At 43.2% G+C, this 144,179-nt stretch overlaps 5 protein-coding genes across 9 annotated transcripts; 2 read left to right on the forward strand and 3 right to left on the reverse strand.

The window, feature by feature from the left end:
* Positions 1–12,123: 12,123 nt before the first annotated feature.
* On the forward strand, positions 12,124–14,633 carry fzd8a (frizzled class receptor 8a). The gene has a single exon (XM_036520912.1). It carries the CDS (start codon positions 12,536–12,538, stop codon positions 14,291–14,293), a length of 1,758 nt encoding a protein of 585 aa, XP_036376805.1. The 5' UTR covers positions 12,124–12,535; the 3' UTR covers positions 14,294–14,633.
* Positions 14,634–22,080: 7,447 nt separating this feature from the next.
* LOC118768722 (gap junction delta-4 protein) lies at positions 22,081–24,586 on the reverse strand. The gene is made up of 2 exons (XM_036515605.1): positions 24,523–24,586; positions 22,081–23,252 (listed from the first exon to the last, which is right to left on the reverse strand). The coding sequence occupies exons 1-2, from the start codon at positions 24,584–24,586 to the stop codon at positions 22,081–22,083; spliced, it is 1,236 nt and encodes a 411-aa protein (XP_036371498.1).
* An 8,115-nt stretch (positions 24,587–32,701) lies between these two features.
* Positions 32,702–89,985, reverse strand: ccny (cyclin Y). 2 transcript variants are annotated; one of them, XM_036517418.1, is made up of 11 exons: positions 89,259–89,985; positions 51,109–51,183; positions 50,298–50,318; positions 47,626–47,660; positions 45,835–45,935; positions 45,483–45,518; positions 44,423–44,480; positions 44,057–44,176; positions 37,172–37,338; positions 34,982–35,144; positions 32,702–33,243 (listed from the first exon to the last, which is right to left on the reverse strand). In XM_036517418.1, the coding sequence occupies exons 1-11, from the start codon at positions 89,410–89,412 to the stop codon at positions 33,127–33,129; spliced, it is 1,047 nt and encodes a 348-aa protein (XP_036373311.1). In that variant the 5' UTR covers positions 89,413–89,985; the 3' UTR covers positions 32,702–33,126. The 2 variants fall into 2 exon arrangements, with proteins under 2 accessions (XP_036373311.1, XP_036373320.1); XM_036517427.1 differs by lacking the exon at positions 50,298–50,318.
* A 7,052-nt stretch (positions 89,986–97,037) lies between these two features.
* On the reverse strand, positions 97,038–109,400 carry LOC118769374 (cAMP-responsive element modulator-like). 2 transcript variants are annotated; one of them, XM_036516419.1, is made up of 8 exons: positions 109,293–109,400; positions 106,776–106,863; positions 105,672–105,797; positions 104,917–105,008; positions 104,353–104,486; positions 103,847–104,035; positions 99,471–99,627; positions 97,038–98,793 (listed from the first exon to the last, which is right to left on the reverse strand). In XM_036516419.1, exons 2-8 carry the CDS (start codon positions 106,851–106,853, stop codon positions 98,649–98,651), a joined length of 921 nt encoding a protein of 306 aa, XP_036372312.1. In that variant the 5' UTR covers positions 106,854–106,863; positions 109,293–109,400; the 3' UTR covers positions 97,038–98,648. The 2 variants fall into 2 exon arrangements, with proteins under 2 accessions (XP_036372312.1, XP_036372304.1); XM_036516411.1 differs by lacking the exons at positions 103,847–104,035; positions 104,353–104,486; positions 104,917–105,008; ... (1 more) ...; positions 106,776–106,863; positions 109,293–109,400 and adding an exon at positions 102,110–102,316.
* A 9,881-nt stretch (positions 109,401–119,281) lies between these two features.
* Positions 119,282–139,868, forward strand: LOC118773553 (cullin-2). Of its 3 annotated transcripts, XM_036522539.1 has the most exons (21): positions 119,282–119,363; positions 120,833–120,971; positions 122,644–122,746; positions 123,203–123,297; positions 124,987–125,089; positions 125,696–125,778; positions 127,244–127,340; positions 127,746–127,856; positions 129,184–129,346; positions 130,227–130,351; positions 130,800–130,907; positions 131,781–131,840; positions 132,167–132,295; positions 133,134–133,220; positions 133,746–133,898; positions 134,784–134,861; positions 135,174–135,240; positions 136,350–136,552; positions 137,864–137,965; positions 138,138–138,254; positions 139,562–139,868. In XM_036522539.1, exons 2-21 carry the CDS (start codon positions 120,853–120,855, stop codon positions 139,691–139,693), a joined length of 2,235 nt encoding a protein of 744 aa, XP_036378432.1. In that variant the 5' UTR covers positions 119,282–119,363; positions 120,833–120,852; the 3' UTR covers positions 139,694–139,868. The 3 variants fall into 3 exon arrangements, with proteins under 3 accessions (XP_036378432.1, XP_036378434.1, XP_036378433.1); XM_036522541.1 differs by lacking the exons at positions 119,282–119,363; positions 120,833–120,971; positions 122,644–122,746; positions 123,203–123,297 and adding an exon at positions 124,566–124,769; XM_036522540.1 differs by lacking the exons at positions 119,282–119,363; positions 120,833–120,971; positions 122,644–122,746; positions 123,203–123,297 and adding an exon at positions 124,807–124,900.
* Positions 139,869–144,179: the final 4,311 nt, after the last annotated feature.

A 144,179-nucleotide genomic window follows, 5' to 3' on the forward strand; every position in this document is an offset into this window, starting at 1 on the left:
CTGAACATTCTTCTCTGGGTGAACCCAGATCCAGACCACATGCTGCTCCTGTACCTGACCACCGACCGGTAAAGTAGCGTGCTCGAGACAGACGTTGTTTTCACTCCACCTGTTTTTCATTTTACCTTTCAGCTTTGCATATCAGTACATAGGGAAGTATGGGAATGCAAATGTTGCCTCCGTCATGCCTGTGCACTGCACAGTGAATCTCCTCACGCTCTGTGTTGGCTGTACCTCACAACTGTATCCCAACTCCCTATGATCCAGTATATATAGATTATAGAGTATATTCACAATGTATACACAAACTTCTTGTGTATACTTTTTTCTTGGCATGGATTGCTCTGTCGTACAGCCAGTGTTGAGGTCTAGGCCAATCTGTTGATATTGGCAACAAAAATACAGTAAACATGTGAGATTTAGCCACAGCTATATAAATGAAACACTTCAGCTACACCACAAAGCACAGCACTTGCTGGTTTAATTATATTAGCAGTGGGTACTCACTGTATGATCTTACCCCTGTGTTAAAAAAATGGCACAGCTATTGTGTCTCAATTAATAATAGAGTAATCGTGGACTGAAACTTAGCTCAGGGTAAAAACAACTTTTTGTGTAGTGATGTATTCAGCCTTCATTTGAAACATTTATATTCAGGGTCTACCCTGACTATACTTGTTCCACAATAAATTGGATTACAGACTTTGGAATGATTCACTGGGTTACAAATGAAGCAGGTATATGTCTGCAAGTGAAGGGCTCTTAAGGACAGGTCTCAGTTCAGGTGCTGTCACTTGCACAACTAGGTAGTCTCAACTGGTCTTGCTGTCAGAAAATTAGATTTCTTCCATGAACATATAAGTGCACATATATGCATTGGGTTTGGATTCTCTTTCGAAGAACTTGAGGTGGGGGTGGGAGGGGTGGGGGTGGGGGTGGGGGAGGGCAATGTTTCTGTTTCTGTGGTGCCAATTATGTTTCGTTAGCAGGTGAGCTGGACACATTGCCCAGGTAATCTGTATGCATTTTAATGTTTCATAGTCTAAATGTGGTGCCTGCTGGATTTAGCAATATCCATTCATTCAGAGATAAAGACTTCCACTTATATCCACAGACAGCCAAAATATATGGCTTTGACTGCAGTCTTCATCATTCATTATGTAGCTTAAGGTTAATGTCAACTCGAGGTTAAATTGGTTACTATGAAAATCAAAACGTAAGCACTTAAAAAGCTCTACAGCACAAAAAAACTCCATTCCAGTGCCATGTGATTAAAACCCAAGCTCTCATGCCATTATTTGAATTCTATTTCCCCAATTACGATTCGCTAAATGACAATTTGAGAGTATGGTGGTACAAAAGGTTTATCTGACATTATCAATGCATTACCTGATCAAGGCTCAGAAGAACATGGCTCTCTCATTAAATGGGCAACAACACATTGTAGAAAGTACATTTTAAAACCGTCGGCATTTCTCTGTTCCGTTTGCCGGCGTTCAATGGTAATGGAAGAGTTCAGCGCCCTTAATTATGCCTTTTAATAGGCTCTGTGCACACTAAGAAGAGCTGGAATCTCACCATTTAAAAAGGGCTGGAAATATTCAAAAATGTGCTGTTTTATAAGATGTAAATCATCAGCATTTTGTTTCTGTGACTTCTGTTTTTTTTTTTTTTTCAGACATTTCCAACTGCGTGTTGCTTCCAATTATCACCGTTCAGAACAACACAGCCCTGCTTCAAAATGAAGGCAGGATGTCTGTGCATCAGAGGCTATGGCAGTGCTACCTGGGGTCTGGGATGAATTCTGTAAGCATTAGCAAACTCCTTTTCAGGGTGAAGTTTGTTAATTATTCTCTCTAACCTCTAGCAGACTGTATGACACTCTGACATCCGTCAGAACATTCAATGTGAGGATGGAGGTGTGGTGCATGGTCCGCGGCGTCTCGAAATCACGCAACAGAGCGCGCACCTTATGTGCCAGCGTGCATGTGCGTAAATAAACCTGTGGCTAATGTTTTAAAATGCCAGGTCAGCTGTCATTCCCCATTACTTACCAAACCAAAGACAAGGATGCACATATAATGACCAAAAATAGAGGTTGACTCATTAAATCCTGGTGCTCTGATTGGAGCCACCCTGTCACAAAGACAGTGGAAAAAACTTGGAACATGATAAATTGGAAAGTGGCTTGGATTTTATTAAAGAAAAAGAAAACAAACAGTGACCATGTGCAATAAATCAGAAAAGGCACAAAAAGAAGAGTAATAAGAAGAAGCAAATAATGCAGAAATAGAAATAGGGAATATCCGTATAAAATAATGCAACAGTCAACATGAAAAAAACATACCTGCCAGAATGACATATTACAACATCAGCAGAACTGTTTTCATTTTAGCTTTTGCTCCATATGGAGCAGAAGAGCAGCATTTTTTTTTTTTTTTTTTTTGACTAACAGGTCACACAGTTGGCCTAGCAGGCTCTCGGGGGTTTATGGAAGGTGATGAAAGAAGATATGGTAGTGTCACCTTGCTGATCCGGTCAAGGTCCGGTTCTTGATAAATATTCATAATCTCCCCCAATCAGGGGTGACAGTGTCGGGCAGAACTGGCCGACTCCTAAGTTTCCAAATGTGATTTCGGATGTGCTTGTTGTACACTTGGGCAAAAAAATGGTCTTGAAAAAAGACTTGAATGGTCCAGATTCCAGAAGATATCAAATGCGTGCATATGGACGTAATTTAAGATATAATGTTATGTGGTGTAGCACTATAAATCATTTGCAAATGAGTGTCTGCAAAGCAAAGGAAATCTTTTTTTAATACTTTCCCCTTTTTTCATATAAATTGTTAAATCAGTTTTCATCTTGATTTGCAAAATTGTTATCTGGGTTTTACAGGTGTGTGCAGGAAAGAATAGGAGCAGTGGAGTCATTTGTAGCAGCACAGGAGACTCTTAAAGCTCCCTTCACAGACTGCATCAGATGAATTCATTTTGTCTGTCATTGTCATGTTAAATCAGACTGAATGAAATGTATTTTGATTCAGTGAAATGCTCTGTGAGCGCATTGCAAAAGAAAAAGTGTGTGTGTATGTGTGTGTGTGTGTGTGTGTGTGTGTGAGAGAGAGAGAGAGAGAGAGAGAGAGAGTGTGTTCAGGTGTGTTTTCCTGAAGCATGAACAAATACATTAAATTAGACATCATTTTACAAGAACAGCCATCTGTGTATCTTTAAGTGGCTGTGTCATGTGCTTGACAGTTATGAATATTTCCATATTCGTCTGATATCTACGGGGGTGTAAAATATCCGTTTTGGACAATTCAGCTATTTCAATTTAAGAATGTTTTGTACGCACATATTTTTCACAGATCTGACTTTAAAAAATGATACAAGAACTTTGAGCATGAGCACTTTGTATATCAAGCAGCACCTCTCAGCATCAATAAAAGATTTTCATGGCAAGTGCAGAAAAGGTTCCTGGCAGGTTTGTCATTTGGCTTGAGGTGAATGTCTCTCGCAAGACAAAATCACAGAAGGATATTCCAACCGAGTAGCACTCCGGATACGTTTCTTCCTCTGAGCTGACAACAAATCATATCATTCATAAGTGTAAACACTCCTGCATTATTTTTTTTTAATACAACTTTTACTGTATTCAGGAAAAAGACAAAGAGGGGGCTGAAAGTTTTGCAATGACAATACAGATAACTCCTCCAGGAATAATTCAACAGAAACTCCCGCATGATAGGAGAATGTTACAGAGCTAAAAATGTGTGTGTGTGTGTGTGTGTGTGTGTGTGTGTGTGTGTGTGTGTGTGTGTATTGAAATATTGATTATAAACCATTTAACGAATGATGTTCATGTACAGGAGAGAGTGAACCAAACCAGTTAAGGCTTGTCATACATTTATTTGTCTTGTCGGGTGTCATTATAACCAAGATTGAACATGGCTATAATTAAAGAATACGGAACCCCCCCCCCCCCCCCCCAAAATATCCCCTGAAAATCTCCCCGTGAATCTTCCCGGAGGACGATACAATAGCAATATTTTGTGGAACAGATAGTTGGCAATAATATCCTCCCATCTTTTCCAGTTATGGTAGATTACACCCATCAGTATACAGTACGTTGCTACAAAATTGTGACATTGTGTGCTTATCTTTTAGGAAAGCTGAACTGCCAGACTGATACACTGATGAATTTATATGAATATATACTGTGCATGCATATTGCTGTGCAGTGTCCATCAGAGACTGTACCAACATTTAAAATGTATTGTAGCATCATGGTCAACCAGAGTCATCCAGCAATGTGTCTCGTTTTGTGCATAAATCCATCCCCTAATATTGTTGTATACCCATTCAAGCCACTCATCATAATCCTCACAGTTTATACTACATTACTCATAACATATGAACACAAGCAACTCATAGTCATTTTCCAAGTCCTCATCTAGTGTATCTTGCATTGACTTCAGGGCAGTAGTGTCAGAGACAGCCCTTCATGAATGTTAAAAACAACTTTGAACATTTTTAAAAACATACCGGAAGGGGTCTGACCTACAGATAAATGACAGGCAGAGAGATGAGATCAGTGGTCATGTGTGTCCCTCAGTTCAATCGGGAGCGAAGCAAGTTTCTTTCACTTTTTTTTTTCTCTGATACGAATGTGCGAATGTTCAGAACTTTCCATCTGCACCAGTTTCCCTCCTGTTCACTCCATCAGCCGCTCAGGATGCGAATGCTAAAAAAAGGGGGGAAAAAAAGCTAACAAATAAGCTCGCGCTTACACACATCTTTATAAATAAACAAGCGCTAATCCTCCTGCTAATAAGCATTAGAGTTGCCTCAGGTAATTTGCTGGAGGTGTTCGCCTCTGATACGTGAAGGGTTTGACAGAACAGCCGCCCGGCGGAGCACCGCATTCCCTGCAAGGTCGTTTCATTATACATCTGTTCCTGCTTTCCCTCGCTCTTTTTTTTCACCCCCCACCCCCCATTCTCTTTTTTTTTGACATTTCTATCCTTCGGCCCCCTCTCTCCAGTCTCCTGGTCATCCCTTTTGCCGCCCGCACCATCTGTTCTGCAGGCAGCGCATGGAGAGTGGGAGGCGGAGAAGGGCTCGGTGCACCGTATGCACGGGCCGTTAGCAAACAGCTGCACGAAGCGAGGCGTCCCCCCGGCCTTGATTTATTTCTGTATTTTCATGCGATATCAAGCAATATTGAAAACCTCGACGCCTGATTGTTCTTGCATTAGTCTCTCATGCACGTCCACAGAACTCTTAGGGGGCGCTCTGGGTGACTTCCAAACGTGTGGTCCCCTCTCAGCTGCGCCCGGGGGGGGGGGGTTTGGCCCGGGTCTTCCTCTCCCTACCCGGCCAGCCCGGTGCTGTCTGAGGCAGGTTGCTGTCAGAATGTGTAATGCATCGACTTTGTGTGTGATATGTGACTGTGCTGTTTAAATTGTGAGGTGGGTCATGTTGGGGACATTAGTAGTATGAGGACATTAGAGGTTTCACACAGGTGTAGCAAGAGACTTGTATGGATATGCAATCTTACTGATTGGTTACACCATGTGGTGTACAAACTTAGAGGTTGTGTTGATGACAAAGAAGCAGGAGAGGTATCAGGGGTGGGGGTGGAGGCGGGGGCTATGATATATGTGCTTCTCTCATTGCGGTCTGGAAAAAAATACAGGATATATCTTATTTCATATTTGGAAAGGTTTTCCTCATTTTCCACAGGAAAAAGCACTCGTAAAAGTCCACTACTTCTGCTTTTCAGGGACCCAACAGCTGTGAGTCTCTCTTCACCTGAATAAGTAAAAAATCCCATGCCACGCTCTCTATGAGACAGGGAGGGTCTCTCTCATTCAGAAAAGGCAAGAGAAAGTTTTTTTTGTTTTTATTTTTAATCTTTTTTTTTTTACCACGACCAGAGCCACCTCCCCCCATTATTCCTGCAGGAAATCGATGGAGTGATGTTCATTCCTGAAATAACAAGAGCACTTGAGAGAGAAAACAAAATTACAGGCCAGGTATCTCGGAGACTTCATTTTCCCATAAGCTAGCACCAGATGTCTGTTATACCTGTCAAACGTCAAAAGGCTTTCCCCGTGTTAGGCAACTTGGAGTGTCAGTCATGCCTCATATTAAATTACCACTGAAGTTAAGACTAGCGCAGTGCATTTCCTGAGGAAGGAAAATATCTCTCTAGGCTCATTTGATTTTAGGACGGAATGAACAAGTCAAACACTGTTTTACAAAATACACAATAAAAGCACCTGCCACTTATACATGCTTTCACAATGACTTAATTTCTTTAGAAAACAAAACTGTACCCTTCAATGAAACAGTTTTAACATTTTTTTTTACTGGAAAATGTGCTACATTATCAAGACTAACACCAAAACACAGATTGGACTGTTATATTAAATGCAAATGTCATAATACAATTGTTTGCATTTCAAAATACTGACACAAGAAGCCGATATTACTGACTTCACCATTTTTTCCGTCAAATATAATTTAATTTGTATGGGCAGGTTCTGTGGAGCATTACTAAATACTACAATTTTCTGCCAGGACCAACAGGGGTTTAAATTTACTCTTAAGGTGAAAATATATTATGCCAATAAAATGTAAGAGGATTTAGGATTGCTCCAAAGTGAAGTGTCTCTATCTGACTGAAAATGAATAAAAATAGGCTCAGAGGTGCTCTCCTTGTTTGGATATAAATTGGGTATGACCCTTACCACAACTTCTTATGAGTTTCTGAATCAAAGTGCCGTGTACAGGGTAACTGTTCTTATCTTTCACCATCAGACTGGGAAAGAGTGTGTCTATCCCTCTTGATGAGTTGTGTAGTATTATGCCTCTGTTACATCAACCTGTCACATAGCAAAAAAAATGCGCTTGTTACTTTCAAAGTTTGGTGCTTGGCAGGAGATTGATGAACATGGAATTTACTGAGATTGCATTTGTCTTTGTATGTCTTATTCAAAACTGAAAGAGAAAACCTTGAGCTTCATTTTAAAAATGAGGAGCTGTCGTTTTGTTTTTTTAGCGCAGACTCAATGGAAGGACCTGATGGGCCGGTGTGGGTAAAAGTACCACGTCCATCCTGCATGATATGAAAATGCTTATTTTTGTCCCTATGAATTGGCACTCTGCCGGGCTTCCTCAATCCAGCCTGATGTAACAGGCCTTCAAGGCAGGTCTGACACACAGCAGGTAAGTGACTCTCGCACAGTGCATGAAGAGCAGCCAATTTCACAGACGTTTTCTATCATTATTACCTTAAGAGCATATTTTTAGCTGCTGTTTTATTTTTAGCTTCTGCGGGCAATCAACAACTCCTAGAATACTAACTTATCCTAGAAGATCCTAGAATTGATGTGGATGCCTCATTTTCAGCATGTTTGTGTTTGTCAGACTAAACTGAGAAATGACTCTTTCCTCGGGTTGTTCTCTGTCTAAGACGGGGGTTTTGCGATAAAGCTTGATCAAGCGCATAACACGGCATGCGAGTCACCAGCCTGCAGCAGTTTTGAGCTTTCTAATGATGCAACTGCAGCAATTGCAGCAGTCTGAATGAACAAGTTCATCTGGGTGAAGTGGCATGACACACAAATAATAAAAACACATTCAACATACCTTGTGAATTTTGTGTTTCTTGTTTTTTTTTTCTTCTTACACAGAAATCGTTGTAGCACTAAAAGGTTTATTCATATTTTGAGAAAAAGCAGCCCGATAAATGATATCAAATATATATAATTAATCTTCTGTAGTTATGTTCCTATCAAAAAGGTAATAGGTAAGATCATGGCAAATATTCTGTAACTAACTAAATAAATACAGTAAATACTAAATTCATATATTGAGAAAAAGTTTCCCGGTAATTGATATTAGAGATATATATTACTTTTCTGTAGCTGTGTTCCTATAACTAAAGTCATAGCTAAGACCATGGCAAATACTATGTAAATAAATAAATCCTGGATTACTATTATCATCAAAGCAAAAGCACATTTGAACTTGTCCTTTTATCCACTAACACTGATGGTATTTTATCATGAATCCATCTTTCTCATAATGCATCTTTATCATAACAGTGCAGTTTGTATTGGCTAATGGACTTGTTAGCTAACCAGCTGTTAGTTAGTTAGGTCTCTTCCTCTGCTAACTGTGTGAGAACACAAGCAGACATCTGAATTCGAGGTGTGTGTGTGTGTGTACTTGTGTGTGTGTGTGTGTGTGTGTGTGTGTGTGTGGTTGGGAGAGGGGGAGGGGGGGTAGTCGATGGCTTCCTGAATTGTTTCTGCTCAGCAGTGGACTGATTGGAGGGGCCGGCCTTGTTTGTCAAGGTAATGAGGTGGAGGTGAGGTAATTCGCAAGGTACACGCTTTGTCACCTCAGGGTAGCAAGCTACAGTCCCAGTCACACCTGACATTGATTAGGAGCAAAGCTCCGAGCAAATAAAGCCTGCTGGGGGTAATGTAGGTCTTCCCACTCCGAGGACTGGGGGGAGGAAAGAAAAAAAAACAGCTAAAACACTCCGGTACAGTCAACCATTTTAAAAAGTCATTATTTTCCGTAAGTCTTTGGTCTTGACTTGAAAACGATTCAAAGCCATTAAAAGCTATGGGCTTTTGTTACACTATTTTAGCAAATAAAGTCCCTCTGTTTCCCCCCACCTCAGTCAGCTACAATAGCAACCCCCTACCTTTCTCATCCTTCTGCATTTTGGAATATTTTTTTAATCTTCCCCAGTTTAAATACTTGTCAGAAAAATGAAAAAGTGGCATTAACTAAAATCCTAGTTTACGTAACCTCAGATAAACTGTGTTTTCAGATGGCAAACATTAAACAACTATTTTCAGTGTCCCCAAATCACTTAGGAACTTCTCCTCAGCCATAAATTTGTAGAGAGAGTTCATTCTGAGTGAATCATTGCCTTCCTTTTAAACTTAATGCTTGCCTTACAAACACACATCTGTCTTTTTTCTCTGTGTGTTCCTTACAAATGTACATTTCTCTATCCTTCACTCTTTCTCTGTCGTGTGTGTGGATCGCTATCTGAACATCAGTGTGTAAATATCCACAATGTTCCCTCTGAGATTGTGGACTGGGAGTGTTGTGACAGTGCCCCAAATCAAAGGTAAACACTTTTAACATGAGGACCCAAATCAAAGACAAACATCATGAGTATTTATTGCAGACAACCATGTTCTGCCCCTCTCTGAAAGATGAATGTTTCCAGATAGAATTATAAATAGATTGTTAAAGATGGTACTGTTTCATTATACAACACAGTTCACAAAGCTCAGTTCTGGCTTTTGTTCTATGCTGATTTTGTTAATGCCACCTGTAACACTTGAATTCACTCTTGTCACCATTATGCTACAAATGATATTCCTGCCCTAGTAATTTCCTGTCATTACAAAGCTAAATACAGAGGAGGGTATTGGCTAATCACATCCATCTACAATTGCATCATTAAGCACTGAGAATGCATGCACAAAATAATAGCACCATGGGTTTTTCTCATGCTGTACCTCACTGAATGAAATTTTCATAAAATTGTGTGGTCAGGTCCAGATAACCTTTTGCCCTGAGAAACTGTCACTAATGAGGCAGTGTGGCAAAACATGTACAGACAAGCTGAATGCTTCCTTAAATTAGTCTGATCTATGCACCACTTTTTAAAAAAACTTTAACAGGCTTAACTACTTTCACAAACTGAGAGTTTTCGGAGAAAACTTTATACCGCACTTTATATTTTAAAAAATATATCTGAATGAACTTGGAAACCTTGACATCTTTCTTGAAAAACTGTTTAAACAAGGAGGTGTGAGTCTGTTAGCCTTTCTCTTCATTGTCTCAATGTTTCCACAGCTACCGGCACCAGAAGACAAACTGGTATGCGGACACAGCAGTAAACAAGTACTATGAATCATGTGAGCTTGCTAACTATCTAAAGCCTTTGCCATCGTTTTTATGTAATCATTATGTCTTATTTCAAAAGTGATTAAGATTATGTAGTTCACTCTTCAAATTTGTTCAATATATTTTTAAATAAATGCACTGATGCTTTTATTTGTATAAATTTTGCTGCTAGTTCACATCTAATTTGAGAATAGACATTTGGCCCACACTTTCCTACTGCAAGCAGTCAGTGAGCTAGATAATTTTAAATTAATGCCAGGTATAAAATATTTGTGAAAATAAATACTTTTGACATATATTTAAAGAAACTTCATACATTAAATTATACAGAATGTATGCAGAACCAGCTTATAGACTTTACATAGATATATTTATAGAGGCCACTCGTGCTGACTCTGGCATTATGGAATGACCCTCCCTGATCTCGAAAGAGGTCTGAACTGTGAACTGAAAATTAACTTCAAAACAGATGCAGTAATTCCATTTCCAGACTCTCAAATTTGGAATGCGGAGGCCGCGTGTAACCCAACTCCGCCTGTCCCGGTTACGAGGGCTGACTCCCAGCAGTTGGTGGCTGAGGCAGGGAGCATATCTCCCTGTTAATCAATACGGCTGCAGCACTGATAGGCGCAATCAGTGTAAGCGATGCTCATTCTCGTCTGCTGCAATTATATCTGTAAATGGCCCTGAGACCAGACACCTGTTCACCTACGGTCCGTGACCTGCGCGGGGAAAGAACCAACAAATAATACGTCTGATGGGTATCAAATATATGTCCCAACTTCGAGGACACTGAAGACGAACGAAAAACCACCACCCGTTATTTTGCGCTCACATAACACGGCTGTGTATGAGAAACTATTTATGTGAGTGCATTAGCAAAATGGGTCCCAACTACTGATTGCATTGTTTTCCAATAGTTTGCTTAATTGGAAGGACTTTAGCCAGCCGTTTTTTAATACAGTAACACTGTACTTCATTAATCGCAACAGGCGACATATTTTCTGGTTCATGGTCACTGGGTCAGAATAATCAGTGTACAGTTAACATGGCCCAACATGTTGAGTCTACGCATTCAACAGATAACTTTAAACAAATTGTAAACTGGCCATGAAAGGGATTTGCTCGACATGAAACCGACCTATGTAACCCAGGGAACATTACAGAACCCACATACTATTAGTGGCCACACTGTTACTCACGGACGCGCCAGTAACACATCACGCACGAACAAAAGTTTATTACTATGTTTGCACACCACGGACAGCCAAATCTTCCTCCAAATCAACTAGAATAAGAAACAGCAAATACTTTTAAAAGACGGAGGGGGGGCTGCACGTTTCCGCCCTTGAACAAACTGTTCCGCTTGTTCTCGGGATTCCAGTAATTACGGCCTCTGCACGAGCCCCGTGCAAGCGTTAAACGAGACATCAGCACCTCAATTAAAAAATAAACACTCCATTCTTGGTTGAAGACAACCCCCTGGGACGTCCTAACGAGCGCAAATTAACCTGCCGAGGGGTTTTCCCCTCCCCCCGAATTGTGTGTGCTCGAGTGTTGTTTCTTATTTAGTTATTATGGTAAACACTGTGTCAGTGTTTGTATGTATTTGTGTAATTATTATAATCGCACAGAAAGTCGACTTTTTTCCCCATTTCATTTACAATAGCCCGGACGTGTTTAACAATCTATTACAACTTACTAACTTTGTCATGGGTTATTCTTTTCGTATAAGGTGGGCTACGATATGTCGATAAAATAGCATGTCTTCATTGTGAAGCTAATTGGTGCCGAAAGGAACTACACGAAACACTGCTTCGGTTTTTAATATGCAGTGACTGTGTGTAAGGGGGCTAGACAGATGGATTTAAACTAGAATCACTGTGATATATAGATATATAGTTTTACGCTTGCAGTTATGAGTTTCGCATTTTCTGAACATCTAGCGCTTAGGCACGGTGCAGAAAATGAAATCTTTTTAAGAGAATAAATTTAAAAGATTACTAAATTACAGCAAAACAAACCGAACCAATGTAACAAAACACCTTAAGAAAACGACTTCTCCTCTTACTCCGCCCCTGCCGTTCAGCGATTAGACAATCGGGTGCGGGGGAGTGACTCTACCGCCTTCTGTATAAATATTCAAAGAACCGTTCCACACCAGACCGTTTCGTGGGGAAGTCGTACGACAGAAGCACACAGTCAATCTGATGTAATTAAGCGGCATCGGCTACCAACTTGAAACTCCATTCTTATTCTGAAACGGACTACTTGAACCCACTGAAAAGCGACAGACTGTGCGGATTCCAAAATATTGCTCCATTTACAAGGGAGGTAACCGGTGCTCCGAGTCGCCTGCGTTTCCTCAGCCATTTTGACTGCTCGGCTGGAGGCTGTTTTCCCCCCTCGCTTCTCCTCCGTGAGTATACACGGTTTGCAAATTTGTTGCAACTCCGTGCCAGACAAGTACAGCGAGATGGGTGCGCTGTTCAGAATCTAATCGGACTGGAGTTCCTGCGAGAAACACAAACTAAAGGTACTGCTAAACGTTGTTTCTCTGACAGCGGAGAGAGGTCTGTCTCTCTTAAAGGATGGAGTGCTACCTGTTGGGGATATACCTGCTTCTTGCACTTGTTATTCTACCGCGATCGAGCTGCACCACGGCTAAGGAGATAACATGCCAGGAGATATCCGTACCTCTGTGCAAAGGAATCGGCTACAACTATACCTACATGCCGAACCAGTTCAATCACGACACGCAGGACGAGGCTGGCCTGGAGGTGCATCAGTTCTGGCCTCTCGTGGAAATCCAGTGCTCTCCGGACCTGAAGTTCTTTCTCTGCAGCATGTACACTCCAATTTGTTTGGAGGACTACAAGAAGCCCCTGCCGCCCTGTCGAAGCGTGTGCGAGAGAGCCAGGGCTGGCTGCGCGCCCCTGATGAGGCAGTACGGTTTCCCTTGGCCCGACAGGATGAAATGCGACTTGCTGCCAGTGCAAGGCAACCCAGACACACTTTGCATGGACTACAATAGAACGGATTCGACAACAGTTTCCCCGGTCCTGTCGAAGCCGACAAATTATCCGGGTAAGCCGTTTAACCCTCACAAAAACAAAAATGGACACGGTCGACCCGGTGTGCCCGGCAATAAACACAAACCGGCGGTTTCTTCCTGCGAGCCGGGCTGCCTGTGCCGAGCACCCATGGTACAGGTAAACAGTGACCGCCACCCACTGTACAACCGAGTGAAGACCGGACAGATTCCGAACTGCGCAATGCCTTGCCACAATCCCTATTTCACCCAGGACGAGAGAACCTTCACCGCTTTCTGGATAGGACTGTGGTCGGTGTTGTGTTTTGTGTCCACGTTCGCCACTGTGGCCACTTTCTTGATCGACATGGAGCGATTCAAGTACCCAGAGAGGCCCATTATTTTCCTTTCTGCGTGTTACATGTTTGTTTCGATTGGCTACATCGTGCGATTAATTGCCGGACACGAGAAGGTGGCCTGCAACCGGGAGTATGACGTTGAGCACATACACTACGAGACCACCGGCCCCGCTCTCTGCACCGTCGTTTTTCTGCTGATTTACTTTTTCGGCATGGCCAGCTCTATCTGGTGGGTGATACTGTCCCTGACTTGGTTCCTGGCCGCCGGCATGAAGTGGGGAAACGAGGCCATCGCGAGTTACTCGCAGTATTTTCACCTGGCTGCCTGGCTGATCCCGAGCATGAAGTCCATTGCGGTTTTGGCACTGAGCTCCGTGGATGGGGACCCAGTCGCTGGGATCTGCTATGTTGGCAATCAGAACTTGGACAATCTGAGAGGCTTCGTGCTGGCGCCACTGGTCATCTATTTGTTCATTGGCACGATGTTTCTCTTAGCGGGGTTTGTGTCGCTGTTTAGGATACGGAGCGTTATCAAGCAAGGAGGGACTAAAACGGACAAGCTGGAGAAGCTGATGATAAGGATCGGGATTTTTACGGTGCTCTACACTGTACCTGCAACAATAATAGTTGCATGCTACTTTTACGAACAGCACAACAGGCAGACTTGGGAGATTATACACAACTGCTCGTGCCTGTTGGAGCAGGAACTCAATAAACCGGACTATGCTGTCTTCATGTTGAAGTACTTTATGTGCCTTCTCGTGGGCATCACGTCAGGAGTGTGGATTTGGTCGGGGAAAACGCTGGAGTCCTGGCGCACCTTTTGCACGAGGTGTTGCTGGGGCAGCAAAGGCACGAGCGGGTCAATGTATAGTGACGTTAGCACAGGACTGACATGGAGATCGGGTACCGCCAGCTCAGTCTCTTGCCCAAAACAGATGCCATTGTCACAGGTTTGAAAAAAAAGAGCTTGCGGACAGCTAATTGCGCTAAGATTGTCAGTCCCGCTAATTATCATATTAATAAACAACTTGATGACGTCTATTAAACAGGAGTATAGGAACCGTTTTAAACAATGTACCCGGCATTAGCACTGCTAAACCCAGTCCATTTATATGCACATGACTTGCAGTGCGGGGCAGGTTGGAAAGAATGGGCATTGCATTCTTCTGGCCTCGAGCAAAGAATCTTTCAGTCTTAAACCGATGTTCTTAGCAGGAAACTTGGTTTCATTTGTTAAGCTAAACCGTGTCAACAATCACATTATCAAAGATGGTTAAAATAAGCCTTAATGTCTTAGTACCCAAATATTATACGGGTTTTTATTGCAAAGTGTATTTATATAATTATTGTGTACAAAGCTGTAAATTGTGTATAAATGAAAAATTTATAGGATATTGTAAATATGTAAAAAGTGTAGATGTCACTTTGTGAGAGAAAATATGACTTTTATTTTGACAATAAAACCATTTTGATAAATGCATACCTCTGTGGAACTTCTTAAACATTCGAACAATTCGCAAATCATGGCCACTGTGGGTGTTTTGTTTATTACGCAGTTGCGGATATAAGTATAGATGTGTGCAAGTAATGATAAACTTTCAAAATTACTTCAATGGCATTGTCTTTACGTGCCTGGTTGTTCAGTACTAAATAGGAGGGTCAGCAGGGTCATCAATTCAGGGAAGGGGGATGTTATTTTGTCTTAGAAACCTATTTTATTCGGTAGGAAAACAAGGCGACTGGCAGCAGAATGATTTTCCGAACAGTGTATATACCAACGTTTGCCACCGTTGGACTTTCATACTATTACTTGGGTGGTATGAGGGCTCGGTGCGTTTGTAGAGGGAAGACTGGTGACCGTTGGGTTTGACCTGAGAAAAAGAGCAGATTTTTTGTGGATGTCAGGGTACGGGGAGAATATTGCAATAGGCATGAGTACCCCACAGGTGGTCTCCTCCTGTAATCCTTCACCCCTTCTGCAGGACGCAGGACTGGAACACCGTACTCAAACGTTTGATTTTAAAACATATCGCACTATACAGCTGGGGCGTTTTTTTTGGCCGCCTCGGACATTTTCATTGTTCTAACCCCTCTGTTGTGCACGTTTTAGGGTAATTTGGAGGGAGGTCTGGGTACTGTCAAATGCTGCCGGAGGCGTGATTATTAAGACGTCAGTCAAAAGTGGTGGACAGCTCGCTCCCAGTCTGATTGTTAAGGGCAACAACCCTAGGTCTGGTTTGGGTAGACTTAGTAATGTTGTCTGTAAATCGCATGTTAACCTCTGTACTCAATTAGTTCTAATCTGACACGAGCAGAAAAAAAGACAAAATCAGTAGCTTCCAATTACGCCATGACCCACTTCTACTACATGTTGTTATAAATAAGTATAATTATTGAACAGAACATCTAATTTGTGTTTGAGCTCGTCTGATGAAGTATAGAGAAGTTCTTGGTTTTTCTGCGTAAATCAGCTGTACTAAGGAATGAAGTTCATTCTCTGTTCTGTGTTGTCTGATTAGCCACAGACAAATTTATTTCTTTGGTGACACTGTTGGCAAGGAACAAAGGCTTATGAATGCAATGAACGGTACGTACAACATACATCACTTAAAACAGTCTAGCGCCTTTTCAGCGCACAATCGTACGGCCCTGTTTTCAACATCAAATCAAAGTATAGGGATCCGTACACTTCACTGTGTTTGTAAGCGTGTGAAACTGACTTGAAAGTTTTCAAAGTTAGATCTCAGGAGTGATTCTTCCTCCGATTCCCTTGATCTTTGGTCATTATCCAAAATTATTCTGGGAAAGGAAATTATAGTCTCAAATTAAAAAGAAAATGCACGATAACCTCATTCAAAGGCAAATAAATGTTTGGTTGTTTTGATCAACAATACCTCTGTCAACTATGTTGTAAAGGCATTTTAACGAAGTAATTAAGATGTTCTCATTCACTCAAAACAATTGTAATAGTTGAATTTTACTTTGCAGCCAAACTCTTTAAATTCTGGGCTATTTTAGGTTGCTACACTGGGCTCTAGAATTCGCACCCGAATTTGCGTTTTAATGGCTTTAATTTTGCAGTGCGAGAACATCTTAAAATACAGTTGCGATAACACTTTGCATCAGACAGTAATATATTCGTGGTTAGGTTGGACCAGAAATATAAAATTACCCATTCACATACAATGCTCAATGCTCTGGAGTTTTCACGGGGGAAATTGGGATTTAATTTGAATGCCAGGTTAATTATGCTTCCTGCGCTGAAATCCAAACACATCTGTGAGGGTTGCCTTAAGGTAGCCTAGAGGAATACTTGTGGAAAAGATACGCATTAATACTGCCACCTAGTGGTCATATTATTATAGCACAGTTGTTTGTCTGATTGGAAATCTCCATCTCTTCATATGATGAACAGACTAGTAAATTAGTCATATTGACAAAATACATTTGCTTGGGCGTAAAGGTTGATAAAGAATTTTTATAGTCGTAGTCGTGTAAAGCCCATACTGGTATCTGCCGTTTGACCACACATACCAGAATCTGTTCTGGTTCTATAGTAATTATTAGCTTGATAACTTGTAAGAAAATGATAATTTTGCGAAGCATTGGTAAAAGAAATTGAGGTGGCGACCTCGACGGAATTTGGCCTCGGTGCACAAGTTTGTCACTGGTGCCCGACACGAGTGGCCGAGTGCACGTTATCCTGGAGGGAGGTGGAGTGTCATCTTGCCCAAAGATAAGATATACAAAGGAAACGCGGAAGGAAGCACAGCGGAGTCCAGCCTGTCTTTTGAGATAAACATGCGCTAATTGTTTGGCAATGCTCGAGACCGCCACGGCACGAGTGAAACCCACACTGCTGTGTAGTCTCCCATGGTTGTTAGAAGTGTATGAATTGCTCACAAATAATCCACAAGATTGTTCATTAGCATGGGTTGCCGATGGTTCACTGTCTGTTTCTGTAGCCGATTGTCCTTTCCTGAGATATGTTGGGGCTCGGGAGTAGCCTACTATTAATATTTTTATAATGTAAGGCAGACTTGTCCCCCTAGCATCCGTAGCTCGAACTGCCGGGTAATTTAACAGCACAGCAAGCATCTACATCGCGTCCCGGCACTGAATCGAGGTACGTAATAACGCCGTGCAGCGCCAAGCCAGTAAGTGCCCTGAAAACTTTCGACGGTTTACCTTGCCGTTTTCTCCCCCATTGCCCTGACTGACTTGTAGTTTTCAAGTGGTTAGTTCGGCAGAGTAGGCCTATACCATTTATTCCACTCATTCAGAGATTCGTTCTTACGTGAAACTCCCTTCAAATATTAATGGATGTAATCGATTGAAATAAGGGAAAACAGCTGAGGTTACATATAGGCTACATCTTTTAATGATATGGTGAGAACTGTAGCATGTGTTTTTCATTATAAAGTGGAGCCCCAGAGACCAGCAGCTACAACCTAACCTAACCTTCTACAGCATCATCTGCGCCTTCTCACACCCAAGGTAAGCCCACCTGGGCCTGTTATGCTCAGGACAGGATATGTTCTACACAACTGACAAGCAAGGGCCAAGCCTGATCTCTTCTCCCTGTCAGAGTAATCGGAGGCAAAAACTGCTATGCAGGTGAAATATTTATATCACCGGTGTTCAAAGCAAACTATCCTGCATAAAACCTTGCATGAGATTGTTGGCTGGTTGTCTCGTAGAACCTTTAGCCTCCTTTGTTGGGTGGGTGGTTGGTTGGCGCAGGGGGTGGGTGGTAGTTTGTGGTGTTGTTGGTTAAATCAAAACTAATTACGATCCCTGTAAACTGCATTGTCAAACAAATCGGTTATTAAGAACCAGCAGGGGTAGCACAGACCCGGTTACCCTGCCACAACAATGGCAATTTGACTGATTTCCAGGCCAATAGAATTTCCTTTGAATAAACGTCAATACAAATGACGGGCTTCCAACCGCTCCATAACAATGAACCTGCCACGGAAAAGGGCTGAATAGTGAGCTGCCTCTTTTTCTGGGTTCCCATGCCACCCACCCCCACCACCCCCCCACCCAACCCCCCCTTTCGCTAGAGGAACACTGCGTTCCACTTGTCTGCGGGTGACTGACTGATACAGACAAAAGAATCATGTTTCCTTTTGAGGAAACCTTCACTTTTTAATCTTGTGACTGAGACGTTTCCCAGACGCTGCCTCCAGAAAGCTTTCTACCACCAGGGGGCGATGTGCCCCCTGTGGACAGGAGAGCTATGAGATGGCCCTATCTCAGGTCAGAGCTCTCCTGTGTGACGGTAGGTGGGTAAGTGTTCACCTCGTAATACCTGATCTGAGATCAGTAGGAAACAAAGTACCAGGACTAAACAAGGGAACAAGGGAGGCCAACAGAACCTCCTTCATCTGCTTTTAGATAACATTTCACAATGCTAACAACAGGTGCAGTTGTAACAGGCTCTGGGGAATATAAATAGTATAAGTAGCATACAATAATCACTGTGAAACATTGTGCTTTTGTGATATATCTTTTGTATGACAATGGTCATGCCTGAGAAAACACAACGGGGCAAAGTAGTATTTTTAAATTGAATTTCTCCATTTTAATTATTCTCGGGCTAACCTGGGTGGCTTTGTGGGCATGCTTTGTTTTAGATTATTATGATAGTCATTTTGGAGCACAATTTTAGTCAAACAATTTTACCTTATAATTGTAATCAAAGTATATTAGTTTGTTTCTGTTTTTATCCCATTCCACAAAATAAAGATACATTTACAGCAAAAATGCACACGCACAAACACCTCATTAGGAATTCAGGGTGTTTCACAACTGTAGGAACTCCATTACGGATGATGTCAGACAGTGATTTTCCAGAGAACTACAGGAGAGAGCTCTCAGTGCAACAGGCAGACTCACTCACCAGCTAATAGTTTTCCTTCAAACAGTTTTATGAAGGATTATTAAGATCTAGTATAATAGAATATTTGTTCAAGTAGAAAAAAAATTAGCTGATCCAGAATCAGGCAAAGCAAAGGTAAATACTCATGTTCAGCGTAACCTCAGAGGTGCCAAGTAAAAAGACTTTATTCCTGAACCTAGGATGGGCATCTCTGATTCACAGGAAAATTAGCAGTGATCATTTCACCCACAATACTGCCTTTCACATTTACACCATAGGAGGGCAGTGTGCCTTTTTACAGGTTTTTAACAAACATTAAAACACACATTTTGCAATCTAATTTCATAAATATCAAAATCACAGTTTTCTCTAATAGTTTTCAAATGGTAAATATATTTTAGCACAACACTTAAATGTATTACATTTATTAGAAATATTGCATAATACAGTATTAGACGATAAAAACAATAAAAACATTGGGATTAGGACCTGCAAAAAAGAACTCTGTGTTCTCTGACCATGGTAAATGTAAGATGCATTATGTGACAGGGGTCAGAGCTAGGCTGTGAGAGAAACACGGATCATGACACTGGGGCTACGGGTGTGAGAAAAGCAAAGAATAGAGCTCCAATATTTTGCTAGAGAATCTCCTAAAATGTTAGAGAATATGTATTTTGTCATGAGAAAAGGATTGTGCATATTACTGACTCCTACATTATGAGGAATTCACATGAAAAAATCTATATTTCCATTTCATTTTTAATTGATTAACAACATAAGAGTATACCTACCGGTTTTGTGTGTCTTAAAAGTAGAGCTTTCTGAGTCACAGGTTTGTTCTGATTTTTACAAAGTGGTGTTTTGACATAACACATTTCACTGCTTGAGGAAAACTGGGAAAGTCCTCATAATATTTCTTCATAGAAATGCTACTGTCACATAAGACACATTATTAATAACCATTAGTAGAATTTCAAGTTGTAAACTCTTCAACAAAGAGTTGTATGTTTAAATGCATTTATCTAACATCAAAAGATGCATGAAAAGAACATTTTATACAGAAAAAACTCCAAGCAAATGACTTCCAATAATGAGGTCACCTTAATAAAGATACTCTGAAGGAATATAGTAAATCAATTAAATGTTAAACATGTTAATGTTCCTGAAATCAACTGCCTGCCTTCTGAAAAAATATGCACCCTCCATTCTTTAATACAATCTGCATACCACAGATACAACATCAAAAGACATGCCATTAAAAAAGTATCATACTTGACTCATTACAGCACAAACTATTAAAACACCCAAACCCAGTGTAGCTTCCAAGATTACGACAGGCATGCTATAGTGTTAATCAAAGCATTCAGAATAAACAGGTCTTTAAAACAGACATCCTTTTAAAAGAAGTCAATGTACAAAAACATTCTTTTTTAAAAAAAAAATCTGATATCAAAGCTCAAAATGTGCAGGCATTGCATCAATTTGACTTGAATATAGTTAAGAGAGGACAAACAGTTCTCTGCCAAGTCGGAGGTGGTGTGGGATGTTGACAAAGACATTGCTCTCCTGCTTTCAGAGATGTGTCACTGCCATTCAACATCGGAGGACAATAGGTCCCTCCCTGTCCACGGATCAACAGATGATGTGAAGGACACATCTCTGCGTTTGAAAAGCAGTGGCGAGATACACACAATGACAATTCACCTTTACCCTAATTGCAAAGACGTCTTTCCCTCTGTGCAAAGAATGCAGTTGCTTAAAGTAAAACTTTCACTCATATAAGCATTGAAAGTTCAAAATGATTCACTTTAAAAAAAAAGCAGTCTTACAGAACAGAAGATTCTCACTAACCTTCTCAATATCCAAGATAGTTGCTTTTGATCAAATTTTGACAAAATACCGTCGGGTGTTAGTAAAAGATAATTTGGCGCAGAGGTGAAGTAAGTACCATAACGATTGGCATGCAAAAGTTTGAAGGGCAGACATTGTAGCGGTTTCCGCTTACATGTGGAGCTGTTGCGCTCTATTTTGGGTGTCATATATGTCTAAAGCACACACTTTTAATCCCCTTGGGTCCTTAAAATAGTGTGACAAGCCAGCTCCATAAATGCCGAGCATGCTGGGGCCGTAATTGCTTTGGGAGCTGTCGCCCACTGGGAGCTGCTGTGTCCTTGACACTGCCGGTTCTCTGTGGGGCTCAGGGTGCTTGCGAGAGGGTAATCTCCGGTCTGCAGCACCTGCTTGCGTACGGTTCACACATGGAACCGCTCAGAGGGTTTCCATCTGCTGGCCCTGACCCTTGAACCTGAGACCACCTTTAAGGCCAGGTTCTGGTGCCTGGCTCTGACCCCGTTTACTGATCAGGTGACCGAACTCGCCCAGGCTCGTGACATAAGAAACAGCTGAGTTTTGCAGTAGTTGTTTTAGCGAGGTCAGATGGCTGTCTGACTGTTCCTTCAGGTTGGTGTTTACTGGGACTTACAGAGCACTGCTGTACAGAGAATATGTGTGCTATGGGATAGGTCTTTTCACCCTCAATAACATACACATCGTGTGGGCATGCAGAATCTGAAGTAAAACATCACAAGTTATAGAAAGTGTATTCATCTTTTGGCTTACAAGAATAAAAAGAGAAATGTTGCAGGTTGAAATTTTATCCCATTGGGACAGTCCGACTGACCTGAGCGTTGATGTGAATAGGAGGAATTGCAGGATATGAGTACCTGCTGCCCTGTATGTTCACTGGAGAGGTTTTCCCACAATCCTCCTTCAGAGGCAGATTCTAGTTTTAAGCGTACGTCCCCACAGCCTCTCAATAAACATGATAAAATGCACACCGTCATGCCGAAGTCCCGCCCCTCACACCCACTCCGATCTCTTCTCTTGCGCGTCGCTGCTGCTTGACTGCAGGTCAGAGGTCACCTCTACCAGCGTGTACTGGCCCACCCTCCTCCCGCAGAGCTCAGAGGCGGGGACGGGGTCCGGCCCCCCCGCAGGGCCCAGGTCTCTCCGCGGCGGAGGGGGCGGCTTCACCCGGCCGTGTTTCCACACGCGGATGGGCCGCGGCGTCCCCTTGGTGCTGTCGGCAGCGGTGACGGCGGAGGCGCACAGCGGCACCTCGCTGCCGTCCCGCTCCTGCCCGTCCTCCGGGTCCTGGGTGTACATGTTGTTGCCGTTGGTGTTGGACGGCGGCGGCGGGGGGCGGCTGTCACGGGGAGGGGCCGGGCGGTCCCCCCCCCCCAGGTGCACGGAGGCGGCCTCGTCCGTGCTGGACTTGCTGGCCCCCCTCTTGCGGAAGGCGGAGGAGACCACGAGCTCGCGGGCGAGCGGGTTTGCGTCCGCGCTCCGGCTGCTGGGCGTGAGGTAGTACTGCTCCTCCTCATACACCTTCTCCACCAGCACCTTGCTCTTGCCCCTCTGCCGGACCGAGCGCCTGGCGGCACAGATCAGGTCGGCAAAGTTGAGCAGGACGAAGAGGGCGCTGGCGCCCAGCATGAAGTTGAGCATGACGGTCTTCTCCGTGGGCCGGGAGACGTAGCAGTCCACCGTGGTGGTGCAGGGGGCGTGGTGGCACAGGAACCGCTTGGGGACGCGGAAGCCGAACAGGTAGTAGTGCACCGCGCCGAAGCCGGCCTCGAAGAAGATCCGCAGGAGCACGTGGAGCACGTAGGCCGCCGTGAAGCTGCGGATCCTGCCCTGCTCCGCCCGCACGGCGGCTTTGCCCAGCGAGGCCTTAAACAGGGGTCCCGCCTTCGTTCGACTCATTGCGCACCCCTCCGCCGCGAGCCCGGACAGCACTTTGTGGGCCACGTGGACCACGAAAATGGCGGAGGGCAGGCAGACGGAGATGGTCTGGGCCAGCCAGAACCTGAAGAGGGAGACGGGGGCGAAGATGTCGTAGCATACGTTGGCGCAGCCCGGCTGGATGGTGTTGCAGACAAAGCGCTCCTGTTCGTCCTGGTAAAGAGGGTATCCCGCCAACAGAAGAACTAGGACCCGCAGAAGGATCATCAGGACCAGCCAGATTTTCCCTACGATCCAATCAAAAAACACCTAAGACATCCATGTCTACATTTTAACACGCACACATTCTCAAGGATGCAAACAAACAGGCTCTGTGGCATCTAATTTAAAAGCCCTAGGATTAGAATTTCTCCGTCACATGTGTTGAGGGTATCAAAATTGAAATGTTCCCCTAAATTACTTTTACTACAAGTAACAGGCTGTAACATTTTGTTAGACTGCTTGTTCAAACTGCTATCCAGACAAAGTCTGAGACAATTTGCTAATTGTACATCTACAATTCACAATAGTACAAAGGAAACAATAAGAGCTCAACCCAGGTTTCAAAGGAGGCAAGTTGTCCATTGGGAGTCTGCTGGGAGTTGAGGCCACACTGTCTATTGTTCTTTATTAACCTTAAAGTTTCCCCTCATTTATCAAATGTTTTATCAAGGCTTCCACAATATGTGACAAATACAGAGAAATGCTTCTTTCTTTTTTACTTTTACTTTTACTAAGGGTGTGAGTCCCTTCTTGTGAGCTGTGTGTTTTTGGGGCCTTGTTGCGCAAGACCGATTATATGTGTGAATTGAAACTTCTTTTAAACTGTTAAAGCTCTGTTGTAAAATACTTAAACATTTACATTACAAATAAATTACAAGTTCCTCCCAAACACATCAAGCTTGACATATAGTTTTTAAATGATTAATATTACCCAAAAAGATTTATTTGTTATTGTGTAGCATTTCTCTTATAATGTGTAGCATTAATTTAAAAATACACATTAATCTTAGTTGGATTATATTCATTTATTGATGGTAGTTTAGCAAGAAGCTTTTCAGCAAAATCATACTTCTGTGCTTAGCTTTCTGAAATCGGTCAACCATACGACACCTTGACTCACCTTGACTTTAAACTGTTACTTTAAAACAATGCTAGAGACAAAATCCTTTCTTATTTGACACCGTTGCCCCCGGCTGGCAATTCAGAGCTATTCAAAGTTTTAACTGGGACTTGCTCCATGAGCTGACTCGTTACAAGCAGTAAAATGCATAGAAATTGCTTCAGTCTTGTATGGACTGAAGAATGCAATATTGTGCATAGGGATGCAGTGTGAATGCTCAAATACATAGTCGTACACAAACAGAAGTAACGTAACATATGAATTTGCCTGGTTGTGTGTCTTCAGTCAGTGACAGGATTTTGATTTTTGTTAGTGTTAGTGTTAGTACTGCTGTTGCAATATCTGTCCCTCACTAATGGCGCCGACGTGCCCCTCGGCGCAGTCAGACTACCCACCTACGATCGTGATGTTGTGGCTCAGGGTGATGAAGAGAACTTCGGAGGCGCTCTGTCTCCCCATGTTCGCGAGCACAGACCTCCCGGACCGGGACCTGCCCTCCGCAGCTAAGCCGTTAGATCACCGGGACAATGCCCATCTGGGTCCGGTGGGCTTACGGGAACAGGTGGCGGTCAGGTGACGGAAGAACCACGAGCAACGACGGCCTCAGGTGCGACTCCACCACATCAAGGCCTTTTTGTCCGATACGGCGCACTCAGGGTGGCAATTCCAGGTAAGGAGAGCAGCAAAAAATTCAGCGTCTCTGTTCCCGGCTCACTGCCTTTGTCTCCCGCCCTCCTCTTCCAGTAACAACTGCTCTCAGACAACAGAAGACAGGAGACGTGAGCTCCATTGTGGCTATTCTTACTCGCCAAAGGCATGTCGGCGCACTGGCATTGCTGAGATATTTTGGGGGCCCGGTTGTCCTTGCAGGAGAGTAACAAGCCTCCGGATTACTCATCAAATTGCGGTATTGAGTCCTCAAACACGACGGAAAGTATTCGAAGCCGGGCAGCTTTGCGACTGTCCGACACAAACGAGTGACATCTTTAGGGAATTACCGTCTCAGGTTTGAAAGGAGAGCGCGCTTCTGAGGGTCAGTGTTTTATGATGTTCAACTGACAAAAGCATTACAACAAATAAGCCCAGATGGACTCATCCCTGCTTTCAATTTTCTCCAGTAAATGGTCATTTTAATGTAAAATAGATAAATGGTTCAAACTGATATATGTTGTGATACTGAGCCCTTGGTGAGGGACCTGCCCTGTCAATTCCCATCCTTGAATGAGAGGAAAAGGCAAGAGAAATGGCATGAATACAATTAAAGTGTCATCTCTTAAGGACTGCCACATCAAATGGGCCAGTATTCCCATCTTCGTCATCCAGAAATGCCCGCTGTTGCTGCATTTTAATGGCAGAACGTGCAGAGGGCTATTTTCGATCTTGAATTCCATGATTGTAGCCTTTTGGAGGAACAAGCCGGACAACCGGCTGGTTCCATAATGTGCAGAGATTTATGGTGGTTGAAATTAGTGAATGCCGGACAATAATCAGTTGTAAAGAGCTTACGCAACATGATGTAACCCCGCGGCCGCGTGTCTCACTGCCAGCCAACGGATTGGGTGGATTAAGCTGAGGCTGTACCCAGAGGCCAGGCCTCATGCTGCACATACAGCGGGAGACTAACAAGAAGCCCACTGCATGTCAAACAGGCTCCGGTGATGACTGTGTTACTACAAAGGAGACTTTTGTGCTTACATTCCTGGAAAGCCCTCATGAAAGAGTTCTCGCTGTGTGAGGCAGTCTGTAGAAACATCCATTGATAATCAGGGTTAAATGGTGCCGTCTAACTCGCGTGTGTTTTTTGAAGTGTTTCGGTTTAATGCATAGGCGGCGTACGTTGGACTAAGAGCGAAACGAAGACAGCTGAAGGTGAATATGGTAGCTATTTACACAAATAGCACAGCTATCTTGCAGGCTACATTTCAATATGTGAGACACGTAGTTCAAGAGGAGCAGAAGTGCACTGAGCAGCAACGGTGTAGAACTCAGGAACTCTTGCACAAATAGTCAAAAGAGGGGCTGCATAGACGAGGCAAGACCCTAGAACTGGAAAATGAAGAAAATGTTTTGTGTCACATGCTGTGTAGCCGTTTCAGGGTGCTAGAGCAAGTCTAAAGACAATGCTGACAGAGAGGACTCCGGCAATCACAGAAGGACTTCAGTCATTACACTTTCATCTCACACACCCACACACACACACACACACACACACACACAAACATATGCATGTACACATACACACACATACACATACATTCCTCCTGTGCATGACGGCCAATGAATTTCAAACAGTGCAACATGGATTTCTGACTTCCTGACCTTCTCATCAATGCCCACAAGCAGCAGCAGTGTGGTGTAGTAGGAAGGAGGAGGGCTTGTAATTGACAGGTTGCTGGTTCAATTCCGCCACTGGAGCAGTGCTGTTGTACCCTTGGGCAAGGTAATTAACCCACAATCGCCTCAGTGAATATCCAGCTATATAAATAGAGAACATGTAAAAATTGTAACCTATGTAAGTCACTCTGGAGAAGAGCATCTGCTTAAAGGCAATGATTTAATGTGATGCATGTCTCATACACGTACCTCTAGAAAGGACAGAGAGCTAGTTTTTGTAAAACCTAAGGGAGGACGTATGGAAGATGTGTATTACTATTAGTATAAAGCTAGCCACAGTCCCCCAGTGTATATGGCTGCTTCAGTAATATTTTTTACTCTGTATTGTGGACGAAGGGGTTGAGTTATGGTACATGGTGACATATTGCATTTGGCTCGTATCTGGCGCATATCCATCTCTAAATATCTGAAGAAGAGGTGACAGTGAATCTGTCATCTGAGCTTGTATGTTTGTGACCTCATGCAGTCATTGGAATGTTTTTTGGCAAACTAAATCCACAAAAAAAGGGGGAACCAGAGCACATACTTCTACAGGATGCCACCCCTTTGTCTCCTCTGAGAGCCGCCTCGACTGGGTTAGCGAAACAGAAAACGTCAGAGTGGAAAATCAATTGACAAGCAAAGCAATTACCACTTGAAATTTGAAATGCAAATCTGGGTTAATGTAGTGGATTAAACATGGTCGTCAGTGACAACGTCGCTAAGCGGAAATAGTGGTTTCGTTTCATTTAGGCCGCTGGAAATCCTAATGATGTAGAAAATCAGAGATAAGCTTGTTCCCAACAAGCCAAAAAAAACCTACCCATGAAACTGTCATTAAAAACCTATTAAAACAGCAGTTTGGGGGAGCAGGAGGGACCATGCACCTTTGGCCTAAGTGAGTTCTTGTCCCTTTTGTACTCACACTGCACATCTTCCAACAGAATATGACCAGGATCTTACCACCACAGGCCAGAGAAGGGGAACAAAGAAGAAATCAAATATATTTTGCCATAGGTGCATATGCTGCTGCTGCCTGTGAAGCTTCTTGTGAAAAAGGGCACACATCTCAAATTCCAAGGCACACACGATTGGGAAAGGACATAAAAGCCTTTATTTCACAGGCACGAACAAACAAAAACATCCCATTGTGCTTTGTCTTGGGACTGAGCCGGCCGAATGAGTGACAGACACCGTAAAAGGAGGTTTTTTTTTGTCGGTACATTTAATCTTTGTTTCACTTCTTGTCCGTCCCTCTGTGACTGTGTCCCCCTTCGCCTCGTGTCACTGGTGACTGAGCTCCATCCGGCCGGGTGACTCAGGGGACACTGTGTTTCCGTAGCCTGTTACTGCATGTAAATATAGAGCTGCCCCGCTGCACTAATCTAGGCCCTCCTCTCCAGCAAAGCGTCAGAGCGGGCCCACTCAGAGGATGCAGGGAGCTAGCAGCAGAGGGCTCTGTTAGGCATCTAATGCTCTTGATTTATGTAAAAGCACCAGGTGGATCAGGTTTTTTTTAACAAGGCCTCTACACTTCATTACATTATTTTCATTTAGAAGACACTCTTATCCGGAGTGACTAGGTTACAGTGTTAACGTCATCCATTTATACAGCTGGATATTTACTGATATTTGCTGAGTGTACAGCTGCAGTGTCCCAGCAGGGAATCAAACCAGCAACCTTTCGGTTATAAGCCCAGCTCCTTACCACTGTGCTACACTGCCACCCCTAGCCTTATAAGCCATTGGCTGCATTTCAATTATTAACGCCTGAAATATAATTCATGTTTACAAAGGTATGTTATTTTAGGTCTTTTATCCCATTGCTTGATGTGGTCACACTGAAAAAGAGACTGGTTTCTCATGCACATAAAAACAATCAACATTTATCTTCACAAGACGGCACTAATAATAAAAACAGTACCATCACTGCTTATGAGAAAGGAGAATGTTCTTGTGTCTTGAGAAGTATTGTTTTTGCCCAACAAAAGTATTCCGTTTCACTGCGTCTGAATAGAGCGAGTCTTATTTTTCAAGCCCAAACCCACCATACTACCTACCTCTAGCTCAGACAGTCCTTTATGTGCAGTAAAGAGAAAAACAATAAAAAGATACAGATATTTCTCTGAAACAAAACCAAGAGGAGGAAAAAAAAACATTTTTTATTGCAAGTTTAAAATGTTTATTTTCTCTTGTAGGTTTCTAAACATCGTTTATGAAAGGGGGACTCTGAGTAAAATCATAGTTTAAATCGGAGACAGCATGCTGCAGTTCTGTCTCCGGTCCCAAGGAAACATAGGACCAGAATCACTATCCAAAACAAACGAACAAAAAAGGAGATAGAATCAAACAGAAATGATACCCAAGAACCTGCACTCTGCATTTTGGCAAACTGAGAACAGGAGAAAAAGGTTCTGAGGCATGGATGAAATTCTACGTAACAGCAACGGAAAATGTCAGCAGAGTAAAACAAGGGTAACGGCCGAACGCTAAACGGAATACGCAGTTTACAGCAGTTTCTCTCTTCTTTTGTTAGCACAGGAATCCACCAATAGTAAAAAGACAATAAAACTCGAAAATTTGTAAATCCTAGACTTAAAAAAAAGAAGAAGAAAAAGAAACAACTCTATTCAGAGGTAGAGTTCAGTGCACAAGGCTAAAACACCGATCACCAGCCATCGTAGGCTTAGCCTAGCCAGACTGAGTTTTACTTTAGTTCTGAGATTTAACACCAGGCTGTATGTACACACATATGATAAATATGATATACAATCTTCAAATACTTCTAAACGTTTCACAAGAACACCTGCCTCCACATTTTTTTTTTTTCAAGGACAATTCTTACATGTCTTTCACAGCTCCATGCAATAGTTCTGTTTCCGGCTCACAGCCAGTCCACTGGTGTGCAGAAAGGATCGTGGTGCATAAACTTTCTCATTCTTTCTTTATTCAGGGGGGTTCTGTGTCAACTGTTACTTTGGTGTAGCTCCATCCCTTTGTACATATATTTATAGGGTGCATGTATGGAAAAACTGTCTGTGTCTGGTACTGTGCATCCAGACTTTTTCCAAATGAATTCACATAGAGGCAGGGAATTGAATTAAACTTCAGTTTACTATTAGTGATGTCTTTCTTTTGTTTATGTGTGTGTGTGTGTGTGTGTGTGTGTGTGTGTGTGTGTGTGTGTATGTGTGTGTGTGTTTGTGTGTGTGTGTGTGTGTGTGTGTGTGTGTGTGTATCGGGGTGTGTGTGTGTGTGTGTGTGTGTATCGGGGTGTGTGTGTGTGTGTGTGTATCTGGATCTGGAAACAGTGGGGCATGAATCCACATGACAGTCACCAACGAAATGCATGACCTGAGCGAATCTGCAACTTTGCATGCACATTCCGTGACTCAGCAAGCTAGCATGACCTTTCTCAGAAAAGAAACAGAACTACAGATGTATAAACATGAGCCAAAATGTGAAATGAACAAATACGTTCAAGTTTACTTCTGTAACATCACCTCTGAGTCTTTATAGTGATGAAATGCGGGTAATAAAGGTACTCTAACATCAATCAGACTGTGAGTTTCCACAAAGCAATTATAGATTGTCATGTTGATTTCACAAAACTATATGGTTGCCCACGTGGTCCAGAGTCCAGACTGTGTGTTGCTGTGAAAGGGTTAGGTTTTGGATGTCAGTTTGAGCTGCAATACTATTTCTTAGCAAGTTAATGTCAAAGTGTCATTGTAGCTTACATTTTAATCTGCCTGGCATTCATTTTTTAGAGCAAGTACTTATTCAGCTTATCAAACACTTATTTTGCGTGAATATTGTTTGTATTAAGTGGTGTTAATTCAATTGAAAATTTAATCATCTGTGTTATATACATTTCTTTGGTCATCAGTAGATATATTTTTTAATATTTCTATGGCTGCTTTATTAATGCTTGTATCACTGAGGTGCAAAAAGAGAACCTGTGCAACTAACAAAGGGGCTTTAATGTAGTATTGTTCATACGACTGGTGCAAGAATATGAGTAACATCACATTATTTTGATGTTCCACTGTTTTCGTTCCTTTTGTAATACCAAGACCCTCACATGGGTAAACACACTCAAATGTCACTGTACCGGGGAGGATGGGCTATGGAATTTTTTTAAAGAAATATGTTTAAAAAGAGCCCCTAAACTAAATTAATTTTATCTAGAGAACTCAGCCTTCAACTTCTTCAAGAATATTTTGACTTACACAGACAAAGAAGAGATGCAGACACAGTAGGCACTACTGTAGATAGTGTACTGTAGATAGTAGACACAGGTAATATATATATTCCAATATTGCTCAATTTCTTTACTGTCAGCAAATAAATAACTGATATAAAACAGACTTCTTTCCATTATTTTGTATTCAATTTATAAACATTTGATCCTGATTGTAAGACTTGAGGGGGCAAAAAATGAAACCACCATCACTTTCCATCACGTAAATACTGATCAGTTCTACGTTATAAATATCTCAATATTTCAGCACATTTTTTAAGTTATAGTCTCAACACCAATATTCTATGTACACTGTACAAAATTAATTTGCAAAATACCTACTTTTTTAAGTTTAGTTCTGAGAGCACTGTCCATTTCTTTACATTTAATCTTAAGGGGAAAGGGGGGGTTACTCTTAACATTGTCCCACTGTACTGCAAGAAGTAATCAGAAAATAAATATTTAGGGAGAGCACAAAATAATGTCAACTCCGCTTCAGCTGGAAGAACTGCAACACAATGAACTGGTCCAGTGTAAAGGTGACACTGAATTCAGATGCTAAATATGGCATAATGTTACAATTGTGATTTATATGTGCATTGCTTGGGTCTGCTGGTTCTGCCTTGACAGAGAACAAGTCTGCAGAGGTCCAGATGCAGAACCTTGAAGTATTGAAAGAGACTATTAATTTTGGCCCCAAAATAAAATAAAAATAAAAATGACAGTAATAAAAAAGCAGTGAGTGAAAAGATGTCTCTTGGGCACATTGGATGGAATGTTTTTTTTTTTTTCTCCTTCATATTAGATGACAATCTTTTCAAATTTGGCCTGTCAATCCCTTTGTCATTTGCTGTCTGCTCAATTTGTTTCCCTCAATCAATGTCTCTCTCCTTCTCATTCTCATTCTCTCTCTCTTTCTCATTCTCTCTCTCTCTCTCTCTCTCTTTCTCATTCTCTCTCTCTCTTTCTCATTCTCTCTCTCTCTCTCTCTCATCCTCTCCCTCATCCTCTCCCTCTCTCTCAGGGAGGTCTCAGCTACACTCCATGCTGTGTTCTGATTGGTCGCTGTATGGTTCTGATCCAGTGATTGGTGTATGGTCCAGGAGAGAACCCCGATGATCCTGCAAGACAGGGACAGACTTGATGGCCAGATTGTGAGAGGGGGACTTACCCTGGATCGAGCTTAAGGTTCAAACTGGCACATCAACCTCCCCTGCCATCTGGGAGAGGTGATTCCTGACACTTACAGTATAAGCAGCAATAGCCAGGGAGATCTCAAATCCTCCATACAGCAACCTTCTCCTTGTGCAAATTCCTTCACAGCACAGCTCAACAAATAATAAAACTTTCTTCTTTAAAACACGCATTTGTAAACAGCGCCAGTGGGAGTAGCAATCAAAATAACAGTCTGTCTCTTTAGATACAGAACACAAAAAACATATTTCCTTTTTCACAGCCTAGACTGTCAGTGGTCTACCACAGATAAGGTCCATTGCTTATGATAATCCATAATCAAGTAATAAAAATAACAACCATAACCGTAAGGAAAGAATCTACACAGGAACGGTTTAGTCTATTTCCCCCTGCTGCCAGGTGCTTGGTTCTGAGACACACACATCAAGTTTCTTCAGATGCAGCTCCTCGTCACCTACGGAGACATTTTTCGCCGCTTAAAATACAAACTTGGCATGTTAACGGCACTGCAGCCACAGCAATCATAGTATGTAGGTCAGAACGGCTTTTCAAGGTAAGTAAATAAGGTGGAAATTATTAGGAATGTCAGAAGATTCATGGGGAGGTGAGGGGGAGTCTTATCTGTCCTACCTTGTGCTTGGGAGAATAATTTCCTCAAACGCATAAGTACTAAAACCATAGGAATGTACAAAAATGGATCTGGCAACCATAAGAAACCATTTTAAATGGCTGAAAATTACTATATATATTTAGTTTTTTCTTTCTTTTTTTTTTTTACATACCAGCCATAAAAGTCAGAGAACAAGTCCCAAAAGTCACAACAAAGTTCTCTGTATTAAGGGACTTCATTTTTGTCTGTTTTCTTTTTTTTTTTTACAGTACTCTTCATTAAGATGGTTCCACAGATGCGCTGCTTCCTGTTTAACTACCAGTCGCTCTTTGTCTGTACGCCCACGGACTCTAAGCCCCGTCAATGGGAGAGCAGACATCTGTACGGCGACCAAAACGGCAACAACGACACTTGGTCAAAAAAAAAAAGAAAAAATTCTGTGTTCCTTGGTGCTTCGGCAGGCCGAGGCACTGTGAAGGCATCTGGTGGAGTGAGGAAGGTTCCACCGGGAACGGCGCGGGGCGGGGCGCTCTTGCGGTGATCGGATCGGGCCCCGGCTCCCGGGCTCCCCATGGGCCGTTAGGAGATGATGGCTGGGGCCCACCGCACCACCGTCAGATTGTCCGCGCTCACCGACCGCTTCTTGGCGGCTTTCCTCAAGTCCTTGTACTTGTCGTCGCACAACCTGGAGATTGCCTGAAAGACGGGTAAAAAGCGTCTTTAGAAACACACAATGTTTTAGTAACTGTGTCACAGAAATCCATAAATTATTTGCATCCGTGATTTATAAAATTGCTTATCTGTTCTCTTAAAAATTGCCATTTTTAAAAGAAAATTGTGTGGACAGTCAACACAGCTGCAAATGATCCAAGACTACCTGGTCGCTGGGTCACTTCTATGTTTCAACTTAGGTGACCTTGCAGTCTTTGATGAGGCTCCAACTCTTGGCTGCTCATCCCAAACACCCAGAGATCACAGGCTCTCTTGGACCAGAAGCACAATTACTGCTTCTTTGACCAAGGGCAGACTCAGGGACCAAACCAACATCATTAAAACCGGAGTCCAGTTCTGTCTGTGATTATCAAAGACACAGGCAGCCATGTGCCGGAAGGTCTGTTGCTGCTGCATACATAGGACACTGCTGCATACCTGGCACACGTGACACTGTGGAGCGCTGGCTATGGAACTGGACTACTAACCTGAGGATTGCAGGTTCAAACTCTATGTGGGGCTGTGCTGTTGCGCACCTGAGCAGTGTGCTTAACCTTAGCCCCTTCAGTAAGTAACTAGCTGTATAAAAGGATGGCTGAAGACAACAGAATGAATTATACTCAAAGCTGCCTGTCCACGCTCTTTATAACACAGAGGTGTGTGCGTGTGTACGCTGTTCAAAACGCATTCACCGACATTCTGATCATAGCCCTAATATATACAATACATTCCTCTTCGGACTTAATTATGTAAATCCCGTAAATCCTAAGGCATATTCAGAAGTGCACTGTCTGAGCATTTTCGGTAGCAGAGACACCAGTTAATGTCAGAGTAACTGTTAACTTGCTGTTTGTCATGAGCAAATCTCTGTGGAGGAGGTTCAGGTAACTACAGGTTAACATTGTAACATTACCTCATTATACCTATAATTACCCCTTGATCCTGACCTCTAAAGTTAAGTTCAACTGCATTTAATCAATGGTATAATGATGGGTCATTTTCACCCTGAGTGATATGCCCTCCACACCTGATGGTGTGATTTTTGCTGTTAAAAGTCATATTCTATTGCAGTCAATGGTGTCTTCTGCACCATCCCAGCTGCCACCAGATGATTTTCTTACTTTTCTGTATGATAACATTCATTTTACATAACATTACACTACATCAGTTCAATAGAATGTAATGTTATATTACATTACATTCATTTAACAGACTGTAATGTAACGATTACCCAGACTGGTGTGATTTCTGTACTGTCAGGCTAGACATCCACCAGTGGCCTGGCTGACTAGCCCACACACTCTCACTCAGCCATTCTGACATAGCTATAGTTGCCGCCGTGTGTTTCTATCAAAAACAAATTGCAAGAGCCGCTCTTCGGAATGGGAGACAGGAAAGGGCACAGAATGGTATGATGTCCCATTAAGGCCACAGTGTAAAGAAAAAAAAAATTAGGGTTCAATAATTCAAGTTCACAAGATGCACAACTTGTGACACCAAATGGTTATTAAGAGGTCATGACCTGCTAAACTTTGGGTGTCATAATCCCTCATTAACCATTCCTTGAATATAAAACTTAGAGTTATAAGTTACTTATAAAACAGAGTTAAGCATCTCTTGATCTTGACACGAGGAACACCTACAAATATTATTTTACAATGGCCGTAATGAGCCCCCATGAGCAGCCGATCCCGCAGCGCAGCGGGGGTGTCAGGTGCCGTACCTCTAGTTTCTGTGCCTTATCCCGACTCAGGGGCTCCAGAGGAAAGCTCAGGTTGTTGGCCTCCGACAGGGAGCGCAGGTCAAAGTAGTACTTTGCATAAACGCTCGACGGCACGTTGATGTTGAACTGCAAGAGCTCCAGAAACTGTCGCTCCAGTTCGTTCCTGTAAGGGAAGAGGGGGGAAAAAAAAATCACGCCCGAGGCGTCAGATTTGACTTCATATAGCACTTTTAACAAAGCAGCTGAACCCCCAGGGCACTTTCCAAAGTGCATTACTGATAGATGATGCAAGTTATAACATTTAAAAAGTCAACTGAGAACACATCTTCAAAATTGTCATGATGCAACACCTTAATCAACACTCAATCATAAACCCAGGTCCAAAAGAACAGCAGGGATGAGAGAGGCTGATTTTTAACTAAATGTGCCATTATTCTTTTAGATGGGAACACTGACTCTAAATGAGGCACAGTAGCCAGCAAAACCCATAACATCATAGGCAGAAGAAAGCCTTGACACTCAGTGCAGTTAGTGAATGCTTAACCTCATTTAGTAAGGATAAGGCCTTTTTCACAGAAAGCTGCAGTACATGGTCTCCAATGTAAAAAGCCTTTCAGGATTTGCCAGGTTAAACATCGGCAGGCTTGCCATCTACCTACACAGAAATTTTAATTCATGCAGCAACAGATGAGCTAAATTTAGCCAGGAGGGGAGGCACTGACAAAAAAAAGAGAGAGAGAAAAAAAGCGTCGTCCTACGGGAGAATCTCACACGTTCGCTTTACTGTTGCGGTGTGACATCCGAATTCTCCGAAGCCGGGCAAATCAAGCCGTCTTAAAGATCACTGTACGCTCAAATCGGGCGTCTGTCCCCTAACAGACCGGTCTTAAATCCCAACCAGATTATTACCATCTTCTTTTGCTTTCGATGACTTTTGAAAGAGGAGCCACTGGCCGGTTTCCCCTGCGATCTGTGCGATCACAGGGCACCGACGGAGACCTCTGAAATCCAGCCCCGCGCCGAGCTGGGACGTGACTGTCCCCTTACATCAGTGAGGCTCGCTTCCGATCTGACGGTTCCGTGCCTCTGACGGTTGCCACGGCGACGCAGGCTGCGTGCGTCCGTTCCGCAGGGGCTCGCTCTCGCTCTCCCCGTCTCTCCCTCATGGCTGATTCACGTGGACCTCAGCCAAGGCGTCCCAGCCGACTGACCCATCGCCAACTTGTCGCTGAAGGCCATGAGACCTTCCTCGGAAGAGACTGATAAGGAACCTTCCTCACTCCACTCCTCTGAGCTTGTAAGATGTGCTTAACGCACAAAGGAGCCAAGCGCCCCACTAAGTACGCTTATCTCAGAAAGCAGAAAGAGCACTGCTCTTGCCAAAATCAAGAACTTTATCAATATGGCAATAAGGCTGGTAAATGCCAAGTACTCGTCTATTGCCTGTATTAAAAACAAAGATGGCAAACAAGTCTATTAATAATCTGAGATTGGAAATGTGTTAACGGAATTTTACAAGTCCTCACACCCATCACAACCCACTGGTACTATTTGTAACGCTGAACTTTTTTTAAACCAGCAAAATATGACAGAAATATCTGAGCCATGTGCGTCATATGTACAAGTGTGGTGTATAGTGGGCAGGAGTGTACTACAGCTGTAAGGGACAGAGCTTTTAACTGCTGGGTTGTCAGTTCAATTCCCACTTTTGGGAATAAACATCCAGCTGTATAAATGTATCATATTTAAGCTATCTAAGTTGCTCTGGATAAGGCTGTCTGCTAGCGCTAATAATGCTAATGCTAATTATAATAATAATAAGCAGCAAGCAATGAGAAGGCTAAGGCTCCACAAACCAAATCCCATAATTGGGGGGGATTCCATGTCTGTCTAACACAGACATTTTAGATCCATGCACCCTCAGTCCCTGATTATTTCTGTTAGTGGCAGTGTAGCATAGGGTTAAGGAGCAGGGCTTATAACCAAAAGGTAGCTGGCTCAATTCCCCACTGGGGCACTGCTGCTGTACCCTTGAAAGGTACTTAACTCAGAATTGCCTCAGTAAATATCTAGCTATATAAATGGATAACATTGTTAAAAACTGTGACCAATGTAAATCACTCTGGATAAGGGCAACTGCTAAACGACAATAATGTAACGTTAGTTATTTAGGCTGTGGCACAAACTGACATGTCCTCCACGGTGATGTCTTTGAGGATCTGGCAGTAGTCCACGTTCCACACGGCCTGGTCGTCCCACACCTTGGAGGCCAGCAGGATGGCGCCCAGGACGATGCGCTTCCAGTTGGCGGGACAGATGTCGATCTCCGCGTACGTCAAAAGCCTTTCAAGGTACACCTACGAATCAAAGCGGAAAAAAAAAAACACACACACACAGCATCCGTAAGTCAACCACGGTGAGCACAGCGATGCTCACAACTCTGATGCCAATGTCAGCGCTGGTGAATAGAAGGGTCAAAAGTTCACAAGGTTTCACATGACACTGTAACAAGCACCCAGGAATGTTGTTAGATCGAAACTGAGGCACAGTAATTATGCGGCACAGTACCAACAGTGACATTCAGGGCATTCTGTGTAAAGGTCAGAGAAGTACGAACAGAACTGCCCCACGTCATATAAATATCCTTCTGATGCAAGGGGACGTCAGACTGTCACATCAAAGCTGAATGAATGTTACAACCGACCTCCACCCTTGCACGGTGTTTGAACCTCCAGTCTTTGTGAACAGCACACACATAAATGCACATCAAGTCATATCCATTCACTATTAAGATTGTCTATCATGCATGAGGATACTATATTACAGTAAATAGTGTCACAATAAATACTGGTCTTAAAGGACGTATTTTGAAAAAAGCAACACTAGGAGGACTGAACAAGTAAGCATTTTTTTAATGGTGAGGTGCCAAGACAAAATCATAAAAGGCTATTCAAGTACATCAATGGCATATATCTTTGCTGACAGCCAAAACAGTAAACGGAAGACAACTGTAACTGCAATTGTGTGATGAGCAGAGAGCAGCTTATTGTTCCATATTCCATTTTTAGCAGCTAGGATGGTCCATATTCTATGGCGCTGAGCAGATGTTTAATTTAAAATGACACCAAGCAGCATCAATTCATTTTTAATTAAAATAACCTTCTTCATAGAAATCATGCAGCCAGTGCAAAAATGCCTCTGCAAGTTAATTACCCAGAATCCTTACCAGATCAAAAGCTGTAATGCAGTAACCATAACAAAGCGAGATAAAGCTAAGAAAATAGCCAATTCTTTTCTAATGGGTCACTGCTAAATGATTTCAATGGGCATAATCTGGTACTGTTTAAAAAAATAAAGCAACATAAAACATTTGGTATCAATGGAAAATTAAGTGAACAAGGGAAAGTGACTCATTCAGGATTCCCCCCCATTGTGGGCTGCAGGTTGTGAAATAAGTTCATTATCTCTCAGAGCCCATGCTTATGGAGTCCTGAAATTGAAATTAAAAAATGTTCAAAGGGTACAAGAACACGGAGCCTGAGAGAGACGAAATATCACACGGCTAACATAATGAGCCGTCCTTTGTGTCCCTAACACCATAAAGAGCAGTAGCATATTCTAAACTGAAGTAACCTTCCACCAGGCCGGGCTGAGACAGAAAAGCTGCCGGCTGAAAGCTTGGAAAACAGCTGCTGACCTTTCATATAAAACACCCATGTTCTCAAATCCTTCTTCTCAGTTCCCCGTGTATGTAATTTGTACGCCGACATCAGGAGCTGAGATACATATTAAAAACAAAATCCTTGATGTGTTAGTGGGCGCCCTCATCCCCAAGCTTTCTCAAACCTTTTTGCCTTGATCTGTGAAATTTCTCTGAATCCACCCTCTCTCTCTGTTTGCCACAAACTCACACATATTTCCTCTACCTCTTTTCAGTTACTATGCACTTACAGTAAGTGTAATTGACAGTGGGCACATACATGTGACACCGTATCTACGTGCTGCTATGTGACTGCAGCTTCTCACGTCAGCAGGGGCTGAACATGCCTGCCTGATTTTTAATTCAAACAAAAAAAATCATTTAAATTCTTCGTTCATGCAACAAAGCAAGTATGCAAAGGCAATGTTCTGGAACATCCATGAGCTGTTTAACGGGAGAAATAAAGCACATTTGCCCTCCTCGTGCGGGCACACATTTATTTGCACTGGTGCACGTCAGCCGTCTGTGAAGATGGAGATAATCTGTCTGTCGTAGATGTCTGAAAAGATATCTGTAGCAAACACCTTCATGTTTCCTTCTGAACATGATCACAAACAGCACCACGACCATTCAAAGTTTTTTTTGTTTCTCCTAATAGCCATGGTGACTCAGAGAACCGGAAAGGCCTGCAAAAACCCCTACACTCCTGAGATAGCAATCACACACCTCAAAAGCTGAGAGAAGTCTGATCAGCCAAATTCTGTCCTAAAATTACTGCTGTTCTCTTCCAGCCAGAAGCAGGGAAGGATAGTTATACGGCTGCTGGCACTGGCTGCTGGCAGCTGCTGATGCTTGATAGTAGGAGCTCATTGTCATGACACCACAAGGGCTGCTGGGTGCATCCTGACAGCATCCAGACTGGCCCATGTCAAAGACTGGCATTAAGACTGAGGGTGAAAGTGAGTGTCCACTGATCCACTGCCACACAATGCAATGCTTGTTACCGTACCTCCAGGCAGGCTTCTCGCATCACACAGGGGAGACTAAATGAGGGTGGGCCTGGTCAGTACCTGAATGGGAAACCTCTTGGGAAGGAGCAGTTTGCTGCTCGAAGGGATGCTGCTGGCCCTGTATGGGGCAGACATCCCTCTGGACTAATTGATACCAATGCTCCAGTGCAATGATGGGGATACTGTGCTACAGGAAGTGCCCTGATGTCTCCTTAAGACATCAAACCATGTCCATGACTCAGATATTAAAGATCTGGATGGACATTAAAGATCCCATGGCTATTTTTGAAGGAGCAGGGGTCTTAACTCAAATCCTGGCCTTATTTCAGATGTGGCTCTCTAATTACCCTGGCAACCAATTAGCTATGCTGTTGTCCTCCTTCCATTTCAGCGATGTTCTGAGTGGAACCTACTACCTAAATAAACATTTCAATGGAAAAAAAAATGAAAGAACACACATCGAGTTTCTGCACATTTGCGCCGTGCAGTACAAGTCAAACACATAGTGGTCATGCTGCGGCAGGCCGCACAACAGCCTAAAAGGAAAGCGACACCGAGCCAGACGTGGTGTAGCGAGCAAACACAGAAGAATGCCAGCAGCTCCCCTACTGCGTGGGACCGAGGCGCCGTCAAACAAGCCCCTCTCTGTGCGGTCCGGCGACGGAAGGTGCCCGCTCGCGTGCCGTTCGGCTCCTTAATTGGGCTGCCCACGCTCACACTGACAGGGTGCCTTCCCATGAGCCCCCGCAAAACAAGCGCCATGCAAGGCCCTACTGAGGCGACTTTTTCAGAAGGCGAGCCAGCGGAAAGCCGCCGGGGGTCCCCCGCAACATGCACCGGCATATCCGCCCTGGGACAAAGCCCACTGTCAACAAATACCGCTTCCCAAATATCAAACAATCCGGCAGACCGCAAGGAGGGGACTATATGAGACTGTGGCGCGCTATTTTTGCTTGAGTAATTGGAGAAAGAAAAAGTGCCAGGGCTCACTCGTGGGTAATGAGCCAGACATGCAACAGTTGCATGGATCCAGATCAGCTATTCTGTTAGAATCGCAGGTTTACTGGGGGAAAAAAAAAACAAAACTTGTTTTGAGGTGTGCTGGGTTTTTCGTCAGACAACCTGCCCTTCCGGTGATAGTAGGCTTCCCAGAGAAGCTGGCCAGCTTGTGTGATTGAATTATCAGCAAATTTGGACCACAGGTGTTTTCAGTACTACAGAACAGAGTGAGCCAACAAGAAAATTACACTTTCAAAGTAAGGATCAGGATAAAAGAGATGGAGCAGTGCTACTTTAGTTTTGCATGGTACTTTATACCGGTAGGCAATCACGCTTTCAACCGTTTAGACGGTCTTTTCAGGGATCTCTCTCGTCTCTCATTAAAACCTTTCTTTAACTGAATGTTCATTAAGTGTGTTTTGATTTTCAGCTGACAGCCCTATTCGAAAGGGACCTTTATTTATAGCTGTTGGGAGAGGTGTAATAAATTGCTGTGTGCCGATGAGCATGTCTGAACAAATCCAGGGCCGGGCCGGCCTTGGCCTTGATGACACTGTTGACATTTTGACAGGTCGGAAACTCCTACGGGGGAGTTCGGTGTCACTGCATCGTGACAGATGAAACACTGAGCTTTGAAATCCATCTTTGCATCATCCAGCTGCTGATTTTGAAGCTTAGGGTCGAATCTCTGTGAGGTAACTGATCTTAACCAAATTACCAGGCCCGGCTCAGAGTTAGTATGTTTTGCTGTTATTACACTTCGATGTGAAAGCGTGTTTATTGCAAAGCATTTGTAAAAAACGCAAACAGTTTAATCGTGACGGATTTAACTGTGAAAACATACACACACGCAGGCACACGCACACATGCACGTACACGCCCACACATACACACACCTATCTTTTCCAAGTCAAACATTGTTATTTTCTCAGATCTGTATAAACCCCCTGGTGAGAGCTTACACAGAAGCTTTAGAATCAGTCTAGGTGTCAGATGAAGGGTCAGGCTTCACGCGTCACCCTGAGACGATGGCAACGATGTGCAGACTCCTGGGAGATGGCCTAGAGGATGCAAGAATCTGCGTCACACCCGAGCGTCTCCGATAACCAGGGCCACGACCTGACTGACAGACAGACGGACACACTCCGTCATCATCCGAGTAGCCTCCCTCTCAGCAGGGAGAACAGTTCTGCCCAGGAAACACACTCCTCTGCTCAGTCAACACAACACCACTGACAAAAAAAAAAAGAAAATCCGACACACCCATCCAGGGCCCTGTCAACTCCATCAAAAACTCATCACGGAGACCATAAATCTCTCTGCAGGCGGTGTGTAACAACACTACACACAGCTCTAAACAAAAAAGGGTCAGACAGTGTACACTGCAGCGCGCGAGGGAAAAAAAATACAACTTCTGACAAATCCACAGAGCTGTGCGCAAGAAACCAAAACCTCAGCCATCTGGAATAATCCAGGTCTGTCTGCACTCTGGGTACAGAGAGAGTTGTCTTAGGGCTGTGCTCAGACAGAACATTAAAGAAAGGTGCCAATCAAGAGACGCACGTCAACGCCCAATTAAGGACAGGGTAAGAACCGAAATAAGCTCTCTTGTGGCGAAACAGCATGCCGCTCATGTGTCAGTCTCCTGCTGCAATAGCATGGAAATTAAAGTCTGAAAGGCTGGAGGGTTTACAGGTAAAACTTTCTGCCGTCGCCAACATGCAGGGCTTACAGACAGAGGAAAATGACGACGATGGAGGTCCTCAAACTCATCACTATAATTAGTCTCCCTGCACACTCCCCTAACAATCATTCCCAGACTGTATTCAATTACTCGCAGCATGCACCCGTTCCCTCATGGGGTCCTGGGGCATTCGGACAATATGTAGGACTGCTCCACTCCCTGCCAGACACCTGTGCATCTGTCAGGGTCATTCAGCCCCAATGACCGCAACACTAGGCCATTTCGGACAGGGCCAGCCGCGCTAATGGTCTACCCAGTGGGGGCTTTCCAAATTACATTACATTACTGGCTCGTAGCAGATGCTCTTATCCAGAGCGACCTACATCGGTTACAGATTTTTTGCAACGTTATCCATTTATACAGCTGGATATTTACTGAGGCAATTGTGGGTTAACTACCTTGCCCGAGGGTACGGCAGTTTCGAAGCGGGGAATTGAACCTTCAACCTTTCGGTTACGAGTTCTACTCCTTACCACTATGCTACACTGCCGTCCACGATTAATCTCCCGACAACGGCGGTGCAGACACCGCGCAGTCAGTGATGAGACATGTTTCTGGGCAGAGGAATGCGCAGCTGATTCCCTGCCCCCAACGCCCTGCGGGACTGACTATCTCTTCAGAGGAGCAAGGCGAAGCAGGAGATGGGACCGCAAGCTCACAGCTCTCCGTGAGACCGGAGCAGGCGAAAACGAAGAAGCTGCCAAAGTGAACAAGTACAAAAGAGAACAGAAGCCCTAACTACATCAAGTCCCCCCAGCCCCAACCGCCAGCAGCAGAAGGTGCCGCCGCTGTTCTCATTACAGCGAGGCGAGGCATCGGCAGACGCCGCGCCGGCGGAGTAATCACCGCGTCTCCGCTGCAGCGGGATCAGCGACTCAAAGCCCTCCGCCTGGCCTTTGCGCGCGCGCTAACGAGGACCCGCCGTTTCTTCTGACAGCGGTAGGAGAGGGGCCCAAAGTGTGACAAATCTCAGCTCCCGGGAGTCCTCTCTGCCGCGGTGTAGGAGCTGGTGACGACCGGGACGGCTATCGATTTGCGATTACAAACACTGAAAAAGGCACAACATCTGACAGCAATTAAACTGACAGCTAAAGTGTAGCGACTCTGACTCACCCTTTACCTTAACAACACCCCTCCTAGAGTTGTGTGTTAAACAAGATGGACTTTTGTCAGACCCTAGGAATATCTCTTCAAAACAATACATACCCATTTCTTTCCAACAGAGAGTAGGAAGGGCTTTCCACTTCAAATGTAACTACATATAGAATGAAAGCAACCCCACAAAGGGCTTTCTGCTTAAAATGTAGCTACATACAGACTGAATGCAGCTCTGCTTCAATGCTGATGCTTTAACAGTGCTGTGCATGCCCCTGTTGGTCTGGGAGTGTTGTTAGCCTGGTCTTTCACTGTCGCTCATGTAAGTTGGACGGATAAAGTTCTGTTCTCTTGTGCTGGAAGTCGCTCTGGATAAGAGTGCCTGCTAAATGCATGCGATATAATATAATGCAATGGCGTAACCGTAATGGGCCAGCAGTTTCACAACACTGTGTTTACAATGTGAGAAGCAGGCTGTCTGTGCCGCATGATGTATTGTGATGCCGATGATAAACCCCCCCGCTCACCAGTGTCACAATGGCACATTCCGCAGTCAGCTGGGCCGCGCTGAAGAGGGTTCGGACGAAGCGGTAGATCTGCTTCTGCTCGGGGTCGTGCTTGTCGTAGTCTGAGGGAACTTCCGACTTCTGTGAAACAGGAGGAGGTCTTACTTCACAGGGTGACACTGGTTGTAACAAGGCACACATGCTAACGTGCACATATGTTTACAGCCACAATATATCAATACACACAATATATCTGGATATATGCATATATGAATGGATATATTGTTAACAAAGGAATTTAGCAATATGCTGCAGGTAATCCTATATGAAAGCATTTGCTCAATTAAATACAGAAAGAAAATGAATAATTAAGAAAAAATTAAGTACCGAAAGTGGATGAAGCTTCTCATCAAATATGTCTAACAACATTCTTCCGTCTATGTCTCTGGAATGGCGAGAGAGAGAGAGAAAGAGAAAGAGAAAGAGAGAGAGAGAGAGAGATGAGATTTGCAGTTGAGGGTTTGTGGACAGTGATCGCATCATCATACACTATTGTTAAGGCTGATCCCATAATGCAGTCTTAATGCAATTAACAGTGAGCCGATGCACACCGAAGTCGTTTCAGACAGAATGGAAAAAGTCCACCCACTGCTGAATGAGCTGCAGGCAGTAGAGACTGAAAATACTGGGTACACAGGCTATACCTCACAGGACCCACAGTGAGAACAGAACAGATTTCATATCAATGCCTCGCCCTGGTGTTGGGGCTGGGCTTAGCCCAAAGGAGACCCCTCACAGGACAGCTGGGGGGACCTCAGTCACCCAGACAGTCACCAGGTAACAGCGGGTGACCGTTCCTGTGCCTGCTGATTGCACGAGCGCTGCGTCATCTCTCTGACCCTGACCGCTCGCGCTAAATGGCACGTTATTGATTATTCATGGTTCTGCTGCCCTCCGGGTCCAGGTTCAAAGGAGTGTGGCATTTTGCCCTGGGGCCGTGCAGTAGGTGAGCAGCCGTGGAAACCCACCCCCAACCCCCCACCCCCCACCCCTACCCCCCCAGCCCCAGGCTGGTGCCATTTCTCCAGAAACTGTGTGGTCGTGTGGAGGCTTGTGAATTTCACCTATGCTGTACGGCAAAAACTGAAAGGTCACCAAGAAGGGGTCTTTGAAAAACAAAGACAGGTAAATTGCTTAGTTGGACATACTGTCTCTGCAACATCCTTGCTCAACCATTTGCCTAGCTACAGAAATGTCGATGCTGAATCTCCTCTGACAGGGAGATTTAAATGAATTCTAAACTCCATACACACACACACATTCATACAAACATATCATGAACTATTCAGAGAATAACCTTAAGATCCGTTTCATGCGTATACCTAAGACTGGCTATCACTACATCATAAAAGCCTTTTACTTAATGAACATAAAAGACCACTCTTACCTGTTCTTTATGTGGTAATATATTGCAAGAGCTACGCTGTAAAGAGAAGAGTTTGTCCATGATCAATTACTGACAACTGCAGTTTTTCTGCATTATCTAATAACTGTTCTCTAAAAAAGAGTGGTTTAAAGGCATATCCAGTCAAAGCTTTTCAAATACAAAATATTCAAGTTTTAAATCTGTATTATGTCATGTTAATGTATGACAAAAAATGAGTTACAACACTATATTCTTAGAAACTACACAGAGGCTTCTCATCTCAAACATCTCTCCTGCCAAAAATGTATAGTACTGTGTATAACGTTTTACTTTGAGTAATAAAACACTGTATGGTTGTAAAAGTGATACTCACCATTTAATGGTGTACTTAAGGTTGGGCTGACTGACTGTGCTGTCATCCAAGAATATGGTGGAGCAGGAGCTGTACTTCCGTCTCGACTGCCCGGGTGGATGCTGGCGAAAGAGGAGCATGAGCCTCTGTTACATTTACCGCACCTCACGGTACAGAGATACCTGGAGTAACCTGCTTTCATTCAGAGAAAAATCAGCCCTGGAAACTAGGCCTCCCGTCGGCCAAATTCACAGCCGCCATTTCTAACAGTGCCCCGCTACAGCTCTGGACTTCATCTACTCTCCAGACTGTGATTTTCACGGCGAAGTAAGATGAAAGAAAGTACTACTTTAGCAGTCTGCACCTGTTCACCCACTGCAGTAACCCACGCCACCAAGGTGCACGCTTCAAGCTCCATACCAAAATAATCTCCCTCCCGACATTCCCGTTATGCATACAGATATCAGGGAGCAGCACTGCCTCCACATACTGATAATGTGAGGGACCCTCACCTCACCTCTCTCTCTGCAGAGGGAGTGGCATATAACCAGCTACCACAGGAGCTACACCATTAAAGCTAAGCATGGGACTCCCATAGTTAAAGAAGAGAGAGAAGAGTTCCCATACTGAATGGAGAGAGAGAGGAGTTTCCACAGAGAAAGGAGAGAGAGATACAACAAGAGAGAGGAGCTTCCACAGTGAAGAGGGGAAAGACAGATACAGCAAGAAGGAGGTGTTCTCCTAGTGAAAGGAGAGAGAGAGAGGAGTTCCCATTGCGAAAGGAGAGAGAGAGGAGGAGTTCCCGCAGAGAAAGAAGACAGATACAGCAAGAAGGAGGTGTTCCCCTAGCTGAAGGGGAGATAGAGAGGAGTTCCCATAGAGAAAGGAGAGCGTGAGATATGGAGAGAGAGGAGTTCCCACAGAGAAAGGTGGGAGAGGGAGAGAGAGATACAGCGAGAGAGAGCAGTTCCGACAGGGGGCAGGTATTACTCATCATGGATTTGTATTGGCTAAAATAAGGTCAGCAGAAGAGGGCCAGATCGAGAGAGATTAGCTCTGACAGCTCTCTGCTGCTCTGCCGCGCACCGCGGGCACATTTAGGCCCGCTCGGGAGCGCAACTCCTGGCTTCAGTTTGTCAAAATTCACTCAGGATGGCAGCTGGGACGACGAAAGCTAAGGAAGCACCAACGGCCATACGCTGCACTTTCTTGGTTCATGAAATGTGCATGAGCTTAAAAATAAAAAAAAAGTAATAAAGGATGTTTAAAAGCTTTAAATGTCAATGTGGGATTCTCACTGAATGTCTCAGCATATGTTCCACATGCACCACCAGAACAGATAATGGCATATGATCTACCACACTGAAACATCTCATTAGGTTACAAAGGGCTGCAGTGTAGCATGTGGTAAGGAGCAGGGGTAAATGAAGAGTTGCTGGTTCGATTCCCTGCTGGGGCACTGCTGCTGTACACTTGGGCAAGGTACTTAACCCAAAATTGCCTCTGTAAATATCCAGCTGTATAAATGGATAACATGTAAATATTAAGTTGCCTAAAAATTAAGTAACCTATGTAAGTCACTCTGGATAAGAGCGTGTGGTAAATGATAATAATGCAATGTGAAGGTATGAGAAAATATATCCTGAGACACCGCAGAAATTTCACATTAGAAGAAACATGTCCAAAGAAAAGAAAATCTCGACAATAGCTTGCACATGCATCCTCTACTCAAGCTACCTCAGAGCTACATGCAGCAAGGCAAATTAGGGCTGTGGTTGGTAAAGAGCAGACACTGGACCTGCATGGACTTACGTGGTTGATGTAGAGGCTCTTCCGTTTTTCCCGCACTGGAAAAGAGAGAGCCGGGGGTCAGCGACGCAGAGACGAAACAACCAAACCCGAACACGTACAGTAAGCCAAAAAAAGAAAAGAAAAAGAAAAAAGCAGCCGCTGGGCCCCCCCCCCCCTCATGCAGAACAGCGGCAGAAAGCACAGGTACGGGACTCGGAGCTTAAAGCGAATGGACCGGGGGGAGACACCTGCCCCCTTCAAAGGGAAACACAAACCTAAAATATAAAACATAAGAAAACAGAGAGGGCTTTGCTCCTCCAGAAGCCAGGTAGAGTGGGGCGACGGTGTAGCATGGCGGGTAAGGAGCAGGACTTATAACCGGAAGGTTGCCCATTCGATTCCCCACTGGGGCACTGCTGCTGTACCCTCGAGCAAGGTATTTAAGCCACAGTTGCCTCAGTAAATATCCAGCCATATAAATGGATAACATTGTAAAAAAACTGTAACCTACGTTAAGTCACTCTGGATAAGAGCATCTGCTAAATGCCAATAATGTGATGCAATGTAATGTAGGGTAGCAGAGGCTGTGCGCATTTGAAAGACAGCTCTGTCCTGTACAATTTCCACTATAACCTTTATACTGAGCGGTAGTAGTAAGGAGCAGGGCTTGTAACCGAAAGGTTTCTGGATTGAATTTCAAATGGGACATTGCTGTTGTACCTTTGGCCAAAATACTGAACCCACAATTGCCTCAGTAAATATCCAGCTGTAGAAATGGATAAGAGAATCTGTTTAATGACAATAATGGAGTTACATAATGTAATACACATTACAATGCTTCCATAAAAGACAGGACATATACTTTGAGTATAGTGTCAGCAGTAATGTAGGATAGTAGCATCCACAACAGTACTAGTCCAGTAAAATGAACCTATTTCAAAGTGCCAAACTGATGCTGGTTATAGAGACCGATATGAAGGTGTGCGTGTGTGAATGTGTTAGGTTGCAGTGACATCTCTCATTTCTGACGGAGTGGGAACAGTGGGACATTTGTCATAAATATGGTTCCAGCTTGGCCAGGTCATGTGACCTGCAGCTGGAACACCTTGCAAAGTCTTACATAAACTGATATGTTTCTTCTGATTCTCAGCACACAGCTAAAGATATTAAAGAAACAAAGACATTTCAACTTGTTGCAGAACAGATTTAACACATAAAAACTGCACCAGTTTTCTTTATTAATATAAAGAGAATCAAAGTGTATTTAAATAATTGAATTCAAAATGTACTCTAACATGCTGAGGAAAGATTAGTGTAGCCAGAATTAGTCATTGCTATGACTTGATGACATTTCTGTAATTTCCGTACAAATATTCAAAGGGATCATCTTTTGTTCCAAAAGCAGGCACTTTATGCAGGGGATTTACATTTGTGACTGAATCAGATTTTTTCTGCCTTAAATTGGTCCCGGGTAATTAAAGTAAAATCTATGCATTATTCATATGAATCTCGTCTTGGGTAAAAAAGATCTCAGATATTTTCACATAGAAAAGTAGGACAGTTCCTGGTACTGTATAAAACTAATATGATCTGAAATATCTAAAACTTTTCACTGCCAAACAACTGCTGAGACTACTGCTTCACTTCCTCCATTCAGATTCCCTGATGGGGTGTTACAATGTGGGGTTCTGTTCAGCTGCAAAATAACCCTGTGATGACCCCACTCACTGACTAATCAACTGACTGAGCAGCTCCCCCTTGGCAAGGACAGTACTTTCATATCGCCACTAGATGGAGCCAGAGGGCTCAAATAAGATCCACCAAGTGCCAGCTTGGTTCTTGTTTTTTGTAGAGCAGGAATGTTGACTGGTGGTCGCAGACACAGCGGGTGGTAATGTGAGAGAGGCGCTGGCATTGCCGCAGGAAGCCGGGGGTCGCGGGTGGGCTCGGCAGGCAGGATTTCCCGGCTCTCCGTCATCGCCACGGAAACGCAGAGGAGGGTGCGACAGCTGGCGTGCCGGGACGGGCGCAGACATGCTGCTCTGACGCAGTAACCTGCTCCCTGTCTGAAACCTCCCTGCCTCGGGGTTTCAGCTACTGTGTCTGCGTACCAGCGGGACCCGCGGAAGACGTCAGCAGTTGAGCGTCACCCTGCACGTCGCCAGCCATCTCGCACGCGGCTGACTGTCCGCGCTCCTCACCAGCTATTTCAGTCCGACGGGATTCCTCACATCCGCCCCAACCCCAGATGTCATGAAAAGGATGAAGCATTAAAATGTGTGAGTGTGTGTATGTGTATTCTGTATTAACAACTGCAAAATTACACCTACGTATTTAATACATGCACAGGAAACATCTTGTGTGTCAAATCTGATTGATCGTCAAAGCCTTTCGAATGAGTCGCCCTTTTAATCAAACACAGCAGGAACACTGGTGCTGAAAGACACACTCTATCAATTACAAAAATAACACAGATCACAAGCTACACAGAAAGCATGCACAGGTATCTCAAAAGCAGAGGTTTGACCCGTACAGTACATGGAGACGACACAGGGAAGATGACACTGAGCTCCGAGCAGCGGTGTACAACAGACTGCGATCCGCACTTACGAGAGACTGTCCATAGCTGAGAAGCAGAGCTACACTCAAAGACCCACTCACATAGCCTCACCCACTGCCACAGAGACTCTTACCTTTCTTGTTGGGAACGGCAACTGAAAAAAGAGTTGAATCTGTTTTTGCTGAGTTTGAAAGACTGACATCAATTCAAAAAGGCACCGCACATTACTGTTGCTACTGGTTTAACATGGGTAAACATGTTGAAAAATACAGTGAGCAAAAGCACCAATTTTTTTTCATATTTAGGGAAAAATTGTAAGATATTTGGGGCAGCACAAATTAACTGGAGCATCTGGAATGGAGAAGGAGCAAGAGATAAACTGTTTCCTACAGACAATTAACAATTAAAACTGAGGTCACTTTATATCTATGCAGCTTCTTGTTTTTGAGTCTGTTTTAAGATCATTCATTTAAATACCACATAGTTAGTGGTATAACAGAAAACTTGAAACATGAAACAAAACGGCCAATCAGAAAGAGCGTTTCATCATCAGCGTTTGCATCTGACTCATGGCATAAGAATTTGGAGGATAAACACTAATCTGTTAGGCGTTCATTAATAGAGTTAGCATAACACCATACCCTAAAGGCATGATGATACGTACAAAATCAACTGCGCTTGCGGGCATATAAATGCATATAAATGCCTGCCTAGGTTAACATATATTGGTAATGAATTCTGATGAAAATGAAGGCAAGTTACACGCAGAGGAACAAAGCAGTGTAAAAAAGCAGCTTTAGTTTCATCAGTAGTTTTAAAGAGGCCGAACCCTCTGTTATGTTGCATATGTAAAGCATGCTGACTTTGCCAATGCACGAGGAGCTATGGTAAGAGGTGTGGTTCCACACGGCCACACGGTGCGGTGTCACTTCGGCCAAACTCACCGTCAGTCTGGGACTTGCTGAGGAATATCGTGCTCGCTCTCGGATGGTCCGAGGGGTTGTACTCCATATTCAGATCTGAAAACCAAAAAATAAGCATATCTGACTTAGACGGGAACATAACATAAAAAAAAAACAACCGTTTCTGTATGTATAGGAGTATTCCAGTGAAATCTGACCCTTTCAGGTGTTTAGGCAGACACGCAAAAAGTCCAACAGAATTAAATACGACCATTTTTAATTAATAACCACAAGAACTGGGGAATGTTCCCAAAAAAACCACACTTTTCGATTTTGGCCAGGTGTCAGTTAAAATATCTACATTTTACATTTATTCATTTGGCAGACGCTTTTATCCAAAGCGACTTACATAGGTTACAGTTCTTTACAATGTTATCCATTTATACAGCTGGATATTTACTGAGGCAACTGCGGGTTAAGTACCTTGCCCAAGGGTACAGCAGCAGTGACCCAGTGGGGATCGAACCGGCAACCTTTCGGTTACGAGTCCTGCTCCTTAACCACTATGCTACATTGCTATATCCTGAAGTGGTCACCTGGGTATCACAACTGGGGATAAGAGTAACAAGGAGACTGAGGATAACAACAGGTCACTCCCAGCTCAACAGCACCATCCCCACGGCAAGCCACGGAGGGCGAGGTCAGGTACAGTGCTGTCGCCTGCCGCTCAAAACGGGTTGCCTGAGAAAGACGGCCAAACCGGGACAGACCTCAGCCGTCTGGGGGGGCCACTGAGTCCGCAGTGCCCCAACACTCCTATGACCAGCTGCAGCCTGCGTGGTTCCCAGAGCAACGGCACCCACACAAAGCTTCAAAGGAAATGACAATTACCGACTGATTCACAGTAAATTCACCGGGAATCAGTGGGATAAAGCCAGGAGAATTACAGATTTTGATGTCTCCCGTAGACAGTAGTGAAACACAGCAGGCCGTAAACGCAGGTTGCCATCGTTGTTTGGTAATACGCGCAAATCAAACCAGCGGGGACACTGGCAATGCAACACCTGCTGTGAAGCTGCTGCAGTTACACGATTCAAACACCAGGTGGCATATGTCCTGTGTAATGTGACCGCTGAGGCAGCAGAGCTTTTTGTTCATGCAGTCAGGAACTTATATTAAACTGCACCCAATTAAGAAGCGTAAAGTAATTTAAGAGCATCACTGATGGGGTAATAAGGAGGGATGTAATGACTATAGTTGGGAAAGATCCCTAATGGACAAGCCAAGCAGAAAGAGATCTGGTCAGAAATCTATATCGTCAGCAAAAGAGTTGAAAATGCAGCATCAGTCTTTCAAGAATTGGTGGCTGCTTTTCGTTCTTGTTTTAACTGAGGTTCAATTTTATACTGTAAAGTGCCTTGGATGTGAGAAAAAAACTGTCTATAAATAAAATGTGTTATTTAAAATATGGCTGAATATCGTTTCCAACACTCGGAAGTTTTCTGTCACAGAGGAATGCCTAATTTCACAGTTCAGCACAGTTTGAGGATGTTTTTTTTCTTTTGGTGAAAAATACAAATATGCCGTGGCTGCGATCAAGCATCTGACTGACACCCACAAACTCCCTATCCGCACAGTGTGAACAACCATATCAGACAGCTTTCAAATTAGCTTCTGTTTTCTGGTACGGTAGCCTAGATCAGGTCCAGAGATACCAAAGTGGTGCATTTGCTTTCCTCTCCACCCAGTTTCCCAGACTTCCAGTGCATGGCCACAGTTTAAACCCTGGTGGCCAAGGTCATGTACTGACAGTGCAGCCATTACACTGAGACTCTTTTGGGTGGCAGTGTGGCATAGTGGTTAAGGAGCCGGACCCGTAACCGAAAGGCTGCAAGGTTCGATGCCTCCGCTAGGGCACTACTGTTGTACCCTTGGGCAAGGCACTTAACCCAAATTTGCTTCAGTAAATACCCAAGTGTATCAATGGGAAACAGGTAAAAATTGTAACCTATGCAAGTCACTCTGGGTAAGAGTGTCTGCTAAATGCAAATAATGTGGTGTAAAAAGAAGACTAAACTAATTCTTGGAACTCTTTCCCATTGTTTACCTGCAGCATTTTCACCTCTGAGGACAGCGCCATCCCATTGTTCTGCAGGAGGGCCTGACCGGGCGGGTGAACGCACGACCGAGCTTTACCCCGAGTGTGGGAGAAACCCAAAGGCCTGGCACGCTCACCGAGAGCCAGAGGAAGTTCCCGGGATCTCTCAGACAACCCCCTCCGCGGCTCATGCGCGCAGCAGCCTTCGAAGTGATTTACGACGGCTTTCTTTCCAAGCGGCCTCCTCCTCCTCCAGCTCCCTCCGGCCCACCACAGTGAGGGCTCCCGGAGAGAGGAGGGAGAGCCACGGCCGCGGCTCCGCTTCCTGTTTCAGGAAACATGGCAGGAAGAACCAGGGACGGTTGCGTCAACGTCCTTTTTTTTTTTTTTTTTTGTGAAAGCCGGGCAAAGGCTCCATTGTTTCTGAATCTTTTTCCCTTCACTTCCCCCCCCCCTCCAGCCAAAAAAAATCTTGAGTCATTACAAACCGCTTCATAGTCAGCAGGTCTGTGCGCGGCCACCCCCCCTACCCAAAACAATACCGCACCACATCTCAGTCACGTCATCGGCTGGGGAAAACGATCTGCCGCTTAGCCTTCTCTTAAATTTCAGCCTTTGGCACAGTGCGGCGGACAAGCGCCAGAGGGAAAGAGGGCTCACGTCAACCCCGCGTGTGGACCGGTGACTGTTAACAAGTTTGAACAAATCAGAAAAACGCTGCAACTCCACAGCACAAAAAGGACTGAGGACAGGTTCAAATCAGCGAGTCAGTGAAAACACGTGGTAACACCACCCTTTTTTGCGAGCACCCATGACTCCCCCATTGCTGGGGATGTGCCAGTCTGTCGCATCTCACCTGCACCTGCCCGTTCGCGTTCGTTCTATTCATCCCTCTTTTTTTTTCTTCTTTCTTCCAATGAATGGAGCTGAAGCCTCTTTAAGCATCAAAGCTATTGTATAATCCAGGGGGATCTTCTGTGGGCCGAATCACACCAGGCCTGTGTATGGCACCCTTTGTACTCATTCATTCATACCCCTTGGTATGGAGAACGGAACCAACCCCCCATCAGAAATGCCAGAGACTCATAAAACTCTACAGGGAGTGTCCTGTAAATGTAACCGATACACCAGACGGGCATTTGCAAACTGTTAACTGCGGGGTTGCGGAAACATGCGACCCCCATGTTAACTGGAATAAAATGTATTGTTTTCGGAACAGCATGACTTTGCTCTGTGCAGTAATATTAGTGATATTAAGACTGGAGGCTGACATTTAAAACACAATAAACATTTAAAACACAATGTATTTTTTACTTTATAGCATGTTTTTACTCCTATTTAATTAGGAGTGTGAAAAAATATGGGAAATCTCTCTCTCTCTCTCTCCCTCTCTATATGGACAGAAATCCCCCCACAGTATGACTTTGCTATATGCAATGATATTAAGACTGAAGGCTAACATTTAAAACATTATAAACTTTAAACACAATGGGCTTTTTTTACTATTATAGCATTTTTTATTCCCATTTAATCAAGACTATGAAAAAATATGACCACTGTACACATATAATTGCTCAAGGCCACCTGTGGAGCACCAGGAGACCAGCCTGCTGTGTTCCTGCCTGGACACCGCTCGTTCCCCCCATTGTCCCCATTTTGCTTCACGGGGCTCAGAGCTGGCACCGGGCCTGGCACCGGGCCTGGCAGCGGAGAGCAAGAGAAACCTGCCCGCCGGCGCTGGCGCCGCGCCACAACAGCAGCGCGGCGGCCGGGGAGCCCGTCTGTCAGCAGCTCGGTGAGAGCCGCCGTCCAGGAATTAACCATGTCGTTCCGAGGGACAGAGCCTGAGGGCACGGGCGTGTGTGTGTGTGTGCGTGTGTGCGTGTGTGCGCGTGTGCGCGTGTGCGTGTGTGTGTGTGTGTGTGAGGGAGAAAGGGACAACTGTGTCATCTGAGGCCGACCCCGGGAGCCATCTCACTTTATTGCTCGCACCCAAACACCGCCGGGCCTCAGTTTCGCCGAGAGAATTCAGGATATGAGCCATCTTTATCATACATCTCCCTCTCTTTCTCTCTCTCTCTCTCTCTCTCTCTCTCCCCCTCTCTCTCTCTCTCCCCCTGTCTCTCCCTCTCCCTCTGAATCCCAGAGCAACGGTAACAATTTTTTTAAGTGCCTAGCATTCAGTGCTGCTGGCTCTTCTGTCTGGGAGTAATCACAATCTGCACAATTCAAAGCTTCACAGAAGTCTGATGGATCGGTCAATTTCTCCAAAGCTCAGCTACATTTTAGCAGGAATAAGAAAGGCTTAAAAAACCAGCAAAGCCAAGACTGAAAGGTTAAGGTCAGGTTGCTACAAAGAATTCCCCATTCACATGCAGCTGAGAGCCATCTGTTGCAGCCACCTTGCACTGATATATATTGATTACATTACTAACCATTTCACCTGACTCTCATTCTGACGCCACTGAATCTCCCCTGACTTAAAAAGTTTGGCAAAAATTGACAAAACTGAAAAGGAACCGCTGTCCAATGCCTTCAGCTGCATACAGACAAGGAGACATTACTCAGCTGATCTTCTTTGACCTCCATAATGAATCTGAATGGAAACATGTTGAGTCAGAATATATCATGTTATACAAGTTGGCCTTTTTGTGGAAAGAGCGAAGAACTTCTGATCTACAGTAGACAATAATCACATTGAGCCCTGGCTTGTTCCAGTTTTTTTTTCCACAGGGCCTGGCTATGATGCAGCAAAGTTGAGTGGTCTAATTCACCTCCAGACAGACAATCAAGAAAAAGCTCAACAGCTCCCTAAGAACTCCTGTTTGGGGGAGCCTAATCCTCCACCATACCGGGCTTTCCTTAAGTCTGATATTCAAACCAACACCAAACCAGTCGCTATTATGAAGTTACAAAGCCAATATATGCAGCAGCTTATGCTTTAAGGTCCTCTTCTGCAAACCGCTAAAGGTATGTCTTTTTTAATGGCAGATGGGCCAGCATTTGATCTCAACATCAGAGAGATGGAAAAGTGGCTGTTCTGAGAGGATTCAAAAACAGTGTCCCACAGCAAACGACAAGGAAAAAATGACAAATTTCTTTGTAAATTCCTCTGAAAAGAAATTATGCATCAGTTCAATCTACCTTTAGGAAGGCCACTGAGTCCATCTATGAATACCACCCTTAATTTTAGTTCATTTAATTGTAATACTTCTACTTGGTTATTGAGGCAAAATAATATATTTTTTTATTTTCAGCGATACACAATATTAAAGTATGAAAACAAATCAAAAGCTGATAAAGTATCTAAATAAAACGCAATTAGCTGGCAGTAAGCATTGACACAGGGCTTTCTCCTGTAACTACAGCTGCTGGAGATATGAGTGTCTCTCCTCTAGGCACATTATCTACATTCTCCTCAAACACGTGTGGCTGGCATTCCCAGAGAACCGGTCCCAAAGCGCTGAATCAATTCCACAGTCGCTTAACTCCAATTTAGTACAAGAAAAATAAATGTCACCCAATTCCCCCTTTTTACATGAGTTCAGCAAAAGCTACTGCCTCCCTGGTCCCTTCCACTGTGGCATGAATCTGGGCTCATACAATCTCAATTAAAGGCCTATTCATCACGGGATTAAACTCGCCGTCACTCACTGCCAGGGTTTATGCTATCGACTCGGAGAACTACTTATGAATGACCAGCGCAGCTCAAAGAACGCGTTTCCGTTTCTTCTGGGCAAATGCAGCGTGTGGGAGAGTGAGACGCATGAGGCCGAGAGAGCGCCCCCCAGAGGGCAGAGTGAGAACTCCCACAAAAGGGCCAACGGTTGAGGACCCCGACATGTAACCACAAGGTTGCATGTTTGAATCCCAGATGAGGCACTGCTGCGGTGCCCTTCAGCAAGCTGCTTAACCCGAATAGCTTTCAGTGATTATCCAGCTGTGTGAATGGATAACAGGGAAAAAAAATGCCGGCTGCAAGCAAGCTGCCCAGGGTAAGACAATCTTTTAGGCAAATAACTGTGATGCACGGTGAGTCCGACCGCTCGCTCGTCTCATCCGAATGTGGGAGAAGCTGAACTGAAGAGGGCCTTTCCCGCAGCCAGAGGCAGAGACAGTGGAACAAAACAAACCCGGGCCCACACCGTTTCCACTCCACGCCCCTGTGGCCGCTGCATCGGAGCATCAGCACTGCATTTCCAAAGGCTTTGTTTCTGCCTGTGTTAAGCATTGAGAGCATCACTGCACATGCAATGTAAAGCATAACAGCGACAGGGTGGTGCAACCAGACAAAGTCGCAGAAACCACAGTAATTCCTCCCCTGATTCAGAGCGTCTGTTGCGGCTCCACGCCCACGGCGGACAGGTCCACCTCAGCGCTGTTCAAAACAGGTACGGTTCGGCGCTCCCGTTTTCAAAAACAATCCAGCTGGAAATTACGTAGCTCAACTCATAAAACCAGAAGAGGCCAGAGCAAACATGTTACTGGTGACCTGAGGAGTTCAACAAATCATGATGTTTTAGTACAGAGAGAAGATTACTTTGACTGGTTCCCATGAGTCAGTGGTTGTCAGCCTCTATGGTAGCTCCACCCATTATGGGGTTCACCCTCATGTCACCCTGCCACCATGAGTTCTGGGGGTGTCCCTACTGATCACCCAGAAAACAAGACCTCATTCTCCATTCCTTCCGGTTTACAAACCTTCCACAAGTTTGTCTCTCAAGTGAACCTCAAAGTTTTGCAAAATGTGGACAAAAGCAGTAGATCATCCAGCACACCTGACCAACCTGAGAACAAACTACATTTCACCCATCTTGGGCTAGCATTACGCCTCTGGCAAACCGTCGGGTTTGGCATTCTAGTCATCACAGTCCCTTTAAAATGCAAGAAGAGCCTGCCCTGTTCAGCGAGAGGGAAAACAGCACCGCCATGTCCGATAACGTTATTAAAGCTCTCCAGCCTCATAAATGACAAAAACGCACTAATGAAATAAACAATGGGATGAATGGAGGGATGGTGATCACTCTTTAATCCCCCCCATTATTCCCCATCGCTTTATTTCCCCTGAACTGTTCTGTGTTTTTTTTTTTTCTTTCCTATGAGAGCATCCTCCCATGCCAATTCTGCAAATGATGTGTAATCATAAGGGCCATTAGGCTGAGCACTGTTGGCAACGATGCCCATCACATTTTACCACTGTCACTCAGCATCCCTGTAACGCTACTCTGTCGTTGCTTCAACGTTACTTGTAAGAGCTGCATAAGAGGATAAATGACTGCTTCTTTATTGCTCGTCCATTTTCTTTTTTAATAAGGATGCACTGACAAATTTTAGGATAAATGTTATATATGTAGAGAGAGAGAAAGAGATAAGTTTAGCAATTCACTGTTACGTCATTAGACATGAAAGTACAAGGATTCGACGAACATTAATGTCTCCTTTCATTGTTAAATTCAAAATTCAAAGCTGAAATTTAATTACTGCATTTCAATCTCTAAAAACAGAGAGCATATGATTATGTAAAAGCTAATAACACCCTTAATTTCGCAGTGATTCAACACAAACCCTGACGATTTCACCCGGGAGAAAAACAACACATTCAAAACGCAACTTAAGCCCGAGAGAAACGCAGGCCCTGAGGTCACTGAGGTCAAGCCTTCTCTTTCCCGCTTCATGTTCACAGAGAAGTGGAGGTGCTCTGTAGGGCTGCAGTGCGTCTGTGTGTGTGTGCGTGTGTGTGTGTGTTCGGGCACGCGCATGCACTCCAAGCCCTGACAGGACACAGGGGGAAGCACACCCCTGTCAGGAAGCAGCTGAGGTCGGGAGCCGCCAGGTCACCGAGGCCAGGGACGCTGACCCCCCCACCCCTCCCCCCTTCCCGGGGTACATACACGCCCTCCCGGAGGTCAGCGCTCAGCCTCCCCCGGTAACAATGGGCGCTGGCACGGCGCTAATCTCAGGAAAAACACGGCGGCCCGGGCGTGGCTCTCATTTCCCCCCCCAGCCAGCAGGCTGGCCCTTCTGCTGCTCGGCACTGTACAGTTCTCAGCGACCAAAGAAAGACCGCATGCAACAGGCACACCAACAGGCACTGGTATCCTCATGTAAATCTGTATCACACTCAAGTTTGGTTTAGATAAGGTCAGCCTTCCTGGGTACAGCAGAAACATTACTCCATTACTCCAAGTGGAAACATGAGCCTTTGGTTTTCTCTCTGTGACATCTTTGTTTCAAATGGCTACCATCTCATTAGCTCAATACAGCCAATCTTGGCAGTAGGAGAAACGGCAGTATGCTTTCAGGATGACACCCAATTTGATTTCTTTTAGTATGGCACCACATAATCATTAATCTAGCATTTCCTTCAGTATTTGAATGGCTACTAATTTACATTAAAAAAGAAGAATAGCCCGCATATGTTTTCCTTCAAATCAATATTTGTGAAGAAGAACTTAAAAATCCAGTACAAATCAGAAAACTCAGATTTTTTTTAATTTTCTGCCTTAATGTGAGAGTGAGACTAGAGGTATTTGCAATGAATCTATACTAATACAAAAAACTGGACAGAAAAAAGGGGGATTCAATAATCAGAATATTGCATCTCAGGAATCAAAGCACATTTTAATATCAAATTAATACTGAATGTCTGTCCTTTTGATGGAAACACTGACTAGTGTCATATGTATTTTTTGTTGTGGGAAGCCTTTGCATTTTCATGCTGTCCGTGTTCAGGGAATATTATGGGATATATAATATAACTGATATTGTCAGTGTGCGTGCAGGCTGTGTTGGGGAATATTAAATGACTGGAAATGCATAGTTTCTCCTGCGAGTGTTGGACAGATGGGCTGACATGTCCTGGACACGCCCTCCCCTGACACTCCGCAGGCTTCAAAGGGGCGGCGCCCTCACAGTCTACGTTGCCGAGAAACGGTCAGAAATATCCCACAAACGCACAGACGTGGTGCAGATGGTGATGCTATGAGGATCCGCAGACAAAACTCGGGCTCAGAGATGCACTGAAATACATTTCAATCACCTCAGAGGTGGCCATGAACGCCCTGAACTGCACAGTGTCACCGAGCAGTCTGGAGCGTGTTAAAGTAATCACCGCTCTGAGTGTGTGTGGAGTGGAGTTTCCAGTGCTTCTTTTAGGAACTGATAGCCCCTTTGAGGGCATGAAGCCATCTGGTCTAATCTGTTCAGGGCCCTTATCAAGTCGAGAAACGAGACCTCCCGCAAAGCTGTGACACACCATGCAATTCACTGAGCTTCACAACTCAGTGGAACAGGTGACATGACCTGAACATGGTCTAATCGTTTTTATCCACTTACACAAGTTATCACAAAGGCAGGGTCAGCAACAAAAAGAGGAACACCCACCTGTGGAGGACCATGGACCAGAGGGTTGACACTACAAAAGCACCACAGAACTTTTCCAATGGCATGGAATGGCCAATCTGAGACATTCTGTGTTGTAAGCTCAGAGTTAGAGGTCTCCTCATAGAATGTTTCAGGAGGCCGAGGAAAAGGAGGAGTACTCGACCTGCATCAGCTGCCTCAGCCTCTAGCAAACAGAATCATCGGGTGAACTACGGAGATATTCTGAAGAACACTGCGATACAATATTCCAGCAATGCCTGGGAGTTGTGGGATAGGTCAGCCAGTGTTCCCTTGGCACGCCAGTCTGTCAGCACCCTGCGATTTGTCAGGTGTTCTCAAGTTGCTCATACGTTGTTAGTGGGGTAGCGCCCATCCTCCGAAGAGTGTCTACTTCAGTGTAATGCACTGTGAGATCTGTAGTGTGTAAAACAGCCACGCTATCCTACAGGTGGATCCGAGGATTCTATTCGCCATGCCCCGTGCTCCCAAACGAGTACAGAGCTGTTACAATGGGACAAAAGTAAGTACTACAACTGGCGATTACCACAGATGGTTGAAAAGGAGCAGGCACGCACACAAACACTGACAGAAGTCCTATAATCATTCAAACCTACTTTTCACTCGTAATAAACGTAAATGGCACCCCTGGGTTTTTCCCCTAGGTAACCTGTCCCATTTTACTAGCCACAGAATTTAAATGGGTTCATCTCTAAATCTGTCACAAGCTTGCTAGCTAGTCACAGGACAAATGAAAAAGATGGCTCATAATTTCTCAGGTGGTGTCTAATTTCATTCAGACACTTCAAATAATATACCTCTTTACCTGTTGGGCATAATTGCAGATTTTTGAGACTTACATCTGAACTCCCTATGTCATTATAGTGAACGGTCATGTATTCAGTTGACCACCTTACCCAGGGAAACTGAGATCACTTATATTTTTAACAATCATTTATTTATATCACTGTACGGTTATGTAAACAACTGATGTTGAACAGAGGCAAAATGGCAATAAACCACTTTAAAATCAAATCCACGGCCTTTCTGATTGCAAGTCCAGACCCTTAGTCACGACTCGCACTGCAGCCTAATTTGAGCAAAGCAGTCAGAAAGAAAAGAAAGGCCGGCCAACGAGAGGACCTGTGGCGTTCTGCTTGAGCGAGCCCAGCTCACATTTTCCCCTCCGCTCCAATCCGGCGGTGTCAGAAGGTGCCTATTACGGGCCCCGGAGGGAGGGCGTCCAAAATGAAAGCGGCTGATCGTGGGTCCATGCTGAGCTTACGGTGCGTCAGAGAGCGGCCACCACCCCTCCTGACACGGCACGGGGGAGGTCAGCTGCACTCAGGGCCGCTGATAAGCATCGCCAATTACAAAGAGCCTGTGGCCCTGTCCACAGGGCCGTGACAGGGGCGTGCCCGGGGACATCAGGCCCAGGCTAAATAAACACATTCATCCCCCCCGGGGCGAGAGACACACACCCATTCATTTTTTTAAGCCTTCCTTTTCTGCCACCATGCTGACAACAAGCCCCTTTACACAGATGATTTTAAAACATTACATTTACATTTACATTATTGTTATTTAGCAAACGCTCTTATCCAGAACAACGTATATAGGTGACAATTTTTGCCATTCAAATGGATGGACATTTACTGAAGCAGCTGTGGTTTAAACACCTTGCCCAACAGAGAATTTGAACCAGTAACCATTCAGTTACGAGCCCTGCTCCTTACCGCTATGCCTCACTACTACATAGCCAATCAGTCAAAGTATGTGAGTTTATATGCACGTGTGTGTGTGTGTGTGTGTGTGTGTGTGTGTGTGTGTGTGAGATGCACTGACAGGAGACTTGTTGTGGTACCAATACCGAGCAGCCTGGCACAGAGTGAAGAGAATAGATTCAGTGACACCTCGGGAGAAAATGGCAGCGAGTCTGAGAGGCTATAGAAGCCTGCGTCTGTTCAGTCTGATGTCAAATCCGATATACTTCAGGAATGACATGGACGCTCAGTGCACTGGTAGTAGAAGTAAACAAAAGAGAAAGGCTTTTTAGGACAAGCAGAAACCACGCAGGCTTACGTGAAAGAGGAGGCAAACACTGATATGGCTAAATTTAGAGTTTACATTTTGACAAGGAAGCCAGCACGGATACAGCTAACATACACATACACTCTCACAAGGATGCAGACTTGGATATAGGTAGGTAATTTACAAGTTTGCATGCAGTTTGCACACGTGTACGCAACTGTGAATGTTCCTCCTCCTTTCACAATTGAACAGCCCTTACTTCTGCTGTCAGAAGCCACGTTTCACACTATCCTTTCATTACGAAGACTTCCTGAGGAAACGCGATTCCTAGCCTTCCCTGCGGTAAGTCACACTGACAAAATGTGCGGCAGGTGAAATAAAAAAAAAATCCAAACGGTGATGAAATCAGCTCTGTAGCTGGTGGCACACCTCCTGCTCCCTGTCACTTTTTCACCTTTTTAGCATACAAGCTTCAAGCGCTTTCCTTTGGTTTTTTTTTTCCCCCCCTTGTTTTGTTGTCGCAAATCTGTCCCAGCCTACTGCAGTAAAATCACAGCGTTTTATGCCACCGGTGTACTACGGACGTAGTAAACGGGTAGACGTAATTAGCCAAAGAGTAGCGCCCCTGACATTAAGTGGGTCCGCACTGCCGGGTTCCAGTGACAGCGCCATGGCAACGCTAGATAAGTAGAGTTCTGAGGCATATTTAATTTTCTCCCTGTTTCTCCCGGTTCTCACAGCTTCTCTTACAGGTCTCATAGAAACGAAGGCCGGCCCTCCTTTCTTTAAAATGTTCACCGATGTGCCCGTTTGAAACTATCATCCTACATCTATTAGTGCTGAAGACAACACAAAATACATTTCTTTAAGGATCACGGTCTATTGGTCTTATAATTTAACACCATAACCAGACTTTTGCCTCCCCAATCATTTTTTTTTTCCAAGGATGTGATTAAACTAAGAAGCTCATATTCATTTGTACAGATCAAAAAACATTCTCGGTGCACTAAATATCAGTATAGGAAGGGCTGTAAAACAGCTCAAAATGGTGTCTCAGACCTGGTCATTCACAAAAATGATTGAAGAAGATACACCTTCAAACAAACTTCTTAAGTTTTCTGTAGTTCTGTTTCATTCATTTAGCTGTGTTGTGTGTGGAACTTGTAAACAAACTGTCATAGAAGCAACCCCTGCCTATAATCGTAAAAGGCGTGACTCTTCACACCGTGATATGCAGATAAAAACTTCTGAAGACCAGAAAGAGCCCTGTGATTTATTGGGTTTGGGGAGGGGGGGGTATAGATTATCGAGGTAGCAGTCATAATTTTTTTTTCCCTCTCCCACAGCAGACAGGAAATGTAGCACAGGAGGAGGAAGGGAGAAAGGTTTGAGAGAGCCCAGCAGTTCAAAGTCTTGGTGGTGTGCTGTGTGGAATACACAACGCATGCAGGACAACAAAGAGAATTCAAATAGCCCGCATCAGCCCCCATCGCTGTCATAACAGAGACCAGAAGATGGGAACGAATTATGTACACAAAGAGAAAATGAATAATTAAACATCTCAGGGCGTATCAAAGATGGTGCTGAGGGCACTCTCGTTTGTGTGGGCCTGTATCTGGTATTTGCTGTATAATTGCTGATAGTATATAGTTTGACTGATTGTGTCAGTTGCCTGAATGGATGGTGACGTTTACAGCTGTCTGTCAGCTTTGGGCTGGTTTTTAGCCCCATTAAAGCCATGGGAAAGGAATGAACAGAAGTACTGGGATACCATAACTGAACCAGCTACAGGGATCCCACAAATTAGACATTAGGCAGAATTTTTCCATTAGCATTTCTACTATCCTTTCCTTTTTCACCTTCAATGATCAAGTCTTACCCAAGAGCTTTTACATAACATTACATTCCTGTTATTTAGTAGACACTCTTATTCAGAGCAACTTAAATAGGCTACAGTTTTTCATGTTCACCATTTATACAGCCGGATATTTACTGAGGCAACTCTGGCTTAAGTACCTTGCCTAAGGGTACAACAGCAATGCTCCAGTGGGGATTTGAACCAGCAACCAGCAATCAGTTACAAGCTCTGCTCCTTACCACTACGCTACACTGCCACCCCCCCATTCATGTAGTATTACTTTCATTCTGAAAGTATTATGGATGGCTAAAAAGGGTACAGGAGTGGACAGGTGTAGAGACTGGCCTCGTGGCAGTCCTTACAGCACACCTGGGCTATAGAGGTGTGTAGATAGCAGTGTTCTGGAGATGTGGGGACACACACTGCTGGCCTCTGTAACCAGGCAATGGCACTGTGATGGCACTGTCAAAGACGTCCTGAAAGTTTATATTTTTCCCTCTGAACTGGCATTTCCTTTGGAATGATCTTGTTCATACGGTTAACTGTAGTCTGGACAAGTGTACATACAGTTAACAATGTTTACCATTGCCGTAAACTTTCCTCAAGGACCAAGAGAAACTGTGCAGGGGTATGGAGAACAATGACTTTATCAGCTTACAACAGCCTTGCACAACTCTGTCAAAGAGCCTGTGGGTGGATTCAATGCATTAAATGTTGCCTGGCAGGGAGCATTTGTTAAGGTGACTGTTATCAGATGCATTACGGCACAAAATTCATTTCATAGACTTTTTCATAGAGTTAGCAGTTCTTTATAATGTCCAATTAATATTCAAGTATTGACGTTCAGAATTAATTTGGCTAAAGAGCGAAAACAAATGAATAGTTTTGAATTAATTTATTCCTGCTGGATTATAGTTTCATACATTTCAGAGCTATACTGCAGGCTATCATTCTTGGAACTCATTGCAATATTCAGGTAATGTTATGGCCATGACCTAACTGAAATTTTTACTGCAGAGCATGGCAATTTAGCAGAATTGCCAAGCGGCTGTGAAATATATCCTTATCACGCTGTCTTTCCGGTGATACATTATTTGATACTAATGAAACGATGATCTGCTGACATATGAAGATGATGGCGGACAAATTTCTGTAATGGTGGAAAATTTTCAACCCCGTCTGTCACTGTGACGGGTGGAAAATTTATCCTAGCAGAAATCTTGAATGGTAGATATTCTAAAGGCTGCAAGGGAATTTCCCATTACAATCTAGGCTTCCTCCCAGACCCAGGCCTCAGTGTCCTGAACACACACACACACACACACAGATATGAACACAGACACACACACACAGACACAGACACAGATGTGTACACACACACACACACACACACACACACACACAGATTCACACACAAACACGCGTATACATAGAGACTACAGCCAGCCTCTGGTGCTGCAGGCTGAGAGCCTGTCAGCACAGGGGCTGCTGGGAAAGGAGCAGTCCGATCAGTCAGTCAGCCAGCAGAGCCGCGAGGGGGTTGCTGGGAGTGAGTGGGCGCTGCCCCCCCCCTCCCAGAGTCCACTGAGGCCGGTGTCAGCCAGAAACAGCAGCAGGGGGGTGGGGGGACGCCACAGGTGCTGACACTTGTAACATCCTGCCAATTACTGCCCAGCTCTGCCCCTCAGCAGTAACAAGGGAGGAAGGTTTCACCCGAATCTGGCCTGAACCAAGCACCCTGCTAAGAATACTCCCGGAGAGACGCCAACCCCAGGGGGACATCTTCCACCCAAATCAGTGAGCTGGAATGATCTGTGTAAGGTAACATCACCACAGCCCCACCTAAACAAGAGGGTTCTGCCCACTAAGGACTATTAATATTGAGAGAAAGAGAGAGATTCGATCAGCTTACTGGTGGTATTAAGAGCTGAAATACATCTACACATACAGTATATTATATCCTTAGGTACCTAAATGAGGCAAAATCTGTTTCTTAAAAGTCAGCGCCAGAATGCTAATCTTGGCAAAACAACTTCACATTGTGTCACAACAGGAAGATCTAACATGACATGAAGATAAAAAAAAAAACTAACAATGAAAACACTGGTCTAAATGATGAAGGTGAGACCTTCCATCGCCGACAACCTGCTGCGTAGAATCTGATTGCGCAGTGTGAGCAATCCAAGCCATCTGTTTGTCTTCTGATTAACCCAATCCAACAATTCATTTTCAGCGTTATTCCTGAACTTATTAAAAAGCAGGTCGGCCCCCATTTTCGATGTCCCCATCTCACCCCTCATTTTTTTTTTAACTGCCTAAGCTCATGTAATCGTGCACCCATCCGAACCGAAAGGGTTTCCTTTTCAATGCCACGATCAATACCATTATAAAATGCACAATTGATCACCGCCTCATCCCCTGCTCAGCTTGCCTGGCCTGGGAAACTGTTTAGAAGATCTGAGCGAGAGTTTTGATGCAGCACTGAGCAAAAATAACATTCGCTTTTGCAGCCTAACAAGCACTGAAGCACAGACACAACACCAGCTTAAAGAGGCCGCCACACTGCCCATGGTACAACAAAAAATGACAAGAAGCTGCAAGCAATTTCACAGGCTCCCATGCCATTAAAACCGGTTTAGCTTCGAATGGCAAATTCTGCTGTTAGCAATGAATGCTGCAGCATTTAGGATTTGATTGCTTTGATTTTTTTTTTTGGCCCCCGGAACTGAAACTGCTTATTATTTTTAGGGAGGTCTTTAGAGGCCCTAGACGTACCATAAAGAACTGCACACTCTCTTCTACCTGCCTGTGAGAGTCTGAGGCAGCAGCACTGAAGATGACGAGTTATGGCCCATTTAAGGCAATTTTTCACTATGCTGGTTGATGGAATAAAACTTGGGAAGTACTTGCTATATGCTCAAGGCAATGTGCTCACAGACACCGCTGTGACTCAGACCTGTGAGTGCACAAGCTTAACAGTCCACAATCAGTCAGTCTGTCCTGGAGTCATTTGAATGTGGACACGTAATGAGTTTGCCCTGGTTTGGAAAAAACATTCACAACAGATACGTCTCTGCCCTCCTTTGGTTAATCCAAATATCAACTTGAGCTCAAACGCATACGGGATGTGTGTTCACGCACTGTGAAGAGGTGGCTTTATTCACCAAATCTGCATACACTCCAAATGACAAGAGGCCTGCCTGCTGCAAGTTCAAGCTTTTGTCATTTACTCTCTAAACGTGTAATGGAGGCAAATCACTTCATGTAGGTGTTTGTCTAGAAAAACGACGAGAGAGGATATTATTAGTCTGTATGGGACTTGATACTTTCATTGGGTAAGATGTGTAGATGTGATGTTGCTTGTTCTATAGTTTATTGGTAGTCTGCTGTAGATTGTATTACTTTTTGATATTTCTATGTCCTAGTGTCATTTCTAATGCTCTGTAGTCCAATAAGCTAAATGCAATCAATGACAATAATATTATAATTGGCTTTAATACATTGCCAGTGATTTATATTAATTAATATTCCTGACTATATCACAAATTAACAAAACAAATACAAAAAATGAACATTTCTCAAATGTGTATTATCCTTTGTTTTTCTTTTTTCTAATATATTTCAATCAAAGTCGAAGTCACTCCAAAATGTGTCCTAGGTTGATGTCATTTGTTTGCCAGCCTGTATTTCATCGGTGATTCTAACACTTTACCTCAGACAGAGTCTCATTCTATGCAGTACAATATGCATACACACAAAATTCTTACTACTGCCTTCCTAAAATAATAAACTTGCATACATATCCATCCTTCATAAGTCATACTTACACAAAGAGCCATAAAAACACAAGTCAAACACACAAACGTTCTCATTTTCTCCAAAGGAGGCTACAGCAGTTTGAGCGAGTTAGGACATTGGACCCTCAAGCTGCTACCTGTGGAGAATGCGATAGGGACAGTCAGTGACAGAGGAAGCAAAAGCTCTGTTCCAACCCCACAGAGGCAATCTCAGGAACACTGCGGGGCTCCCAGGCTCCTCCCCTGCGCTGTGATTGGCTGCAGCATCACACGGCCCCGGAGGAGGCCGGGTCTCGCCTCACGCGACGGAGCTGAGCGAGTGCAGCTGAGCTGCCATCTGTGCCAGGTACCTCTGACTGCGTGACATTTCCCCACCAAACACACAGAGCACACAGTGTGCTAACACACACACACACACACAGACACACACACACACACATACACACACATACACACATACATACACACACACACACACACACACACACACACACACACACACACACACACACACATACACACACACACATACACACACACACATACACACATACACACACACACACACACACACACACACATACACATACACATACACACACACACACACACACATACACACATACACACACACACACACGGGGGGGGATGACACTTGTGACTTGCGAATGACGCCACACATTTGTGAACTACATCACTTACGTGCAAAACCATGCTGTTGATCTATAGATATCAAAATACGTTGGTGGTGAGAGCTTTGCACCTCCTTTGATGTATTCAGTTACATTAATAAAGCAGAAATCGATGGTGATATAAATGGTCTCCTTTTACGAGCTGCTGCAGGAGATGCTCACAGGGCAGCTGCAAAAATCCACCTGCACTGGACACTTGAAATCAGAACTACTCCCCATTCAGCACAGTCAGGGACAGCAGCTGTGACTTTCCACACGTTAACCTGGACGAATCACACTGTCCAGGTAAGGTTAACAGATCTTCTGCATACTGGACAATTCAAACTGCCGAGGTGAAGCTAACAGATGCTATACGTGCTGGACAATTCAAACTGCCCAGGTGAGGCTAACAGATGCTAATTGTGCTGGACAATCCAAACTGCACAGGTGAAGCTAATAGATGCTACATGTGTTGGACAAACTAACTAAATCTGTTTGTGTTTAAGCAGTTAAGTGTTAAGTGTTTTAATTATGCTTATACATTTGAGAGTTACTATTCCAAAGAACACAAGTAATCTGTTAATGGGTAAAAGTTTGTTTTCTTAATAATGATGTCCCCCCCACCCTCATTCAGATTAAAAAGAGCTAGCTCCACCACAGACCCCTGCCCCCACAGCGTTTCGTATGAGATGTGATACCAGGGCACCTTGTGTGTCAGTGCGTCACTGTTTTTGACACTGGGGGGGGGGACATGATCCGCTTGTGTATGACACGTCCAATCTGGGGTCGCTTAGTAATGTCTGAATCGCATTAGACTGAATCATCTTTTCCCACCCCTGCGGAGAGAGAGACAGGGGTACACACCCTCCTCCCAGCCCACTTCCATATCTGAAATAGATCACAGCCACAGGTCATCACCGGCTCAGCACGCCCTAAGCCTAGCCTAGCTTCTGATAATAACACACCGAACGTCACAGATCTCATACAGTATGAACAGTATATCCACCACAGTCCATTAACGTGCACCTAAGGTGTATCCACTCCCTGCTGTTATTACTTTACAAGAAGAAGATGTGAAGATTTCTCTTGGCTGTGCCCCAAAATTCTACAGTGCATTACTAAATGCAATCCAGGGAAAGTGTTTAGTCGGCAGTCCCGAGCACAGTCAGAGAGAACACCCTCAATCGGGCCAATCTGCATTCCCTCATGCGTCTCACAGATCCCCTTTCCCTGGGTTTTTTTTTCCCTGTCCCACCATGCCCATTAGCACCGCGTGCTTTCAGTGTGCGTCCTAAGCCCGGCTCTTACACACTTTGGAAAGTATGCTGTCAACATATGCAACCCTGCCCACCTACAGCGTGCGCGGCGACAGCTGTGGAAATGATGTCATGGGAACGCTTTCCCTCTGGCGGGTGGGCGGCGGAGCGGCCGAATGTAAAGAACATTTGTTAGAGGACCTTGCCCACCCCAACAAAAAAAAGAATGAGGGCACTGTAATGCAATTTCCTTCAAATATCCAAGGAAGGGGGGGGGGGGGGGGGGGGGGGGGGGGGGCAAAGCATGCTCTGAGTTAAGATCCGCAATAATGATATTACCCAATGCACTGGTGCTGTATATTCAACCCGATACTAAGAACACCTACACAGCTGCTCATTAGCCATAAGCAATTAGGGAAAATATGGTCATAGGCATTATGAAAACATGACAAAGAAATTGACTGGTAAAATATTGCTCCAAAAATGTCACTGTGCTGTGCCTGACCTCAGGGCATTTTTAATATGTGAACAGGCAGTGACACTCCACGTGGAAGCCATGAACTCCCACACAGCAACAACTAATCAGGCTTTAGAAAAATAAGCATCACTAGTATTACATAACACATATTATTATCACCTGTATCATGTAAACTCTTTGAGCAGACAATAACTCCCATCACTGAAGTTAATGCAGTCCATGAATAGAGTCCTGAAGTCATGATGGAGGGGAAAGAAAGGGGCAATCTCAGTCAATGAGTTACATCTTCCTGTGTAAGAGGAAATGATCCAGATGGACATGGGTTCATGACCCACTGCATGCTCTTGGGCTCATTGCTGATGCAGGTGGTGAAAAGATGAGTTGAGAAAACAGTAAGGACTAACAGTAAATGTAGGCCTGTCTATGCAATAGGATCAAGCAGATTGGTTGCAGATTATTTCAGTGTTGTGTAGCAAGATCTGTGCTGAAACAGGTAGTGCATCAGTTTAAGTAAGGTATAGATTTCAGGCTTTTAGGCAGCTGGAGTGCTAGAATGTTCACAAACTTTCACCTATGACAGCAATGGTGCTGCACATCCATCATCTCCTACCTGCTCTGAAATCCATTTAGGATATCCAAAAAAACACAACTGCTCACATACACCACAAATTGTCCTCCACATAAGCAGAAAGGCATCACTTCAGATGCGCCCATTAAGTTATTATTGCATTGATTATCATAACTCAAAAGTGAGCTCTTTCGTTTTCCATCCACAGAGGCAATACACCGACTGGGCCATTAGATTCTCTGCCCGCGCTAATGAAATTGGAGAGCTTTTTAGCGCTCGCGTGTGATGTAACGACAATCGGGCCCGAATGACGTCAGCGCTTCCGGCGGGCGCTCTGAGGGACGACTGCAGACCTGCATCTTTCTTCTGCAAATCTGCCAAGGGGTAAAAGAGCATTGTTCTGCCCTCCGCACCTGCACCTTCTTCTTCGGCACAGGACAGGGAGCGGCTGGAGCCGGAAGAGGACTGACCTACAGGATGAAAGGGATTGGGAGGCTGGGGACAAACGCTAACTGCAGAGTGAAGTTCGTCTGATTAGAAGAACTGTGCGGTCCTTAACAGAGCGCACCACTGAATTTCCTTTCTATTCCCTAACGATGCCCGTAATTGGAAGAATTCAGGCTCCGAGCCTGAATGAGCATGTGTCAACGAGTGCTGTGTGTGGGGACAAGGTTGTACGGTTGAGGGCTTTTTACACTCAGGGCCCTAAACCAAGGGATCAGTGAAAGAGAGAGAGAGAGAGAGAGGGAGAGGGAGGGAGGGAGAGCTTCTGTAGCTGCTTGGCTTTGGTCGTCCTGTGAGGTCATACAGGAAATGCTCTATTCTCTGCCACATGAAAGTCCCCCCCCCAGAGCCCTCCCTCGTTTCTCCTGCTCCAACTCCTTCACCACCAGCACAACGGCCACGGAAACACCGGGACAAGGCCTTTGGTGCCTTGAGCGCCACGTTGCTTTTCGGCTGCTTCTCCATCCCGCGGCCCCCTCACTACCGCAGATCTCAGTCCCAAACCCCACACATTGTTGTCATCTTACACCTAATCGCAGGGGGCGCTTAAAGGCACGTCAGATGGGGTGTTAAGTTGTTTTAGCGTGCTGTCATTTCATAAACTTCCGACAGATTTGACAGCAGAAAGACACCAGCATGGGCGGACATCAGGCTCGGCTGCGGCAGTTTCTGCAGAAGCCTCAGCTCAGCCTCACTGCTCCGAGGCCCCCGTGCCTCAACACACATACTCGCATCAATGTGTACAAATGAGCCAGCAAATTGTTGGGAGTTGGGACACAGGACACAGGACAACAAACACTGCGACTAACTGCTCTGCTAATTGCACTAAAAGTGCCACTTTCAAGTAAGGCTTCCATTTTCCTACAGCCCTCTTAGTTAATGCTTTTTTTCAGTTCGCGCTAACTCGGCAGGAGGAAGCCATGCCAGAAACAAGTTGGATGTCTTCTTCTTCCTGGCTTGGCATGATAGGTATTTAAGGAGCTAATTTAGCGCAGGGCCCAATTAAACAGCTTACAGAGTGGCAGACGAGTGACTCATTAGTGATTCCTACACCACAAGGTAAGTAAGGAAGGTTCTAAAAATGTGCAGTCGGAAATCTAAGAGGGCAAGAGGAAACACGGGTTATGGCAGATAACGGGACAATCCCCTAATGTTTAAATATGAAAATCATTCCGATCAGCTCCACAGCTGTGCTTCTTGAGCATAACCACTAAGTATCAGTAAGGAATGCTGACTGTAAACGAGAAATGTTTCCAGTAAACTTGCATTTTATTCATAATTAACCATTAAAAGATGTAAAACTGTGCTGTAGCTGAGTAAAAAGATCATTTAGAGAGGAGAAGAGCACTTTGTGCTGTAATGATCTTTGTCCTCCTATCGTAGCTCATCATTAATCATTGTTACTCTACATTGACTGAAAAATACAAAAGACAGCAATGTGATATGGCTGTGTAAATCATATACACTGAACCTGGCTGCAGTGTAGCATAGTGGTAAGTAGCAGGGCACGCAACAAAAAGGTTGCTGGTTTGATTCCCTGGTGGGGCACTGCTGCTATATCCTTGGGCAACGTAATTATCCCAGAACTGCCTCAATAAATACGCAGCTGTGTACATGGGTAACATTTAAAAATTGCAACCTATGTAAGTTGTTCTGGATAACAGCGTCTGCTAAATGACAGTACTATTGTATTGCAATCTAGATGGTCAGCAGACCTTTGCTGTCCACTTTGATCTTTTTCGAAGAAAGAAAAAAAAAAAAAAAAAAAAAAAAAAAAAAAAAACTTACCCTCAAACATTACCTATGCTACAGGTGCACTCTTGAGAAAGCTACCTGAATCAATACAATACTACCTGAATCTGGCATCAGCAAGCAGCTTTATGAATGGAAAACGGGCGAAATATAAGCCATGCAAGCTGCCCTCGATAAGGGCTTCCGAAACAAAAAAACAAACCGGAAGATGATGACCTGCTTTTTCAGAGTGTCGTCCCCCCCGGTTGCCGGTGGGGCGGCGATTCAATCACTCCCATGGATGAGCTGGAAACGGGAGCGTTCCCCCTCCCCAGCATCTCCCCGCCTGCACACAGCGGGAGGCGTACAGCTCTGGATCTGACCCACTTTCTTCCGGACCGTCCGAACTGTGGAGCGTTCAACGCCCATAAAGTGGGGCTGTTTGCCCCTCCATCTGCCTGCCCTTTCTACAAGCAGCACTCACCATACCCTTCAGAGAGCCGCTGGACTTGGGCGGCTTCATAAAACACCCAGCTGTATAAATAGAAAACATGTCAAACATAAGCGAAGATAGGTGCCCTAGAAATGACTAACTCATGTTAATGCAGGTGTGCTGTCGACACAATGCTACTAATTCCTCTAAAAACTACTCCTGCCCCTCCTCTTAAAGGCTACTCCTACTCATAATTCCTCTGAAGGATACTCCTACCCTCTTGTCAGAATGAGCAGTGGACGACCGAAACGTGTCAGATGGCAAACCTCTCCGCCATATTTCAGAGGATGTTCAGAGATTTCCAAAAGGGCCAGATCTTGTGTTTTGTAAAGCAGCAACAGGATGCTGACAGCAACACCGTGCGTATGTTCTGAAGGTGTCATGCTATTTAAAAAACTGTGCCTCTGTGAGGACTGACTCTCATTAGCAAGATGCTACCGATGCTACTGCCGAGACGAAGTCAGCTGCCGTGGCAACTGTTGACCGGCGTAATTTACACGCTAGTTAGCGGTAATGAGGTGAGGTTAACGACCTGCATCATAGCACTCAAGCCCTCAAACACGGACCTGCAATCAAAGTGCCTTGAGAAAATAGTGCTAATTGACATTTATTAACAAGTATTAATCGATATAGGCTAGTGTAGGAACTGAGCAGCATGCTGTAAAGACGGTCTGTTGAAGCATGTGCTGGACTGGAAAACTTTGGTGGGCGGCAGTCTAGCGTACTGGTAAGGAGCAGGGGCTCATAACTGAAAGGTTGCTGGCTTGATTCCCCTCTGGGGCACTGCTGCTGAATCCTTGGGCAAGGTACTTAATCCATAATTGCCTCAGTAAATATCCAGCTGCATAAGTGGATAACACAAAAACTGTAAAAACTGTAACCTATGTCTATCGCTCTGGATAAGAGTGCCTGCTAAATGACAATAATGTAATGTACTGGAAATGAATCTCATAGTTTTCTAGGAAAAATAACTGTCCAGTAACGGCATCAAACCTTTATTTCCAAAATCCTTCAGAGGAAAAACAGAGAGCATTTTTTGGACACTCCAAGAGGTGACCTTGGTGACCTCTATCATGCAGTAGCCTGCCACGTCGTCCCAGCATCATAACCCGGCAAATGCTCCCTCGCTGTTTCGCTCCAAGCAGACCGAAACAGAGCAGGAACCAGCCTGTCTTGATTAACTTCCCCCTGTTTCCTTCCCCTTGGATTGGGGGGAGTTCTCCATTTTATGAGTCTACTCGCACAGACACAGACAACCAGCACAAAGCATTCACATAAGGTCACAGGGGGTTGGGGGGGCTTTTCAAGTGGGGACGATGACGAAGGACTTCAAACGGGGAGTAAATGTCTCCAATGGGTGGGCTTTGCCCCACTCCCCACTGGGTTACGGGCCCCATTCCCTGCCCAGGTTCTCTTTGAATGCCGGGCTTTACCTCGACTTCCCGCGAAGGCCGACCTTTGACCTCTCTCCTTCATCTTTTTTTTTTTTTTTTTTTTACCATGCAGTGCAGTGGAAGCTCATTACCTGTGCCGCACCATCACACATGCTGAGGAGGAACAGCAGGGGAGAAATTTAAGGCAAAATGGAGGGATTCCGGCAGAAGACGACGCAACAGATGCTTTCCAATGTCCTTTCGAGTACATACGTAACTGAACATGTGGGAATCACAATATCGCGGCCAGCAATTAGTGTGCTGCCTGTGCACTATTTCCTTACCTGCTGAATACAATGAGATATCACACAGAGAGACATGCACAAGCTAGGCAGAATTTACTGCGTCAATTTAAAATCCGTAATATACTAGAGGCTCATAACACAGCCCTGATAGATAGGCACAATAAACTTGCCAGTAGATTGAGTAAAGTAAAGATGCAGTGGAGCACCCAGGGGCCTATTTCAAGTCTTGGCACAATGTAATATCAGGGTTTCAAAAAGAGAGGAAGAATTGAAAAGGTGGCAGGGGCTGTAATTTACCCAATCTTTCTAAGTCGAATTGCCAGCTGCACGTGTTTGTAAACCATGTACAATGAGGCTGGTTCAACCTGAACTGAAATCAACTCACGGTTAATTATGAATTATTATGCTCCTTTAAGGTCGCTTTTTTAATTTTTTTTTTTTTGCATTGCCAGTTTATTCTTTTCCTCTTTTCAGCTACGGCATATCTGGTGTTCTGGAATACCGGGGTTTGCAGACGGCACAGCATGCGAAGGCGGTTCCTAATTTAGATGATTTTAATTAGTTTTCACACAATTAAAAGCATGTGTGTAACATTAGTTCTGGCTGCTCCATTTCCAGGGAATGCCCGAGAGAGAGGCTGTGTCCAAAGACACAGTTCCCTTAACGCCATGGGGCTTGCATCTGCACTAGCCCTATTACTTCAACCAATACCTAGAGCAAGCCATCAGTCCTACTGATGGTGACACATTATTATGGAAATGAGTAACAACCATTCGTTTCAGAAATATTCATTACAGTGTGCTACAGTTTTTGCTGCGGGTTAAGACACTAGAGATTACAGATACATCACAGTCTTGGACCCCATTCCCAGATATTAGGGATGCAGGGATCAACTCAGCCAGGCCCTTTGCCAAGCTTCCAGGAAATATTTTGATGATGGTGACAGAATTTTGCCCGAACAAAAGATTTTGGACAAGGGACTAATGAGACATATCAAATTGCTGGTCAAGCCAGCGTTCCTAATTTGCTGCTCAAAGCCATACGACTCAGCAAGGAGCGAACCGCTCCTCTTTAGAAATGAACCATTTTTAACAGCATGCATTTTTCCAGCCTGAAGTTATCCGTTCCTAATTACTCACAGCACAGAAAAGCCATCAGTGTAAATGCGTTTACGGTCTCATGTCAACAGGGAAGTCTCTTTGAGGTTTTCTGGAAACAATTAGAAAACCTGAAGACCACGGCTTCGGCTGACATTTCGAATCTCGTCGCCACCCCTCCGCCAATGAGGAGCCTCCTTAACGTAGCTGCGCTCCTTATTTGGGCTTGGCTGGAGCGCAGACAGACTGCAGCGTAGAGACAAGCCGTTTCACAGGATGTGCTGTACATCCCATATCCTTTGCGAGATGCTGGAATGTGTCCTCGTGGCATGCGTTCAAAGAGAATATAATGTCCACAGCCTGCTCCCGGAAGAAATGCATTTCAGCACTGCACACAGAAGGGCAATGTTTCAATCCAACTTGGATGCTCATCATATTCAACAGACTGCCTGACGTCTCAACTGAAGAGGTTACTTCATGCAGATTATTGGTGAAGCGACCGAGTCAGTGGTTCCTCAAGAGCAGCCTGAATTGAAAACAATTTTCACTAATTATCACTCGATACATTACATCACATTACTTTATTGTCATTTAGTAGAAGCCCTTATCCAGAGCGACTTACAAAAATTTTACATGCTACCCATTTACAGAGCTGGATATTTACTGAGGGAATTGTGGGTTCAGTATCTTGCCCAAGGGTGCAGCAGCAGTTCCAGTGGGGAATCAAACCAGCAAGCTTTCGGTTAGGACCCCTGTTCCTCACTACTATGGTACGGTGCTACTGCTGGAAATCCATTCCAACTTTTCCAACAACATGTATTTGCAAAAGAGCTGCTGGGAAAGTGTTTAGCTGGCCACACTGAAGCCAGCAGCTATCGAGTTAGACGATCTTCTTCAATTCTGGTTGGATGTACCAAGTGTTGCCCATTCAAACACCTTCTCTACTTTTTTACAGTCCTCTTCCCAGAGGTTTGTGATGCGCTGAACTAATTGATCATTTCCCTTTCATGGGGCGAAGCTCTGCATTTAGCAGTCATTTGCAACGCTTTGTTTTTTGAAACACGTTAATCTTACGCATACAAATTACTCGCATCATTTTGTCCCGTCCTCCTGGGCAACAAATCACCACCATTTGAAATATTCATGCGGCCACAGTCGGCAGTCTATCGTTTTTCATTTTTCATTCGCTCACCTACACATACAGGAGGCTGTCTTCTCATTACGCCGAGCATACATCTGCCCCTGACAATCTCACCCCACTTGTAATTTCGCCAACGCTCCACCTGAAGATGTCTTAATAAAAAAGCTAATTGACCAAAGCCTATTTTGCATTTCGCTGTGCAGATTTGCTTAGCCCACATCATAACCAATAGTGATGAGGTCCCCCCCCTTCCCCCTCGCCGTGCAACAGGTGAACCCTTCCTAATTTCCCAGAGAGGGTGACTGGCTGCCAGTCCACTCCACTTTCTTTCTGTTTATTAAAAGGTCCTCCTCCCATCTCCTCTTTCATGAAACAGTAACTCAGAAGGGGCTGCACTGATTAATATTCACAGTGTTCCGCCATACAAGGCGATGATAATGCAAGTGATGGACGGCTATTAAAGGAGTAAGTGAGGCTTCGGCTTAATGGGGGTCACGAAAGCAGGAGGGGAGAAGAGGTTGAGGAAGAGGGGGTGTCCCACACCGAAAGAACTAGTGACACCAAAGACAGGGATACCACGGGGGGGGGGGGGCAAAGAAGGGCAACCACACAGAAAACAGAAAGGAGGGGGTCTGAAACCATTCTCCTGAGAGACAGGGTCTCACTCCCCTCCCTGGAGACAATCGGCGAGCTTGTGACATTAAAGACAATGCAACGCCATTGCTCATTTGCTGGCCGCGAGAGGAGGGGGGGAAGGAGGGAGGGAGGTGCGGGTGGGCAGCTGTGTGGGGGGCGGTGCGGGGGCGTGAACGTCCAGAATTAGCCATGAAAAAATAAAAAAAATAAAAAAAACACAAGGGGAAAATGAGATCAAAGGGGTAGGGAATGAAATTATAAAATGCAAGAACGGCGCCGCTGATAAGGGATTCATGAGCTTATCAAAATCCACTGAATGGCGGACCAGAAATAGTAGCATGAGGGCCCTAAGAAGGCTATTTGCCATTCTAAAGCCCATTTAAACAGCCCTCCCAAAATGAGAGACCATCAATGCATGGCTTCTTAACATGTTAGTCATGACAACTTTTGCAGGCAAGGGCTGTTTTGAGAACCATTTCACACACGGTAATAAGATATCACCAGCACAGTACAGCCATGAACACACAGGGTAATAACTGCAGCTTGTAAATGTCAACAAAATCAAACACAAGAGTGAATACTGTACACAGATACCACAGTCTTAAATATACAGGAGCTTCTGTTCGGCCAACGCTTAGTAACAGTGAAACTGCTACATCTGTATTTCATTAATTACACATACTTAATGTGACACTGAGCAGAGGTAATTTATTACAGCCTCTCCCAGGTGTCCTAAAACCCTGGCGGTGTAACTCTGTGATCCCTAAACGGCGCCCCCTCCTGTCGATGCACACACATCGCGGGTGCGTTTCCTTCGTCTAACGTTACACGCTGTTCTTAGCATTGAGTGAAGTTCAAGTGCAGGTCTCAGCCCCCTCCCCTCAAGACCCGTATGTGACCCGATTTTGAATCTTGAGCACGTTCCTACCCAACACGAAGGCTTACGGCAAAGGATTTTTTTAAAGGACTTGAGCGTTTTAACAATATAGTAACAGGTCAGTTAAAAATAGCAAGCGGTTTGACTCCTCAGCTGGAGGCTTAGCCAAAGATTGCCTTGAAAAAAACCCAAGCTCGGGCTTAATGCTGAGAGAGCTTCTTTTCCTTCCGCTGTCAGCCAGCGGGAGCTGGGTCATCCCTCATCGCGGCGATCACCATGACGATGCCCGCTCTACAGCTAACTCCAAAACCCACACTGCAGGGAATTAAACGTCCCTATTTGTCACGGCGCGATTTTACGTGTCACAGGCTCCGCAAGAGGACTCTCCACACGGGACAATAACCGCTGGTGAGGAATACATCCTCATGGCCAGAGGGTGCATCCAACGGGCCCAACACCAACTCCAGACAGAAAGATCACAGCAGGCTTCTGTTTTATGGGTTCAGGCGATAAACCATAAGCTTATGGCAGTTGACCCATGTGTAAAACCAGGGCTGCATATTTATGAGCTGGTAGGCTACAGACAACAGAAATGGAAGTCCTATCGAGATCTGAACCCAGATCCATCACGTCTGACTGGAATTGAATTACACCGTAATGGTGTGATGGAGCGCATACTACTTAATCAAATTATTCTACCTCGTCGCCAATTTGGCTGGGGCGTGCTGGATCGATGGGGTAGAGGGTGCAGGGTTCTTTTACGCGTCCCGTCACACGCGACTGCTACAACGCTTACAGGAGCGTCAGAGGAACGCAAACGTGTGGCAGTGCCGGAGTCGCCCCTTCGCATTTGCCTCTATGGTCAGAAGCTCTCAGGCCTAGTTCAGTTACGGTCACAGTGACGGTCCGCATGCGGCGGTTAGAAACTTAGCCCGGAGAGTGAATCCCACAGGGGGGACGATGGCAACTCTCCGGTCACGGCCGACGCAGATGTCGACTCCACCGGTCGGTTCGGGAACCTGCTCGGCCCTCTATGGCGAACAGAACCTCTTTCATCGCCCTGCAAGCTGAAAGCACGGGGAATAAATGAGCGGGTCTCCCACTGTTCTCAAGCTGTCAGAGATCGACACGGCACTTTTTATCCTTCCAAAAAAATTTGAATCACAATGCCTCGTGGGAGCACCCTGCGCTGTCAGTGCCGGCACGATGGTGGCGGCTTGATGTCTCATTTCAAAAGTGTCCCGCCGAGCGGCAGGAGACCAAAGGGGCCTTCTGCCTCCTAAAGCGGAGGCAGGTTAGCCTGCTTTTTTTCCCCTCAAGCGCAAAATCAAAAAGTGAACCCTGGATAATAATGAATACTAATGGAATGCATTTCTATAGAGACCAATGGATCTCTAAGTGCATGAGAGTGAACTGTGTGCCTCCCACCTGCGTGATGGACGGCGGCCATTTTGCACCAGAACGCTCACGCCACGCCTCAGCTGAAATGCGCTGATGCGCATGGGAAGAGTGACGTGAATCCCATTTTTGCCAACCACTCCTTAGACTCAAGCCCGCAACCCCTTCCTTTGCCTGTGGGAGAACTGTATCAACTCCCTCATACGTTCACCCTTCAGACTGGTGTACCAGTACACCAGCACAGACCTCTATCCTCATGTCCCCAAGTGACGCTTAGATGTTGGACATACCTCTTTCTTCCTGTATTGCAGCTTCTGCAGATGCCTCTTACTTGTAACGCTGCCATGGAGACATAATTCCTGTAGCCAAAGCTGAACAGCACTGTTAGAGATGCTGTATCGTGATGATCCCAGTACGCCTGAATTTTTCTGAACAATCTCAAATGGTTGATATTGGATTTGAGTGTGCTTTCCCTACTTTTCTCACACTGCGCTGTGGTTAAAATTTTCTTGCGTGATCTTCCCGTTAAGGTGGCCATCAAGCCAGGAGTTGTGAACGTGTCTACAATGGGCACTACAGTGAAAAGTCATAAATTCAGATTTTTTTGTCATTTTTGCAATTAGATGATAACTCTCATTCATCCTCCCTTGTTGATGTCAATGATCCTTACCCAGAAATGTCCAGACAGCTCTCTGCTTAACCCTGGCAATAATAGCTCACACAGTAAAAGTCACTGTTTCGAGCCAGGGTGAGTCCTACAGCTCAGGTTCAAAACCATCCATGTCAACAGAAAGTAGACGACTACCACCGCTACGGAGATTATAACACAACCCCAGATGCATCTCCAATTCAGGCTGCATGTACAATATACTGCTTCTTCTATTTTATATCAGCAAGTCTGAAATCTCCAGACCACTTGAAACACATCACAGCGTGTTCTGATATCCCAGAAAACCAATTCCACCGCTGTATCAGCCCCTTCCTTCATAACACAGCATAAGATATCATATCTCAGAACCTGAAGCATTATTGTGGTCCCTTTTGTCCAGAGGCGGCTCGGGAAGTTGCTGACAGTCCATTCTTAACAGCGGCGGAGGCCCCCTCGCCCGTGCGCTACGCCGTCTCTTGAAGCCGAAGCTGTCAAAGGCAGCAGCTACCCGACAGCTATTTCAGCTGAAAACAACACCACTCTGAAGTTTTTTTTTTTTTTTTGCCAGCGCAGATTTCCCCAAACAAGAGATTTGCTTGCACTGAAAAGGCACAGAATGCACAGAAATACAGTGAGGATTCCTCCTTAACTGGAGAAGGAGACAGATCCTGTACTTACAGAGTCTGGCTTAGTCTAAGAATGGCCTTATTGACCTTTAGAAAGCTAGGAGGATGAAACGGGCCCAGTGCTCAAGAGTGCAGCTTAATCTAAGAGTGGGCCTTACAACCTTACAGACCATTAGAAAGCTAGGAGGATGAAACGAGTTCGGTACTCTCAGAGTGTGGCCTAGTCTAGGAATGGCCTTACAGACCATTAGAAAGCTAGGAGGATGAAACGAGTTCGGTACTCACAGAGTGTGGCCTAGTCTAGGAATGGCCTTACAGACCATTAGAAAGCTAGGAGGATGAAACGAGTTCGGTACTCTCAGAGTGTGGCCTAGTCTAGGAATGGCCTTACAGACCATTAGAAGCTAGGAGGATGAAACGAGTTCGGTACTCACAGAGTCTGGCTTAGTCTAAGAATGGCTTTGCAGACAGAGACAGGTCAATGACCTAAGGTGAGCAAACTGAAACTGAAAAATGTTTTTTAATAAAATGACTGGTCCACACACAAAATGGTCCTCATCCAATTTGCCTAAGCTTCTTCACCTGGATTACAAAGGACTCTCAGTAACACGCTGGATAGTTATTCATGCACACACACACGTGCGCGCGCGCACACACACACACACACACACACACACACACACACACACACACACATATACACTTCTGAATGTATTAGTGCTATGAAGTGGTCTGCACCTCCAGATATAGTGTGTACACTAGTGATGAGAGTGAGGCTTGATGAACCACCACATTGGACTCAAAGAAATCAATCAAATCAGTTTTTGCTCTGTAGCCAAACCAGATGATCCATTCATAACAACAGGTTTCTCATCCGTCTGATGATTTACACTACATTCTTCAAGAGCCTCAAACCATAGCTTAAAATGGACAGAACTGGGGCATTCTCAGAGCTGATAAACCGTGACTGCATTCAAGTGTTATTGAATGGTATTGATTAAATGATACGGGATGCACCACTATCGTCATCCCAGAGCGCACCTGCGTTTCCTGGGCTGTGTGTCTGGCACTCCCCTCACAACACTGCTGCTGCCACCTGTTCTACCAGCTGCTAGCCCACCGAAGCTCACGGAACAAAACCACCTGGGTCATCACTCAGGGGCTGAGACAGCACACAGGAAACACATGATAGACACAGGACACACGTCTATCATGACTTTTTGGTGGCATTGTAGCACGGTGGTGAAGAGCCAGACTCATAACCAAAAGGTTGCCGGTTCGATTCCCTGCTGGGGCACTGATGGTGTACCCTTCGGCAAGGTGCTTGACCCAGATTTGCCTCAGTCAATATCCAGCTGTATACATGGGTAACATGTAAATAATTGTAACATAATGCAATGGAATATTTTACCTGCTTTACGTTATCACAAAACTGTAATGACAGAGAACCTGAGAATTTCCCGCTGAATTGCTATCACTGGGCCACATAATGCCTTTCCTCCGTTTGGATGAATGGATGGGCTGCGTGCACCAAGCAAGGGAGAGCCCTCTCCCGACAGGCATCGTTGTGACCGTGGACCGGCTCCGGTGACAGAAATTTGACACAGGTTTGCTGTGACCACCTGCCTCCTCCAGTACTACAATCACGAGGTCGTTACTGTAACGCTGTCAGAGTGCGGTCAATACCGCCGTACAAGTGAGCTTACCACAATACAAGCACTCAGTCAGCACTGTGGAGGGCAGCTGCTCCAGCTAACAGCAGGGTCTACACCCATAACAGTAATACTGTGTCATTTCAAATTGCTTAAATTTAATAAAGAAAGAAAAAAGACTTGAAAAATGATTGCCCACAGTTTACAGTTACCAAACATGATTCAGTGTTTTCCTACAGCAAAACAGTAGGCTAACTGTCAGATTGAACCTCTGAAATCAAAAGCAGAGGGAACGAATCTAAACAAACGCTTTATTGCCGAAACCTTGAAAGAGTCTGTTTTTTGTTTTTTTTTTTAATGGCACGCCTTTCTTTCTGGACAACAGTTCCTGTTGTGGCTCTCTCGGCCTCGCTCACAACGCAAGTGTTAATTCTCGGGGCGTCGGAGGCACATGATCCTACCCTGTCTGCTTCGGCTGCCTCCACCGGGAAGCTGCACCAGCACGGGCCTCCGATCACACCCGCACCATCTGGGAGAGGTGCATTTCCGCGATGCATTTGCCACAGTGGGCGACTTACACAGCCTCCATTTTCCGTATCACTCATTAATACTGAGGGATGCGTACTGGGGGAATTCTCATCAGGTGCCATAGTCAAGGGTGCAGCAGTGGTGTGCCATCCAGGATTCAAAACAGCAACCCCCCTGGATGGAAGTTCAGTTGTAAAGATGTGATGCCCAGATGTGACATCTTGACGTGACACCTAACTTACTGATCCCAAGTTTTCACCACGTGGCTGAAGTAGCCCAGCCAATTACTGAGAGCAGAGCTGCCACTCTCTCCATCTCCCTCTGCTTTAGACTGTGAGAGGCAGAGGGAGATGGCCGCAGTCACATGGCACTATACTCAATGTTCCTCATCTCCCGGCTCAATTGCATTAGCAGAGGGTATGGAGGCCTGTCTTAAAAATGCTTAAGCTGCAGTTGGGAACACGCCGGCCCCGTTTAAAACAGCGGCGGATTAGAGGCACTGCTGATGAGGGATGCCTGCCTCTCCACAGCCGCTGAATGATGGCAGACGTCCCTCTCCCCCTCCACTTCCAAAAAAAGTCTCCGACAGTCCACAGCTGGGCCACAGCACAGGGCTATCATACAGTACGAACTGTGTAGCTGGACCACAGCATGGAGCTATCGTACAGTAGTAATTGTTTAGCTGGACCACAGAATTGAGCTAACATAGTGTACAAATGGTTTAGCTGGACCACAGCACTAAGCTTTCATACTGTATGAACGGTTTAGCTCGACCTCTGTACAGAGCTATTGTACAGTAGGAAAGGTTTAGCTGGACCACAGAATGGAGGTATCATACTGTACAAAGGGTTTAGCTGGACCACAGCATGCAGATATTGTTCTGTATGCTGTGTTTACCTTGACAACAACAGAGGTAATGTAATATACTCTCTGCCTAGCTGAACCACAGCCCTCTTTTAACTAACACAGACTTAGATTTGTCCTTAACTTTTGTCCTTAAAGTTGTGGGCTTACGCAAGAATTAATTTTTTGATACTCCGGCAGCATTGTAAGTTCAACGATAAACAAAATCAACAAAAAAATGTGACATCATATCGTTCCCTCGAAAACAGAATGGCCATTCACACCGAGGGGCTTCCTGCATTTACCTGGAAGGCTTCCCGTCACAGGTTAATTACTACAAATGCCACCAGAGAGAATTTTTTTAACCTCTGCGCTCAATTTGTTCTAGGCTTTTGAGCCTTGAACCACACGCTACGTTAGGCTGCAGAAGCACATGCTAAGTGACTGCAGGGGAACTCCACAAAAGTTACTGAAGGCCACAATGACTGGAACATTAGTTTCAATTTGAGCTGGAATATTCCTCAAATGAGGAAAGGAGGAAGTGGGATGGGTCTGAACAGGAAGAGGCTGACTGAAATGACATGGACTATTGCTAGGATACCTCCCGACATGTATTCATTCCAGTGCTGTCTGCTGCAATGGCAATAACACAAACCAACAGAGAATCTGCAGGCACGAGGTGTAATTATCTACTGTAATCATTTGCATACGGCTGTCCGTACTCTGCTTTGCTTCAGTGTGTCATGGATACACACACAAGGCTGTCCTATCTTCACTCCATGCCTGCACATACCAGAGTTACAGTTCTACTTTGCACAACACACTCCTCTGCATTCATAACCCAGAAAGGGCAAGTCAACAACATGGAATTTACCCCAACTACAGCAACGCAAAAATGGAGGGTAGTTTCCATGGTTTTTGTGCATGGGCATTGTGTTTGCTACCTTGCAGTTATTAACTGTTCTTACAAGATGCCAAAGAGGGATATAGGTTACAATTAAGTTAAGGCTATAGCCAGCTGAGACCTCTGAAATGTCACAGTCATACTGAAGTATCTACATAAAACCTAACCCTCCCCCATACAAATTTTTTAACAATTGTCAATTAACAAAGCGTGCTGTCATACCATTTGTCATTTATGCATTGCCTTAGCATTCCAGGCATATTTATGCCAATGCACTGCTTGCAATTCAGGATAACGATGATATTCATGGAGGAAGAGCTGGTAGGCAGCACATGGAGGGAAGGAGAGAGGGAGTGAGGGAGAGAGTGAGAGTTTTTGAAAGCAGTAGCTTCTGATTTTCAGCACTTTACTCTAAAGTAGTCTTATCATAGAGCTACAGCCCAAAGATTGATATTCCAGACTTCCACAGTAATGTATGATTGTTTCATAATTAGAATACATTGAATTACTCCTCATGTCAGCTTTTAAACTGTCTGTCTAAAGAAAAATGTGTCATGCACTGTAGTCGTTAGCATTGTGTAGAGGGCCTTGGTTGTCTTTTATTTCTCTGACACAATTAGGAATACACTGTTGGTCTTTCTCTCTTTATCACTCAAGAGGACTTCCTTTTTTTTAAAGGCAGACTTCTTTACACAACACAGGTTCATTTTTATCCAATTTCCAAGAGTTACATAATTCATGAACAAACTTTCAACACAAAAAGACCTAGTCAACTGGCTAAAACTGTTCCCCTGCATATTTTTACCACTCTTACGCACAGTCACGATTAAATCACCTTCCTGATTCTCCCACCACTCCACTGACTTCGAGTTCCTGCCCCTAAGCCAACAGAAACATGCAGCTTGCTTCCTTGATTCCTCAAGACGATGTTATTGTACACTCAGTAGAACAATCATGGCTAAAGAAAAAAAACTGTAATACTATGTACAAAGAAACTCCAAACAAAAAACTCCCTTCAAAATTAAAATGCTTTAAACTGAAAACCATGGACTGTGCTGCAGTCCATGTACTGAAACTTGACTGGAAAGATTTATGTGTAATCCTAAATTTCAAAATAAGAAACCCTTTCAAACTATCTCATGAAATAATCAGTTATTTTATGCAGTCTGCTTCAGATCAGCTGTTGATTCAATGTAACAGTCTCTGAACTGAATCAACAAAATATTCCAGAAGGATCTAACATCATCATGATCCCAGAATTCTTTGCGTGGATTTTAAAAAATCTGGGCTCCTCACTGGTTAATTGTGATATACAATGATAAAGTGGTGAACAATCCCTTAAATGGCTGTTTGGTTAGAATTCTGGGTAGATTCTCGATCCAATGTCTTGTTCCGATTGGCCACCAAATTCAAATATACGTGTCCAGTGCTATGTCAGCTTAAATCCATTTGAAATAGACATTTTTAGCGTGTTTATATGAGGAAATTCATCTTCCCCATTCATCTCAAGCCCAGTTCTGTGTAGGAGCAGTACACCTGCAGAACAGAGGCACCCATACAAGCGGAAGTGTGGACTCCATCTAAGGGTATGTAGCTAGTTACTAAGGAGCTCTGTGTATTGTAATGAGGTCAGGAAACCCTCGTGCATTATCATGCAGCTGGAGTAATACAAACGGCAGCTATGAAGTAAATGCTCTTTTCTTTTCCCCATGTTTTGTACCACTTCATTCCGCAAAGACTTTTCTTTACTACACTGATATTGATCATAGGAATGCGTCACAGTGAGCAAATGAAAATACCCCGACTCCTTAATCCACAACATCACAACAAACACACCTACATCAGCTGGACTCACTTTTGGCCACATCCTGCATCATGTCCAAAAGTAAGCTGAGAGAGACCAATGCTAGCCTGAGCTGAGATATACCTGAAATAATGCAAACTTATCAAAAATACAGCCAAGTTGATGTATGCAGTATATCTGAATCCGACATTAGTTTTCTATTACAGTGCATATGTAAACCTCTGAAAATACAGCCATCTTAAGCTGTTTGGTGATCAGAACGTGTAGATGTTTGACACTCTCAGTTGGGAAGAAGGGACAGGTTGCAGGTTGTAGAATTGGTAGTACATGGTTTTGAGAGAGTGGCCCACGCTGGATTTTACCTTTAAATTTCATGATAAATCTCAAAAAAGCTGCCTGTACACCATGGTGCTGTGTACTGTGTTGGTTTTACTAGTTTGATGTTCTGAATCTTGATTTTTTAAGAGCTACAGTAGTGACACAAATGATAGACGTTGTATTAGCCTAATCAAACCACACGCACGTAACACTCATCACCAATAGGCAGAGGTTACTCCAAACCACCCACCTGCACTCCAAGTATTTCCATGGCCTCAGACGTAAATCCAGGCACCAAAATCGAATCTCATTGGGTAAGTACCACTAACGACTTGAGGGCACTGTACTCGCTTCGCAGCACATCTTTCAGGACACACCCACAAACTCCTGAATACTTACGTAGCCTCGCATAATCAAGTACTAGGGGCGATAGCAGTTCTTCGGAAATTATTACTTGGTAGTTGAACTCATATTCTTTGCAAAGTAATAGTTTTGAGTACATTTCTTTACTACGCTCGGCCCTTCAACAGTCTCAGTCAAGCCTTTCGTATTTTAACAATAATTTTGTGTAATATCGTAGGCTACAATGATCTGCTAGCTGTTGTCTAGCTGATGGAAACTCTGAGATTGTGTGGATATGGGCTAGATCTCCCCATCAGCTAATTCATTAATGTGCACGATTATCCCATGTCGTTCTCTCAAGTCACAATCTCTGTAACTTGTCTTCACGGAACATTTCTAGTGTATGAAGCATCTCCCATTTCCAAATTATCGATGGTAAAAGAGCCTATTAACTAATGCTTTGCCGTTGCCTTCGTTGTTGTAATGCTAAATAATAGCTGGTACCCCATAATTATGATGATGCTAATGATAACGTTTCTGCAATAAAAAATCAGGTTACACTTCGGTAGGTAATCAGAAGGTAATCACTTAGCCACTTAGTCTACTCGCCTAAAACAATTCTGATTCTTCGAGTCACAAAATAAAAATTGCCAAAGTGGGTTAAAGCAATTGCGGTGTATTTCTAGACGGTGTGAATCTGTGCTTCGCTAAAAAATGGCACAGTAACAGTTATCGACTTACACACTAAACAGCATTAGTATTTTCTTCTCGCTAGTTTTACAGCTTTAACGTTGCTCGGATTTAACGTATCTGCATCAAAGATGAATGCCTTACCGTCAATATTCTCCCTGTCGCTGATATGCTGTAGGTTACAGCCCGTATCTTCCCTGCTTAGCTCCGGCTCGGGGCGGTAGGGCTCCAGCCTCGAGTGAGCGTTTCTCCGGAGCTTGGGGCTGGAGGATACGCAGCAGGAGGTCGTGTTCCCCATCTTTCTGTGTCTTTTTTAAACGCAACGAGCTATATTCCGCCTTCCTTCAGCTTACCAAGTGAGACAGGTCGAAGTCGGGAGGGAAACGTTAGCTAAGGACTTGGGCGGCGAGGGTGGAACTGCTATACCGAATATCCGATCGGTTATACACCCTCGTCCGGTCCTAGCTAGCAGCAGTAGTAATGCAAAGCCATTTACAAACTGGGGGGAAAAAAAATAAATCAGAAAGGTTTCCCTCGGTTCCCGGCTCTCCCAGGCTCTGAGGCAGACACTGAAGTGTGTTCAGCCCACGCAATAGCGAGGTTGGCCGTCGTTATTGCTCACAAAAACGAAAGTGGACGAATCCTGCTATTGTGTCCTCGTCATTTTGGCCCATAAACATGGGAATGACACTAACGTTAGATGTTAACGAAACATTGTTAGCCGCGCTGCTCCTGTCACTGTTGTAGACAGAGACAACACTGTTCAAGCTTGTTTGATTGAAAAGGTTCCGGTTCAAGTGGGTGGTAACAAACTAGCTCACAGAATGTAACGTTTTCTCGTTACTATTTGACTAGACGCTGCATCGATGTGGTTGCTGTCTGGCAAATGAGCAACCTGTGTTTTTGGTTTAGAGTAGTTTTTGTTTGTGAGACGAGAATATCGAATTTCATAAATACGATCATACCATAATCGGTACCAATGATCTAATTGTAGCAAATGGCTTCATGTAGCAACCTTAGCTGATTTACAGATATCGTAATGAATTTATACACCACCGTCTTCCTGGATGTGCAGGGATATATTTTCGTTTTTAAGATCAAAGACAGGCATCCGGTCAGTGGATTTTGGCTCTCTGATGAAGAGCTATATAAAATCGACAGGGTACACAAAGCCCACTCATCACATGTCATTTGTTGGTTTACTCCGTATAAAGACAATGACAACATCAGTTTGTATGCTGACTTTTAATACTGTATGTAGTAAGTATTTTCAGTAGTTTTAAAATAACTGTTCTCATAGAAATACTTAAGCAGAGATTAATATGGTGCCCCCAGCTGAGTTGGTGTAGTAGACCTACTTCGCAGCTGTTCTGTAATTTCACACACCTTTTTTATTTGACATTTATTAACGCTTTAAAAACTGCACGCTGTGAAATTACACAGTTATCAAGCAGAATACATGGAGCATATCAGGTAACTGAATAATCCTATACAAATCAATATGTAGTTTAGACGTTCTTTATGCTGATGCTTCTGCATAGATGCCCCCTATAGATAGAACTGACTCAATTTTTATCTTTGCCCTAGGCCTAAACCTAACCCTCACAACACCCCAACAACAAAGAAGGGGTATGCCATTTTTTGGAACATGTAAATGTTCAAGTATATAACATACAATGATAGTTTGGACTGTGAGAGCACACTTTCGCATACTGTAGATTTTGTAGCATGCAGGCTTGACCGATATCTCATATGTACAGATTATGGATACAGTCAAATACATGTCAGAATATTTATTTTCTTTTCCCAGTTCACCCCTACATAATATCTTACTCCTGTTTCTAGTAACCTGCAACTTTATTTATATTTTTATTTAAAATGTCTGTGTTTTTATTTGATCATGATTTTGGATATCTGCCTGGATAATGATTGTCACCATAAACAATGCATCATATTTTCTAATAAAAATTATTATTGTTTTGCCTTATACTCTGTACAGGAGCCTTACTGTCTGGTTTGAACTTTAAAATGCTTTCATTGGCATTATAATCAATGCAATTTTGTCTCTTGTGTCCATCCTTAAGTTGGTCTACCATATCACGTATCAGTGTCACTTACAGTGTAAATACAGCAGGGAGTGTGTAATCTTAAAATGATAAAATTATTCATAGATTTCTAATAGTACTTCTAAGGGCCATTGTGTACTCTTGATATCTTACTCCATGCAACAGGCCAACTGCTTGTCTGAAGGAAAGGGTAAGTGGCTCAGAGTCCATCCCAGGGCTGATGGGTCATTTGTTTGGAAAGGTTTGGTTCGATAGCACTTCTCAGAAGAGCCCCCCTCGGCTGGATCTCTCTGTTTTAAATTCAGTGGCATGCATCCATTGCTGGGAAATATGCTTTGCAATAATTTGTAAAGGCTCATTTCAACAGCACTTGTAGATGAGCTATGAATTTGAATGTTATTTGGACAAAAAAGAGAAGCAGTTTTTCATCCCTCTGACTCCTTTAACTGAAATGAATGGAAAAACATGTAACAAAAGTTATTTTATTGGTTGAACAAAACGTCTAAAACATTTTGATATGTAAATCAAATGATCAGGACATAACTTCATTATGAACCTGGCTTACACAAATAAGAAAGTTGTAGTTGTATTAGACACATACTGCACAACATTGTTTTTTAAGTTACATAAAACTGTCTTTTAGTAAGAGGGATCAAATTTTGATTCAGTAAAAACGTTCAGGCACAGATGTCTGGGTGAGCTAAGTTTATGTGTGAGGTGAGAGACTAATTCCGGGAATAGTATTAAACCACATTTGAATTGCATGGGTTGAAGAGGTCATTGTCATACCATGTGTACATTCCATGCGTGCATGCTGATAGAATTTGCTGCTAATGAACACTCTGATTGTCACATATTTGCAAGTAGGTCAACTAGTAGCAACTATTGAAAGTAGACTTTTTCTCATAAGGATTCATGCCCCTCTTCCATTGATGAACAGCTGGGCTCATGTCATCAATTAATCCAAAAGCTTTCATAAAGATGAAAAAAGCCACAAGCAGGACATGTCTCTCTGTGGGATTATATTGGATTTAGTGATTGTAGTGATTATTAGTGCAAACAGGGATAAACATTAAACACAGTTAATAAGCCACGGTTCCATTATTTCTTCCCCAAACAACAATTCAACTCCAGAATATCATCCAGATCTCTTTAAACCACTAACACTGGTTACTGTGGTGAGGTATGAAACACCATTTTACCTCTTTTGGAAATCATCCATATTTGTATTCTACTTCCAGACATTAATCAAGATGGATCTGATGCAGTGAATGGTTAATTTAAAGGAAAACAGTGATGAAAAATCAGATTAGATTTAATGTAGTCTGTGTTAGTTATGCTTAACTCCAGTGTCACCCGATCAAAAAACCAATATTAGGCCAATATTTGCAAGGTGTAGAAGAATTATTTCTTTTTTCAACCTTTTCATGCAAGCCATTCTTTTTCTTACCTAATCAATAAGACTAGCAAGATAGTAAAAACACGATTTCTTCACACTCTGTTGGAGGCTAACAAGTCCAACTGGTTCTGCAATTTGTGCTTTAATGTTTACATCACCACGATACTTTGTCTCGGCATCGTAGAAGGTTTATTATTATCCCACACATACGAAGCCTGTCAAATTACTCGTAGTGCGACAACTCCACCACATGGTGGAGACAACGTTCTATAAAATAAAAAAAAGCATTTCAAATTCTAACACAGATTCTTCTACAGTTACTTTCGGAGAACAGAGTGTGCAGTACAAGGGATAATGTTAACCAAATAATAATAATATTATTATTATTATTAGCTGATGGGGACATCTAGCCCATATCCACACAATCTCAGAGTTTCCATCAGCTCGACAACAACTAGCAGATCATTGTAGCCTACGATATTACACATCATTATCGTTAAAGTAGGAAAGGCTTGACTGAGACTGTTGAAGGACCGAGCGTAGTAAAGAAATGTAGTCACAGGTATTGCTTTGAAAATTATTATTAATAATATTAATATTATTGTCATTAAAGGGTAGTATTACGATTTAATGCTAATTAAATAGGAATTTTGCATTGATTTACCTTTTAGATTTTCATTGCTTGAACTTTAAAGACATGGTTTATACACTGCAAAGATACATTTACAAAACAACATGACATTTATGCTGTAATGAAGGAAATATTCTGCAAACACGAAATATTTTCAGTGCCTGGGTTTGAACATTATTATGGCTGTGATCTTAACTATTAACACCCTCTAGCCACGAGGTGTCAGTGTTAGAGAGATGTGGATATGGCTCAACATTTTTCTCCAAGGTTCAAGGTGTAAAAACATCAGCTTGCCACTGGATGGAGCAGTAGCCCAAAACGGAAAATTCCATTTGCACCAGGGTTTGCGCCAGAAATAGATTTAGTCATGCTGCAAATTAAATATTCAACAAACACCCATCTTCATCTTCACAACTCCTTCTTTCTCTTATAAAGGATTTGTGCTGTGTCACTTATCCAATACTATTTATTGCAGTATTGGATAAGTGTACAAAATTTATTGTGTGGTTAAACGAAAATAAGCTTGACCAATTACGCAGAAGATCAAGTTGATTTTATCCAAAAAATTTGCCAGTTTTGTCTGTATTAAACAATGTTATGCTGTATTGGTAGAGCTTTGGCACATTTTTGTGAGATAGGCGCTATTGTTTTCATTGGTTCCTTTTTGGTCCTAAACTTGCACGCAACTATTCAGCCATTGTGTTTGAGGAGCAACAACTGCGATGTTTTGTAAAGGCAGGAAGGACATTACACAACATGCTTGTTCAAGGACATCAGGTCTCAGTGGGTGCTGCACAGATCCTTTTATTCATTTTTATATTATATGGAAACAAAAGTACATTAATATCTGACACTAACAGCCCATTCAGATACGAAGGTCAGCAGATCTGCCCAGTACCTGCTCTAGCAAATGTCTGTGCACATAGTTTCCCAAAAACCAATCAAGTGTGCCTTCGCAGTGAAAAAACTCAGTCTGGCCGTCCCACTTCCTAATGCTAACTCACTATACACCGGCCACCAGCCACTCCCTCTAAACTGCCACCCACCAATCATCTTTCTGTTGCTGGAGTAACTAAGCTCACCCTCCACAAACACTCCATGCGGTGCCTGAATGCACTCTCCTGCCGCCCACCATCCTTTGCCAAACGTAGCCACACTCATAGATGGGTCGGAGAGTTTATCAGGAATACCTAACACACATTGTTCATGTTCTCTAGCCAGCTGCTATGCACCTGCACCGAGCACAGCAGTCCCGAAGTCTTCCTAGCCTTCCCCCCTGCAGCTGCCAGGTTGCTGCAATATCAGCAAGTTCTCCGCAAACCTAATAAAAGGGCTACAACCTGGCTCCCTTTGGAAAGTTCGCAATGGGTCCTTCTTTCTGCTTGTGTGCGCAGCTGCGCAGGGGAACACATATTCGGTTCTCCTCGGCGATGTGTCGAAATGACATCACCCGAGATTCCGGGGCTGCGGCCAAAAAAACATGAGTCGGGCGCTGCGGGAAGGCGGGCTGCTGCTGCTGCGTTTGTGGAAAGTACCCCGTCTGGCTGCCCGTGCGGAGGGGGAGGATATGACACGCCCGTGACCTCTGACCCTCCATCCATCATTAAGCCACCACAGCACTCCCCCTCTCCGCCCAAAACACAAAAGGCAGGGGTCCGAGAAACATCCAGACGAGCGCACTGAGCGGACGCCGTATACTTTCATGGATGGTATACTGTACGTATGACTGTCTTGTCCTTCAACGGCACCAGTGAGCTGGATTTTAAAGGATAAAAACCATCAAGGTCAGCACTGTAATTACTGTACTTAGAGCCAAGGCCTACTTCTAGGACAGCTCCAAAAAAACCCATAAATATTGTTCAGGTGTACGTCAAGCTGTTTGACATGGGATACAAACAGGGTTTCTTTAAAATTCCACTACATCAAAATTAAACCACAGTTAGTCTATATTATGGCTTGATAATCAGCTCCTGTGTACCTTCATCCATATACGAGCCAGCAAAACAGAACTTCAGCAACGGCCGAGACAGAACGTTCAAGCGCATGTCAGATAGCTGGTTATAATAAATATAATATCTGATGAAACCCATTGACAATTTTCATATTAGACTATGATGAAAACAAAAATGCATAGACAAAATATATAGATATTCTGGCACTGAACAGATGAAATTTACTGACTAGTATGTCTCTATTCCTGCAAAGCTATTTCAATGAGCACAAGAGCTGTGATGTAGTATGGTTATGGGATTTTCATTTGCCTGGTACATTATATGGACACCTTAATGCGCATTTCCTAATGGGATCTGTCTGATACCCACACTACTACACAATTAAACTTGCACCAAACAAGATAAGCTTTTGGTTATTCGGTAGAGGCACTTAATTGTTGGGTCTGCATACACTGTAATCCGTTTAGGAAAAGGAATTTGTTTTTTGATTTTTTTTTTTTAAAGATGCCCTTTCTAGAATGGATTCATTACTTTATCTTGATGTTCTCTGGTATGCAACAATCTTTTTTCCTTTTTCAGCAATGCCTTTATGCATCTTTCCACATCAGTTTTGAACTCAAAGGGACGTCAAACACAATGATCATTCACTACACTTTTAGGAATTAGTGTCCTTACCATCAGCACATGAATCATGGATGCGTCATCCTGTCATAACATATACTGGACCTGACAACACTGTACTGAAATGAAGCATTGGAACTGACATCAGTTTGTTGAAATGAACATTCCATCAAGTGCGGACTCCACGCACAGAAAGATGTACATTTCAGTTGTTGTAGTTTTAGGAATGCACTTTGTTAGTAAAGAAGTCAGGGTAAATATGTTCCCTACATGAGCATTAACCTAGTTCTTGCAGATTGTACATTTAAATTTACAACTACATAAAAAGACTAGAGTCACATTCAAAGATAGGTAATGGAGGGAAATATTATCTGTACAGTATATGATCATGGCTCTTATTTCTTCCCATGGTTTAGCATTTCACTATTAGGCTGATGATATCCAGCTGTTTCTCCTCCCCCTATGTGACACACAGGTCTCACTACACATCTCAGCTTGGAGCTTTATCATGGATATCCAATCATCACCCTAGTTCAGCTTGGCTGAGACTGACTTTCTCTGCATCCCCTTCTCTAATTACTCTCCATTCTGCAACCTCACCATCACTCTGGAGAACACTAAGGTGCGGCTCTGAAACCAAGAGCCTTGGGGTGATAGTCGAAAGCCAACTGTCCTTCATGCATTACATATCCCTTTGTTTGACAGTGGTATGAACTGTCGTTCAGTAACTTTTAGATGCCTTTTGTACTCATTCTTTGCAAGACATCCTGGATAAGAGCATCTGCCAAATGACAAACATGTCAACATAAATAACAGGGATTCCATCTGAGGTTTTTTTCTGTTTGACAATAATGTTATAAATGTTATAAATGAATTATAAGAGATATAAAAGATATTATTTAAGTTTTTTGTGAGTTGTCCAAATCCATCCTCAACAGGAAGATGTAATTATGTCTGAAGAAAGCACTGCATTAGACTGGAAGGAGAGGTCACAGGGGAGAGGCTAGGGTCATGAGCTGACATGATGATAAAGTTTAGCATCGTTTCCGCAGAGCAGAATTCACAAATCACCAAACCCTCACATTTGCAAATTGAGCCTGGCGTTCTCAAGTCATATTGCCTTTCATTCTAGTTTGAGGTGACCCGCTGTTTCAGTTCAGAGAATCTATTTAGGAGAAAAGAAAGACCTATGCAAACCTCATTATCAAGAACAAATTATCGGGAGAGTAAAAAAATGAGATTGACTGCTGAATGTCCTGTTCAGTGCTGATATTTCTGTAGCGTACAAGTCTGAAAGCTCTCACCTTGGCAACACCAGAGAAACAGTACACAGAAATTAATTTCATAGATTGCTCAGGCCTTAACTGTTATTCATTATGCTGACCAACATACTGCTGAGGGTGACATATTCAGTTTCTTTTTCCCCAGGTGAAGATGATTTTAACGAAAATATAAAAGCACCAACACAAATGAAACAACAGCTACTTTCATATAACAATGCGACAAAACATCTTGCATTCGTTGTTACTAAGTGCATGGAAAGCAATTTTACACTGCGTTTGAGAAAGGTTTCATATATTCTCAAAAAGTTAAGCATTATAAATAACAGATTTACTAACGAAATGCACTTAAACTGGAGAACAAAGTACACATTGGAAAATGTAGTCATCATTCAAGCAATAAGGCCAGTGCAATTTCAACACAATGCATTTACACAGCTGCCAAGCCCATACGACAGATGTACATCAAGATCTATGCACGGTATCATCTGTTCCTTCAACTCATTCATATAAAACGCTCTGCTAACGTTTCATCTCTTTCTCCTTAGAGATACATTAAAATAACAGCACAAACTAACATATATTTATACAGTGTGAGCAGAGCTAGTCCTCTAATAACGAACATAAATAACCAAATAAATACATGTTAAATAGCAAAATAACACTTTTTCATAGAAGTCTCCTCTTAGAGGTACAAGTTATGTGCTGGTCATTTTCCAAGAAAGTGGGAGATGCCTAGGCAAGCTTCCATGAGCATCCCCCAGACTCTGGGGAACTCTTACTGTAAGCTCATAGCCAGTGTGGTTAGTGCATTTAAGTATACAGCGATTCTGCAGTTTACTTTAGGAGACACTTCTGAGTAAATGCGACATTCGAACTGACTCATAAACATTTGTGACATGTTTTCGTGTTTTATGATAGTGCTGCTGCAGTGAAGGAGGGTCTCTAGAAAAATTCACCTGGATGCTGGAACAATGCATATAAAAAGTTCATCTTTGACAAAAGCTACCATTTAAAAATGACCATGTTTTGCATTGGTTTTCCATTTTGACAGGATTTAAAAATGTAATCACAGGAATGTTATGTACAGTAACAGGGAGGGGCTAAGCACAAAGAGCTGGATTTGTTACGACACCCTCTTGTCTGCATTCTAATTGGCTGGGTCTAATCTGACTCTCCACCACACACTTCGCACAAGGAGCTCATCTACGAACTCCTTGTACTGGCACTCCGGCGAGGTGAGGTGGGACTCCAGGCAGAGTGGGTGCTCCTGCTGCTGGTTCCAGCACTTTCTCCCAGAAGGGCCTGCAAAAAGCACAAGCAACTGGGGCGACACGCAGCATTCACACGGACATGGACAACGCAGGAAATACTGCGTGACAAACACGGACGCTACCGCCCTCCGACACGCAGGGCGGGGTTCACAATGGGGTTTTTTTTTTTGTTGTTGCTTAAAACCAGGCCACAAACAGAGACGGGACACAAGCCAAAAGCAGTTTTTGCCCCAAACCCTAAGAGCAACCTATTAAGCCACACTCTTTCATGCCTGTCTCAGTCTTTTTGGTTCCGGCACCACGGCCCTCGGCTATTCTGGTTTGTGGCAGTAGAGGTCTTTCAGCGCTTTGAGCTCCTCGATCAGAGTCTTGTTTTGGTTCTCGAGCACAGCCACCCGGTTCTCCAGGCATTTGACGTACTCCTTCTTCTTTCTGCGGCACTCCCGGGCAGCCTCCCTGAAACAGACATGGCAGACTTACAAAACACCAGCGCAACCATAGCCGACCAACCACACCAGCAGCCAATCAATTCAAACAGTTCAGTGTTGAATGATTGTTTTTCCATTCAGCAATTTCCAAAATTAGCAGGAAACAATTAGATCATGCACAATGCTCAAAAATGCTTTCATCAATTTTTGTTATCACAAACATCTGATGGGCTAAATATGCCAGTTTGCTTCAATGCATGAACTGTCTACATTTTTCATCTATTAGAAATTACAAACTGACAACACCGCAAAATGCATGACGTATATGTACCCAGCAAAAAAAGTGCTCAAAAGGTTCACATGCATGTTTGGGCTCAGCTTAAAGTCTTTTGATTTATGATAATATATTAAGTAATTCTTCTACATTACATCTCCATACATGATTGACTCCATATGTTGTTATTTACATTTTATTTTTTTTGACTTGTTTTATCACTTAGTCTTACTGAGATCAAGAATCTACTTTACTCAGAGACACCTGGCCTAGCTGGTGCCACACATGAACTTTTGAGGATGTTGCCTGACATATTTGAGAAAACATATTTATGCTATTTCAGCTATTCAAACTCCATGGAGGTCCTCTGCTGCAGAAAGACAGGCATGCAGACAGACATGCGCTCAAACAGGCGTGGTGCGGTGTGGTACCTGTTCTTTAAGAGTCTCAGTTCCCTTTTGCGCGTGGCCTCCTCGGCAAGCTGCTGGGGGCTGTGCAGGGAGCCCGGGGACACCGCCATCATCACGCCCTGCGGCAGGCTGGACGTGGAGCTGCGGATCTGGTAGGCTGACATGTCACCGGTGGCAGCTGGAAGGCAGACACATACGGTCAGGGCTCGTGACAGTCAAGGTCACTGATATGGGTCATGTTATCAACTAGTTTTTGACAACCAGAGAGACATACCATTGCTGTGGGGGGAAAATACTACATTCAAATTTATTTTTATAGAGGGAAGCCTTTTGAAACATTAGAAAAAATGTGATGTAAGAAAAAAATGACTCTTCTCACTGCATTTTCAGACATTTTTCATTTTTGGACAAAGTGGAAATCATGAAAACAATGACTGCACATTAAGCATATATCACTGTGACAACTGAAGATGTGAACCACTAAACTACGCATATGTTCATCAAGTTAGGACTCCATAACAGCAGACAAGCTATAGAAAAACACAACTCATTAAATAAACAAGATGTCACATGTCACATTGAAATGTCACATTTCATCAACAGAAAACCATCTCATTTAAAATGTATGTGTGTGTGTGTGTGTGCGCATGTGTTTGACGGGGGGTTTCCATTCCTCTGAGATCACTAATCCCCCTTGCATGCCATAAAAAGTTATTCTGCCATTTTTAGAGGCTGCATGCAGGAATGACGTCAAAGCTTGACTCTGTCAAAGTGTAGCCCCCCAGCTTGCAAACATACCAGGTCAGCACAGGGAGACTGAGGGCAGCTTGGCTGATGACTTAATGCTATTTTAATGCCACTTGGTATGATAACAGCTCATTTAAGGAGTGTTGTCACCACACATGTATCAAACACATCATTAAAGGCAATGGAAGGTCATTTTCACCTCAGACATGAAGCCATTTGCCATGGAAAACAAACACATGCAAAGAATAAGGGCCAAGTGCAGTGTAATCAGCTGATCCTAGTCAACCCTGTACACTGAACACTATACAAAGATCACTGTCAACATTATATCCAGTAGAGGGTGGACAGGTGTCTGACTGAAGATGCCCGTTACCAGAAAAAAAAATGGTTCACCACACCACCACACCAAAACTCGTGTTTAAGTGGAACTGGTTTAAGAAACAGTCAACAGAAAAGTTAACAGTTGCGGTTTCTGCAACATTGTTCTGCTGTCACTATCAGACTGATTATCTGTGGTGTGCCAACTGAAATGAAAGAGGAAATGATCTTTTAAGCCCTTCTGTGAGGGGATGTCAGCATGACGTCTTTCCTGTCAAGGCAAACAATGCCTCAGTCTTCCTCACAAACTACGGCTGATAGTAAGAGATAACATTTTTTTGCACAGTGACCCTGGACAAATTTAATTTTCTCAAATTTTACAAAGGTATATTTGATGTGACCACATTTTCTATAAATATTTTTACCTTATCTAATTTAATATATTTAACCCAAAATTATCTTCAAAAAGGAAATGTACCAAGCTTTAGTGTGTGAATTACATTAATAGGAAATTAAAAAAAAACATAAATTACCATACCAATTTAAGCATGCAATAATTCTGCATGATATACATATAAAATACAATGTTTTATTTGATGGCTAAATGAGTCAACAGCTGTCAAAATCAGAGAAGCATATAATCAGAGCCGACATTTTTTTCTATCTCAGTGCCATAGAAACTGTAGCCTGTCTCTCTGTGCCTTCAAGCACTGGCTCACTAAGACGGGAGCTGCATATTATCTTGCAAATGATTAAGCTGGCAGCGTCTTGCTCCCGCAAAAGGAACTGCCTGTAATCACAGCTTGACTGTGGACTGACGTCAATGTACATCTTATTTGGCGTTAGCATTTACATTTCCCTGCTGGTGTCTGGTTCCAGGAAATGTGGTGACGTCAGCCCACGTTCACCGAGTGGTCTGTGCATTCAGGCGTTTCAGAGGGAGCGAGTGAGAGAGGGAGGGCGAGAGAGAGCGAGCGAGCGAGCAGGCGTGCAAGCGAGAGAGAGTGAGAGCGAGAGCGAGAGAGAAGGACAGGGAAACAGAGGAGCTAAACAAGCAGGGGACTACCGCTGTGAATCTCCGGCCACGGCTCTTTACATTGACAACAAAGATTGTTTAGGGGAGTATTCCCATTTTGTTTCACATGGATGTTCTGTGTGTTTAAGCCGTGAGAAAAACAGCCAATTGAAACTGTCTCTCCAGGGATTAAGCTCAACCCATTCATGTTTTTTTTTCTGTTCTCTTCTTACGCATAAGAAATGCTAAATCCCACATGCTGATGATCACTAAGCTCCCGTCTGTGGATTTGTTAATACATTTGCTTTCAGCAGCCTCTAAATTACTTAGGTAAGTTTTTTACTTTCATTATTTTCACACAGATCTGTTAGAAAAAATACTAGCATACCAGTGAGTAACTATTGAAATATTATACTGCAATTAATTCAGCATAAAGCCACATTTAAGAATGCAATAAATTTCTGATTACAGATACCACAAATAACTGTTACTGTTTCTCTGACATGTTCCATTACATTGTTTTTAACACTGCAACCAAGGTAAACAAAGATCTTAAGTGAAAAATGAGAAGCTGGCATACCTGACTCAGTTTCATCTCCTGTAACAGCCATGTCCAAATCTTACTAGTCCTGGAGAAAGCTTCACCCTCTGCTTTCTACATGAAATGTTCTCCAATCACTAGCTACGTGTGTGATCACAATTAAGGGCATTGACATCACTATGACATCATTGGCTTGAAGTCAAGAACACCGCTTGCTCCTGGTGCCCTCCCCCCCCGTACTCAGATCAGCTGCTTTTGTTTTGCCACTTTGGAGACAGCGTGGCTCAAACATCAGAATGCAGCAGAGATTCAAGGATGCCAGTGTTTTTTAGATCATAATATATAATTATAATATAATAACATATTATATATTATAACATAGTATATACTTATTTAATAGATCATTTAGATCATAATATATAATTATAAATATAATTTATAATAATATAAAATATGAGATTTTAAAGGAAAACATTATATTATAAAATCCCAGCAATACACAAATTGTGATCAGATGCACATAATGTTTTCATTTTGTTTGAATAGATTATCAGATATCTTTTGCCAACATCACATGATCTGAACTGAAAAACCCCTCTAGTAATTTTATTTTTTTGTTTGTTTCTGTCAATTTTGAATCAGGAAATACAGTGGTCTGCTAGACATATAAAGATCACGTATACATCTCAAAGACAAAACTTGTAATCCTACTTCCTACCACTGAACGCCCACAACTTCCTACAACTCTACAGTTCATCTCTGAATACCTCCAACTTCCCAGTCAGAAACCTATAAGCTGCATATATCTGCCTAAACTTTACATGGGCAGTATGACCTTTCAGTCACTGCACTACAACACCATAACTAGTAAATAACATGGTTAAATACTGACAGCATGTTAGGGGCAAAGGTCTTCTGCAAAATGACATCCTTCTGAACAACCTCTTCTTTTCAAACAAGCATGAATTCACAACAAGTCATGAGGAAGGGGGGGGGGGGTCATACGTGCCAAACTGCATGTCCCTCAGTATACCCACAGTGGGAGTTTTCAGACGATCACACAGGGCAGTCTGGATTGAGCAACGCAGTCTGTATTTGTTCAGTGACAGTGTGATCTGTAATGCTGCACTGATCTGCCACATCCAAGCCCTCACAGCCATTACCAGAGGCCAAGCCTCTCTAGGGTTCCAGAGACCCAAATGAGAGCGAGCGGCTAGAGTTAAACCCTACTCTCACAGTCACTTCACAGACAGAGGTCACACTCACATTTTAGAAAAAGTATCACAAAATGAAACCAAAAAATGAAAAATGTAAAAAATCTATGAAAATGCAAATATAGTTTTATCATCAAACAAGAGATTTCTGAAGATGTGTCTGACACTGGTTGTGCTCTCATGAAAAGACTATTAATTCTCATTAATAAAAATCTAAACTGTCAAAGTTGGCTGCACATTGTTACATAAACTATATGGCCTTCTCTAGTACTGTAGTATTCAGCTTATCCTCAGAGCACTTACTGTAAGGACAACTATATTGGCATTCCACTTGTGTACAGATGTTGTGTATATGTGAATCTTCGATTAAAATTTAAAGCCTGAGAAAATTATAGTTTTCTGAGATTAAACACTTCTTACTTCCTGCATATCACATTTAAGATATTATTATTAACCACATACTGCAAACCTATGTAAAGGTATGGTACTACTCTCATATGTAAATGATCTATAATGACCTGGAATTCAAAGTATACTGGAATTAGGAAAGCGTGGCTCGCACCTTGCACCACCATCTTGCTGCCTGGAATGAAAAACGGATGTGCCGCGTCTCCCGACTGCGCAGCGTACTGTAGGATCGTGGCGCCAGGCAGCGGCACTCCCGAACTGGACACGGCCACAGCCGGACGACCCTGGACGCCCTCGTTCACGGGGCTGGTGAGCTGGATCGCTCCGTCCTGTCTTATAGCAACTGAACGACACAAACTCCAGCGTGTCACTGTCTGTCTGGTGGAAGAGCTTCACCAATCACAACACTCGTTTCTTAAAACAGTGCCCATTGTGTTGACCAGATGCTATTTATCTGTTGTCTGCTCTTCGGATGTGTAGATCGCTGTATGCTAAGTATACAGCTAAGTATACTGTGTACCCACCATCTGGGTAGGTGAGGTAGTTTACTATACCTGACCTGTTAACTGTCAGTTTCTTCTAGTCATAAGTCAAGCAAAATTTAGTTTACTTACTATGGCCCACCACACAAAAGTTATGGTATTAAATATTGAAACTCACTGTACTGGCCTGAGCCGGTCTGAATAATAGAAGATGGTGCAGCTGGGAAGCTGGGAGCTCTCTCCTCTTCACCCCTCTCTTCCTCAACTTTAGGAACTGCTGGGGCATCTGATGACAGTTCGTTCAGAATTTTTCTACAGGGAAGAACATTACAACATCATAATACAGCATTACAATGATATATATCAGATTGTCTCACCGATGAGGTCACATAGTGAATGAAGTAAGCATGCTACATGCTGTCTGACTGAAGATGTGAGACTGTCAATGACTCACTCACATGGCCCCTTCAGAGCACTTCCAAACATATCATCTTTCTATTTGTCTTACATGCACACAAAAGTACTCCTTATTTTCATCTGATCCGGGGAGAATGCATTTCCCTAATAATGTCATCACAATGTAACGGAGCCAAAAGGGGTACTGCAGCCACATTCTGAGTTTTAATGCCATTAAAAAATGGGATCTATCCAAAAAATTCTACCTACAAAACACCCAGCCAGTTGAAGTGAACTGTATCAAAGTATGGGCTGTGCCCGTGTAAAAGCGCAGTGGCTCCCCTACCTGTATGACGGTCGTCTGGATAGGACCATTTTCTTTCTCTGCGAGTCAGTGGCATCATCTGCTAATTCTCCATTTTCTGACACTGCTGCTACCTGGAGAAAGAGATTGTTTTACATTTTAGGAAACAACTCCAAAATGTAGTGCAATCCTGATGAACTCTCGTAAAAACATCTGTACATTCAAAAGATCAAAGTGTTACTTTTTAAAAAACAGACAACATGAGCAATTCTTGCTTCTGTCATTTCTTTTTATTTTATACTGTACCTGATCAAAAGTTAGAGGCAATCACATAATCATGTGTACCTCAAAAGTCCTTCTCAAACACAGACTAACATGTTAGTTTCAAGTTCATGTTTTATCATTGTTAAGTAACACAGTCATGTAATTCTATATTGATTATATATGTGACAGCAGCATGACTTCATTTATTGACAGGCAAAGTTATGTGTTGTGAAGCATTGCTAATTGTTTACTCTAATAGCATGTAGTACACAGAAAGAGACAAATCCTGTATGTGAAGGTTAAACTGATAAGCATAAATCTTCTTAAATCCATTCCCTCAGACAAATCCAATTAAGGCATGAACTGCTGCAGTACAAGAGATTGTAATCATTTCTGCTCCACACAGATTGAAAATTTAACTCTTTGGGAGTTCTTTCATTAAGCAGCAGTACACTCAATCATGAAAAATAGGTACAGAACAGGGAGAGTACTTGGACCACTCTCAGCACAGGCAGCTGGGAACCCTGATTCACCTGAGCAGTGTAAGTCTGAGATGACTGAATGACAGATGGTTGTGGTGCCTGGATGACTCCCTGGGCCTCAGCTGCTGGACCACCAGGTACCTGCGCTGAATTTACTGCTGAAGACACCCGTGAGACCTGCAAGTGAAAACGCTGCTAAATTGAACCATTTACTCCCGGTCAGTCAAATGTCAGCGACAGCCACAGTACAGTAAAGAGAGCATTTTCTTCAAGTGTTTCAACAAATACAGATCGACTTACTGCCAAGACTGGGATCCATTCAGAAGTACAGTCAACTCCAAAACCTCTTTTCATTCAAAACTGTGACAACTGTTTTAGGTCAACAAGTTAGAGATAGGCATAACCCCTCTAAACAGAAGGGAGATGAAGAAGTGCTGAGGTATAATTTCTAAATGATGAATCTGTCCTGAGACACACTGGAGATGTGTATCCAACTTGTGAGTCTGTCATGAGCAGTCAGATATCTATCATGTGAAAAATCTGGCTGACAGCAGAGGGGGAGTTGTGATAGCAACAAGCTGATCATATGACATCATCAAGAATCATAATTTTAGGTCAGCCTAGATCTGACTCTGGAACTCAATTCTGATTTCCGCTTCATCCAATGTAATTTAAGTAACTAAAAAAAGTTCATATCAATATCTGTTTTCATTACTTAAATTTCTCATGTAGCCTAAATGACAGACTGGTGGTATAAAAGAGTTAGCCTCAGGACAGTTACTGCATTGAATAGCATATCTTATTTAACACTTTGTGCTGTTAGCTGACACAGTACAGGTCGCACCATATGTGGTCTAGTACTAATTTCATTCAGACAGCCATTTTCATTGCTACTGACATAACAATACATATACAACACATTAGCCAAAATATTTCATTTTTAACAAATTTACTGAATACACAGAAGTGTTATTTTGCCAGATTAATATATTTTTTCAGTATATTTTGTTTCAAAACAACTGTTTCAAATTTTACTAGTGGAAACAAACCAGACATACAACAGGAGTACAGACAGAGTTACAAACAGAAATACATACAGAACCAGTTAGGTTGCATTAAACCTTTAAAAACTAAACCTTCACTGATGACATTTACCTGCGAAATTGTCGAAACTGTGGAGTTCATGGACTGGTTCTGTATTTGAACTTGCTGAGGAGCAACCAAGGTTTCCATGGTCCTTGGACTAAAAACAACAAAATGTACACTCTACTTTTTTATTCCATACCTATGTGCAACATGTCTCAACACATCTGATGCATGTATTTGCTGTTCTTTATTTTATAAGATCAGGCACCTGGACGCAGACTCTCCATGTAAGATGAAACAGGACCTTCATCAGAAATTATATCCCTAAATTTCATGCAGAATTACCATAGCCTTTCCAAAAGTGTGTGTGTGAGTGTGTGCAAAGCACATGTCTACAGGATGTGGGGGGTTCATGCCCAAAGAGAAATCTGACTGGGTCACTACATAATTTTGCCCCTGCTTCCAAACATCATGGATTCCTGGAAACACAATTCTTATTCCAAGTGTTTCCATACACTGTATCACATGTCTAACAACAGTTTTATAAGGACCTCTTATTTCTTAGAGGATGATTCCTTTAAATGTAATGTGGTTAGGGATTAACTTGCAGATAAGAAGACCTAATTAAATAGGCACTCTTACTTTTGGTCTTATCTTACAGAAAAAAAAAAAAAAAAAAAAAATCAAAAAAACAACTTTTAATATAAAATACAGCACTGCCTTTGTGACTGAATGGTAAATCTGTCTTTTAAAATGAAATTGTGTGGGTTTGTGCAAAAAAAAAAAAGATTATCACCGTTTTCTAATGTTGCATCTCTTCATGGAATTACTCAATGAAAACAGACTTTTAAAGGAATTAAAAAATACACTGTACAGGGAAAAGGTTATAACTATATAGCAACAGACTGGAAGCAACCATGGGTATTCAGTTTTGTTTTCTTAAAGCAAAATTAGATAAATTTTCTTACTTGAAGAACGTAAACTGGAGAGATGTTTGCCTCCGTGCATGATGTCATTCTCAACATACAATACTTACATCAGAGGCGTACAACCATGCATACTAGTAACAGTACTTTACATCCTATGTATGTGTATGCCTGTACACCACCCACTAGGCTTATGAGGACGGAAACGATAACTCCTTCAGTCCTGCTTTCATTGTGGTGGGGGTATTTTCACGTCAAGTACAGAAACTTTGATTTTATCACAAAATGTATTACAAAACTAGCTTTGTTGTGGGTCATACAACAATATGGCATTTTGACAGGGGCACATAAAACTACATAAGTCAAAGAAATCAAACACATCAGCTAACGTTATCTACTTTGGCCAAGTGTTTGCCGAATTAACGTTGCATGAATACTTTAGTGTGCTCTACCCTTCAGGGTTTTCTTTACAATTCATTACGTGCAAACTAAGGCAGCTAAGGTTCACATCGAAGTTACGATCACGTAACTTTCAAGCTGACGTAATGCTACTTTTGACAGCGGAAAATTTTATATAAATTTGACGACAAAACACACTGCTCTCACCCAGGGCCCCTAACTTTTCCACGAATTAAGAATCTACGAATTAATGGAATGGAGTGGAATTTATCATTTCGAAACTAAATTTGCCAAAATAAAATGAAACCGTATTTGTGGTCATGCAATTCGCTCAATGGCAACTACCATAACCCTCGTTCGCTCCGCTCAGTTTTAATTAATAAAACAAGTGCGTGGGGTGTTTATTCAGTCACAAGCTAAGATTCATGCTGCACAGTAGTTGTTCAAATAAATTCCGAGGAAATAAATAAATAATGTCAATGCTAGCAAGCTAACATCACGTTGTTTCATTCAGACGAGGGAGTGAACGTCAGCCTACTATTTGACAGTTTCCTATATTGCTGTCACCACGCAGCAAGCTAACGTTAATTCAGCAAACAAAAATTCCTAAATTAACAATTTCCTTGAATCTCTTTACACTAAAAACAAACAGGTAAAGAAAGAGAAAGAGAGTTTTTATAATAATCACTCATGACAAGCAAATAGCTGGTTAACGTGTTTTCATTAAGATATGTTGGCAAACCTTTCCTGAAGCTACCGAGCTAACGTTAATACTAATTTTGGCTAACTTTGGCTAGCGAGTTAGATCGAGATAGCTCACCTATCCATAAAAGTTTTATTCAATTTAACCTAACGTTAGCTAATGTCTGACATGCGCTTGGATTAGTTTACGATCGAATTTAGTAAACGTTACCACCTAGCCTGGCCAACTGACTTCATTTAGATAACGCTAATGAACGAGCTATCTAACGACAACCACCTCTGATCATTTGTTTATATGTAGATATATAATTTATAATATACTGCATAATTTAGCAAACTTAATTTAGCTAAATTTCATGACCATTTCCCGAAGTGAATGAGAACGTGGATGTGAAATGATTTCCTCGGATAAAAGTGGACAGTTAGTTAGTAAGCCATGAGGCTACATAATTTGCAACGTATTTGATGCTTGTCTCGTTAAGAGTTTGGGAAAAGAGAACTTGCTGTGCCTGCACAAACCCCCACAGGTCTCCTCTCGTAATGACTGTTAAAAACTTACCAGTGTTTTTTTTTTTTACGTAGTGAAAGTCGTCACTGATTACGGTAACACTGGATGCCTGAGCCGCTGCACACGTAGCCGCAACGTCAGCTCTGATGCTCCCCTGCGCTAAATATGCCGACGAAGAGCCCAGCAAAACCACCCTCTGTGACACCAGCAAAACAGGAAGAAGCCTCCGAAAAAAATTACGACTCCACACAGGGGTGGAGTTTACATCAGAGAACCGAGTAGGAGGACTTCAAGTATGATTTTGCTTGTAATTACAGTGGTTGTCTCAAGATTTAGGTTTTGAGAGCGGAATGCAAGATTATACGACAGTACGAAAAGTGAAAAATTAACGGGAGCTAGCTAGGCTAGACTAGTTAGCTGTGTGTAGCTGTTTCAGTTTGAAACGGACATTGAATTGTATGCGCGCGATGGCTAACATTCATCTATGAGTTTATTATACGATAGACAACGAACAACGGCCAACCGTCTTCGAATGTTCTGGAGTTGATTTTCGAGTGATGCTACGTATAGCCTAACGTATTTTTCTTTCTTTCTTTCTTTTTGCTCGAGGCTCATTACATAGCACATAGCTTGCTTATATGCACATTGCTAGAAAATAAGCATAACATGTAACATCTCTGACGTTTACGCTGTAATAGTTTTTGTCATTGAATATACCGTAAGAAACTGGCGTGGGTTATATTGTAGTAGTACTCTAGCAGTGGCTGATAGTGTAATATCTAACGTTAGTGGATAAACCTGAGCGGAATGTATTTTTCTCCTGGGGGTTTCAGCTTTATGTGGATTGTGCCATCTAGCGGCGTCAGGTTCACGTCGTTTCAACGGGAAAAAAAATGATCATTTGTGTCATGTTTTCAAATTTAGACTGGAGTAATGGTTTTGTAGTTCTTATGAGGATATGTGACCAATATCTGTGTTGAAATTTGGCGTCATTTTCAAACCAGTATTTTTTGTGGCATAAAGATCGTTTTAGATGTTTATTTACGTACTTAATTCAAGATTTGTATATGAGTAGCTGGCTTGGGTTCCGTGGTAAGCAGCTTATCAGTATCATATCTTTGAGTATTACAGAGATTTAAATCCATTCAATGAGTCTTTCACATTTCGCACAGTAGGCCACTGCAGAGTGACTAGTGTCTGAAATTTCCTTCATGACAGATACAATATAATTGCATCTAGAGAACACAAAATTGCTTGTCTGTTATTGATTGCACACAGATTTGTTTTTTGGTGGGATGTGAGATTCTCTACTTCATAGGACAGCTCTGGAAAGTTCCTAGAGCCCAGGCCCATATGCGATATGGCCACTGTCACTGGGTAGAGTAATGGATGTGAGGGTCAGAGGCTGAAGTGGAGTCTCCAGAGATGGGCAAAGATACATCAACATGTATCTTGTTACAAAATGCAAAATACCCCTCAAATAAATGTATCAAAATAAAATACAAAATACTGGTGCCAGCAAATGTATCAAGATAAAATACATGTATTTTGTATTTTCAATTTGTAACATTGGGCATTCTGAATTTGTACAAAATGGCACATCATTCAGATTTTTATAATGTACACAAGGCTCTGGTGAGAGATTGAACCCTACAGGAAGGAAGAACAGGAAGTAGAATGCTACTGTATCTAAGCAAAACTGTAAAAAAAAAAAAAATACTGAAAATAGTATGTCTTGTACAGTATTTAGAAACTTGCTCTCTGTCCTGTTCAAAGACATGGCAGTTTAGACCCAACCACTTCAGTTAGTAACCTATTTAGTTGCCTTTACAAAGAACTAAATTTTCAAATATATGTAGCCAGACAAAAATTAAACATCTAGCTAGCACTTGCCGGCTACCTATGGCTAACTAGACTTATAAGCTCGTCGAGCTGTTTCATGTTGTTAACTATCCAAGCCAACTTGTAGCACTAATTAATAGCTAGCGAGCTAGCTTGCTGGCTCAGTCACTTCTTTAGCCACTGGGCCACATATATCGATTGTTTTTATCTTTAGCCTTTACCTATGGCATTCAACATGTGTGCATTCTAAAAAGTAAGATATATTTTATATAGTTATTGCAGTTCAGATAAAATATTTACCTTGATTGACAGTCCACTGCACTGGTTGAGGCAGGAAGCATGTGCTGGCTTGGTTGTGGGGGGTCTAAGTGTATTGTTCTTCATTTTAAGATGTATTTACATGAATTTTTTATGTTTTATGAATCATGGAGGAAGTATTTTGAGTATTTTGAAAGTACAAAATTACTCCACTCTAAAGTATCTTGTTACAAATTCCATTTGAATTTTTTTCAGCCCTGTCAAATACAAATTACAGAATACTCAAAAGTAATTGAAATACGTATTTCAAATGCAAGTAACAGAAATACTGCCCAACTCTGCCAGTCTCTCATCAGGTGTGAAGTTATTTGGGTCACTAAGGACTATGTGAGCTATCTTTGGATAAAACCCCCCTGGATACACTGTCATATTGCTGTTTACAACTAAGCTGCTGATAGCAACATTTTTGTTGGGGTATGCCATGTATTGTCAATGATTCATCCCTGCTTCCCATTGATTTCTACCGCACTGAATACTGTCAGAGGATGCTTGTCTCTCTACTGCATGTTCTGAACCAGAAGGTTTTAATTGGGCAGAAAGGAGGTGGAATCAATACACTGTAGGTCAAAAACATTGATGCACAAATAAATGATCATATTTATTTACTTATCCAATTATCCCGTGTGGTCTTTTCTATATATTTATTCTGGGGAGAGACGGAATGAAAAGTGTAGTCATTCAAAAAAGTAGCTTGTAGTCTTTATACACAAAGAGGATGGTGACACGGTGACAGTTTTCATTCTGGGATGGCAAGTAAATGTTTCATGTGGAGTGCACAAGTGAAAGTGCACCCTTACAAAAATCAATTATGTACAGCCCATAGAACATCTGGAACAAAACAAACATCCTTATAAAATGCTCATCCTGCAAATATTAACAAGGATCACATCACACTTTCATGTTGTAAGAGAAGTACACTGTGTTATTATTGGCTGTACTGGCTCTAGACTGAGTGCTCCGTTTTCAGCCTCTCCATAAATGATTGCTTGACCTTTCAGTCTTTATTTTCTTCACTGTCCAGTGCTTGAAGCTTCTTCACGTCACTCAAATTCATTCCATCCAGCGTACTATATTAGTAATGTTTGGCGAACTTGATTGCCTGGATTTTGAGAAGGGTTTCCATCTTTGTTTCTCCTTCATTTTCTACACCTTGTCTTTTGTAAACCTTGAAATGCCATAGCCCTTGCCTTCTAAGCCAGCAACGCTGCCAGCAGAACTGCAATTCAGAGAGCACAAGGCCTCCAGCCACCCACTACACAACTTGTTATTTTGACTTGGTTGCATTCTGTAGCTATGCAAGATATTATATCTCTTACAAATTACACAAGGATATCAGTAATTTTAACATCAGACTTACGTTTGCAACTGTTTCTAATGTCATAATTAGTACGTGTAAATAGCTTGGCGTTTTTGTGTGCTGAATGTATTTTTTTGTTCTGTTCTATTAAGCTTGTCTTATTCATAACCACATTTGATATATTGTGAAAATAAGATGTAATTGCAACTAAAAGTATACCATTAGGATCCTAAATTTAATTCCTATGTCTATCACTATATTTACTAAACCAATGGTAGTATCATTTTTGATACTTATGGTTGTAGAGCATTCTCCCTTTGCTGGCATATTGCATTCACAGTTAAAAAGCTTGCTTTTAAAGGTCCGATTTTCTAGGTGAGCTTTTACACTGTCCAGCCAAGCTTGGTCTTCCTCCAGCATCATGACTTTTTTGTGGAGCATAAGAGGTAGCATTTCAGAGCCCTTCCAGCTCCTGCTTCTGTTTCTCTTCTGTCAGTACTTTCTATGGGTACCAATTCCTCTCCTGATTAGCCGAGAGGGTAGTGCTCACTTGTGTTTGAACGTATTCTTGAATCTCAGCTCTGCTTAGCTTGCGTACATGTGTCCACACCTAAAATCAGAATTGACACATATTACAGATACTGCCTTTTGTGGGAGAGCGGACAAGAAACTTACATTCGCTTTGATAATGACTGATGAAAAACAAGGCTTTTGCAGTATGTGAAGGGATACAAGGTGTACCTTTTGAAGTTGTTCTGTGATGGACATGATGATTCATTTGAAGTTATTTTTGAAATGACTCTCCATTTCCACTTGCCACTGCTCTGCGATTTCTTTACATCTGATCTTCAATTTATTTAAATATTTATGTTTTCACCAGTCAGTCTAGGATCAATCAATCAATTCCTTGTGACTGTCAAATGTCATGGAGGTTTACAGCACATACCTTTGACACCACATCTGTCACGCTTTATGTTAAAGGAACAATTTCATTTGAGTTCACCAGCATACAGTACTATGTTTGCCAAGAACATTCATCTTTATCTTCAGGTCCACTGTGCAATTTCAGCTTCTTACCTTCAGGTCCTCATTTTTACAGTTTGTTAAGGCAAGCAACTTTTCAGATTGTTTAAGACACTTTTCATATTCACTGATCTAAAACTGGCAGAGAATATGATGACTAAAGGCATTCACACAACCTACAGATTCCGACGAAATCCCATGACACCATACAAGTTTCATTCTTACAGCTGGACTTGCTCAGTTGTGTATCGTACAGGTCATCAGCTTCATTCTTCCCTTCTTTTATGGTTTTAATCTTGACTTTGTAGGACTTGCGTACCTCATTTTCTGTTTATTCAGTCACCTTGACCTCACTTCCTGCATAGAGAGCACAGGGCCTTCAATGTTCAACTAGTGCCCACAGTCGAAGCAAGAGATATAGTATACCTTAACCCACACAAAAGATAATAGTACCTTGGCATTTAAAATCACAAAAACAAAAACAGTCTGAGATTGACAAGGGCAAGGGGAATTTTCTGTCATTAATGCGGTAGAAAATGTCATTCATGGTTTGTCATGTGTTTGTCTGCTCAAAAAAGGTAGTCAAAATTATGTGTATTTTCAGGGGCTAATGGCATCACAAATATTTAAAATTGAAATGTATTTTTAAAAAGCTATACTGAATTCATATGGGACGATACAAACTACATGTTCAAGGCGTATGATCACATCCTTTTTGACTTGTTGCCAAATGATGTCAGAATTCACAAAACATTTACATTTACATTTATTTATTTAGCAGACGCTTTTATCCAAAGCGACTTACAAAAGTGCATACAGTAGGTACAGCGACAGTACGGGGACAGGATGTGTACAGTTCCACAATGAGACAGTTCTCAGCTGAGAGCAAGGTCTGTTTGAGGACGCAGTACTATCAGATTTTTACAATTACAGCCTAAAGGGCAACTAGTACGATATACTTTCGAACGGCAAACTTCAACAACTTCAAAACGGCACAATGAGCGTCAGGGTTAAGGCGGCAACAAGAGACAAAATTTAAAAGCACAATTTAAAAAGCACAGCAATTTTTAAAAAGCACAGCAATTTACAGCACTGATGGGCGGGGGGGGGGGGGGGGGGGGGCAGCAATTGTGTGCTGGGTCAGTCCAGGTAGAGTCTGAAGAGGTGCGTCTTCAGGCCCCGTCTGAAGGACTGGGGTGAAGGAGCTGTCCGTAGCGAGACCGGGAGTTCGTTCCACCACTGGGGAGCGATGTAGGCGAAACGCCGATGTCTGGCAGAACGAGCACCTCCTGCCTTGACCATGCAGGGAGCAAGGCGTCCAGTTGCTGCTGAGCGTAGGGGTCGGGCTGGTGTGTAGGGCTGGATGAGTTCTTGGAGGTAGGCAGGGGCTGTCCTGTTGACTGCAGAGAAGGCGAGGGTCAGGGTCTTGAATCTGATCCTGGCAGCGACAGGAAGCCAGTGGAGGGACAAAAAAGAAAAAAAACTTGAGTAGATGGATACGTGTAGTGAACTCCGAAACAACAGATACACTGCATGGACAGAACAATGAACCAAATCCATTCAGTAAGGTTCCTAAAAAGCTAACAGCGTAATGCAGCTGCAATCAAATAAAGAAAATGCATTTTTTGTCAACCAGCACAGAAAATTGTTAAGGCAGTCAACATTTTTACACCATAACAAATATGTAGTTTTGGATGTGGAAACCCTCCAACAAGATTCTTTTCCTAGTTTTGATGAAGACTTTAAGTCTGAACTTGACAAAGACAAACTAAGAAAATAAAACAACAACAGAACCGCAAGCCAACTGACAATGATTAAATGTAACAACAAATATGGATTTCTTTCACCAAACTGTAAACTGTTACATGTTTTAATATCTCATACAAAAGTATACCTGATAGCAAATGTATCTGCTGTGTTTTGACATGCTGAAATTAAAAAAGATTATACACAGAGATGAGACTGAGGCTGGCGACTGGCAGCAAACATTATTATATGTATCAGGAAGTTTTTATTCAATTCCTGCTAAAACAATCAATAAATAATAAATATGAATTATATTGATCTTGTATCCTAACCTAACTTTTATTTCAGTTCTACCAGTGAAGGTCCATATCTCTTTTACATAATTTTGAATGAGTAAGTGTTTCATGTCTTTAGTTTGTCAAAGGCAGGGGTGGGGAAACTGTGTTTTGGGATGACCACAGGATGCACTGACTTTCACAGTGCATCAGCACTTAACCATAACATCCCAGTGCCCTTCAATGTAAACCAATAGCTGCTTGGATGGTAACTCATCCTTTGATTTACACCTATGAACAGCAGGTGTAGAATTGAAGCAATCTTGTGCTGAGGCAGGAAGAAACCTACCATGGCCTGCGGGCCTGTAGGTACGTGGTCTCCCTAACACTAATATAAGGAGGAAAAAACATTCTCTACCCAGTATGTTAATATTTTTTGGTTTTCAAGCTAGGATGATTTCAGTCACCTGTCTACATTGCATGATATCTCTTTTATCTGTTGTTAAAACGAGGCTAATTCCTGTGTCTGTTTCAGTTTGTACAAACCATCCCCAGCTCTCATAGACCAAACCTGTTTTCAAACCTGTCCTGCTGTTCCTCCTTATCAGCAGCACCCCCACAGGTAACCCAAAACACAGGCACATCCCCAAGGTCAGCCCCCAGGTCACTACTTATGCTCTGACCTGTCTATATCCATTGTCATCAATAGGAACCCCAACAGAGCCAAGGAGTTTGGACAGTATAAAAGTTGTGAACTTCCCCACTTCAGTGCCTGTGGGGTGAAGAACGAGACACATAACTAATTGGGACAGATTGTTGTGTACCTCTATGCTGATTACCCCAACCCACACATACACACACACACACACACACACACACACACACACACACACGCACACACACACACACACACACACACACACACATTCAATAAAGCATTGGAATGGATGCCTGACTCCTGTCTTGTGACTGACACACCGCTGTGACAACAACATTTACATATACACTTGCATGTCTTCATTTGGCAGACGCTTTACCTTCAGGTCCTCATTTTTACAGTTTGTTAAGGCAAGCAACTTTTCAGATTGTTTAAGACACTTTTCATATTCACTGATCTAAAACTGGCAGAGAATATGATGACTAAAGGCGTTCACACAACCTACAGATTCCGATGAAAATCCCATGACACCATACAAGTTTCATTCTTACAGTTGGACTTGCTCAATTGTGTATCGTACAGGTCATCAACTTCATTCTTCCCTTCTTTTATGGTTTTAATCTTGACTTTGTAGGACTTGCGTACCTCATTTCCTGTTTATTCTGTCACCTTGACCTCACTTCCTGCATAGAGAGCACAGGGCCTTCAATGTTCATCTAGTGCCCACAGTCTAAGCAAGAGATATAGTATAATATAGTATAACTTAAACCACACAAAGTACCAAAGTACAAGGTAATAGTACCTTGGCATTTAAAAAGAAATATCCAAAGTGACTTACATGTGTACAACACAAGCAAAAAGCCATGTCAGGAGTCAACAATATTAGAAGAACATTATCCTAAACCCAGTGAATGGGTGAAACTGTCTTCTCATTTTCATCTATCATGATATCTCTGTTATTGTTTGTTCATAGGCTAACAAATTGTTGATAATATTTCCATGCTAACAACAGTGATATCCAAAATTCATTCATAACAGATGACCCTGAATTTCTGCTTTCAAAGTTAAATGGTTATGGTTTCCAGTGAACAGCACTGGCTTTTTGACTATTTCCTTGATGGAGAGCAATATATATTTGCGAGTGGATATGTTTCCAACAGGGATATCTGATATTCCTCAATGATCCCTTCATTACATAGGCTAAGCAGATGCTCTGATCTGGAGTAACATGCATAGCTTTCAATTTGCACATGCTATCTATACATACCGCTGTGTATTTACTGAAGCAGTTGGGTTTGAGCACCTAGACCAAAGGTACAGCAGCAGTGTCTCACCTGGAAATCAAACTAGCAACCACTGGGTTATGATTTTTGCTCCTTACCAATACATCACATTGGATCCCATTTTTTTTCTCATTTATGTAAATTCCTGAGTACCTGTGCCCAGTATAATTTTTACAGGTGACATATTTTATATCCTGTAGACATTTTGAAACACATATTTGCAAGGCAAATATTGACTCGTTTAATTATTTTTATTTCTCTTAAAATATGTATACTACTGTATTTTCACAAATTAAATATATTGTAAGAATGGTGCAAAATTCAATATAAATGATTTTTCAGTGATTTGTTGCTTGTACTAGAGTTCAAAGGACACTACTTGGTGAAATGAGTGAGATGAAATTTATGTGGGAAAGACCATATACTGTACACTCTGCAGAACTGTATTCCATGAAAAAGCACACTCTACAAATTCTAATATCTGTGGAGCCACAGGACACAACTGGTATTATAAATACTGTACTGGGATTTATGTTTTATTTTATTGCTATGCTACATCCTTAAAATATTGCATAACAAAAACTATATGCTGGCAATGGCCCATAAAGGTGATGGAGCTATGAGTGAGCCTCATTGTGGACTGTTGTTATCTTGAGGTTCAGACCTTGGAACTACAGTCTGCTGTTATTCACCTCCTTATGAGAGGACTGTTTGAGGTTAGTATACCTGCAGGTGTTGCTCTCCTTCCACCAGCCCAGCTCTTGTAAGTGTGACCTTATTGGACGAGAATAACAAGAGAATAGCGTCTATTAAATAAAATGTTATTCCTCCACCTGGTGGAATGGCATTAATATCAGCCAAGAGGCGTGTTGTGTGCTACTCCTAAAGTGCGTTGACGTCGGAGGTGTTGCATTGAACAAGTGGAGCCTGTCTGGGAGTTAAAGGCAAAGGATGTCATGGGTGGGATTGTGAGGATGTGACCAGTACAAAACGGAAGCAGAGAATCATGCCTCAAATTGGCTATAACCTTCCCTTTGCTTCCTTGAATATTAATACTATTAATTCCGCGAATACGTGAGTAAGATTCAATCAGCCATTTGTCTTTAAGTTTTGAGTTTTAACGTGAGTGTCATTTTCCATCGATTTAGTGCAATTTTTTTACTGTTAATACTTGTACTGATTTCTCTGTCAATATATTTTATAACATGTTGTCAAAGATTAAAGGTATGGCGTCATGTTATAGGCGCTAGCTAATTAATGTCATACACACCACTAATAGCCACAATTAGCCTCCTAGTACGCGAGGCTAAAGGAGTTGTTTCAAAAGTTTGTAATGTTAGAGCTCAATGGGCACCCATAGTTGCCGGTGATACCATCAAGAAACAGAGATGTCGCAATTACACAACCTCTTAATATAAATATTCTAACAATTACTGCAGATTTATTTTGTCATTCGTGTTGTTTTAATGCCTTTTTAATCCAGTTTGTTGATTTTTTTAAATAAAAAGTTTGCATTATGCAATAAGTATGATTATTAAAATTCAGTGTGTCCCCTCCAGCTGCTGGTGCAATGGTAAGCTCTATGAGGCAGTCTAATGGAAGCGTTGTAGTGAAAGACCAAGCCTGTGACAGCAGAGGAGAAAAGCTAAGTTTTTAAGAATACACTGACATTTGCCAGAGGTAATTGCCGTTCAAACCACGGCACCCGTGTTTGTGTTGATATTTCGGTTTGCCGAGATCACTGTACAGGGCCTCGTCCTTAGCAAATTACAAGTAATGGGAAACCATGACTGGCTAGCTGGCTAACAGCTTTCTCGCATCGGTCGCTATAACGCTACCGCCTCAGTAGGATCTTGGCGATACATTCTTAGCTAACCTAGCTTGTTAGCTAGCAAGTCAGTCTTCTTATTTTTGCTATTGGTTCACCCCTGCATGATATGTACCAAACGAAATGCTCCCAGCGTTAATTTGCAAGCATCCTGTCATTGATATAAGGATCTGTTTCCTCTGCGGTTTCAATATACAGTCATGTAGCTGTAATAAATTACTCGGCACTAGCTGGGCGACAATAAATGTGTCCAAAACTTAATGTGTTTCATCTAGCTAGCTGGCAAGCTAACTAGTATGCTAGGCCTTTCTCCGAGCTAAATAAGCATTCTTAGCGAGCTAACGTTACCTAAAATCATTGAGAACAGTTCTGTGACAGCACGTTTTGTTTCATACTCGGCTTTCTATACGAAGTGCTAGCTGGATTCCTGTCTCACTAGCTTTAGAAATGCTATCGTGTAAGTGTATAAACGTTTATGGGGTAGTTAGCTAGCGGGATAAACTAGCTTGCTTATTCTCTGATTATAGTTTACTATCCTTATTGACAGCTAGCAAAGCAGAATAAATGCTCTTTTAGCGAACTAGCTAGCTGCTTGTAAAATAAATTAGCATCGACTTGTGCTTTGGTCATTTCATTGATTGTAAATCATCTAGCTGACAATTAGCAACCAATACGAAGTGGCCAGCAGCTATTAACAAGGACTTTATAAAATTACATTTGCTAGCTAATCCTAGCGTTGACATTGTTGCTGTCACATGTGCGATGCGAAGACTGCTGGCCAGAAAAAATCTTGCTTTTCTGGTTTTTAAGGAAAGTCATCCGTATCACAGCCGATGGCGATTGTAGCCCCAGGAATATGATCTTTGTCCTGTTTCCTTAAGGACATTTTTCTTTAGTTATGTATTTAAAAAAATGGAACATACTAGATATCTCTGGCTTCAGTGATCAGATTCAGGAATAGGAATACACATATTAACATAACTTATTAAAACTTTGTGTTCTTGCTGAGTTGTCAATATGATATGCACTCAAAAATCCAAATCCAGTATCCAAATTCTAGAATCAGATTTTTCCTATATGAGCAATGTAATTACATAAACTGTTCAGAAATAACATCTTTAATTGATGAGAACAACAAAACCTTTGCAAGCACAAATAAATAAAAGACTGTCACAGTTGTAGTATTAGTAGTTTAAGCCGTGCAAGATCATATTGTTTGCCATCCCTTGCAATTACAATCGCCTGCTACACAAAGTTCAGATTCTCTGAGCTTTACCTACTGAAGGAGTGCTCTTTTTTATTATGATTTCCGTCTCCACAGCTTGAAGAAGAAACAGTACAATGTCCCTAAAGCCACGGGTGGTGGATTTTGACGAGACATGGAACAAGCTCCTGACGACAATCAAAGCAGTGGTGATGCTCGATTATGTGGAGAGGGCCACTTGGAACGACCGCTTCTCGTATCCTGCCCTCCTCTGTCACGCGGGCGTTCAGTGTGGAAATCACACGCAGCAGAGAATCCTAACAGTTCCATTTTAACATCTGAGATGAAAAGATCAGCATTGAACAGCGCACTTCTCGCGCTGCCATTTGTCAAGATGGTTTCTTCTTTACATTTACATTTACATTTACGCTTATTCATTTGGCAGACGCTCTTATCCGAAGCGACCTACAAGTGAGGTACAATACAACACAAGCCAAAAACCATACAGAGTCAACAATATTAGAAGCACTGCATGACAAAGTTCCAAAGGTTGGCCAGGCGAGGTACCAACTAGGAGGTAAAGCTAGTGAGTGCATTAAACCATTACAAACAAACCATTACATCTTTTTTTTTTTTTAATATAGTTTAATAGGAGATGGGGGGGAATTGTTTCAGGTGTTTCTTTCCAGTTTGTTGTAGTGATGTGCAGGAGACCCTCTGTATTTGCAGATTTACCATTCACTGTTTCAGATATTTGCATCAGGCATAACTCCCTGTTCAGTGCTCGGTTCACAAGCCACAGAGCACCACACTAAGAGTTTCAGGTTTACCATCATTTCATGTGTTACAGTTGTTCACCAATATACCTTAGTTAGGGAAGTGAGTGATTTCCATTGGGTCATTTTGTTATTTGAAATTAGGGGATTAGTAAAGTGTAATTGACTGCCAGAGAAATAACATTAAATTGATATGAAACGTGAAGTATACATTAGTTTAGTAAGCCTGTTTTAACATACATTAATAAAGGTTCATTAACACTCGCATTTCATTTCTCTGGATTCCACCCTCCTTAGTTTTGGCACATTAGTATCTGAGTTTGAAAATTTGATTCAGATTTCATCATTTGACCAAAAGGGCCACAGTGAATCTTGCTTTCCATGAGGAAATAGGCCTATAACATTTTTAGTTATTAAAGAAATGTTCATGTCATTATGTTATTGTTTTGAGAGCCTTCGTTAACCAAGGTATGGCATTAATAAATAAATACAAATATTTATCAACTGTTTATTGCATGATGATGTACTTTTGGGTGTCTCAGGAATAGATCCCCATTTGCATATAAGCCTGTTACTACTACTACTACTACTACTACCCCCCCCCCCGCCATAAGCAAATAATGTGGTGTTTGCGAATGCTGAGGGTCACCTGCATATGCTTTAGTGTGGAAATTTTCCTTTGCACTTTAAGAAGGGTAATAATTTGGATATGCAAACACAATTAAGGACATAATTTATTACATTAATGTAATTAATTCCGGTAAGCAAATATTGTAGAAGGTGCATTTCTCTAACATATTTGTTTATCAGAATCATTTATATTGAACATTGGCAGAAATGTGGTGTAGTGGTAAAGACCAGGGCTTGTGACAGAAAGGTTGAAGGATTAATTCCCCAGTGGGGCACTGATGTTATACCCTTGGGCAAGGTACTTAACTCACAGTTGCCTCAGTGAATGGATAAAATTGTCAGTCACTCTGGATCACAGCATCTGCTAAAAGACAGTAATGTATTTAAATTATATTTATTCCATTTATTGTGGTGCACAGTGAGGATGCACAAAGAAACAGTTTTTTAAGCTATTAGATATCCCATACCCTGATAATGTCTAATACAGCATTACATGTGTGTAGTCCTTAACTCATCTGTCAGGGACATTTATGCTTTGTGTGTAGCTTACCCAGAACCTCTGGGGGAAAGATTGTACACAGAGACAAAGATTTTCCTGGAAAACCATGTTCGACAACTCTACAAGGTGCGTACTTTTAGCATGCTGTTGGAGCGTTTTGCATCCACCTTACTCCGAGTACCTGGATTTAGAGTCATACGTTAATACTCTAAACCGTACGTCGTTCCCTGCAGTGGCTTCACATGGTAGAGGGCCATCTGCAGCTCTGTTTCTGTTATTTAATTATTGTTATATTTAATATTTTAATTAGCCATGTTGTTTCTTAGGTTGACATTTTTCCTCATCTCCAAAGTTTAAATTGTCAGTGGAAATGGTGCTTATGCTTCAGGCATGCAAGAAATATCCTGCTAAAATGCAAGGTTGTAAACGGAGCCTTTAAAATGTATACTCGGTAGCTGTTCCTCGCGCTCCCCTCCACAATCTGACTCTGACACCCCTGTTCTAGGAGGAGGAATGTAACAGTGTCTCAAACAGCTATGGTGATGCATGCCTGTTGAAAAGTGTTTTGCTGTGTGTTTTCAGAAAGTTCTAGAGTCAGAGGAGAAGGTTCTTGTGATGTATCACAGATACTGGGAAGAATACAGTAAGGGAGCTGACTACATGGATTGCTTATACAGGTGAGTGGCGCTTATTCAGTGTGTCTCTGTCCTTGGGGCCTATTTACTTATGTCCTCTTTTCCACTGCTTCCATTGTCTGAAGGTGAACAGAAGAGGGAAAACAGCCTTTATAATGTCACGTGATTTAGGATCAGAATGGGAAGTTGGGTGCAGCGTGGTTCGATGTAACACTGACAGTTGTTTGAAAATTCGCGCATCCTTGTCAGAATGAGATGGCTCTTGTGTGTTCTTTAAAACCTGTTGTCCACGGTTGACATTCTTAAGATTTTGTTTCTTCAGTAACAGAAAAAATACCCTGATTTTTTTTATTCCTTAGCCTCTCTTTTATCTGGTTGTGAACTGAGCTGGAGAAGCAACAGACTGACTCTCACCGGATTTTTATAGACTTTGCTGTATTATCACTCAGTGTAAGTTTGTACTGAATGTTCCAAGACTTGTAAGGTGTTATCTGACGGAGAAGTTGTTTTCAGTGCTCTTTGGTGTTCTCCGTGCAGCCGGCCAGCTGGAAGCGCTGTCCGCTGAGCCTTAAAAGCGGGACATGCCCGGTCGTTCCGTTTGAAATTGATACCTCTCAGGGAAGCACAAGGGGGCTATTTTTACAAGTGCCTGTCCGCTGGTGGTGTTTGTAACGCTGTGGAAGGCCCAGGGCTTTGGCAGAGCGGAAGGTTCCGTGATACAGCTGATCCCGGGGCATTTTTCCTGCCCGCTTCCCTCAGTCCTCGCAGCGCCCCCTGGGGGACACAATCAGAGGGCCTCTCCATTCGGTGGCTGAGTGGGACCTGCAGTGCCAGCTTTAGACCACGAGACTGGAACGGCCGTGCGCTGGCTGTCATCGTCCGACTCCCCCGCCCCGCCGCCCCCGCTGAGTCCCGCTCTGCTCCGCATCGCACCACGCCGTTTCCAAAAAAAAAAAAAAAAAAAAAAAGCGAAACCCGAGATCAAAGAGCGGAGGGCAGCTGCCAGCAGGCAGTCAGTCAGTCGATGACTCGAGCAGGCAGGCACGTTGTTGCTTAGTGTAGGTCACCAAAACAACCATTGAGAAAAACAAAACAAAAAACGACATAAACAGTTGAAATGGACACGCGCAAACAAGCACGCCACGTATCTTACCATAGGTTCTCAGGCATTGCAGGATACGAGGACGTTCAAACGTGCGGCTTGCCTGTTTGTACAGATGTGGCCACCGCTGTTGTCTTGTTGATTTATTTGTCTGTTATCGATGTAGTCATTTATATTGTTTGGTGTATTTCTTTCTGGCCTAAACGCAGTGAGGACGTGAATCCTCGCTTACTGCAGGAAGCGTGTGATCACTTGCTTACAGCAGCTGTCCTCTCTGTGATCACATGTTTCTCTCGCCTCTTTCAGCATCTTTCTCCTCTGTTCCCTCTTTCCTAAAACGAAACCCACAGCACGCCAGAAACGCGTTTGTTGTTTCAGGGCCCACCGGTTCCATCTGTCACTGTCACTGATGGTATGTGGTAAAGAGAAATATTCAACATGGCTCGGCCAACAGTGGCACCTGGAAAGGATTTATTGAAGCTCCATCAAGGAATTGTTGACTCCTGATATGGCTTCTTGCTTGTGTTGTACACTGCCTCACTTGTAAGTCACTTTGGATAAAAGTGTTTGCCAAATGAATAAATATCAACGTAAATGTAAATTCCTCTTTTTGTCTCCTCTCAACACAGGTACCTCAACACGCAGTTCATTAAGAAAAACAAACTGACGGAGGCGGACCTGCAGTACGGCTACGGCGTGGACATGAACGAGCCGCTGATGGAAATAGGAGAGGTAAAGGCCAGGGTGCTTTACAGAGCTGCGGTTTGCCTCAAGGAACTGCAGATGTGATCCCCTAAAGCTGATTCATTCCTGCAGGGCAGTTTTTCACCTGTTTTCTAAACAAAATTTGGATGGATGGATGGATTAAGACTAGAATAGGAACGGATAAAGTCAAGACTCAGTAACAATATTCATGACGTGTATGAATGCAGCGTACTTATTTGAGCTGTTTTTCCTGAAATAGTTTGTGAAAATGTCTTGGATTTAAAAAAATGAGAAGATAACAGTTTACGTATGTCATAGGTGTATGTAAGCCGCTTTGGATAAAAGCGTCTGCTAAATGAATAACTGCAGGTGTAACCTCAGGGGATTGTGTAAGGTGATACATTGCCCTAAATATGTAAAAAGTGAAAAGTATAACTGTAACTGTGTGTAGAATTCTCTTTTGGAACTGAAAAGTGGTCCAAAAACATTGTTAAACACATTTATGAGGTGTGAAGAGGCCGTGAGCAGACAGCTTTGTTTTCTGCGCCCGTCCGTCCTGCTAAGGCCGGTAGAGACGATTTGTGCTGCTGTGGAAGCCCCACGCTGAGGTGGTGATGTCTTGTGTGTCCACAGCTGGCGTTAGACATGTGGAGGAAGCTGATGGTGGAGCCCCTGCAGGCCGTTCTGATCCGGATGCTACTGAACGAGATCAAAAAGTGGGTCTTCGCTTCACAGGGAGAGATTTTTTTTTTGGGGGGGGGGTGCTTGCACCATAACCCTTGTCTTCTAAACTCGGCACACAAGTGTGGCACCCTGCCAAAAGTGCTCACAGCTACAGCCGCATGTTGACCAGGAGTCATGCTTATGTCTTGTCTACTGTTTGTGTAACTTTTTTTTTTAAATAAGGAGGACACTGGATAGGTTTATTTAATGGGCAGCAGTGATACAAATAGGGGTTTGCTGGATCACATCCTAGGTGGGACACTGTTGTTGTAGCATTGAGCAAGGTGCTTGAACTGAGTTACAAATAAATATGCGTATATGTGTTTTTTTTTTTTTTCCAACAAAGGAATAACATGTATGATTCTACATTTGTCAATTAATGAATTTTCCCAAATCCAGGGTGGTGAGCAAGTTAAAAAGTTTATGAAAAGAGTTGCAGGGTTACAAAGGGCTTTACATTTGAGCTTGGACAGTGACATGTCCTTTTAACATCCCATCTACCCTTTCACCCTCTCCTCAGGTGACATGAAATGTGATCGCAGTACATGTTTTTCAGGGGCCGTTTATTCTGTCAGCACTGCTTCTCTGTGAAGCCTTACTCTGTAAATATTACAGTATGTTTTATTGTGATATACTGACGGGGCCCCCGAGGGCCCTGACTGACCCTGAGGGGCATCAAGGACTAGAGCTATCAGTTCGCTCTCAGGAGTTGTCTTGCAGGCGTCATTAAAATGTCTGTCCAATTGGAGCTTGAAAGCAATTTCAAGTTTTCAGGAAAATTCTAGTTTGCACATAGTTAATAATTTACTTTAACTGACATACATCACAGCCTCTGTTATTTTTGAAGCGTTAATACGAAGCATTAAAAACTGGTCAACCAAAGCAAGATTTCACAACTGGACAGTGAGAGAGGGTACTGAAATTGTTTCACAGTAGGAAACAGATTTGAAACAGATTGAAAGGGGTGTGCATTTGGTTTTTTTTATTAACCTACTAGGCTGTTGTCATTTTTATCTCTTTTTTTTTTTTTTTTTTTTACACAAAAGCACCCACCAGAGTGGTTAGTGACCCTGCAACTCTAACCTGCTAAAGACAAAATCTACCTGTGGGCTGGCATGTGTAAATTTCAAACCCTGGATTTTATAACATGTGCAGTTATAGAAGACTTACAACCAGAAGACACTTTGTCAGAAAAGCAATATGATCCATTAAACACAATGTGTTTGTAATGATCTAAAGAAAACAACAATGGGACAAATAGACTGAATGTTGTAAGGTTGATAAAACGCAATGCTACTGTTCTTGCTCAGTAGTATATACAGTGCATGAGAAGGCTAATCAAGACATTTGAGAGAAAAGGAAGTCACATTGTCATGCATGTAGCTTTCTCACCCCTGGTAGAAGAGAGAACCGCTTGACCGTAACGCTGAAACAGCTGTTTGTGTTTTGCACTGACAGTGACCGTTGTGGAGAGGACCCGAATCAGAAAGTAATCCATGGGGTTATCAACTCCTTTGTTCATGTTGAACAGTATAAGAAAAAGTTTCCCCTTAAGGTAAGCGTGATAGCTGGGAGTGCCTGAGCTATCAGATGGCTGTCTTCAGCAGGTTGCGCAGTGTGCTAATTCTGAACTGCTGTGAATCCGTTGCTTTGCAAGCCTTTGCTGTCTACCATCTTGAGGTGTAGCTTCACAATTTAAGATGAGTGATATATTTCCAGTTGTAATGTCAGTTTCTCTCTGTCAATAGCTCATGTCAGTTTTATTAGAAATTGAATATCAATTAATTGTATCATTGAATTATTAAGTAAATTGTTTACTTGCGTGTGATGTCAGTGTTAATTGTTCTCCGCCATCTTATCCGAGGAGGGAAATGAACCGTGTTCTGTGTGTTTACACAGTTTGACCAGTGTATGAATTCACCTGTGACTCATCTTCCATTCCCCCTCTTTCCATTTTTAGTTTTATCAGGAAATCTTTGAAGGGCCGTTTCTGGCGAAAACAGGCGAATACTACAAGCAGGAGGCTTCCAATCTACTACAAGAGTCAAACTGCTCACAGTATATGGAAAAGGTAAGGTAACAACAGCAGGTGTTGTTTTGGCTGTTTTCTCTGAGGCGAGTTTTGTGTGCAGGGACTAAGGCGACAGCCATCTCTCAGAAGCTGTTTTGGCTGTGGAGTGGGAGCGTCCAGAGAAACACCAGCCTGCCCTGAGGACGCGCTGACATCACCGAGTGTCTCTCGTTACCTTGACTGCACTTGTCAGAATTCACACACAATCACGGCCTCTGTCACATAAAGCTGTATGTGTGTGTGTATGCCTGATAGGCACCCAGACCGCACTTTGCCAACTGTCTCAGCGTGTGCCATCTGTCCCCAGCCACCTCTCACTTTGGCAGGCCAGCACCTGCCGTGCTGTCGGGCTCGGTCCCAGAGCCGTACGAGCTACGAGAGCGCACGGTGCTGTCTAAAACGCGTATCCGAGGAGCAAGCAGTTCTCCGCTGACACAACACGCAAGAAACTGAAGATGCTTTTGGTTTGATTCTGAATCAGCAGAAGGTAGTGGCGACTGCAGCGCAGAAGCGGGTGTTGAGTACAATGAGTCCCTGCCACATCACCCATCACGCGCACCCCCAGCTCCCTGACCCAATACACGGCTACAACAGCGATTCAGTGCGGTGCACAGGTGGTACAAAATGTACCCAAACAAAAGCAGCCTGCTGACAACAAAATTTTTGGTCAGATATGGTTTGTGGGGAGATAGGAAGCGTTGCAGGTTTGCTTTGCCGGGAACTGACAGCGGGAGGAGCAGAGCTCACAGTGCGTGTGTATCATAGCAATGCGAGTCGAGCAGACCGCTTCCCCGCGTGAGGAAACAGATGTCCTCTCAGCCTCCAGTCTGTTGCCGTGGTGCGGAGCCTTGCGGAGCAGCCAGCTGTAGTTCTGAAGCTAAAGTTAGCGCTCGTGCGCAGAAGGCCTCAGGGTCATGTTTTTTGGAGGGGGGGGGTGGGGGGATGCGCTGGCTACTGCAGGGTGGAGGGGTAGGGTCTGTACGGACACATGCTGCTTTCATCCCAGTCCAACTTTCGCCCATCAGAAAGCTCGTGTTCCCCCGGAGCCAGCTCTTTCCACGGACGTTCTCTGATTGGCCATATGTGTGTCCATCTGTTGTTGCGGTCACTGAAATACTCTCAGTATCAGTTCAGATCTGTTCAGCGCTCATAGTTCTCTGTCAGGGTGACAGGATATTAGTCTCTCCGCTCCAGTAACTCCACCCACTGTCATAGGGTGAGTCTAGCTGTAGTCTCGCTGCGTCTCCAAGCACGGATGGGTGGGTTGGCTTACCGGTGGGTTTCGTGCGCTCAGTAAAACCGGGTCATTCCCATTCCCCTCCCCCAGGTTTTAGGGCGGTTGAAAGACGAAGAAGTGCGATGTCGCAAGTACCTGCACCCCAGCTCTTACGCCAAAGTCATTCACGAATGCCAGCAGAGGATGGTGGCCGACCACCTGCAGTTCCTTCACGGCGAATGCCAGAACATCACACGCCAGGAGAGGAGAGACGGTCAGTCAGCCAAAGCACTCCTTAAAGACACTATTCCGAATGAGTGGCGCCAATGTAGCACAGCGGTTAAGGAGCAGGACTCGTAACTGAAAGGTTGCCAGTTCAGTTCCTTGCTGGGGCACTGCTGCTGAACCCTTGTGCGAGGTACTCACATTAGTAACCCACATTTGCCTCAGAAAATATCCAGCTGTATAAATGGATAACGTGTAAAAATGATAACACATGCAAGTCATTCTGGATAAGAGCGTCTGCTAAACCAATAACGTAATGTAATAATGATCTCAGGCACCCTAAAGTGATGCTGATAATCAGAGGAGCTTTGTAGCTGGCTGTGTAGGAAGACAGCATGTGGGTGTGTATGGTTTGGTGGCTCAGGAACTGGCTTTTTAATGTTGCAGGTCTGAACCCTGGAAGGCCCACTGTTGTAACGTTGAGTCAGTGAGGTACTTAACCTGAATTGCCTCAGTAATTACCCAATTGTATGCAATGATAAGCTGCGTAAGTCCACCCTGGGTAAGTCTTGAGGTGATGAAATGATCGTCACAAGTAAAGAACCTCCATTGATCACATTACTGACGCTCAGCTCAGGCGGAGACCCTGCTTCTGAGTGATTCTCTTTTTTTTGTGAGCACAGTCCATTTCCTGTTCACTGAACGTAGCAGTAAAGTGATGAACCGTTCCAGATTTCTGATCTGTGATTGAAGGAAGATAGTAACTAGAAGAAAAGGGGGCTGTCAACACCTGCCAGTGTTTTGCACAGATAAGAGCGTTTCTGTGGGAGCAGTGACTGGCGCAGCTGTAGTGCCGAGTAGCAGCCTGGCTGTGCTTGCTCTGTGTAATGCTGTGTAACGCCGTGTAACGCCGTTTGTTCCTCTCGCAGACATGGCGAACATGTACACGCTACTGCGCGCCGTCTCCAGCGGCTTACCTCACATGATCCAGGAGCTCCAGGTCCACATTCACGACGAGGGCCTCCGAGCCACCAGTAACCTCTCTCAGGAAAGCGTGAGTGTCCCAGAGGGCCCGCCCCCGAGCACGCTGCCCCGGCTCTCATTGGACGGGGACGCTGGGTGGGCTCTTTGGAGAAAGGGAGGGCAGACTCAGCTCCCGGAGAAAAACAGAGGGGTGCCATTGCAGTCTACGGGGGGGGGGGGGGGGTACAAAACGTCATATCTTACAAAAAGCATAATAGATGTAGACATCGGGATATGAGGAGACAACTGGGGGTGCACTGAGGTCTGTCTGGGGGTGTTAAGCACCCCCACAGTGCCGGCCCTGAGGGAGGCGGTCGACCCAAGCGGTCAGGGAACGGTCAGGGCCTGTGCAGGCTTCATCTCGTGGAAAAACCGTTATGCATTTGCGGAGAATTTTAATGACCGTGTCTGTGTTGGCGCTACTGCGCGGGTTATGTTACATGTACACATAACAGCCGCTTTGTTTCTGGCGTTCCCAGATGCCAACCCAGTTTGTGGAGTCCGTGTTAGAGGTCCACAGTAAATTTGTCCAGCTCATTAACACCGTCCTGAATGGGGATCAGCACTTTATGAGCGCGCTCGATAAGGTAAGCCCGCACTTCCTCCCTGGGGCCTAATAGCAGGGTTCCACTCACAGTGCCAAACAAGATGGTTTACAGGGTACACCCTTTGTTATATGCTGAGGGCTCCTCAGTCTCTCTCAGTTTTTGCAGTGGGGGGCAGTGCATCAAATTGTAAAGACATTGATGAGTAGCATTTAACGATCAAATATGTTTCTGGTTTGCTGCGAGATGCCTAGATGAGGGGGAAAATATCACAGCCAAGTACTTTCATGCAGTGGGCTATGAACCAGAATGCTTTGCTGTAAGAGTTGCACGTAGTGTGTAGACTGAAATAGAGCATACAGGTTTGCTACAATATGCATTCTACTTTGTAACATTATAAACACGTTAATTATTTTTTCTGCTTTGTTTCATAAATAAAAAGTGCATTTTTACATCTTTCAATAAGAAGGATGCACTGATTATTTGAAATGTGCTGAAGTTCTGCTTTGCCCACTTGTATTAAAGCTGCCACTGTAACAGATCAGATCAAGAAGTAATGATTTTGTGTGGAACATTCAGAAACGCCTGCAGACAGAATGTCCAGCAGATGGCGATAGTGAGATGTGTTTGGACTGAAACTCATTGCATTGTTTTGACATTACATTACATGACATCTCTTTAGCAGAGCAATTTCCAGTACATGTTTTGATGTGTGGGAAAACTTAGGAACACAGTTCTTCCAGATTTGTGAATACAATTAGGTGTATTAAGTGATATAAAACAAAATACTTAGTTAAAATGGTTATTAATGTAACTTACAAGTCACAATATAAATGACGAATACTGTTCACTTTTCAACCAGAAGATTTAGCATATTTGGGATTTATATAACAGCTGTTTTTCACTTTCTTGTAGGCATTGACTTCAGTGGTGAACTACAGAGAGCCAAAATCCATTAGCAAAGCTCCTGAACTGGTAAGTGCTAATAATTCTGCTATTCTCAGACAGTAAGTGCTGCCTGCTCTTTTCAAGAGTGGCACTTTCATATGCCAGCTGTTTCACTTTGAGAAAGAGGGGGAAATCATTCCCTTCATCATTTTGGTCTTAGTCACTGTTTGTGACGCACGGTTCATTTGACCCTTTATGGCTTTTCTGATGATTTCTCTGTTGGCTGCACCAGGAAGAGGAAGAGTCAACCCCCAAAACAGTAGTGTCCCTCACTCTGTGAGTGTCATTCGCGGTAATGACATTTCACCACTAGAGGGCGCATCTGATGTTTAGTTTTTTGTCCCCGCCCCAAGCTTGCCAAGTACTGTGACAATCTGCTGAAGAAGTCTGCCAAGGGAATGACCGAAAATGAGGTGGAGGACAAGCTGACCAGCTTCATCACAGTGTTCAAATACATCGATGACAAGGACGTCTTTCAGAAGGTGAGAGATTTCCCCCCGTGGCAGAGCTGCTGACAGCAGAGGCATACCTGACAGGTATCTTTCACTCTGCACTTCAAATGAATGGCTTGGCTGCAAATGCCTTCGTGTTTGGCATATTATAACGTGTCCTAACGTGTCCACTGTTGAGGGTTTTCAGCCAAATTAAATGGTGTAGAATTGGCTGCAGTTCTTTTTATGCTACAGGAGATACATTTACATTAACTGCTTTAACTGAAGTGCTTTAAAGCTTGTTTTTTATATTACATTACGTTACATTGCATGCATTTAGCAGATGCCGTCATGCAGAGCGACTTCCAGCACAATAGAGCATAAATGTATCCATTCAGTTTAAGGAGTGACAGTGTCAGACCAGGCTAACAACACTCCCAGACCAGTGAGTGTGAGCATAACACTATTCGAGCCCTGCCACAAGTTAACAAGTGCAGTCTAACGGAAGCCAACTGTACCACGATACAATAGTTCTTACAACACAGAATCCAAAATATATCACAATATTACACATAAAATAAACACCAAATACTAGAGGTAGCAGGTGTTAGGGGCAGGGATTGAAACGGAACTGAGATGCAGTCTGAAGGGGTGGGTCTTCAGTCTGCGTTGGAAGATGGCCAGTGATTCCGCTTTCCTAACCTCCCTGGGGAGTTCATTCCATATTAATCTACTGAAAATCATACCTGTGAATGTGTTGGATATTCAAGCAAAGAATACATGGATTCACAAGGCCTGCTCAATTAGCGGGTCACTACACTCCAACTGTTTGTTGATTTGAGTGTGTATGAGTGTTTATGTATGTAAAGCCCTTCTTTATCTCTTGCAGTTTTACGCGAGAATGCTCGCGAAAAGGTTAATCCATGGCCTCTCCCTCTCCATGGACTCAGAAGAAGCCATGATCAACAAACTAAAGGTAAAAGGGGCTCACCAAAGAGAGATTTGTTTCACTGTGTTGTGAATTCACAATAAATGAGAGCGACTAACCAGAAGGTTACAGGTTCCAGTCCCAGGGTTTGGGCACTGCTGTTGTACCCTTGAGCAAGGTGTTTATCCAGACTGGCTTCAGTAAAATGTCTTTGCTGTGTGGGTAATACGGATATCTAGTGTCTGCTGGGCAAATTAACACAAATAGTGGTAATAATAAGAATCAATGAGCCGGTTGCTTCTTAAATGTGGTGGTGTGAACTAGAATCTTCCTACAGAAACGGTGTGCGTCAGATCAGTTTCTGTGGAAGTGCTCTCGGGTCATCCCTCCAGGGTTAGCTACTGCATGGCTGATGAAATTGACCTCATCGGCGTCTCAGACCAGCCTGCACTGAAGTGCCTAACTAAGAGCACCGCTCTCCTGGAGGTCGGAGTGGCTTCTGTTATCCTGTGAGCGGGCTCTATGTTTGGCTCCGCGGCGCCGTGTGGCTCAGCGGTCTCGTCTCTCCCTCAGCAAGCGTGCGGGTACGAGTTCACGAGCAAGCTCCACCGCATGTACACGGACATGAGCGTCAGCGCCGACCTCAACAACAAGTTCAACAACTTCATCAAAACGCAGGAGACGGTCGTCGACCTGGGGATCAGCTTCCAGATCTACGTTCTGCAGGTGAGGCCCGCTCCTGTCTCAGGTGAAACGGCTGCGGGCGCGGGGATTTCAGTCAAGACAAAAGGCGCGTTATCAAGTTACAGTGTCATTGTGCTGTGATTTTCACATGTTCAATGCATGCTTTCAGATGAGTCTCTTAGTAGGCTTTGTTATTTTAAGCACACCTCTTAAATTAAGTGAAGGTGTTGTTTGCTTAATTTGAAAGCACTCAAAAAGAGGCCCTAAGCCATAAGCCCACTGACTGTCGTTTTGTTAATTTAGTGACTACATGTCAGGAAAGAGACATGCAGCATTTTTTCAGGTTAAACAGTGAAAAACAATAACTCTAAGGAAAAGCTATGACACATTATTTTCAGTGTGAGCATGTTGATTTGGTTGCCCTGTTAGCTTCCTTTTAGTAGATCTGATGATGGTTGCTAGGCTGCTGCTTGCTAGGCAAAACATCATGTTTGTTCACTTTTAGAATTGCATTAGCCTTTTGGCCTTTACAATACGCAAGAGTGTTGCCTTTCTACTTTTGCCTCATTAACACTGACATTCAGAAAGACTTGCTTCAGTTGTGATTCACACAAACCTGGAGCTGCCATCCGGCTGTGCCATCCTACAAGTATCAGGGAGACAACGAAGGGGTCTGTGCCACTCAGCGCACAGTGATGGATGGGGTTTCAAAGGAAGTGTTATTCGTGAAGCACCTCTGTAAGACCGGGGGGGGGCTGAACTGTTCTCGTTAGCCCCGATCCCTCTGGCTTCACTCCTGCTTGTAGCCTTGTTAGCCCCGATCCCTCTGGCTTCACTCCTGCTTGTAGCCTGGCACCGGGCAGCCCTTAGGTGGGTCACCTAGGACCTAGGCCACAATGACAGACACGGGTGGTGTTTTCATTTTAGGCCGGAGCCTGGCCGCTCACACACGTCCCCTCCTCCACCTTCGCCATCCCTCAGGAGCTGGAGAAGAGCGTCCAGATGGTGAGTCACCAGCAGGGAGGGGGCATTGGGGGGGCAGCTCTGATCTGGGATTGGGACAGGACAGACATACCCATGATGACAGAGCTGGTGTCAAGAGCTCATTACTGGAACAGGAACGTCGCACAGGAGTTTAAAAAAAAATCCACAGGGCCATTTTCTGTACTAAAGTTAAATGAACGTGAAAATAAAATTGTCTCATACTTGAATACCTACAAAAACTCTGTAATCTCAGCTTTGTGCAGCTTTTAACAGAAAACCATTGAGCTCAAGAAGTGACTAATTTTGGTTTAAATATCCGTCCTTTCCCTGCAGTTTGAATTATTTTACAATCAGCACTTCAGTGGGAGGAAGCTGACCTGGCTACACTATCTCTGCACAGGTGAGTGGACATCTCTCAGGGCTGGCTCTGTTGGCCATATTGGTCGTCATTTAGCATCTGCAGTCCCTAGTGTGAATTGACACACAAACAGAACACCTTGAGCGTTTCACAAGAGCGCTAAATGACCAGATTTCCGTTCTTAGTTTCATATTTTTGAACTTGAAAGTGCAACCATTCTTTGCATTAGACCAACACACTCTGCTCTAAGGCTTGTAAAACACTCACACCTCTCTGATTACCTGTGCTAGGAACAGTCAGCATTATGGCGCAGTATATATTACCTCTCATTTACTACCTCTCATACAGGCCACTGCATTTTTGGATGTTAACTTCAGCATGAACACTACCATGGGGTTATACAAGCTCTGTTTGCGTGCTGTGCCACCATATTCCACAGTTCTGCAGAGCAGAACAGGAGTTTTTGCATGTTGTGATAACCCAGGGGCGGCAGTTATAGTTGCCAAGCTATCTGAGAGTTGCCCGATCACAAGGAAGTTGAGGTTTGGACACACCTGTTGAGCTTCTCCTGCATATCTCCAGCACGGCTTTGAAGACAAGATCAGCACGCATCTCTTTTCTTCGCTCCAGGGGCCAACTGTCATGATACAACTGTCACACCTAGCCACTTACCTTGATCATAGCTCGACTGACGGTACACAAGTCTTTTAACCACAGTAATTTGATTCCGTAAAACTTTGATGGGATTAGACTGCACCTTTAGATGTTGTATTTGTCGCACTCAGGATAACACAGTGGCATCACAAGAGGTGCCGATCGTCTCCTCACGCTGAGCTTGGCAGGGCTTCACCCTCAGCACTAATCCACAAAATGACAGAGTGCTAACACGCTTTTGACACGCTAGAGCGGTGTGCATGCTGTGGGTGTAGTCCCATCGAGAGCTAATGCAAACTTCATATAATTAGAGGCCTTGGAACAGAACAGCAGAAACACTGCCAGGGAAACATGCAGAAGAGCCACTCGCTGTTGAGTTAACACAGATGTTGACGTTTCAAAGTGCTTTACTGACTAAGCTCAGTCCCAGTTTACTGCCTCGCAGACAGATTTACCAGTGATTCAGTCTGATGATAAGCGCTCTCTTCTTCTCCTAGGCGAGGTGAAGATGAACTATCTTTCCAAGCCCTACGTCGCCATGGTCACCACCTACCAGATGGCCGTGCTGCTGGCCTTCAACAACGGCGAGACGGTGAGCTACAAGGAGCTCCAGGACAGCACCCAGATGAACGAGAAGGAGCTCCTGAAGACCATCAAGTCCCTGCTAGACGTCAAGATGATCAACCACGACTCGAAAAAGGTTCACATACGTCTGTAGCCGTAGGACAAAACAAATACTTTTTCTGGCACCTGGGAATCTATCCAAAATGTGTGCCCTTTTTTTTTACTGTCAGCATGCGTCAGATTAATCTAAAAGGAGATGAACTTGTTCTCTGCTTACTCTTTGGAAATTTGAATGAGTGAGATCATGCATAATTCTTCGCTGTTTGTTTGCAAAAGGGTGAGATTTGCCTTGTCTTGGTGCCATAACAGAGTTACCCAACAGACAAAACTGATCCATGCTCTAAAGCAAAGACCATTCCCAGCGAATTGATTCCATCACACCGAACATCTAAGAAACAGCACAAATTTCTAGCACTGGCCTTCAGCAAGTTGTGAAGGAAGAAAATTCCCAGACAAAAAAGAGAATTTGTAGATATGAATGGGTACGTTTTACAGCAGCCTCCTGACTCTGAAGTATAATACAGTACGTTGGATGGATAGTCGCACATTTTCATGTTGAGATCATATTGAGAACTAAAGCCAGAAAGCTGAGTTCCTTTAAAAACCATCGAGAGATGAAAGACCACTTTGTATTTTTAGATTTTTCCCTTGTATCGTATTGTGAATATAACATATAAGAATTAGCTCAAGGTGGATGCTCCTGAGTAAGGCCTCGAGTGCAGGCACAGCCTTACACCCTGGGATTGAAACCGGTGGGTAGATCAGATAGGTCACCTACCTCAGCCTTTCGTAAAACAATTAGTCCACTATTTTTCAGCCTCCTGCAGATTATTCGGGGGTCATCTGTGGAGTAGCACCTATTCTTCCGTCAACACCTACTTCCCTGAGGTGCACTCTGACTTTTATTGTGAAACGAGAACTGCGTTTGTGCCACTTCAGTGTTCCCAGAAGTATAGGGATTGTTGCAGTGGGACAAGCCCTGCGTACGATTGGCAATGCCAGAAGCATGGTTGCATAAAAGTGAAAAAGCATAAAAAGGACATTGTAAACATTCATAGAAATGGAATGATTAAAACGATCGATTTATTTATTTTATATTACACTCCAACCAAGGAATGTCTCTCAAAAGCCTAGGTGTAGCAGAGGATTGAGTCCTACCTGTGTTACTAACCCTCCTTAATATACTTGGCTTCTGTGTTAGTGTGGAAGTGGATATAAAGATTGTATATATGATTGTATTTTGTTTGTTTTGTAAAACAAAGCATGCTTTTGATAAAGCGTAGCAAGAAGCCAGTCTGACTTCAAGAGTGGCTCTGTGACATGATTTGCACTGTATGAAATTTCTTGTTCGCTGTGTCTCAGAACCTGTTTTCCCGTTCGCCTACAGGAAGACATCGAGGCAGATTCCACGTTTTCTCTAAATATGAACTTCACCAGTAAAAGAACAAAGTTTAAGATCACAACATCGATGCAGAAGGACACACCACAGGTATTCTCTAAGAACAGTGAAGCACTTCAGCGTGTCAGTGGCACGTTTATTACAAGTGTGAAAAGGGGTCAAGGGGCCTTTCGCTGTCCCGATCTATCACAGAGTATGTCCAGCGTGTCAGGATGCGTCTGAAGCTGTGTTGAAGCCGTAAACATGCATCTCTTCCCTGCAGGAAATGGAGCAGACGAGGAGTGCCGTGGACGAGGACAGGAAGATGTACCTGCAAGCTGCTATAGTCCGAATCATGAAGGCACGCAAGGTGCTGAGACACAACGCTCTAATACAGGAGGTGAGCCTTCAGCCTTGTGGTTTAATGCCGGAGGGGAGCCTGCAGACTTTTGACTCTCGACACTCTCGACCCTTGTTGAATCTCCGTCAGTACCGATGAGATCACGGAAAAGCAGTTTCGGCATCCATGCATTGAACACATAAAGGCTGTCACTCCCTGGCATTGACAGTGAACCTTGGAGCTGAATGTGGAGAGTTTCTGTGGAGAGTTTCCATGAGATGATTCCTCAAGAAAAGTCTCTCCAGATTCCTGTTTTTTTTTTTTACTGGTGTTGATTTAAGACTCCCCTGTTTGGACCTCTTGCCCAGAACATGAATCGTGTATCCATAGGAAAATTCCTAGGTGGTGAGGTACTGCGAGAGGCCGGTCCGTTTAGCTCAGGGTGACGCTTCAGGAATGAGTCTCTGCAGGTCCCTGTCAGGACTTGCCTGGTGATGCAATCGAGTCTCAGGCTGAACTGTCACTATTGATGTTGCTGCGCTGATCCACTCCATAGCACCCAACTCTTTCTGGTTTTCACCCCTTCTGATGTTTGTTAACTTTCCAGATTTGATTTACTAGGGACCCATGTGGGGCATACTTTATGGAGAGCCTGGGTGTTATTGTTTAATGCCCTCTGCACCATCAGATAGCTTATTAGAGCGCTGCATTCCTGTTGTGTAATGCCCCTTTTGGATCTTGGCGCCCGCCACTTGTCCTCCCAGTTTCAGGAGCCCCCAAGGCTGCTGGCAGTGTCAGCCAGTGTTGCGTGAGGAAATTCTGATATGTTTTGGTATGTGTGTGCCCTTTATTATCATCCTCTACGCTTTGATTCCAATCTCTGCGCGTGGGGTGGAAACGGTAGGGTAGTGGTGCAGTCCAAAGGGGAGTACACAACAGCAAAACGGACCATTCACGTGCTACAGCCGTCACACAGACCGCTGTTCAGCTTCAAGTTACAGTACCATTCAAAAGTGTGGACACACCTACTTACAGAAGGGTTTTTCTTTATTTTTACTATTTTCCATATTTTAGAGTGATAGTAAAGACATCTAAACTATGAAATAATACAAATGGAATTATGCAGTGACTGAAAAATGGTTAAACCAATCAAAATCATCTGGGAAAGATAATTTACAAGAATATCTTTTTTTTTTTGAAGGAAATTCATACATAGACATCAACTTCACAATTTATATTTGTCTACGAAACAAATTTCAAACATTTATTTTAAGCAAAATGTCTTTGAATGCATGTTTCCCATTATCTTAGTCAGGTGTGTTCAAAAGTTTGACTTGTTCTCTGTGTTTCCCCTCTCTCCTCCACAGGTAATCAACCAGTCCAAAGCCAGATTCAGCCCGAGCATCAGCATGATAAAGAAGTGCATCGAGGTGCTGATCGACAAGCAGTACATCGAGCGGAGCCAGAGTTCGGCGGACGAGTACAGCTACGTGGCGTGATGCAGAGGACGTGCCGGAGGTTTACCTGGAGAACGGAGAGCGTTTCCTCTTCTTTCTTTTTTTTTTTTTTTTTAGCTGTTTCTGTCTGGTGCGTTCCTGTGAGATGAAGCAGAACTGTGCCTCCATCATGGGGATGTTCACTGAGTCACCAGACAGCCCCCCCAGACCCCCCTCCCCCTCCTGTTTTTATGCTGTTTACAACATCACCAGTGCCACGCCGTGTGCGTCAATGAAAATGCCTATAGCTATTCGAGCGCTGATATTACATTTTTAGTCTACTTAACAGAAAAAACCCGAGAAGCAGAAGAGCTACGACATTAACGAGATGATGGGACATTTAGACGGAAAACCATGCTTTCTTTTTTTCTCACGTTTGCAGTTGTCGTGTTTTTTAATGTATCAAAGTAAGAAAAACAAACAAAAAAAAAGAAATATTGTAATAAAACCGGTATACTGATAATTGTATTTACTTTTAAAAATGTAAAGGAAAAATTGAGGTGACAAACATGATCCTGCTGCTTGTCAAATAAATAAATAAAAACCCTGAGATTTTTTTTTTTGTAAACGTTTCATGGAGGAATGTGTTCGTTAGAGGGGCAGGAGTGGAAGCGTGCGCTCTGGGATCAACTTGTCGGCCTTAAGAATCAAGAAGGCAAAAGCAGCGGAACACCTATGACCGCTGGGGCTGTGTGACCCCATACAAACACCCCACCGTTAATGTGCCAGGGGAACCAACTGGGTCCCCAAAAGTCTCCCAGAGGAAGTGGCATATGATGTATGGAGGTGTTGTGATTCAGATCTGCACAATGATGTGATTTGAATGATATTGTATGAGGACATGCAAAGCTGGTTTGACATTCACCTGTAGAGGGAGCCGGTCACCCCCTCAGGGAGAGCTGTGGCAGACAGCTGCCATTCCAGTATGCATTGTGAACTTTCTGTGTATTGTATCTTTAAAAATTATGTTTTTATAGTTGGTTTACTCTGAAGTGGTATGTCTTCCTGTCGCTTCCAGCTAGGTGAAATGGTTTAAGCGTCTAAAAACATTCCGGATAGGTCTTAAAAAAATAAGAGTGACATAGAGGTTCACAACACATCAAACCATGATGCCTGTTGTAACCAGACCTTGTCAGTGTTACATAAATTGACTTTGCACATGTTGTGCTGATTGACTGCTTGACTGCTTTAAAAAGTAACATCATATATTTTGATTCATTGCTTGGTATTTATTTGACATTTAGGTCTCCTGTGAAAGTGAAGGATTGCTGATGTAGCGCACGACATGGTTGTGATCGAATTCACCAAATGTCTGAAGTTGTGTTTAAGGAGGACAGAGGATGGTAATTTATCCTCAAAATGTCCCTCTGCCATCTGACACCTGTCTTGTATGTCTAAATTTAACTCCTCAAGGAAAATATAACTTGATGCCTGTCCAGTCCTGTGAAAAATAAATTTTGTTTTCATTTTCACCACAAGGGGGCACCACGTATCAACCTGACCTGTTGGTGCTTGATGATATTCTGTCTTTAACAGTTTAAGTTTAATTTCTCACTGTAAATAGATCACATGTCAGAAGTAGCCATCATTCAAGCAGATATTTGAACTAAAAAAAGACAAACAGGGTAACGAGAATAGTCATTGCCATTTACAGTCCATAAAATATTATCAGATCAGTGTTACAGGTAACATGACTTACATACACCTAAAACAGCAACATAATTCCTTAAAACACAGAATAAATGCCTCACACAACAGTTCACAAACAGGGTTTATAAAATGTTGTCTGGTTTATACCTGTATCAAACAGAAAACTCAAATGAACTTGCACAAAAGCTATGGCACTTCCATATCCTCTGTGTTAGAGTGGCTTTGGTATGCTAAATGATGCATTATCATATGTTTGATTTTAGAACATTCACTAGATCAACATTCACTGGATCAATGCAAAATCAATTACCTCCAGTGTACAGCTGTAGTTCACATTTTTTTTCCTCAAAGGAAATACTGTTCAGGTGTGGAAAGGGGTCTGCCTGTAAGATGTAATTGCTTCTGTCAGGACAGAAATCTTATGCTCTTTCCTCATCCTGTCTCACATTTGTTTTAAGTTATAAGACATGAGACACAGGGGACTCCTGCATGTAAGTAACCTGCTGTTTCTCCCCCAAATCAGAGGTGTTGAACTGTTTTTCCCAATGTGTGGCTAATAGGTGAAACATACGGGTAAATCATTAGTTAAATGTTGTATGGGGTACTGCTGTATGTCATGCGCTTTGGATTACCTACCTTTCTCTGTTTTCACCAAGTCTTCAGAAACTATAGCTCTGTGTGCGCAATTGCATTGATCTCAGTGCCAAATTCGATTTGCAAAAAGACTGAACTCTCTGTGAATGTGTGCGCATGGATGTTTGGGTGTTTTTGTTTTATGCACGAGCGTGACTGCGGGTCTAACGGCACCTGTCGTCCAGCATTATTCCAATGCTTTGTCTTTTTAAGACCGCTCCCTGAACCAAGTTAATCTGACAGCGAAGTTGCAGCCAGATTGCCGACTGAATAAGCTCCCGATCACATGGGTGTGGGAGAGTCACGGCTCCAGATGTGTGCTCTGCGGTGCTGTGCCCCACATCTGTCGTCTGGTGCCCTGTCACTTTGGTTGTGACTGATCGTGTTGAATAAAGCCTTGCGTTGCGTTAACGCCTTTGATCCGTAGTTGAAATGAATGAGATTCAAACCATATTGATCTCACATGCATTGTGATTTCACAAGCTGCTCTTTCAGCTTGAATTTCTCCAGTACTGGGCAAAAGTTCAGTTTTGCAGTGACCTGAGCTTGAATAAATATATATTTTTTTAATTTATGAGTTGCTCAACATGGAATAATGATGTGGGACATAAAAGCTTAAATATTTCCTCATGGATAAAAGCATTTTCTGCACCTGAAAAATTATTCTACTGAAAAGTTGGGAGCACATACAATTGTGTGGGTCTTTCTTTTTTCATTTTTATTTTTAACTTTCATGGCAGCCAAAAATATTCATGCCTCTTATGCTGTTTGTTCTTAATGGTCTTGATATCTATAGTCAAGACAAAAGTTTGACTATGAAACCAAGTCTTGGTCTGAGTCTACATATCTCCATTGCATCTTCAAATACTACTTGGTGCAAGCAGTTGCAAGGCTTTCAAGCAGATTGGCCTCTGACAGAGCAAAAGTCAAGAGGATATATGCATATTCAAAGTCCATGTCAGGGAATCCTGCCAAATTTGAGGTAAATGAATGCCACCAGACATTCCGTAAGAAGTGGCGCTGTTTTGCAACACCATATTGTTTGCAGCCAAAGTCAAAGCACTACAAAAAACTAGAAGCAGTTGCTCATATGTGCACCAAATGTGAAAAGAATGAGTGAATGTGGCAAGAGAATACGCACCTGTGAAAAATGCATTTGGCATGCAGATTACACAGTCCTTGTGACCCAGGGCAACAAAAAATGTTTATTCACACATGCTGAGCAATAAAGGTAACAAATTTGATGTCAGAAGTTACGAAAAATGTGTGTTTTCCAACTGTATCGGGTATGGCTGGAGTGACATACAGTTTACAAACAGCTACAGTCCATGCTTGAACAATGTGCCATATGTGTGAACTGAATTGCCGATGAGCATTATCTACAGTTGCCATTATAGCCATGTACAAATATATTAATATATAGTGCAATAACTCATAGTTCTCAGGACACAACACCTACACAGAATATAGAGAGAATGGATTTAAATTAAATTTGTAATCATCTCACTTTGGTTACTTCAGCTTGCACATTTAGGTCAAATAAAGGCAACTTTAAATATGATAAACTTTAAATATGATAAGAAACTTTTAAATAAAAGTTTCTTATCAGAACACAGCTTTGAAAGGCATACACTGAACCTAGAGACCTGGGGCATTGGAAGCTGTGCATTGTCTACAGGTGCTGATCTTTCGTTGATCAGTGGCAGATGACAGGCAATAAATTATTTAGATACAGTAAATGATGACATTCCACATGTGCAAATAATATGTACTAAGTGCATATAGTTTCCACTAAAAAGGTAGGAAAGAAAAAGGTTTGACTCCGCTGTGCATTCATATGTTGGTGCAAATTAGTAGAAAACAGCACTTAAAGCATTGTTATACAACACTATATCTTATATACTTCATTGTAACCTACCTAAAACCCTAGTTTGTATTAGTAAAATATTCCTACTCTTTGGGAGATTGGTTTATTGACTGTCAAAAAATTTTAGATGAGATCATTTAGTTTCTGGTCCAATGGTTCAGTGTCAGAGATGGAAAGGTTTCAGAAACCCTGGAAAACATAGAGCTACCATACACTGTCAATCACTGACTCCTATGAACTTGACTCAATGGAAAAATATTGATGCCAAGACGATTGCTCCTCCCATTTTGGGGGAGCTCCTCCCATTTCAGGATTCATGAAGCCCAACTCTGTCATCAC

Source organism: Megalops cyprinoides, chromosome 2 (assembly GCF_013368585.1).
Source record: "Megalops cyprinoides isolate fMegCyp1 chromosome 2, fMegCyp1.pri, whole genome shotgun sequence".
In the NCBI taxonomy this organism is placed as follows: Eukaryota; Metazoa; Chordata; class Actinopteri; order Elopiformes; family Megalopidae; genus Megalops; species Megalops cyprinoides.

Coding starts and splice junctions, on each gene's coding strand:
- fzd8a (XM_036520912.1), top strand. CDS start 12,536: ATGGAGTGCTACCTGTTGGGGATATACCTGCTTCTTGCACTTGTTATT.
- LOC118768722 (XM_036515605.1), bottom strand. CDS start 24,586: ATGGGGAGACAGAGCGCCTCCGAAGTTCTCTTCATCACCCTGAGCCAC. Junction 23,253..24,522: donor CCACAACATCACGATCGTAG/GTGGGTAGTCTG, acceptor ATTGGATCGTAG/GGAAAATCTGGCTGGTCCTG.
- ccny (XM_036517418.1), bottom strand. CDS start 89,412: ATGGGGAACACGACCTCCTGCTGCGTATCCTCCAGCCCCAAGCTCCGG. Junction 50,319..51,108: donor CAGCAAGTCCCAGACTGACG/GTGAGTTTGGCC, acceptor CTCTTTTTTCAG/TTGCCGTTCCCAACAAGAAA. Junction 45,519..45,834: donor CTTAAGTACACCATTAAATG/GTGAGTATCACT, acceptor TTCTCTTTACAG/CGTAGCTCTTGCAATATATT.
- LOC118769374 (XM_036516419.1), bottom strand. CDS start 106,853: ATGGAAACCTTGGTTGCTCCTCAGCAAGTTCAAATACAGAACCAGTCC. Junction 105,009..105,671: donor CTCAGACTTACACTGCTCAG/GTGAATCAGGGT, acceptor CTCTTTCTCCAG/GTAGCAGCAGTGTCAGAAAA. Junction 99,628..103,846: donor CAGCAAGATGGTGGTGCAAG/GTGCGAGCCACG, acceptor TCTGCCTTCCAG/CTGCCACCGGTGACATGTCA.
- LOC118773553 (XM_036522539.1), top strand. CDS start 120,853: ATGTCCCTAAAGCCACGGGTGGTGGATTTTGACGAGACATGGAACAAG. Junction 122,747..123,202: donor ATGTTCGACAACTCTACAAG/GTGCGTACTTTT, acceptor GTGTGTTTTCAG/AAAGTTCTAGAGTCAGAGGA. Junction 129,347..130,226: donor ACGCCAGGAGAGGAGAGACG/GTCAGTCAGCCA, acceptor TTCCTCTCGCAG/ACATGGCGAACATGTACACG.